The sequence below is a fragment of the Candoia aspera genome, chromosome 3 (assembly GCF_035149785.1).
Source record: "Candoia aspera isolate rCanAsp1 chromosome 3, rCanAsp1.hap2, whole genome shotgun sequence".
Lineage (NCBI taxonomy): Eukaryota > Metazoa > Chordata > Lepidosauria > Squamata > Boidae > Candoia > Candoia aspera.
Genome location: NC_086155.1, coordinates 170418392 through 170562570, shown reverse-complemented (window position 1 = coordinate 170562570; position 144179 = coordinate 170418392). Strand labels below are relative to the sequence as shown.

Sequence of the window (144179 nt, the reverse complement as noted above, 5' to 3'; positions counted from 1 at the left end):
TCTGAGCTCTTCTAGCCTGGCATCTATGCCCACCAATAACTGATATTGCTTGTACATAACAGGAATCCTAACAAACTGAAGAAGCGTGGGAAAAACCCAGACATATAAACCCCAAAGGTTAAGGTGGTCCCGATCTGTGTCTCTTTGAATGGCTGCCCAATTCCTCAGTGCTACGCATGCGCTTAACAGTCTGGATGGGAGCCCCCTGCTTGCCATCCTTACTCATGACAAAGTGGCTGGTACTGTCCTTGCTGCCACCAAGGAACACTCCATGCACTCAGTGTAGTGAACTGTGAGATAACCTTGAAAGAGAGGAGGAAGAGCCAAAGCCTAGACAATGGTCTGTTAAGAGAAATCTGAGTCCAAAGCAGGAATTGGGGTGGGGAAAGCATCTCAGAACTGACCCTCCATAAAGGCAGCAAGGGAGGGAGGCACTTTCAGACTTGCAAGATTCTGTTAGTATTGGTACAATAAAGGTAGTATTAGTATTGTGGTTTTGGTTTCCTGGTCTGGACTATCTTGGGCTGATACTTGAAGGCTTTGCAAGCTAGTCTACTCTAGCTTATTAAAAAAGCAAGATGTGTAGTAGAGGTCTGTCAGTTCTACAACATAGGCCAGACTGGAAAACAAATGTCATGAGGATCTTTTCTTTTATTAGAATAGCTACAATAGCAGAATCTGCAAGTCTGAGTGTGCTTCCCTCCTCCCTCACTTTATCCTTGTGTGAATTATGGAGGGGCTTTATGAGGCATTTTCTTAAGTTTGTTTCTTGGATTGGGGTCAAGCCATACTTGTTTGATCATTGCCTTGGTAATGGATCACATTTTTGCTGCAGTGAATGCTCATAATGGAAGAATCAGATATACATTTTGAGAAAAACTTAGCAACTTTTGAAATGAATGAGATCCAGAGTGGTGGGAAAATATATTCTGGATGAACAAGAATGGGAAAGAGTGGCCAGAAGAAGTGACAGTTGAAGACCTGAGAATGAATGAGGAAAGAGTACTGTAGGTGTTTGTTCTGAATACATGGTATCAGCATAAGTCTATTAATAAGTATACATGAATATTAACTATGATTAACTAAATTGCTTATGATGAAAGGTTGATGAAGGATTAGCGAAGGATTGCTGAAAGCTGCAAGGATGATGAGTAGTTCTGAATTCGGGACAGCTTAGTTTTTGATAGGGTCAAGAGAAGATCTGGGGAAAATATGGACATGAAAGATAAGGAACAAAATGGAGGAAATGAGAGTAAAAATACAGTGGCTGCAAAAAGGGAATGTATTCAGAGTATTAGAAGATAGATTAATCTCCCAACCAAATGAATGGAAAATAGAGTTAAGGGAAAGAGGATTGGAAACTGCTGGAACCCAGAATTATGTTACAGAATACCATATGGGGGCTATGATAATGGAAAATATTAAATAAGAAGTTTGTCAGGATGATAAAGTAAAAGAGGCTGTGAATGATTTAAAAAAAACAATGTAAGAGAACCTTGCAAAAAATGGGGATGAAAGTTGCTGTATAAGACATAAGAGAGAAAAATATAGTTGAAAACAATATAGTCAAAAAGTACGAGGGAACGGTTAGGATTAAAGGAAGCTATGAAAAAAGAGACTGAATATATTATTGCTAAAAGGAGATGGAAGAGCTCGGCTATAGCATCAAACTCTTGGCCAGGGGTTGACTGTGGAACAGATCACAGACTGCTCACGTGCAGGTTCCAGGTAAAGGTAAAGACGAAGAAGAAAGCCAACTAGTTTCCACACTATGATCTTGAGCATATACCCACCATGTTCAAGGAGAACATCAGGAATCGCTTTGAAGTCCTGAACCTCATTGACAGAGAAGCAGAGAAATTATGGAATGAATGTAAAAGAATTGTTAAGGGTGAATGTGAAATGAGACTGCTGAAAATGAAGAAACAAACAAAAGCAAACTGGATGTCAGAATGAACTGTGGAAAATGCCAAGAAGGCAAGGGAAGAGAAGCCAAAGACAATAAAGACAAAAGTCTCAGGAAGGAATTTAACAAAGAGTTTAAGAGAGCTGATAGAAGAGACAAGAAGCAGTATTACAACAACACCGGTAATGACATAGTAAATGGTAACAAGCGTGGAAAAACAATGAAAGTCTTTCAAAAGATTGCTGAAATCAGACGGAGGTTCAAGCCTTAAATGGTGTGCTAAAGGATGCTAATGGACAAATAGTACTCAAAGGAGACCAAAGAAAGATGGAAGGACTATACTGAAATACTGTATAGTAGAAATGTCAACATCCAAGATACTTTAGAAGATATTCCCTACTTAAAAGAACCTATTGTACTAGAAGATGAAGTTAGATCAGCACTCCAATCATTACCAAATCAGAAGGCTACAGGAACTGATGGAATACCTACAGAAATATAGCAAGCAATAAAAGAAGAACCAGAAAAGATTCTAACCAAGCTATGCCAGCAAATCTGGAGAATGACACAGTGGCCGACAGATTGGAAGAGGTCAATCTATATTGCAATACCAAAAAAGGAGATTTAACAGAGTGTGCAAACTATTGTACAATATGCTTAAATTCACATGCTAGCAAAATAATGTTTAGGATCATCAAACATAGATTAGAGACTTACAAAGAAAAAGAGATGGTGAGAAGACCTCAGGATTCTGATACCTCCAGAGTACTAGATATTTTAGCTATATACAGCTTGTTTAACCAGCACCATGGGGATTGGTAGATGCCAGATAAATGTAGTTTCCGGTTGCTTGAGGGTTACTAGTAAAAATAGGCATGCCAGGTTTGGACTTGCCTTTCTGCTAGAGAGAGATTGTCTGATCCCTTTCTGGCAGATGGGTGGGTTTGGACTTGGCATGCCACACCACACCAATCCGGTCCCTTTCTAGTGGAAGGGTGGGCTTGGGCATACCTTTAAAAAGGTGGGTTTGAACTTGCCTTTCTGCTGGGTGGGGGTTGGCGCGGCACAGCATGCCAGGTTTGGGCTTGCCTTTCTGCTGTAGCGGGATCAGTTCAGCGTGGCACAGCACAGCAAGTTTAAACTTATCTTTCCACTAAAAATTGATTCCGTATTCAAAGCATTTCTTTAATCAAGCACCGGCTAATAGATGTTAATCTCAGTTAGATTCTAGAGTGTGATTTCTAGCATAAATGTTCAAAGCTTGCTTTACATCCTTTTGTAAATTCCTACAATTAAATTCTTTTAGGGTTTTTTTTCTCAAGGAGGGGTAGTTTTAAGTCATATAAACCTTTATACTTGGTCCAATCCTCACATCTGCCAATTGTCTAATGGTCTGAAATTTTTAAAAAAATATCTTTTGGCTTCTGCTTAATCAAGAACTGAGGTTCATCTAGCAATGATATAATGAAATACCTCTTTACGCCAGCTTGGGCTTTCCTAACAAAAACCAATGACGTTACCACTGAAGCATTATCGGCAATTGTAACACTTCCCAGCTGAATTATGTATGGATCAAAATATATTTTTAAAAAAGCCTAAATGAAAATATGTCTCACATGGAATAGACAAAAAGTATATTCATGATTAATTAGATTCAATTGTCTCCATTTATGCTTAGACCGCATTTCAACTCTGGAAGGTTTTCTTAGCCAATAGACATTTTTCATTAGGGAACATGATTTTCTTCCAACAGAACAACTTCTGGCTTCAACAGCTTCCTTCTGTGAAAACTCTTTCTTCTTTTAGATCTGCCTTTCAGCCCTCTCATGTTCTGCAGTACCAAAAAATGGAATCATTTTAAAGAAAACAACCTGGGTCAAGGTCAAAACCCAAGTGACAAAGCATCCCCAAAACTAAGTCTTATCCAGATAACCAATTTACAAGTAAAAAACAATAGTCACCCTAAAATACAATAACCATTACATACCTTTTAGAATATTTGTTTTTAAGAGAAAAACCCTTACTATCGGAAAGGCATAAAGAGGAGGAAATAAGCTTTCCCTGCTTCATAAGTTGTATATATGTGAAATAAATCTAATAATGGAATGTTTATTCTGTGGACTACTACACTGTGTCAGCACTAAATGGAATATCAGCCTTTATTGTCAGATTAGTGGTTAGTGGTAGTCACCTATGACTTCCTCCTGTTTTGAGTTCTAATAACATCAATTAGCATAGAAATAAATAGTTATGAAGATGAATACTAAAGGGGGTGCCAGAGAATGATGGTGTCTGTCTTAACTTCAGATCTAAAACTACATCTTGTATTTTATAGGTTTGTGGATTTTATTTTTAATTTTCTCATTTAATTGTCTTCACTTTTGTATGTGTGGGGGAATAGACCTTTATCTTTTATAACAATCCAGTTGTGGATGGATAAGTATATGTTATTTTTCTTGCTTGCTTCTTTTAATATTCATATTTAATAGTATACTCTGCTATAACATGAAATGGCAAACTTTGCATAGAAAAGTCTTAGCTAAAACAACAACAAAAAAGTGGGGAAGTGAAATTGCTTTTTCTTTTTTCTTTCTTTCTTTTTGGTAGAAGACTTATATGCTCTTCCAGGAGGCAAACAGCTTTTACAGAAAGCTTGAGAAAGGAAGGTTTATGAAAGTGGCAATTCAAAACATACAAGGTGTTTTGTCTTTTTCATTAGCAGATATTCTGTGCTGACTTTTGAAGAAAAATAACAATTGCAGAAGGTTGTTTTTTAAAATGTATTGTCAGATTGGATGTTCAATATCAAGTACTCCCAAATCATCATCATCATCATCATCATCATCATCATCATCATCATCATCATCTTGTATATCTATATGGACCAACCAGAGTTTGTCCAGAACAAATGCATAATTATTTTTAACACCTGTACACTGTGTCAGTGGATCATATAGACATTTTAATCAAATGGTGGATTTGTTTATTCATTCCAGTCTAAGACTCTGTTATTATAGCATTCTCAATTTATCATTTATGTGGAGTTGATTTCTTTGCCTGGTCTATCTAGTGGGGCTGACTTCAATCTTGCAAGTCTGATTATATTGTACCTCCTCCTCCTATTCATAGTTCAGTGAATTAGGGAGGTGTTTAAGCCTCTTCTCAATATTATCTGTCTGTTGTGGACTTAAATATATATTTTGCTTCTTGTCGCCTTGACAGTGGAGATAGCATAACTCCATCAAGGTCATCTTCCTTACTGTACAGGTGCCTGAAGGGTGTAAAGGTCTGGATGGGAGAGAACAGGCTGTCATTGTAACCAAGCAAAACAGAGTTGCTGTTTTACACCCAGATATGCCTCTTTATTTCTGGTCATATTGCATGGACATTTCTGGTCATATTGCATTTCTGGTCATATTGCATTTCTGGTCTATAAGACAGAGAGACAGACAGAGAGAGAAGTGATCATTGTCTTATTTACAGCATGAAAACAATATCCATAGTTATCATTTTGAACCCCCCCCCCCCACAATATTTCAGAATGTTATATGACAGGCTTTACTGCATGGTCTATGAAAAGTAAAGCATACATTCCAAAAATTTTAAAACATTGCACATAGGACATGCATATGAATATGAATATGACAGGAAAAGTCATTCATCTATAACAAAATATGTAAAGCCTAGGCATCTTTCTCATTTTTATCAAATCGCTCCAATAAAGCTCTTAATATATTTCCAGGTCGTTTCTGGTATCTGTCTCGAAGATTTTCCATTGCAATCTTTGTCTGTTAAATACAGAAGAGGAAGGCAGTATAAAGTTAAAGTCAATACCATTTTAAAAAATACATTCACAGATGCATTAGTAAAGGAAGAAGATAATCTCATAAAAACAAACTACTCAGTGAATACTGTATATTCTCAGCTGCAGAGGGACAGGAGGCCTTGCAGATAAAGATTAAACCTTGCCTTCTGCCATCCCACCTGCGAGGTTGCATTGAAATCCCTTTCAGACAACTGGTTGCCCTGTTGACCTGCATTAGCTTTCAAAAAGGGTTGCCTATTATTTCACTAGAACTGGCCTTCCTGTAGCTTAGCTTCATTGTTCTGTTCTGGAACTGTAGAGAATTAGTATGGTCTTCTTGTGTGTGACACTCCTTTAACACTTAGTGTGGTATTTCCTGTCTTTTTTCAAGGATAAACATACTTAATAGGATTTAAGATGCCAGTTTCCCAACCATCCTCTCTGTTCTTTTCAAACCCATTCCAGTTTGCCTGACTCATTCTTAAATTGTGGTGCCCAACACCGAACACTGAATTTGGAGAAGGCTTGGAAAATTAGAACTGAATGAAAGTATTAGTCCCCATAACTTGAAATCATATTTGTCTTTTTTGCAGCCATGGCAGACTGCTTCAGCAAATGGTCAACCACAATGTCAAGTCATTTCCCGCTCCTACAGGATCAGACATATATCCCTGAGGCAGTATACTCATTCCTTCCCATACCTATGGATCTGAATTCAGAATAAGTGAACAGGTGAGCACTTTCTAGTTCGAACTGGCATGATTTATCATGGACAGAAGGTTAATCAGAACTTCTTGTGACACCATCTATGCTAACTGGCAGTTCAGGGTAAAAGCATGCGAACGTAACACTGTCCTGAAAAGCTGCAAAAAACGTCTTGTTTTTGTGAAGCAGTGGACCTGTATTGCCTTTGTAATCTTAATTTCCACTGAATGCTATTATCATGTAAATTGCTTTTGGTTATGAGAACCTAGGGTGCTATATAAACTTTGCAATAAATAACCTAATTTGCATAAGGTGCTACACCCAATATTTGTCATTTTCTTCCAGAAGGGTTTGTTCCAGCCTCCTATTTATCATCCATTACAATTTTGAAATTTTGTAAGGCTTTCACCTTAGCCTAGCTGAATGCTCTACTCTCAGCAGTCCTTTTTGGATGTTTTAAGGGTATTTCTATGTAACTTCAGTTATGTCATAGAAACCCTAAGCTATATGTTCTTATACTGTTCCCTATATAAGGACTCTAGTAAAGGTAAAGGTTTCCCTTGACGTAAAGTCCAGTCGAGTCCGACTCTAGGGGGCGGTGCTCATCTCCGTTTCTAAGCCTTGGAGCCGGCGTTGTCATAGACACTTCCGGGTCATGTGGCCAGCATGACGACCCGGAACGCCGTTACCTTCCCGCCGAAGCGGTACCTATTGATCTACTCACATTTGCATGTTTTCGAACTGCTAGGTGAGCAGGAGCTGGGACGAGCAACGGGAGCTCACCCCGCCGCGCGGTTTCGAACCGCCGACCTTCCGATCGGCAGCTCAGCGGTTTAACCCGCAGCGCCACCGCGTCCCTAAGGACTCTAGACAGGCCCTTATATATCCAATTTTGAAGAAATTTCCAGGTAGGGAGTGTGATTTCTATTTAACACTACTTCTTTTGTACAAGGACTCGAAAATATCTTCCCAAGTTGCCCAGTTTTGTGCTACCATCTGTATGATGCACGACACCATAGAATTAGAATTTCTTAAAATAGTATTTTATTTTGATTTATTTTAGTATTTTTATTCTTAATTAATTTTAGATTCTATCATACTTATTGTTTTTCTGTATGCGTGTGTGTATGTGTGTACATACTGTATATATGTATGTAATATTGTTATTACTAGATATTTTGATTGTATCTGGCCTTAGGGCTGGAATAAACTTGATCTGATTTGAATAAACAACCTATTGATTTCTGTTTAGCTGCATCTAAAACATTTTTCTCCAACACCCTTCCTTTCGCCATCCCCTTTCCTTTCTTTTGCTTCCTTCCTGCCCCTTCCCTGCCTCACTACAATAGCTATGGGGATAAATAATAGTCCCCTGTCAGGAATGCTCTATGTCTTGAAGACTGTGATCCACAAAAGCTTTTGCTGTAACACGTTTTTACTGTATTAAAAAGTCTCTTTGAACTTCTCACTTGTCTCTCTTAAATTTGTGCCATGATTATTTTGAAAACCTTTTGTCCTTTGATACAATTGTGGTACAATTAGATACAATCCCATACAGTTGTTTGTCAACTGTAGATTGGGTAAGCATTTCTTCACTTTGTAATCTTAGTCATAAATAACAACATTGAAGTGCCCCAGCCTGAGATTAAATCCTGTAACACCCCATTCAACAGGTTCTTCCCAAGTCATGAAGAAACACTGCAGAGCATTTCTTAAGGCAGGTTTTCATTCTGGTGTGGATTCATCTAATCCAGCCCACTATCTTGAGAATATCATGGGTTACTTTGTCAAATGTTCTCTTGAGAGTGAGACTTACTACGTTCACAGAGGTTCTATGATCCTCAAGACATTGACCACCCATAAAATAGGATGCTGTTAATCTGGCAAGACTTCTTGAAAAACCCATGCTTTGTCACTGCCTTATTTCCAAATTGTTTAGAGATTTATAACTTTATGATCTGCTTCAGACGCTTCCCACATATTTATCTCAAACTGACTTTTTCAGATCATCCTTCTCCTTCTTTTTTTGGAGATACTGTAGTTATAGTGTTTTCTCTTCTCCAATCAACTCACACTTTACTTATTTCTCAATGAACATAACTATCCAAATACTAATATTTAGTGGGTACTATGTTGAACAAATAGAAATGTATTTAGGAGAGGTGCCTGAAGGGGAGGCAAATGGCAAAAGAAGTATTGTCCTTTTGTGATTTGATGTCACACACATGTAGTTAAGGGATGAAACTGGTGAGTGATGACAAACATCAGATTCTATGGATACTTCTGACATTATGTTTGGAGGAAAGATCATGAGGACAGGAGAGAGGTAGAGAAACGTAGAGGAGCTGGAGAGATTGATAACATTTGTTTTCCTAGATTATTCCTCCACCAGTGGACTCCAGAACTGCAATCTGATTTCCATATATTCGTACGCAGCCCAACAGACACACACCTATTCAAAAGTTAGGTATCAGGACCACTTTTTTGTTTTTACTTACAAGCAGGCTGTGGATTTGTTAGGGAAATTGTTTCTATTAAAGCAATTCATAAAAAGTAGAATAATTTTTGTGTGCTATTATTCAAATATTTGGTTTCAATGGTTTTTTTTCTAATTTCATGATTATCAATAATAAATTCATTAAGAGCAGGAATTCAGACACAAACATTGTTTAAAATATATAAAATATATTATAAAATAACTATCAGCTCTGACTATACCTCAAAACTAAAATGTTCTGCAGAAAAACCCAATACATTTAAAAGTTTGTTTTGGTGAAAAGTTTCCTTACTTTTTCAGCCAGCTCCTTAGCAGTTACGTTTGGGTCATATGGGATGGGTTCTCCAATATAGGTGCGGAGTTTGACTGGAAACCCACCATAGATTGGAAGGACAAGCAATTTAAAATGTTCATACAGCCATCTTGATAGCCCTGTAGAGGAAATAAAACAAAATGGAAGACAAAATTCACAAGGGAAATATCTATCTAGTTTTTTTTTCCCCATTACCTTGCACCTTAAAACTGGAGAAATTAATTATGATGTAAATGTCTGCAGTTCACTTCAGAGAAGCAGGCCCATCCATTCCTTCCTGGTGTAGAATTGGTTTCAAGCAGGCACCAGGCAGAAGAGTGAATTAGTCAGGGCCAGGGTGGAGGGAAAAGAACTGTGTCTTTCTCCTCCAATCAACTTGCTAGCTGCCCTTTGGGGATGTGGAAAATGCTGTTTTGGTGCTAATATGGAAGAAAAATTAACGGCCAAGCCACTTCCCTTAAGAGAGGAGAGAATCTTTCCTTTTTCTTCAGACCATGAAATCATTTGGCCTATCTGGACAACTGATCTTGACATCTTTACTTGATTCAGCTTTGAGCTACTTCATCTCTGAACTGATTCACAGAAATTTCTCAAGGCTATTAAAGAATTTGAGAAAAAAATGGTTGAGGTAGTTTGTATTAAATTTTACTATTATAATTAATTTTTTTAATGAGAGAGGGAGAGAGAGAGAGAATAATGGTTGAGAGTTAGATAATGAATTATATAGGAAGGAATCTAGAAAATGAAGCTCACGTGTCTTTCCAACTGTCCTGTACGCTTCGCGGAGATTTTGCGTAAACAAAGGGATGATTGGCTAAAAAGAGAGAGAGGGAAGGAAAGAGTAAAAACTGATAGGAACTGGAAAAGCATTTTGGTTTGGACTAGAATTTTTAATGAAAACTAATTCAGGGCAAATTTGGAATATGAAAATTTGGTTATTGTTCCATCCTCTTCTAGAATAAATGCCAATGTTAAATACTATTACAGTAGGTACTATTGTATTCTGAAACACATACAACTTGTTGACACCAGGACTTTCATCACAGAATCTAGGTGGTACTGTGCATAGCGTTGAAATAGCATTAAAACAATTAAAACTCCATAAACAAATATTGGGGAGAAAAATACCAATGAACCATTTTGCATAGGTTGGGATCACTAATCACCTTGGATTCTGGACTATCTGAGAAGCCAGATTTTTACAATTTTTCTAAAGGATGGTAAGGTTGATCTAGGCAAGGCATCTCAACCAGGGTTCCACGGAACCCTAGGGTTCCGTGAGAGCTCACTAGGGATTCCTTGGGAGATCACGATTTATTTAAAAAATTATTTCAAGTTCAGGCAACTTCACATTAAAGAGGTAAGTTTCATTCTTTATTTTTAGTTTAAGAACCCTGTTAATGCATATATACAGGCCTACACATGAAACGAATATAATAATTTTGTAACTTCTGGCCTATATTTGAACCTGAATGTGCAGGGCCTGCAAAATATTTCAAGGGTTCCTCCAGGGTCAAAAAGTTGAGAAAGGCTGGGCTAGAAGAATCTCCAAGGGAACGGTATTCCAGAGGCCAACTGAGAGCACAGCTTTGGGATCCCACAAGGTGGCACTGTTTAATCACTGTTTTGATCTTATAGGACAGGCAGAGATAACTGCAGAAGGGCAGTTCTTTAGATAACCGGTCCTAACCCATCCAGGGCTTTATAGGGGACAGGAAGGAGCTTGAGTTGCACCCAGAAGCCCCTGTGAAGTTCCCAGGGCAGAGGAGTTACAGGGGTGTATCAAGGTGCTTGTTTAGCCACATTTTGGACTGTCTTTAGCCTCTAAGTGGTCCTCATGGGCAGCCCCATGGAGAGCAACTTAAAGTACAGTACTCCACATAATCATTTATATGTCAGCTGTTTGTACATGATCCTTGACATGACCAACAGGCCACTTACCACTTTGCTTTTTAAAGCCACTTGAGCAAATCCTGTACGGGTACCCCACTCCAGATTGTAGTTTTCATCACTAAAATTTTGTTCTCTCAATCCACCAGGTGCTATTCCTACTAAGTGGCCTTTCTTCAGAAGCTCAACACAGTTTGCTTGGTTGCCTTCTATGCAACCTGTTACCTTAAAAAACAGTTTTATACCTGTAAAAAAATGTGAAGAAATAAAACATTGTATATGAAAATAATGTCTAGCTGTCATATCAGCTGTCATCATTCCAGTGATATTGCCCTGCTATATTTTTGTAATAGGGCAACCCTCCATTCTATCTCACCAGATAAATTAGGACAATTTCTGCCCTTGTTTCAACTGGGACAGCTTAGGGTGAATGTTGGAGTTATTGCTTTCACTGGAATTCACTGCTAATACCTCCTTTCCCCACCTTCAGTCTGGGATTTCATTGGTAAAAGCAAAACAAAACACATGTTTCAGCCCAGTAATGGGTAACTGATCGGAAGAGGGCTGTACTTTCTCAGATAAATTACTAGATTAGAAACACAAGACATAAATTGGCACCAAAAATATCTGTTTGAAGTAGTACAGGTAGTCTTTGTTTAATTACTGCCTTGTATAATGACTGTTCGCAGCTACAACAATGATGAAAGAGTAACTTTATGACCAATCCTCAAATTTACAACCTTTGCAGCTCTTCATCCAGCTCAGAGGGATCTAGAAATCTTCTTTGTAACCACACCTCTCTTGACATAGTTATGTTTTTGTTTTTGGTGCCTTTCAGTCAGTGTTGACTCCTGATGACTTCCTGGACAAGTCCCTGCAGTTTTCTTGGCAAGATTGCAGAAATGCTTTGCCATTGCCTGCTTCCTAAGGCTGAGCGGAAGTTACTGGCCCAAGGTCACCCAGCTGGCTTCCTGCCGAAGGTGGGACTAGAACTCACATTCTTCCAGTTTCTAGGCTGGTGCCTTAACCATTACACCAAACTGGCTCTCTGACATGGGGTTAGCTATAGGTCAAGCAAAGTCAAATTCTTTTCGGAGGGCAGGGGAGATTTTCTGTGTGACTTATCCTCTCTTTCCCTATCCCATTCATGGTCTGGTGAATATCCTGTTCAGCTTCTATAACCTCTGCACCCCCTCCCCAACCATAGGAACAAATTTAGATATATTTAAACCAAGCAGTTGAAATCAAACTCTTCTCTTTCTGGGAAGAATCAGAATTTCCTGCAAAAGAGACATTCTCTTTATTATTTCTTCCTGCACCTCTAAGGGTGACATGAACAAGGTATTCAGAAGTACTTTTTTTCTCAAAAAGGAAGTCTTCTGCTAGTTGAACTGGCCTCTGTGGCCCTTTCCTTAATTGGTCAGCTTCTGCATACCCAGAAACCTTCTTAGTCTGATGATGTCATAGACTAAGAAAGACTGCTTCTCAATCACATCTATGCGATCACACACACTGTTACCTTCATGTACAGAGATTAGACTGGTATTAAACTTTGGCACTAAGGGTTCTTTTATTAGTGGTGCAAGTGGTCTAGAAACTAGTACCTCATACCTATAAACTTAGCCTTTACTGAATAAGGTTTTTTAGAGGACACAATAATATGCACATGTTTATCACCAGGGCCCAAATAGTCTATATACATAATGTCAGTAATAGTAAGTAACCCAGGAGAAATAGAATCCAAGACACTCAATAAATGTTTTGTGTTCCAACTGTGAGCTCACACCCCAGGTCTTCAGGAAGTTAGAAAAAACTAATGTATGACTCACCTTCCACCTATACTTTCTTTTCTAAAAGCTGTGATGACTTTTGGGTGACCTTTAATTTATCCTCTAAGAGGTTGAGCAACTTCTGAAAACTCCTTTACTTACCTAGTAGTCACAATTCTGGGCTCTTCCTTATGCTCTTAATATTTTACTCATTTGGGTGGACTTTGTATTTCCCTTATGTAACTTCTGAGTAGTGCAACATCTTTTTCTGAAGAGTCTGAAGCTCTAAACTGACCATTGCTCAGACTTTCCTTCATGATAGGAAGTTTGCATCTGAGCTCCTCTTTCCTAAGCCCTCTACAATTGTTTCAAAAGACCGTTAAGAGCTATCTTAATAAAGTCCACTTCCTTAACTATTATATTTACATTTTGTTTTGATAAATCTATTTTCTCCTTGGAGCTCATGACATTTGGGGACCCACTAGCTTAATGATTAGTGATAAAAACTGAATGGGCAAAACCGCTAATCCCTTTGTCCATTTGTTCATCTAAAATTCACTTACTCAACCAACATACATTTTCAAGAAGAGTAAGTTCTGAGGCCAGTTCAGTATATATATCATTGTTTTGTGGTTGAGATGTTACTAGTCTGATATCCAAAGTGTAATCCAAAACAGAGATTGGTGGAGTGGGGAGTATACTATATTGCCATCCTGTACTTCTTTTAATGGAAAGAAAAAAGATGAAATCTCAGTTTGGCTTTTCCTTCTTGGAAGTAATTTATTTCCCAATGTTGCAAAAATCTCTAGTTTCCCATAGTCTTGTCTGGTAAGGACCATAGTTTAAACAGCAGATCTCCATTTACAAATTGATTCAATATGGGGCAAGCCCTTTCTTCAAAAGATGAAAACTGAAGGCTCAGCCACTGACAAGCTGTTTTGGGGCATTTGAAGAGTCTTTCCAGCTATTACAGCTACTACTATATACCACTTGTTCTAAATTGCTTGCAAATTACAACTGAGCACAACCTGCCAACCAGGCCTTTTAACTAGGTCCCGGCGGAAAGTGGAAAGCAAATTCTGGCCTATACAAACACCCACCATTCTCTGAACAGCTACTGTCTTCTATCTTCACCTTATGCTCCCACATAAGGTGAATCTACTCATCCCTCTACATGACCTCTCTGCATCAGTTCTCAAGAATCCAGGGGCATGAGTAGACACCAGGTGACCTGAGCTGTGCTAGAGTATTACTAGTTTTTCTCCCAAGGCCGGTGATCAAACTGGTTCCATCCCACTACTTGGATGGCTCCACTCCCTTCTCCTCTTTCAACAGCATTTCTTCCTCCTTCTGTTAGTTCAAGTTCCTTCACCCACAAAAATTACTGGATCTAGAATAATCTCTCTCTACGCCTGTTTTTCTTTTTTCTTGCAAAAAAGAAATTACTATGGTCTTTTTCATTTTTTTCCCCTTGCTTGGTAGAATCTGTCCTTTCCCAGGTAACAATCTGTCTTGAAACTTTTGTAGACACATCTTGTGTGAAAGATTGGCAGCTTGTGAAGCCTAGCATTAAAGAGGTGTTAAGATTTGCCACCCTTTGCATAAAGAATACCTTAGCTATTTGTCAGCCTGGAAACCTAGGTTGTGACCAGATGACATGCTTAGGTTAGATCTGCCTGGCATGCTGAATGCAGCTCACCAGGGTTTAAATGATACATCCCCTAAACTGGATAATAACGAACTAAAGCTTGTGGGTTACAGCTGATTTTTCCAGATCACAAGTTGCAAAAGGTCTAATGCTTCCTTTAAAACATCTTGCATTCCTTTTAAGATGTGGGCATTGTTAGACACTGGCATCACATTAGAAAAATGGATTTTTAAAATATTTAAGGTAATTTGCAATGCTCTATAGCAACCATTTACAATTACAACAGTGATGAAGAGGTAACTTTGCAACAGTCCTCACATTTATGATCTTTGCAGATCTGTAAAGCAAAGGAAAGCTGAAGTAAGATCATAAACACAGTGGCAGTTTCACTTAGTGACCGCTTCACTTAACAACAAAGTTGTTGGTCCCAATTGTGGTCACTAAATGAGGACTACCTGTAATGAATCATTAATTCACTTAACATTAGAACTATCATCAAAAAGGCGCAACAAAGGATGTTCTTCCTGCATCAACTTAGGAAGTTTAATCTATCTCAGGAGCTTTTGGTACAGTTTTACAGAGGAATTATTGAGTCTGTTATCTGTTCTTCTATAACTGTCTGGTTTGGTTCCACAACCAAGCAGGACAGATCTAGACTTATATAGTTAAGTCGGATAGTTAAGTCTGCAGAAAGAATTATTTCAATCTGCCTGCCTTCCATAGAAGACCTGTATACTGCAAGGGTCAAAAGGAGGGCAGAGAAGATATCTGCAGACCCTTCGCATCCTGGACATAAACTGTTTCAACTTCTACCATCAGGACGGTGCTATGGAGTACCGTATGTCAAAACATCTAGGCATCGAAACAGTTTTTTCCCTCATGCCATCGCTCTGTTGAACTCCTAATTAATGTAGCATGATATAATGATTGACAATGTATGGTAAGACATGACTGCTAAGATGTGACTGGTAATGCTCTGTTAAATGTGAACATATGTTAGACAACAGATGCAGTATACTGTCCCTTAATTCTCCCTTTAAATATGAGTGTGTGTTAGTTAATAGCCGTAGTATTATTTTCCTTCAATTTTTTTCTTTCTTGATTGTATAGTTTTAGTAAATAACATTACTACTTTATTGTTTATTTCTTGATGTTATGTAAATATATTGAGAGCTCCTGCACCAAAGTCAAATTCCTTGTATGTCTAATCATACTTGACCAATAAAGTATTCTATTCTATTCTATTCTATTCTATTCTATTCTATTCTATTCTATTCTGTTCTGTTCTGTTCTGTTCTGTTCTGTTCTGTTCTGTTCTGTTCTGTTCTGTTCTGTTCTACTCTACCCTACCCTACCCTACCCTACCCTACCCTACCCTACCCTAAATATAAAGTTAAAATACCTTACCTGGTATTAAATGAAAGAAACAATGAATCACAGAATGGACTAGTCTCCCAGTGTTTGCATAGAATTTAGCTACAAAGAAGGCAAAGTCAAAAACCATTGCTCCATGGTAAAAAACAATCAACCCTGGTCCTTCTGGTAGGTGCTCCATGCCAATGATCTCATAACCTGAAAAAAGTAGATTATTTTTTTTATTTGTTGAGGTTACATGGAGATAAAACAAGGTCATTTAGAAAAGAGAAAATATATAGTGCAGAAGATATAAGGTAGCTTTTCTCAGCTGGATATTTCCCAGTTATTTTGCAACATTCAGAATTTTTCTCATGACTCTGTCTGTCTTGACCTAGTATTTGAACTTAGCTGAGATCTGGATGAGACAAAAGAGGGTAAGATTGAATCCCAGCAAGATGGAGTTATTGTTTTAAACTTCTTGAGGTTCTCTGACTGCTTCAGAGTTGTCTCCTGATGGGGTAGCATTACCCTTGAAAGTGAAAGGTCCATGACTTGTGAGTCCTTCCAGACTCATGGCTACTATTCATGGGCAAGGTCAGGGTTAGGTAGACCTTTGATATAGCAGCTACAGTCCCACTTAAGCAGGAAGACCTCACTATTGTGACAGATACCTTCATCACTGCTTCTCTGGAATGCAGTCATGAAGGCAGCGGCCTGGCTGTTGGTTATCACTCATCACCATGGGTACATTACACCAGTGCTTCAGGCTCTGTACTTGCTCCCCTCTACTCCTGGGTGCAAAATCAAAATGCTGCTTGTCACGTAAAAAGCTCTATACGGCTTGGCAGTAAAACATTTGCAAGAAAATCTTCTCCAACTACTTTAGACCCCCAATTTGTGTGTCTGTGGGAGAAGTTGCTAAACTTCCATGAAGTGGAAATGGGGCCTCTGAGATGGGGCTTCTGAGGTGCATAGGTGTTGCTTTTCAATGGCAGTGCCTATCTTATTTTATTTATTTTATAAATAAATATAAATAAAATATATTCATTTTAATCGTATTTTATTGGTTTGCATGTATACCCAGAATGTTTTAGTAGAATGGTTTTTGTATGATTCTCTCAATTACTGCAACCTGCCAAGAGTATATTTGATTGTGGTGTAAACAATCAAGTATAATTTATAAACAGTAAAGCATAGTTTTCTTCTGCTTCCCACCCCCACACAATATTGTTTTGCCACAGTTCCTGCCAAAGAACTTAACAATGTTGTCTGTGAAAGATAGCAGAGTACAGCTTCTGGTGCAACATAAAGGAAGCTGGAATTTCATACAGGCTGAGTTGTCATCCTACACAAGCATGGCATTCATTGTAACATCTCCAGGTATCATATTTTGGGGGGGGGGGGTATTTTTTGTGCCTTCGAGTCAATGTTGACTCCTGGCAACTGCCTGGACAAATCCCTCCAGTTTTCTTGGCAAAGTTTTTCAGAAGTGGCTTGCCATTGCCTCCCTCCTAGGGCTGAGAGAGAGTGACTGGCCCAAGGTCACCCAGCTGGCTTTGTGCCTAAAGCGGGAGTAGAACTCGCAGTCTCCCTGTTTCTAGCCCTTTTCCTTAACCACTAGACCAAACTGGCTCTCATGATTATATTATACTATATTACCTGTCATAACTATATTTAAAAGAGGCACCATTTTGATTCAAAGAGCAGATGGATATTACAAGTTTCACAGAAATATTGGGCAATCTGTGGGTCACATACAAGTGGAGACTCTGGCTGGAATAAATTGCCTGCCCTCTTGATTATCTTGTGACTATTTAAGAGACTGCTCACTTACCATGCCATATTTTCCCATATAAATCCAAAATATTTGCCATTATTCGCCTTGGTTTGCTCCACAATTCATTACAAATATCTCCATGTATGTTATACTGTTTCTTCCAAATATATAAATAAAATGTGCAAGCATAGCAAATTAAAATGCCTAAAGCTAAACAATATATAAGCAGTAGAAATACTAATAATAAAAGCAGAGGCTGAAGTACAGAGCTCACAGACTGTTCCATATAACCAGAACCAATCCAGTCTTTTAGCACGCAAGGAAACCATGTCACATATTCATTCTCAGAAGGATCCAACATAGTAGCTTTCATTTCATTCATGTCAGAGAAACAGAAAAAAAAAAAAAGAGAGAGAGAGAGAGAGAAAACAATAATTAGGATTTATTTCATGGGAGGGAGATGATGTTATTTATCACTTTGTCTTATGAACACAGACAAATCCATCATTATTCTTTTAAAATTAAATCCATCATTTTAAACCATTTTATTGCACTTAGTTTTTCATAGTTCTATTTAATGCTCTTTCTCTGTCATAAACACACACACACCCACTTTCATTGGTTCCTTGAATTATATAAGGCTTCCAGTAAACATGCATAGTTGTTTTCTTATAAATCTAGTTCTGCTGAAAAATTAAAAAATGGAAAAGAATGCTGGAAAACAATGATTATTTTGAAAAACCAACTGGATTCAATTTGAACTATGTTCAGAATTTTTCTAAATACTTGTTACAAAATTGGTTATAAATGGCTTTTCCTAATAAGGCACAATCTATTGATTTGGCTTCAGCTAAAATCCTAAACAAGACGCCTTGGCACCAAGCCGCCAAGATCAGTGGAAATTACTTCTGAATAAATGGGCTTAATATTATTCTCTTACATTTATCCATCTACTAAATTTCTACCTCACCACAGTCTAATCAGACTCTTGGTGGTTTACATAAGATACATAAAGTGTCAAATCCCCAAACAATCTGCATCACAAGCCAAAATTCTGGAAAAGCTTTGTCTTCAGCTTTTTTGGTAAGGTAGCCACAGTAGGAGCTGAGCTGATCTCAAGCAGCAGGCTGCTCCAGAGGGCCGGTGCTGCCACTGAACACAATGCCTCTGAGCATCAGCCCCCGTGACCTCCCAAATCTGGGGGACAATCAGCTGTTTATCCCAACATGACCACATGTCAAGTGGAGAAGCCGTCCTTCAAATCTTCAGAGGCTGCCCTTTAAATTAATCAAGTCAACATAAAGGGACCTTTAGAAGGGCTAGAGGGCTTGAGCCAAATAATGTAAAATTGCACATTGATCCATAAATCATCAAAAACCTTACTTGTCTCTGACCAAGATGTTCCAGACATCCTCCTACATGACTATATATGGGCAACCACTAAAAAAAGTTTGCCATGTTTTTAGTTATAGCTTTGGCTTGCAGAAATTATCTTCTTATTACAGTACTAATTGTTTCAGGCCTGGCTTACCATATACTGTACTTTTAAAGTTCTGTATTTTATGTGTTTTATAGGTCTCAGGCCATAAATAAAATGATGATCATGATGACGATCATGATAGAGTTTCTTCCAAACCAGCTTAATTTCTGATATTTCTTCATCTACAGTATGGATTCTAATAAAGTAGGTAAAGGTAAAGGTTTCCCTTGACATTAAGTCCAGTCGTGTCTGACTCTAGGGGGCGGTGCTCATCTCCATTTCAAAGCCGAAGAGACGGTGTTTGTCCGTAGACACTTCCATGGTCATGTGGCCGGCATGACTAAATGGAACTTGGCATCAAATAGGAAAAAAAAAGCCATACAAAAGCAAAAGGGTATGTTGATGAATGAGTTGAAGGAAGCAAAATTAAACCATAAACAGAACCCTGTCTTAAACATGGAACAAAAGATCATAGTGAATTTGTGATTATTTGGACCTAATGGAATTAATAAAACTTATAAGAAGATGAATTTTGCTAATTTTGAAAACTATTTTGAAAAAGATAATAAACCAGACAAATAATTTGCTTGTCAACTGTGAAAAGAACAACAGAAAAGAATTATTACCTCTATTTGGGATAGGAAGAGGTATGTTTTAATAAGAGAGGAGATGATCAATGAATTGGTTAAATATGACTTGATTAAACCGCAACAGACATTAAATCTGGAAAAGATGCTTAAAAACAACACAGCATACCAAATTTACAGATCAAGAAAAGGAAGCCCTTAGCAAATTAATTACAGAAGATGAAACAAAAGAAGTTCTTCAGAAATTGAAATTGAACTAATCCCGGGGACCATACAGTACAGTTTTTCTGAAATATATAAGATTTTCCAGATGTCCCCCTTTAAGTCAGGCAATGAATGAGATTTCACATCAAGTACTCTCTCTCTCATGGCAATACATTTTTATTTCTCTGTTACAAAGAGGGGAATGATCCAACTTATCTAGAGTCAGATGGACTTATTGCTCTATTAAAGGTAGACTACCAGCACTTTTTGGTAATACTTGCAAAAAGACTACTGTAAATGGCCTTTTAACTGAACAAATACTGAACAGACTTGATTTTTTCCAAAGACATAATGAAGGCTAATATCAGATATATTCTGAATGCTCCCAATAATATATATCAGAAAAGAAAGGAAGTGGCTATGTTTTTTCTTGATGCAGAGAAAGCTTTTGATAAGTTGGAGTGGCCATTCATACTCTGAAGAAGACGAACTGAAGTTTGAACTTTCTTACATGGATACAGAGTGTTTATAAGAGCAAGAAACCAAGCTAATAGTAAATGCACTTTTAGTAAAAAAAAAAATGTACAGGTACTCCTTGACTTATGACAGCTATTGGGACCACAATTTCTATCACTAAGTGGTGTGCTCTTAAAGTGTGACCACATCACTTAGCAATGGCAATCCCTGCAGTCCTGGTTACTGTCATTAAGCAAATCCCATGATCATTAGGCAAGGCAACTTCCTGCTGAATTCCTACAACCAAAGTCAGGGGGGAAACCAGTAGGAAGTCCCAGGCTGGCAGGTAGGTAACTGGGTGCTCCCAGGTGGGGGAAGGAGCAAGGGGTTGTGCAGGGGTTCAGGGGAGGGTCATGGATGGTGCATGATGGCACACAAGGGTGCTAGGGATACACAAAAGGAGTGGCATGGGTTGGGGGGGTGTGAGGGTCCAAGGGAGGGTTGGGGATGGTGTACAAGGGCACAAGAGGGTGCGCAAGAGGTGTGGGTCAGGGAGGGTGAGCAACAGTAAGTGAGGTGCAAGGGGGTGTACAAGAGGTCAGCGTGGATCAGGAAGGGTGTGTGAGAGGATGTGAGGGCTTATGCAAGAGGCATGGTACTGGTCAGAGAAGGTGTCCAAGGATGCAAGGGAGGGTCAGGGAGGGTGCATGAGGGTGTGGGTCAGGGAGTGTCCTAACAAGCAGGAACAACACTGAGACGAGGAATAGGGCTCTAGTGTTTTATTACTGCTACAGTAGATAGAAAATCCTAACAAAGTGAAGAAGCATGAGAAAACCCAGACAGATAAACCCCAAAAGTCAAGGCAGGTCTGTTCGGTGTCTCTTTGAATGACAGCTCAAATTCTCGCTACTATGCATGCGTTTTTCCCCCCTGGATAGGGGCCCCCTCCTGCTCACCATCAGTGCTCATGTCAGGGAGGGTGTACAAGGGTGCAGTGTGGGTCAGGGAGGGGGTGCGGGGGTGCGCAAGTGGCCAATGTGGTGCAAGCACAGAGGGCCTGGGGAAGGGTGTGTGGGTGGAGGAGACTTGCCCCAGCAACTTGTGACCTTCCCTGCCACCTTCTGGAAGGTTGCAAATGACAATCACATGATTGCAAGGCACTGCAATCGCTTGTAAGTGGGAACTGGTCATCAAGCACCCAGATCATGATCACATGACCACGGGGGTGCTGGGACAATGGAACTCCAAGGACTAGTCATAACCACCATTTGTTCAGCGCCGTTGTAACTTGAAACAGCTGCTGAATAAATGGTCCTAAGTTGAGGAATATCTGTATTGTAAGAAAGGAAATCTGACAAGGCTGTTACCTTTCTCCTTCCTTACTTCTACCAGCACTAGAACCATTGACCAGAAAGATAAGATAAGAAAATAACATTTCAGGAATTAAACTGGCAAATCAAGAACACAAACAAAAACTATAGGCAGATGATGTTACACATCCAAGGAGTGTTCCAGAACTGATACTGGAATACTAAGAACAAGACTCAGTTATTGCATGGAATTTCCCTGAAGAAGAAAAGCAATACCTGCAGCAAATAACAGGGTTTAATCTTACTGTTAACAAGGTCAGGTACTTGAGAATGTATTTAACAAAAAATAATAAGGATTTATTGAGAATAATTGTTCACATAATGGAAGATATTTTAAGGCAAAGAAAACCAGAATTGTCCTGGCTAGGGAGAATATCTGCAATAAATATGAATGTTTTATTAAGGCTTAACTTGTTACTTCAAATGATTCCAATAAGAACTGGAGACAAGGTATTGAACAACTGGCAGAGACAAATGACTAACTTTATTTGGTCTGTTGTGAGAAAATTGCTTACCTAAAGTAGACGCTATTTGGAGATAGATGCAATAAAGTATACTGCCCAGAGTCCCTCCTTGTGGGGGGACATGGGCGGCGATAAAAATTTGATAAATAAATAAATAAATAAATAAAATAAAGTGTGTTTACAGTGATCACTGGACTCCCCACCAGCAGACAGCAGGAGAGAGAGCCCTGAGCATAGCAGCTGTTCAGATTATATACAGTAATGTGCAAAAGTTTTAGGCAGGTGTGAAAAAATGCTGTAAAGTAAGAATGCTTTCAAAAATATATATTGTAATTGTTTATGTTTATCAATTTACAAAATGCAAAGTGAGCGAATAGAAGAGAAATCCAGATCAAAGCAGTATTTGGTATGACCACCCTTTGCCTTCAAAACAGCATCAATTCTTCTAGGTACGCTTGCACACAGTTTTTGAAGAAACTTGGCAGGTAAGTTGTTCCAAATGTCTTGGAGAGATCTCCTGTGGATGTAGGCTGCCTCAGATCCTTCTGTCTCTACATGTAATCCCAGACAGACCTGGTGATATTGAGATCAGGGCTCTGTGCGGGCCAAACCATCACTTCCAGGACTCCCTGTTCTTCTTTATGCTGAAGATAGTTCTTAATGACATTGGCTGTATGTTTGGGGTCATTGTCCTGCTGCAGAATACATTTGGGGCCAATCACACACCTCCCTGATGGTATGGCATGATGGCTAAGTATCTGCCTGTATTTCTCAGCACTGAGGACACCATTGATCCTGACCAAATCTCCAACTCCATTTGCAGAAATGCAGCCCCAAACTTGCAAGGAATCTCCACCATGCTTCACTGTTGCCTGCAGACACTCATTATTGTACCGCTCTCCAGCCCTTCGGCGAACAAACTGCCTCCTGCAACAGCCAAATATTTCAAATTTTGACTCACCAGTCCAGAGCACCTGCTGCCATTTTTCTGCACCCCAGTTCCTATGTTTTCATGCATAGTTGAGTCACTTAGCCTTGTTTCCAGGTCAGAGGTATGGCTTTTTGGCCGCAATTCTTCCATGAAGACCGCTTCTGGCCAGACTTCTCCGGACAGTAGATGGGTGTACCTGGGTCCCACTGTTTTCTGCCAGTTCTGTGCTGATGGCACTGCTGGACATCTTCCAATGTCGAAGGGAAGTAAGCATGATGTGTCTTTCATCTGCTGCATTAAGCTGCCTTGGCCGACCACTGCGTCTATGGTCCTCAGTGTTGCCCGTTTCTTTGTGCTTCTTCAAAAGAGCTTGAACAGCACATTTTGGAACCCCAGTCTGCTTTGAAATTTTTGCCTGGGAGAGACCTTGCTGATGCAGTATAACTACCTTGTGTCTTGTTGCTGTGCTCAGTCTTGCCATGGTGTATGACCTGTGACATGAAACTGTCTTCCACAACCTCACCTTAGTAGCAGAGTTTGGCTATTCCTCACCCAGTTTTAAGTCTCTTACACAGCTGTTTCTGTTTCAGTTAATGACTGTGTTTCAATCTACTTATGAAATTGATGCTCATTAGCACCTGCTTGGTATAATTTGTTAATCATGCAAGATCCCTGACTTTGTGCAAGTGTACAAAGTGTGCAAGTGTAAGAATTGATGCTGTTTTGAAGGCAAAGGGTAGTCACACCAAATATTGATGTGATTTGGATTTCTCTTTTGTTCGCTCACTTTGCATTTTGTAAATTGATAAACATAAACAATTACAATATATCTTTTTGAAAGCATTCTTACTTTGCAGCATTTTTTCACACCTGCCTAGAAAGATAAAAGGAATAATACAATTACCCTTCCTCTGGAATGTTTTGATAAGCTATTGAAATGACCTCCCAGTTACATTTCACACTTGCAGTAGCCTTCCTGGTATTACTGACATGTGCAATAAACAACACTGTTCATTTTATGCTCTCCTCTTACACCATTCCATTCCTCCTCCCTAGGAAGACAACTGTCTGATTTATCTAAACTGTTCTGGTCCAGGCCTGCATTACTAGGCACTAGGTTACCCAAATATACCACTGCCTATTAGCTACATAAAAAGTTACACCTATGTCCATGGGTATATAAGTTTTAACATGATTTGATATATTTAATTTTATATCAATAATAAAAGTACTGATAGACCATTTCCATTATCTCCCCACCCTTCTCTCTCTCTCTCTCACACACACACACACCATATTCCTTTTTGCTTACTAGTTTTGGAAAAACGTCTCTTGCCTTCAGCCACTTCACTCAGCTAACAGCAGCTGTTTCTTTTGATTTTTATGATGCTATTTATATTCTTATGTTTATCTTCTGCCCACATAGAAAACGTTTCTACATTTGAGGGTGGATATGAGCTTAAGGTATCTGTCTAACCTACTTGAAAGTTATGAAACTCTTCATCATGGTTGTCCTAAAGCTATTACGCCCAAGCAGAACCCATTTTTCCTGCACACTATTGCAGATGTTTGTGATGGATGATAGAACATTCCTTTTTGCTTATCCCAGTTATATTTGCAGCTCAGTTTTCTATATAGAATAACACAATGTTTCTTCACCAACCACAGCACTTCATGCTCTATTAGTTATTTTATGTAAGTCACGCTTGCCAAGGCTAGAATTAGGATAAGCAGGGCAAGGTGATTTTCATTAAGGATTGTACTGGCATGTCAGTTCATTTAATGAACTTCATTTAATTTTTTTTCATCACCTTCCTTTATTTTTGGTCAACTCAGGATGGCTTATACATCTAATACTCCTGCATCCTCTTTTCCTCTCAACAACAACCATCGAGCCCTTTGGTGTGGGCAAACCCATTTCTTGGGATGTTAACTCGATTGATAGTGCTGTTATAGGTGGGTTGTCGACTGCTATTTATGTTATTTATACTTTTGTTTATTGTTTTTATTCTGTATTTAAATTTATTTATTTATTTATTGGATTTCTATAGCCACCCATATCAACAGGTGACTCTGGGTAGCATACAATCATAAACAACCACAAAACAATTAGAACAATTAAAAACAATTAAAACAATACAAAATAAATATATATGGTCACCGAGTAAACAAATGCCATAGATGTTAATATAGCCAAGAAACGGGGCCCTTAACACACTCAGGACCCCAAGCTTGGCCACATAACCAGGTCTTCATGGCCTTACAGAAGGCCAACAGGGTTGGGTTGTCCTGATCTCTGGAGAGAGCAGGCACTATGGCAGAGAAGGCATGTCTCCTAGTCCCCACCAGCTGACATTCCTTAGCTGACAGGACCCATAGTATGCCCAGAGTCATGTACAAAAATAATAAAATAAAATAAAATAAATAATAAAATAAAATAAAATAAAAACTAAACAAAACTGTGAGGTGAGTTGGGCTAAGAGAGAGTGACTGGCCCCTAATCACCCAGCTTGCTTTCTTGTCTAAGAGAGGATGGGAAATCACAGTCTCCTGAGTTCTAGCTCCAGACCTTAGCCACTACACCAAACTGGCTCTCGATTTATATACTTCTTAGTTGCAGATATGGAGCAACACCGTATTGGCTTGCAAGGCACCCTCTTGATCAATGATCTTAATTTGCATAGAATAATGTAAATTGCTTGGGATAAAATTGGGCTTTGGTTGTGCTTATAGGATTCTGCCCCAAATCACCAACAGTGACTGGTATTGTCCTTGTGGATGGATGGCAAGCAATGTTGTGTGTGCCATGAGTACCTCTAAGTGTTTGCAAACAAGTCTCTCTATCTTACTAAAAAAGCATGATGGGTAGTAGAGGTCAATATCTATGGGCCATCTGGTGATGCCCACAGAATATGGAATATTGAGATTTGGAGTGAAACAGGAGAAAATGCTAAGGAGAATGAATTAACCAATACAAAGAAAGAAAAAGAGGTAGGGACGTTGTGTCCATAAAACTAAAAGAATGGGGAAAGATGTAATAGATCTAGATGAAGCAGTCTGATCTTGTGGATTGAAGAGGATGAATATATGCAGGAGAGAGGTAGGTTTAACTAAGAATGAAAGGGCTAAAATGTATGTTGGACAGCATGAATTGGTGAAATCTGAATTGTTGCATATGAAAGTAGGAATCCAATGGTTGGTCCTAGTTGCATGTTTTGTTGCAGTGAATAGGGATAATGGAAGAATCAGAAATACATTTTGGGGAAAACTTTGCAACAGTTGGAATGGCTGAGACCCAGAGTGGGGAGGAAATATATTCTGGATGAGTGAGAATGGGAAAGAGTACCCAGAAATGACTGAGACTTTTCGAGACCTGAGGATGAATGAGAATGGTGACTCCACTTAGCAAAAGCAGATGTTTATTTTGAAGACATGGTTTCAGCATAAGTCTATTCATAGGTATACCTGAATATGAAGCATGATTAACAGGATTGCTTATGATGAAAGACTGATGAAGGATTAGTGAAGGATTTTTGAAGGTTGCAAGGATGGTGAGTGGTTCTCAGTTTGGGCCAGCTCAGTTTGGGCCAGCTCAAGAGCAGACCCAGGGGGGAGATACAGAAAAGGAAGATTAAAAAAACAAAATGGAGGAAAAGAGAATGAAAGTAGAATGATTGCAAAAAGAGAAAGTATGAAAAGATAGATTAATAGATTGAAGATAGGTTCGTCTTCCAAGCAAATGAATAGAAAATGGATTTAAGGGAAAGAGGATTGGAAATTGCCAGAAATGCAAAATTATGTTACAGAGTGTTGTAAAAATGAGAATTAAAGATGTTGTATAGTGCACAAAAGAGAGAAAAATATAGCCAAAATAGGGTCAAACTATGGTCAATATGGTCAAAAAGTACAAGGGAATGGTTAAGGTTAAAGGAAGCAATGAAAAAGCAAAGTGATTTTGATGGAAAGGGGGTGAAGAGGTCTAAGCAAGGAGCTCTCAGGATAATAAATGGATTTAAAAAATATAAGTGATGAAATAATTCGGGATGAAATGGTACTACAAGGACGGTTTTAGAGATCTTTATAGGAATTGTAACGATAAGCCAATGCATGGAATGGAAACATATGTTATTAGTTTCCAAGGAAAACTTGATGAAAAGGAAGGCATACAGTAGATGGTGCAACTGGAGAAATGTTAAAGTCTGGATATGGTTTCCTTATAGAGTGGCTGTGTGAATTGTTTATTGTCCACTTAAGATTGTACTAGTGTCTGACGGATTTATTTATCAAATTTATTTATTTATCAAATTTTGCCACTGCCCATCTCCCCCCAAAAAGGGACTCTGGGTGGTTTACAATAAAGCTAAAAGAATTGTTGTTGTTGTTTATTCGTTTAGTCGCTTCCGACTCTTCGTGACTTCATGGACCAGCCCACGCCAGAGCTTCCTGTCGGTCGTCAACACCCCCAGCTCCCCCAGGGACAAGTTCGTCACCTCTAGAATATCATCCATCCATCTTGCCCTTGGTCGGCCCCTCTTCCTTTTGCCCTCCACTCTCCCTAGCATCAGCATCTTCTCCAGGGTGTCCTGTCTTCTCATGATGTGGCCAAAGTATTTCAGTTTTGCCTTGAATATCATTCCCTCAAGTGAGCAGTCTGGCTTTATTTCCTGGAGGATGGACTGGTTTGATCTTCTTGCAGTCCAAGGCACTCTCAGAATTTTCCTCCAACACCACAGTTCAAAAGCATCGATCTTCCTTCTCTCAGCCTTCCTTATGGTCCAGCTCTCACAGCCATATGTCACTATGGGGAACACCATTGCTTTAACTATGTGGGCCTTTGTTGTCAGTGTGATGTCTCTGCTCTTGACTATTTTATTGAGATTTGTCATTGCTCTTCTCCCAGGGATTAAGCGTCTTCTGATTTCCTGCATCTGCAGTAATCTTTGTACCTAGAAATACAAAGTCTTTCACTGCTTCTACATTTTCTCCCTCTATTTGCCAGTTATCAATCAAGCTGGTTGCCATAATCTTGGTTTTTTTGAGGTTTAGCTGCAAGCCAGCTTTTGCACTTTCTCCTTTCACCTTCATCATAAGACTCCTCAGTTCCTCTTTGCTTTCAGCCATCAAAGTGGTATCATCTGCATATCTGTGCAAGTTTCAGTTTGTTCAAAGTGACAGAAAGGTAAGCTTCTCACAGAATTATTTTCTTATAAAAATCCATGTCCAGGTTCTGAACTGTATGGATAATACAGATACCTACTTTATAGTTTATAGATAAACTAGCCAGGACCTCATTATTCTCTTCCAATCAAAGAAAGAAAGAATCAGGACATCCAGACAAAGATCTCCTGAATAACATGTAATTAATACCAGATGTATGTTGTGCCAAATATTTTTTCGAATGTAGTAATGATTAGTATTTTGCTGAAGCAGTGGTTCAGAAATGTAGAAACAAGTTAATGTAGTAGATCAGTTAAATTTAATGCTTTAAATACAGGTAGTGAACATTATCATAGATAGATTGTGGGACTTAAACCAGAATTTTTATCTGAACTCAAATTCCAGCTAGCCATTAAGCTAAGTTAATGGCCTAACAGTACTTCCTCAGCCTTCCTCAACTTAACACCTTCTAGATGTGAGGGTTTAAGACTCCTTGTCTTCACCAGTCAGAATGGCCATTGCTGAGAATTGTGGAAATTAAAAATCCATAAATCTGAATGATAACTGGGTTGGGATGGCTGGACTCTTTTACTATAATCTATCATGGAGAATATTACCAAGTAAAATAGTTTAGCAATAATATGTTTTTTCATCTTTCTTTTTTTTCTGATTCAGCTATGTTTTGATACATCTTAATTTCCTTCATTTTTCAAACTTTTCATATAATCTGTGTATCTCTGTACCAATCATTCTTATTTCAGTTTTCATCTTTGCAGCAAACTGGAAGAAACAAGTAACAACAATGACAAATGAAAATGCAGCGCTTCCTCTTGTGATGTAAAGGTTGAAGCGTTAAAAAAAACTTCCACGGGTAATCTTATCAGTTAGTATCAAGATAGAGGGGAAATTTCTTTACTTTAGGACTGGGGAGAGCAACCTACGCTCCCCAGGCCACACAAGGCTCCCAAGCATCACATTTGCAGTCCCTAAAAGCACCTAACATTTAAGCCGGTGATCTTCTGAATTCTCATGCTGTGGTTTTCAGCTTAAAAAGTGAAAACTAGAGTGGGGCTAGGAGGTCAAGTTCCTGGTCCCATCCTTGAACATCCCCATTCCACAAAACATAAAGCAATTTTTTTTAGTGACCATTTTTTTTTGCCGTTCTAGTGACATTACCACATGATTGGAATGCCTTCTGCGCCTGCCAGCCAGATGGGAGGATGAGTTGTGGCACTCACTGTGTCTGAAAAATTTAGGCCAAAGGCGCAGGGATCAGTACATGTTATCAGTCAATCTTCAATAACCTTGTATGTAGGTGTGACTTACTTCTGAGTAGATAAGAATGAGGTAAAATAAAATGTTGGGTATTCATATTTCAATGAATTTAAGAAAAGCCTGGTGCCAAATGTAAACCTCAGAAATAGGACCCTTTTTCCAGAACAAACAAACCCAGAAGAACAAACCTTTCTTACCATGCCATATTCTTCCAAAGGAGTCCCAGAGATATCCCAAAATAAAATTTAGGTTTTATGGGGCTGTTCCTTAACTTTGCCAGACATCTCATAGGCCAGGACAATAAAAAATTGGCTCCTCTGGTGCTGAGTGAGTGGATGCTACGGAGAGAGCTGGAAATCCTGGAAATGCTCTGAGGGTCCTGTTTCTCCCCGGCTGCATCTGCCTGAGCTCTTCTAGTCTGGCATCTATGACCACCGATAACTGATATAAGGCTTTTAGGGTAGCTGGTGTTCCCTGGCGCACTAATTCATTCTTAATTTCCTCATCCAGCCCCTGTTTGAATTGGTCCTTTAATGCACTCTCATTCCAGTCTAGATCTCCTGCTAACAACTTGAAATCAGCAATGTAGATTCCCACCCTCTTGTTACCTTGCTTGAGCTTCCGAATTTCCCGGCTGGCTGTGGCCTCTTTGATCGGGTCATCAAAGTGTGCTCGGAACCCTGCCAAAAAGTTCTGGTAGTCGTTGAGAATCGGGTCATTGTTCTCCACCATGGGAATAGCCCATTTGGCTGCTGGTCCCTTTAGCAGGCTTAGGATGAAGGTGACTCTGGTTCTGTCTGTGGGAAACTCTGCTGGTCTGCTGTCGAAAAACATTCTCCACTGTGTGAGAAAGGTTCTCAACTGTCCTGTTTCTTCTCCAAACTTCTCTGGTAGACTGCCCTGGGATCTCAAGACTACTGGCGGAGCTGCTGCTGCTGCTGCTGCTGGCGCCGGTTGTGGGTTAATCGGAACTGGTTGTTGTAACTGCTGTAGCATGGCAGCTTGTAATGTGTTGATCTGGAGATCTACTTGTTGTTGGTGTTGTTGCAGGGCTGCTGCCAATTGTTGGATGGCGAGCCGCATTTCTTGGTTTTCTGAAGACATTTCCAAATGTCTCTCCTTAATTTCTTGTTCCTCCCTCTTTCGATGGGAGTAGGAGTTTGTTAGGATTGATGTCCTAACAGCCAGGAAACACGCTGAGACAAGGAACTGGTCTCTAATGTTTTATTGCTAGTACATAACAGGAATCCTAACAAACTGAAGAAGCGTGGGAAAAACCCAGCCATATAAACCCCAAAGGTTAAGGCGGTCCCGATCTGTGTCTCTTTGAATGGCTACCTAATTCCTCAATGCTACGCATGCGCTTAACAGTCTGGATGGGAGCCCCCTGCTCGCCATCCTTACTCATGACAATTGGGACCGGAAAACTCATCATTCAGTGGTGCAGTCGTGAAGTGAGGCATCACATGACCCTACCCAATTTTATGACCTTTTTTGCTGCGGTTGTTAAGCGAATCCTGCTCCCCCATTGCATTTGCTTGTCGGAAGCCGGCTGGGAAGGTCGCAAATGGTGATTATGTGACCCTGGGATGCTGCAACCATTGTACACACATGCTGGTTGCCAAGCACCCAAATTGCAATCATATGAAGGTGAGGACTGGCCATAAGTCACTTTTTCAGCACCGTCGTAACTTTGAACAGACGCTAAACAAATGGTCATAACTCAAGAATTACCTGTATGCAATTTCCTGCACAAGATCTCAATATGGGTTTATTAGAATTTCAAATTTTAGTTATCTTGCAAATTTTTAAGCAAATTGGAGGGCGTGCAAGACATTGTGCTAACTCACAAAATAGTAGTGATCCCCAGAGGGACTTACAACTGTGGACCAGGTACTTATGGCTATATATCTTGATCCCTGTCCTAAATGGCTAATTAAAATTAATCCAGAGAGTGGATTGGCTTATATAATACTAGACTGTATCTGAAAGTTAGGAGTAGAAGCATTCTGGGGGGATTTGACTTAATTTTAGATATGTACTCTGATAGTATACATATGCATATTAAGACTTCTTTGAAATCCCCACAATTTTCTGGAGAGAAAATGGGGTGAAAGATTTAATAAAATTATTACATTCAATAGGAACAGCTAAAACAAAGTCAATAATACCCAAACCTAGCTTGGAACCCATCCACATGAGTCTACATTTTTGCCAGTTACCAATCAAGCTGTTTGCCATAATCTTGGTTTTTTTTTGAGGTTTAGCTGCACTTTCTTCTTTCACTTTCATCATAAGGCTCCTCAGTTCCTCTTCACTTTCAGCCATCAAAGTGGTATCATCTGCATATCTGAGATTGTTAATGTTTCTTCCAGGGATTTTAACTCCAGCCTTGGATTCCTCAAGCCCGGCTTGTCGCATGATGTGTTCTGCGTACAAGTTGAATAGGTAGGGTGAGAGTATACAACTCTGCCGTACTCCTTTCCCAATCTTAAACCAGTCTGTTGTTCCATGGTCTGTTCTTACTGTTGCTACTTGGTCGTTATACAGATTCTTCAGGAGGCAGACAAGATGACTTGGTATCCCCATACCGCTAAGAACTTGCCACAGTTTGTTATGGTCCACACAGTCAAAGGCTTTAGAATAGTCAATAAAACAGAAATAGATGTTTTTCTGAAACTCCCTGGCTTTTTCCATTATCCAGCGGATATTGGCAATTTGGTCCCGAGTTCCTCTGCCTTTTCTAAACCCAGCTTGTACCTCTGGCAATTCTCGCTCCATGAATTGCTGAGGTCTACCTTGCAGGATCTTGAGCATTACCTTACTGGCATGTGAAATGAGTGCACTGTTCGATAGTTTGAACATCCTTTAGTGTTTCCCTTTTTTGCTATGGGGATATAAGTTGATTTTTTCCAGTCTGATGGCCATTCTTGTGTTTTCCAAATTTGCTGGCGTATTACATGCATTACCTTGACAGCATCATCTTGCAAGATTTTGAACAGTTCAGCTGGGATGCCGTCATCTCCTGCTGCCTTGTTATTAGCAATGCTTCTTAAGGCCCATTCACCCTCACTCTTCAGGATGTCTGGCTCTAGCTCACTGACCACACTGTCAAAGCTATCCCCGATGTTGTTATCCTTCCTATACAGGTCTTCCGTATATTCTTGCCACCTTTTCTTGATTTCTTCTTCTTCTGTTAGGTCCTTGCCATCTTTGTTTTTGATCATACCCATTTTGGCCTGGAATTTACCTCCAATGTTTCTAATTTTCTGGAAGAGGTCTCTTGTCCTTCCTATTGTATTGTCTACTTCCACTTCCGCGCATTGCTTGTTTAAAAATAATTCCTTATCTCTTCTGGCTAACCTCTGGAATTTTGCATTTAATTGGGCATATCTCCCCCTATCACTGTTGCCTTTTGCTTTCCTTCTTTCTTGGGCTACTTCTAGTGTCTCAGCAGACAGCCATTTTGCCTTCTTGGTTTTCTCTTTCTTTGGGATGTATTTTGTTGCCGCCTCCTGAACAATGCTGCCAACTTCTGTCCAGAGTTCTTCCGGGACCCTATCTACTAAGTCCAGTCCCTTACATCTATTCTTCACCTCCACTGCATATTCCTTAGGAATATTAGTGAGCTCATATCTAGCTGATCTGTGGGTCTTCCCTAATCTCTTTAGTCTGATCCTAAATTGTGCAAGAAGAAGTTCGTGATCTGAACTACAGTCAGCTCCAGGTCTTGTTTTTACCGACTGTACAGATGTCCGCCACCTTTGGCTGCAAATTCCATCTGACCACACAAATAATTAGTCCCTGGATTTGTAAAGACTGATGTCTGAGAAGTCCTGGCATTCTGAACAGGTGGCCCATTCTATAAAATCATTAATTCATACTTATAGATCAAGTTTTGAACTTTCTTGTTAATTACATATGCTACATTACATTGTACAATTGAAGAGCATTAAGCAATATCGACCTGAATATAAACAACTGAGTAGGAAAAAAACCAGGATAACACGTGCAGAACTCTAAATCCATAAGTTCTGTGCATCAGGTATTTATTTGACTAGTCTATATTTAGACCATGAGTTCTAGTTCCACCTTTGGCATGAAGCTGGCTTGGACCAGTCACTCTTTCTCTCAGCCCTAGGAGGCAGGTAATGGCAAACCACTTCCAAAAAACAAAACCTTGCCAAGAAAACTGCAGGGACTAGTATAGGCAGTCACCAGGATTAGTTTTTTAAGTGTAAATAAAAATAGAAGGTACACTTCTGGTGATGTTAGAGGTGTGCTGATTGGGGATGTGACTGTACATGTGCTTTTTGTATCTGGATGATGCTGTGTTGTTGGCTGAGTATCCCCCCAAAAATTGGCAAATTCTAGGTAGATTGCATTATGCAGTAGGGAGTAGGGGTTTGCATATTAATGTAGTTTTTATTTATTTATTTATTTATTTATTTATTTGATTTCTATAGCTGCCCATCTCAGCAAGTGACTCTGGGTGGCTTACAACAATAAAACCATAAACAATTATAATTAAAACAGTTAAAATATAAAATAAATACAAAATAAATATACATGGCTGCCAAGTGAGCAATGCATAGATATTAATACAGCCAAGAGATGGGACCATGCACACTCTTAAGGCCCCAGGCCCGGGCACAAAGCCAGGTCTTCACGGCCTTATGAAAGGCCAGCAGGATTGGGAACATCCTAATTTCTGGAGGGAGGATGTTCCAGAGAGCAGGTGCTACGGAGGAGAAGGCATGCCTTCTGGTTCCCACCAGCTGACACTCCCTGGTTGACAGGACCCGCAGCATACCCAACCTACTAGATCAAATTGGACGGGCAGAAACAACTGGGAGAAGGCGGTCTCTTAGGTAACCTGGCCCCAAGCCATGAAGGGCTTTAAAGGTGACAACCAGCACCTTGAATTGCACCCAGAAGCACACCAGCAACCAATGCAGCTCCCATAGCAGTGGTGTTACATGTATCAAGTACCTGACACCATTTACTACCCGTGCAGCTGCATTCTGCACCAGTTGAAGCTTCCGAATGCTCTTCAAGGGCAGCCCCATGTAGAGTGCATTACAGTAGTCCAGACAGGAGGTCACGAGGGCATGAGTGACTGTGAGTAAAGCCTCTCAGTCTAGGAATGGGCACAGCTGGCACACAAACCGAAGGTGTGCAAAGGCCCTCCTAGCTATGGCTGCCACCTGCTCTTCGAGCAGGAGCCGTGAGTATATGAGGTCCCCCAGATTGCGCACTGGGTCAGTCTGGGGCAGTGCAACCCCATCCAAGACCAGAGGTAGAAAAATCTTAGCATCAGGAGGCCCACAAACCCAAAGCCACTCAGTCTTGCTTGGGTTGAGTCGAAGCCTATTGCACCCCATCCAGGCCCTCACAGCCTCCAGGCACTGGGTCAGGACATCCACGGCATCACTCAGGCAGTCTGGGGTAGAGATATCAAGTTGAGTATCATGAGCATATTGATGGTATCTTACCCCAAACCGTCGGATCACCTCCCCCAACAGTCTCATGTAAATGTTAAATAGGAGAGGGGAGAGAACCGAGCCCTGAGGCACCCCACAGAGTAGGGGACGTGGGCTGGACCTTTCCCCCCCTACCAACTGGAACTGACCCCAGAGGAAAGAGGAGAACCAGCACAATACTGTGCCACTCACCCCCAACTCCCAAAGCTGGTCCAGAAGGATACCATGATCAATGGTATCGAAGGCCACTGAGAGATCAAGAAGAGCAAGGATGGTCTCACTGCCCCCATCCCTCTCCCGCCAGAGGTCATCTAAGAGTGCGATCAATGCCGTCTCAGTCCCATAACCTGGCCTGAATCCTGACTTAAAAGGGTCCAGATAATCCGCTTCATCCAGGGTCCTCTGCAGCTGCCATGTGACCACTCTCTCCACAACCTTCCCCAAAAAGGGGAGGTTGGAGACTGGACGAAAACTGTCCAGGCTGGTTGGGTCGAGTGATGGCCCCTTGAGGAGAGGACGTATCACCACCTCCTTACGAGCCAGTTGGAGCACCCCCTCTCTGAAGGAGAAATTAACCACCACCCAGACCCAATCACTTGCCTCATCCCGGGCAGCCTTGACCAACCAGGAAGGGCACGGATCTAATACAGAAGTGGCCGGACTAGTAGCTCAAGGGCCCTGTCCACTTCCTCAGGTGCAACTGGATCAAACTCCCCCCAGCTAACCATGCCAGACTTTGCCCCCGTAACCTCCACTGGCCCTGCCCTAAAGCTGGAGTCCAACATAGAGCTAATGCGAGCGACTTTATCCCCTAGATGAGCAGCATATTCCTCACAGTGACCCTGCAGGTGAGGCTAGGTATTTTGATGGGAAACTTTGACTAAATGATTTCATACATTAATGGAAGTTTGCTGATGGTGCCAACAAAAGAAGATCACATTGGTCATGCAACTATTTTATCTCAATACTGTACATATGCTGTCTCCCAGGTGTCCAGATCTTAAGATGTGGCAGAAAGATTGGAGATGCCAATCACAGACCTTTCATACTCACCAATATGATGGCAAATGAACTGTGAGGCAAATTCTCCAATGTCTCAAGAGTGACTTCATGGCTTTGGGGAGGAGGATCTTGAGGTCCAAGTGAGTTGTCATCAATACTTTCTGTTAAAGGCAAAATTTGCCCACATGTGCTCAGGACAGCTACTCCTCATGAGGAGACCACACGACAGCAGTTTTCCATGGGTCTGATCGCTGGGAGATGATAGGATCAGCCATTTCGCTTGCAACTGTGGTGGAGCCATTTAAACCTCACTTTCTATTCACTTTTGGAAATTGCCTATTAACTATCTGAAAGTTATCAGAGACTTTCAGGATGACAAATTTGAAAAGTCTTCATCAGGTGAGTTTATCTTCAAATCTGAACAAAAGAAAAATTAATTACAAGCTTAAAAGCTTAAAGAAGTTGAAATAAACAGCAAAAAGCTAAATAAGATTTGGTCTAAGAAAGTTATAAATGATTAAGGGTCCAGATAAATTTGGAATATTGACTTTTACTATAAGATTTTGGAATTAACTACAAAAAATAAACAACTTCTCCTGGGAAATAGACTTATTTTGGCTATCCTGGTTATTGCAAATCATAACAAAAGATAACTGATGATTTTAGAACTGGACGCTAGAGGGGACTAAAGATTTTAAGCAAGCTGCAAGCCTGATGTCAATTAATACTGGGGCATACAAAATGACACAAAACGATATAATGTCGGAAATATTAAAGGAGACCTTTGAAGAATAGAGCCAGAAATTAGTAACTAATATCAACACTGTCAGTAATGATACAGTATCTGCTTCTGTGGATAGACTATGCCTAAAAGATGTTAATGAAGGAATGACAGATGTGGAACAAATTTTATCTGACAAGGCAAAGTACCAAAAGAACTACAAATGACAGGCCAAGAGAATGATTTGGAAAAGGATGTTTTACTGGACACACACACACACACACACACACACAGGCTGACTTTTTAAAAATTAAAAGGATAATACAAATGATAAACCAAAAGAATGACCTGGAAAATGTTTTTTTATTGGATCTACAAAAGAGGCTTGTTAAAGCCTTGACAAAATCTATGCAAGGGGTTAATGAAGAATTGAAGAAAAATCAAACCCTACAACAATATTTGATTGTATTAAAGATTAAGGCTGTTAAAAGCAAAAGGAAGGAATGTAATGTTGGTTTACTGATCAAGGTTATATTATATTATATATTTATTTATAATAAAATAATTTATTTACATCAATTATATTTCTAATAGGAATAGGACACCCAATTCTTTTCAGATGATTAAAGCAATTGTATCATTGCTGTGACAGCTTCAGGAGCTTCTCCTGCCAGAAATGTTTAAGGGAATTCTCAGTGCCTGTTCTTATCTTCATACCCATCCTCCATGCCCACCCTAGACTTCCACTAATTTCACCGACAGTCAATTTTGCCAATGCCATCAGATCATTGTTCGAGGCATCCCACTTCATTTAAAGGGGAAACCATAAGTGGAAGACAGCTGAGTCTCTGTACTTTCTCTGTGAATACAAGGGCATGATGAAGAAGCACGCTTTATGTGGCTAAAGTAAGTCCATTATTTTTGGTCTACGGCTCTGGCCAATAACTTACAATACTACTATAGCTGGTGACAAGGGAAAACAGTTCCCTTCTGATCACTGTGAAGAATATGGGTGCCCCCAAGTGGTGAAGATAGGGCAGGAGACTAAGTAGATTTTTCTCCAAGTATGTGGTTCAAATAATTGTTATTGCTTTTCTTACTACTAGAAATGAAAATAGAAAAACTGAAACATGTAAGTACAATTCATAACAAATTGAAATAAAATATTTCAATCACTCCTTGAAAAAGCAGAATTGCTGTCTTGATTTTAGGGGATATGAACCAAGTCTTTTCTCTAACTCTTATCAAGCCTACGTAGATTATTTCTAATGAATTGCCAAAAATGTTGAAGATCATGTGTCATTTCTTTCTCTTGTAGATGTGTAAAGCTTTAAATATACCCTACGAAAAGAATATATATATATATATATATATATATATATATATATATATATATATATATATATATATATATATATTCTTCTAATAAAACATACTTAAGATCTGTTATATCCTGGATTTTGAATTTATTACTACCTAAATTCATTGTATGGAACCTGCTTCTCTTACCTGTATAGACCACAATCCAATCATCATAAATATACAGAGGAGCACTATTGGCCTACAAAGTGGCGACTCTATAACTTACTATTACTGCAAGATAATATTATATTAAAGTGTCATTCTGAATTATAGAGCTTCTTCCAAACCAATGTGACCTCTAATGTTTCTTGATTCACAATATGGGAATCTATGAGAGGACTCTATTTATATGGCATTAAATAGAAAGAATACATAAGAACCCTTATGTTTAATAACCCCTCTGCTTATGTAATAGTTTCTGGTGGCCTAAATGCAAGGGTGGGGGCAAATGATAAGGCAGTTTTTTACTCAGTTCCACCAATTCTCTCTAGAACTAGTTCCAATCCTGCCTCTACCAACCTGTCAATCTAAATATTCAGAAGGAGATTACAAGTGGCTGTGTTTATTACAAACAATTAACTAAATTTATATCTATTGAATGGATCTATCAGCAGTGATTTCCCTGGCGAATTCTCCCACTGGGCTGGGTCAAGACCTTCCCTGACTGATTACACTTTAATCTCATGGAATTTAATCACTCTTGTACATTTTTTTAAAATCTAGACAATCAACCTGATAGTGACAATCTTCCAGGTATCACAGGATTCAACAATTGCTTTCTGGAAACAGAACCCACCCTAATTTTGCCAGATGGACTCACAACTCAATGAGCAAACTTCTCAGCTGCTTCTGTCTGAAGAAGCATTGCAATTCCATTATACTATAGTTAAAGATAGGTCTGGGAACTCCCTTCTGCAGACATTTATCCAGCTGATTCAATTATTCCAGCCAGCGCTCTGCACTCAAATATTGAGGAAGAGAGAAAAACATGGTGTCGGGATGGAGGCAATCCAGAAGCAATAGGTAATGGCATCTGGATGCCTCACCTGAACATGGGTTAAGTAGCAAGGTAGAAGCAGAACACATACGAGTATAGATTAGAAGCTTGCAGCTTAGGGCAAGAATAAAGGAGTAGGGGCAAGCATTTCAGTGCAGCCATTAGAGGGATGTTTAGATGAGCGTGCAGCTCAAGGTCGAGTGCCTGGCACTTTCTAGAATGAGGTGCAAAACTGATAGAAATTTTGCCAGACAGTAAATCACAGCAAAGAGGAGGGGGGAAGGAGGAGAGTAACTGAAATGTTTTAAGGGAAAGATTTGGGCGCAAAAAATCATTCGTGGCTTCTCTTGAGCTTGGAATCATAAATCTCAATAAAGAACTTCATATATCCTTCATGGCATGTAAGGGGAGTTACTGCTTTTGAGAATGCCAGGACCAAGATCCTCAAATTATATAAAGAGAACCAAGCTGAGCATTCCATCCAGGACTTTATACTCCTGAAGAAACAATACAGGTAGTCCTCAACTTAGGACTGTTCTTTTAATGATGATCTGAAATTACCACAGCCTTGGAATGGGTGCTTTACGGTCTGTAAAGCACTTCTGAGTTTCACCCCCCCTCACAGTCACATGATCACATTTTGGGTACTTGGCAACTGGCTTGCATTTATGATCAGTTGCAGTGTCCCAGTCACGTGATTGTGTTTTGTGACTTTTTTGCCATTTTCCGGCAAAAAACAGCCATTGGGGAAGCTGGATTGGGTTAACAACTGTGGTGATTCACTTAATAATCCATAATTTGCTTAATGACCACCATAAAATGGTCGTAAGATTGGGTCTGGTCACAAGTGCATGGACCTGTATCATAGCACATTGGTTGAAATTACTGTTCTTTCCCACAGGTTTGAGTTCTTTTCTTACTGAGGAAAATTACAAATTTATTTATTTATTTGTTTGTTTATTTATTAACCAAATTTATATACCGCCCATCTCACTATATAAGTGTCTATGGGTGGCTTACAAATAAAAGGTCATAAAAACCATTATAAAATATACAAAGTTAAAAGTGAGAAGCTAAAAGGCAGAGAAAGCATCCTCAAGCCACCAACCACCCCCAGGGCTGCCTACCACTATTGGATCCCTATGCTAGTTGGCAGAGCCAGGTCTTAATGCTCTTGTGAAAGGCCAGAAGGGTGGGGGCCAACCTCACCGCAGGGGGCAAGATATTCCATACGGCGGGGGCAGAAAAGGCTCTCCTCCTGCACCCTCTATAAGGACTCAAGGACCTGCCTTATAACTCCTTACCTGATAAAACACCTGAGAAATGCTGACCTTTTATTGTTATCAGATCAGTATGATTCAGTCTCTTTGAGCATAGTTAAATTTAGTTATACTACCTGTAAAATTAGGTAGATTTTTATTATCCATTGACAAACCCACCACCAGTTGTAATATTTTATCTTGTTTTGTTTTTACTTTTTACTTTTGTTTAATGTGTTTGCAATTCTGGTCAGTGACTGTAATAAAAATATTCATTCATTCATTATAACTGTACATAGGAACCATAGGAAATAAAGTACCCTCAAAAGCATTAAATAGTGGTGTTGTAAATATGTATATAAGTAACATATGGATACAAAAGTTAATAAAAATAATAATGCGACTAGTGAGTTAAAGAGCTGTAACTAAGATTAAAAATATAAAACAAAAATACTTAACCAAGAAAAAATTAAATGAACAAAAATAAACTTAAACTATGGCTTCCAAAGAGAACAGGTTTACCATTTAACCCCCCTCCCATACTGACCTTTGTTAAAAAAAAATGAAATTAACATTGAAAGTTATAAAAAGGCTCAGCAGAGGGCAATGCTAGCCAGGCAAAGACACACCAAAGAACTCTGCCCAAGACAATGTAGGTGTTCCAAGATAGTGATAATTAGTCAGTACACAGTCAAAATGCCAATGCTGAATCTGGATCCATAAAGTACTTGATCTGGTCAGGGATGGACAGATAAAAATAGCAGGAGATAAAGGGAAATTTTCTTTAGCCAGTGTGTGAGCCAAAGAAAATCCCTTCCTCAGAGAGATCACAGCAGAGATCATGGAAAAATTGAATTTTATAATCTTTGAATTTCCGTGAAGAGACCTCATGCCTTCTTAAAATAATTTCACAAACTTCAGTCCTGCCAAAATTTACAATTATCAGAGGAGCACTTTTGGGAAACCTCACTCTGGATCTGACCATACCTGTCATCAATTTCCAAATCAATCTCTAAAGATAAAGTTTATTATAAAGTTTGCAAGATCGTCCCTTGCAAACATTTTCCCCATTATCAGGGAAAGTATTTGAACCTTTAATATCTATGGGAAACCTCGTATTTTTAAGTGTCTATGGGTCAGGTCTCCCTGTAGTTTAATCAAAGCTTTGTCATGCAGATTTGTGTCCTTTACTTGCTTTTCAGTGGTAAGAGTCAGCTATCTTCAGTCTGGGTTCATGCAAACAAGCAATTACTATTTTAACATAGTCCAGCTCCTGTTAAAAATTGGCTGAGTTGTGTCTGCATAGCTCTCACATCCTCTCACAGTAACTTCATGTGGCAATCCAAAGTAGAAATATTCTTATCCAACATGCCAATGTCTGTACAAACATTATCAGAAAATATTTTTCTATGATTAGCCTCTATAAGGTTTTACACTGATTGCAATTTATCTATCACTGGAGGAGTTGATTTGTCCTGAGAAGAAATATTGCTCTGACTACAGTACTTTGAAGACAGGAGAAGAGAGGAACTGCAGCAGGATTATTGTATGCACAACGATGGAATAATAATGAAATTACCACAGTGGAGGAATGGACTGTGTAAATTTCAGACTTCGTAGAAATGGCAAAACTGACCTCTCTGGTCAGAGAAAAAACATTTTTTTTTCCTGAAAGACTGGAAACCTTATATGGACTTTTTGCTGAAAGAAGAAAGAAATGAAATGATTTATGGATTTGAAGATTAAGAAAGTATGGATGAAATGAAGGCTGAAGGGATTTGTATAACATCTAAGAGGGAGGAAGGATAATAAGATTGTAATTATCTGTTGAAAAGAAGGTTGGAAGTCATTCATATATTTCTAAACATTCGTTTTTTTTCTTTTTTTTCCCATTTCTTGCACTTTTTTCCCCTTGTCTCTCTCTCTCTCTCTCTCTCTTTTTCTTTCTTTCTTTCTTCCTTTCTTCCTTTCTTTCTTTTGATTAGTCTTTTATTCTATGTAAAATTCTTAAGAAACAAAAGAAGATAGGAGACAAGAAGGATCAAACAGCAAGCTATTTAGATAGTTATCTAAAACAAATATGATCTGGATGGTGGTGGTGGTATTTATTCTAATAGGTTATGTGAATGGATGCATGAGAATGAGAGACAAAGTCCAGAAAAATTGGTTGGGCCATTCAGAGACCCAAGAATGAATGAACATGCTGACCGTTCGGTTAGTATTTGCTTAGAAAAAGGCCTGCTTGTTTCATTTATATGGTTTCAGCATAAATCTATTCATACATAACAAAGGAATGACTATAAATATAAAAGCATGACTTGTTTATGGTATAAGATTGAAAGCATTACTGAAGGATACAAGAGTGATGAGTGGTTCTAAAAAGTGGGATAGCCCATTTTTTGATAAAGATCGAGTGGATCTTGGGAAAAAAATGAATATAGAATAAAAGGTAAAAAGGAAATAAACAAGAGCAAAGGAATGATTGAAAAAAAAGAAAATACGGATCTGATGTGAAACAATATTAGAGGATTATCCTCCGAACAAAATGAATAGAAAGAGGACATAAAGAAAAGATGATGTAGCATCTCTTTGGAACACAGTGAACAGAAAGACCTGCTGTATGTTACAGAGGGCTACAGAAGTGTATAGAGCAATTTGAAGGAAAGAGAGAATTGGACTCAAAAAGAGAAGTGGGAAAGACTGTACTGATGGAATATGATGAAAAAGAATTTGGCTTTAAACACTGGATAGTATCAGAAGAAAATTTGGACCTTTAAAGGTGGGATGATGATAAATTGGAGGTGCAAAAGATGAAAGCTCTCTGTATAATTTTGAGATATGTAAATGCTTTGGTTTTCTTTGAAATGGGATAAATTTTAAATATTTTGGTTAGGATGGCTTTTTAAGGGTTAATATAAATGTTTCTGCTTTCTGGATGCCACTCTTACTTTTGGTAAAAAGATATTAACAAAGATACTTTTTAAAATCTTTTTTTATATGTATCAGTAATAAGATTTATTTTTATCAGGATGGCTGTTTAAGGGTTAACATTAATGTTTCTGTTCTTTGGATGCTACTTTTATTTTGGTTAAAAGAATATTAATAAAGTTATTTTTCCTTTATATGTGTTAGTAATACGATATAGTCAGGTTACTTTTTGTTAGTTACAGCTGGCAGAGGATTAAAAATTATAGAGAGGAGAGACAATATTTAGTTATTTCTTTTTGGTGAAAAACAGTGTCTGAAGGCTTTTTCTTTAAGTTTTTAAATAGGGGGAAAATTGTATTAGAGGGGATTGTTGTATTGTAAGTTGAAATGGACTATAGAAATAATGTTTACCATAGTTAGAACTGGAGTAAGAGATTGATTTTTTTTTAATTATGTGTTTGGTGTAGAAAGTCAGAAGTCACTCTTTATCTATTCTTTTCTATCCATTTATTTCTGCACTTCTATAGTTTTTTCTTTTCCCTTTAGCTCTGTATTCTATCTTTTCTGTATTCTATCTTTTGTATTTTAACTAGACTTTGAAAAAAATTAATCTCTCTCTCTCTCTCTCTCTCTCTCTCTCTCCACAGTATATATAAAGAAGTATACAGAGTTAATGGGGAGAATGAAAAAGGATACTTGGCAGAATTATGAAGTAAAAGAGATGAATCAGAAAAAATGCATGTAAGAGAATTATGGGTAAAAAAATTAGGGTGAAACATAATGTATATAAGCCACAAGAGAGAAAATATAGTTGCAAACAATTGCAAATATAGTTGTAGTCAAAAAGTACAAGGGCCCGGTTAAGATTAAAAGAGGTAAAGAAAATGAAGATTTTGATAGAAATAAACAATTATTTTAGAACTGGATGATGCTAAGAGCTTCCAGGAGAGTAAATGGCTTTTAAAAATATGACACTTTACTAAGTTATATGATGACAGCTGTAAGGACAAATTTGGCACAATACTGGAAAAGAGGAACCTTGCTGATGTTGGCAGACTGGGAAACCAAAACTGGAGAATATGCACCATGAAAACTTCTTAATCTCTTAACACTGATGATGTTACCTAGTTGGGTAATGAAATGTCTGCAAGCAAACAGCCAAGCTCAGAGAGGACCAAGGATTCCACAGTTCAACCCTGAGATACATACATTCTGCAGTTATTTTGACCAAACAAGAAAAGCATATACTCTACTTTTTCTTTTTGTAATCTGTCACTTGAGGAACTGGTTGTTTACAATTTTCTAGGTCAGTTCTCATGACTGGTTGTTTTTAGATCAAATATATTTTTATCCTTTCCCCTATTGCGTTCAGATTTCAAACATTAAGAATTCAGATTTGTATTCCAACTAGTGTGTATATCTCTTGAGAGGGTCAACATTTTAAATTTTTTAAATATATCTGAATTTTGATAAAACATTTTAAATATATTTTATATTTTTACAAAGATTTAGAACACTTTTTAATATATGGTACAAGCTTCATTTTTCAGATCTCCATTCAGTGAACTTCAGAAGCAACAAAATTGTAGTTTGGACTAGTCTTGCCCAAACTGACATAATTTATTTAATTTGCACAGTGATGTAAATTTATGCAAATGATGTAAGTTACATCTATACGATGATTGTGCAAATGATGTACATTATATTTACATAAATGGGAAGTTAACAGATATTTCCATTTATCCTGTACCCTTTTCCACCAAATGGTTCATTAAACTGAGTTTGAGAAATTTGTTGTTTTGTTTATTCATTTAGTCGCTTCCAACTCTTTGTGACTTCATGGACCAGCACACGCCAGAGCTTCCTGTTGGTCATCAACACCCCCAGCTCCCCGAAGGACGAATCCATCACCTCAAAAATATATCACCTATCCATCTTGTCCTTGGTCAGCCCCTCTTCCTTTTGCCTTCCATTCTCCCTAGCATCAGCATCTTCTCCAGGGTGTCCTGTCTTCTCATTATGTGGCCGAAGTATTTCAGTTTTGCCTTTACTATCATTCCCTCAAGTGAGCAGTCTGGCTTTATTTCCTGGAGTATGGACTGGTTTGATATTCTTGCAGTCCCAGGCACTCTCAGAATTTTCCTCCAACACTACTGTTCAAAAGCATCGATCTTCCTTCGCTCAGCCTTCTTTATGGTCCAGTTCTCGCAGCCATATGTTACTACGGGGAACACCATTTCTTTAACTATGGGGACCTTTGTTTTCAGTGTGATGCCTCTGCTCTTAACTATTTTATCGAGATTTGTCATTGCTCTTCTCCCAAGGATTAAGGGTCTTCTGATTTCCTGACTGCAGTCAGCATCTGCAGTAATCTTCGCACCTAGGAATACAAAGTCTTTCACTGCTTCTACATTTTCTCCCTCTATTTGCCAGTTATCAATCAATCTGGTTGCCATAATCTTGGTTTTTTTGAGGTTTAGCTGCAAGCCAGCTTTTGCACTTTCTTCTTTCACCTTCATCATAAGGCTCCTCAGTTCCTCTTCGCTTTCAGCCATCAAAGTGGTATCATCTGCATATCTGAGATTGTTAATGTTTCTTCCAGGGATTTTAACTCCAGCCTTGGATTCCTCAAGCCCAACTTGTTGCATGATGTGTTCTGCGTACAAGTTGAATAGGTAGGGTGAGAGTATACAGCCCTGCCGTACTCCTTTCCCAATCTTAAACCAGTCCGTTGTTCCGTGGTCTGTTCTTACTGTTGCTACTTGGTCATTATACAGATTCTTCAGGAGGCAGACAAGATGACTTGGTATCCCCATACCGCTAAGAACTTGCCACAATTTGTTATGGTCCACACAGTCAAAGGCTTTAGAATAGTCAATAAAACAGAAATAGATGTTTTTCTGAAACTCCCTGGCTTTTTCCATTATCCAGCGGATATTGGCAATTTGGTCCCTAGTTCCTCTGCCTTTGCTAAACCAAGCTTGTACATCTGGCAATTCTCGCTCCATGAATTGCTGAGGTCTACCTTGCAGGATCTTGAGCATTACCTTACTGGCATGTGAAATGAGTGCCACTGTTCGATAGTTTGAACATTCTTTAGTGTTCCCCTTTTTTGCTATGGGTATATAAGTTGATTTTTTCCAATTGGATGGCCATTCTTGTGTTTTCCAAATTTGCTGGCGTATAGCATGCATTACCTTGACAGCATCATCTTGCAAGATTTTGAACAGTTCAGCTGGGATGCCGTCGTCTCCTGTTGCCTTATTAGCAATGCTTCTTAAGGCCCATTCAACCTCACTCTTCAGAATGTCTGGCTCTAGCTCACTGACCACACCGTCAAAGCTATCCCCGATATTGTTATCCTTCTATACAGGTCTTCCGTATATTCTTGCCACCTTTTCTTGATCTCTTCTTCTTCTGTTAGGTCCTTGCCATCTTTGTTTTTGATCATACCCATTTTGGCCTGGAATTTACCTCCGATGTTTCTAATTTTCTGGAAGAGGTCTCTTGTCCTTCCTATTCTATTGTCTTCTTCCACTTCCGCACATTGCTTGTTTAAAAATAATTCCTTATCTCTTCGGCTAACCTCTGGAATTTTGCATTTAATTGGGCATATCTCCCCCTATCACTGTTGCCTTTTGCTTTCCTTCTTTCTTGGGCTACTTCTAGTGTCTCAGCAGACAGCCATTTTGCCTTCTTGGTTTTCTCTTTCTTTGGGATGTATTTTGTTGCCGCCTCCTGAACAATGTTGCGAACTTCTGTCCAGAGTTCTTCCAGGACCCAATCTGCTATGTCCAGTCCCTTAAATCTATTCTTCATCTCCACTGCATATTCCTTAGGAATATTAGTGAGCTCATATCTAGCTGATCTGTGGGTCTTCCCTAATCTCTGTAGTCTGATCCTAAATTGTGCAATAAGAAGTTCGTGATCTGAACTACAGTCAGCTCCAGGTCTTGTTTTTACTGACTGTATAGATGCCTGCCAGCTGCAAAGGATGTAGTCAATCTGATTTCGGTGTTGTCCATCTGGTGAAGTCCATGTACAAAGCCATCTCTTAGGTTGTTGGAAGAGAGTGTTTGTTATGCAGAGTGAGTTGTCTTGGGAAAATTCTATCAGCCTATGTCCTGCTTCGTTTTGTTCTCCCAGGCCATGCTTACCTGTAATTCCAGGTGTCATTTGACTGCCCACCTTAGCATTCCAGTCTCCTGTGATGAAAATAACGTCTCTTTTAGGCGTGTTGTCCAGTAGGTGCTGCAGATCCTCATAGAACTGCTCTACTTCAGCTGCTTCAGCATCTGTGGTTGGGGCGTGTATTTGGATCACTGTGATGTTAGATGGCTTGCCCTGAATTCGAATTGAGATCATTCTATCGTTTTTTGGATTGTATCCAAGCACTGCTTTAGCCACTTTACTATTAATTATGAAGGCTACTCCATTTCTTCTGTGGTCCTCTTGTCCACAGTAGTAGATCTGGTGGTCATCTGATGTGAAGTGGCCCATTCCAGTCCATTTCAGTTCACTGACGCCCAGAATGTCTATCCTTAATCTTGACATCTCACCAATAACCACATCCAATTTGCCCTGGCTCATAAATCTTATGTTCCAGGTTCCAATGGTGTGTTGATCCTTAGAACATCGGATTCGCCGTTCACCACCAGCACCGTCGGCCGCTAGCCGTCCTTTTGGCTTTGAGCTAGCTGCGTCATCATGTCTGGGGCTAGTTGAGTTCATCCTCTGTTCCTCCCCAGTAGCATTTTGACCATCTTCCGACCTGGGGGTCTCATCTTCCCATGGTATACCGACATATCTCTGGTTGTACTGATCCATTCAGTTTTCACGGCCAGAATACTGGGGTGGGTTGCCATTACGTTCCCCAGGGATCGCATTTAGTCTGACCTCTCTGTCCTGACCTTCCCGTCTTGGGTGGCCCTTCACGGTTTAGCTCATGGCATCACTGAGGTGCTCAAGCTCCAGCACCACGACGAGGTAACGATCCTTTGCTGAAGGAGAATTTTGTAGAAACAAATAAACAGTCAGAACATTTTATTCAGAAATTGCTAATAAATTAGTTACAAAATTCACTCTGTTCAAGGGTGCTTATAGAAAATCCCGTATGTATGTAAATCTTTCTCTGTATATGATGCGTCATAACTTACATGAAATGTTGGTGATCAGTACAAAGAAGAATGAACCTAAACTCCCAGCACAAAAGAAGCAATAAGTCCATGAAATGGTGGGAGACTATGTATAGTAAGTATCTCCTTGCAGCCAAGGGAAGCAATTTGATTGTTAGATGATACTGCAATTAGAGACGTAAACCACGCCTACAGCCAGGAAGTTTCAAACTCAAAAGATGCAGTCAGCAGAACCCTATCAACATATGACAGGTGAACAAAAGAAGGAACAGAATTGTGTATTCATTAACAAGTAAAAGCTTTCAAAGCTGGGTCAGCTCTTACAACTTAATCCACTTAAAAGGCTGTGAAAAAGAAGAGGACAATAATCACCTGTCTAGATTTTGGTAACACTTTTAAATTGTTATTTTGAGGTTCTGAAACCATTGTTCAGTTTAAGATAATATGATTTTAATAAACAAAAGGATTAACTAAATAATCTTAAAGAAACAAAGTGATGAGATTGCTAAACTTCTTAAAGCATAATCTATATATACTTAGAAGGGCATAGCAAAAGCCAGTGTATAGCTAGTAAATATAACTAAAATTACTCAGTACTTAATGAAAGACAGACATATACTCAATTTGTATTGTCCCTCTTGCATTTTACAAAAGTTGATAAAAATGGTACAATTTTATGCAAAGGATTGTAAACTTAAAGGTGACCTTGTGAGCTTTCTTTCTTAAAGTAAATTACATAATTTGCAAGTATGTTTTCAGTGTGGGTTGAAATAGCTTTGTACAAGCATTATTGAGGTAGCTATAATCTACACAAAAATGGTGAAATGATTGACCAGTTTTCACAATAAACAGTGACTTATTTAATTGGGCAATTTTGTATCTCTAGTTTCAAATTCCTAATTCAACTTAGTTAAGGAAACTAAGCTATTAAAATCTGACAATAGCAATGGAGTTAGGAACATATATCTGTTACCTATTCTGACCTCAATATGGGTCAATGATGTGTGGAAGAAGGATGCTACATGCATTACTATTTCTCCACATAAGCATATATATGGGGCTGGCATGAAAAAAAATATGCTACCTTCTGTCTGCAGCAGTTCCTGCTAGCATATAATTCAGATTGCAGCTACATAGTTTAAAGTATATTGATCTTAACGTTACAGAACTAATGAACAAATACTATAGCTACAATTAATTGTTAATTAATGAAACATCCATATTCAGCTGTGTACTTGACTAAAGATTTATAAATATAGACTAGTCAAATAAATACCTGATGCACAGAACTTATGGATTTAGAGTTCTGCATGTGTTATCCTGGTTTTTTTCCTACTCAGTTGTTTATATTCAGGTCCATATTGCTTAATGCTCTTCAATTGTACAATGTAATGTAGCATATGTAATTAACAAGAAAGTTCAAAACTTGATCTATGAGTATGAATTAATGATTTTATAGAATGGCCCACCTGTTCAGAATGCCAGGACTTCTCAGACATCAGTCTTTACAAATCCAGGGACTAATTATTTGTGTGGTCAGATGGAATATTTTTATATTTAGTTAGTATAAGAAAATTGAATCTGTTTTGTAAGCAATAGTTAGCATACACCACACTTTCAGTCCTTCTTATATGACCAATTGCTTGGTACATTAAATTGCTCAGTCCTCGTTATCTACACATTCTATTTCCATGGATTAGCTTATACGCATCTATAAATGTGTAAGCCATTTTTCATCAAACGGGGTTTCAATGTGGCTACACGAGGCCATGAGTAGTAGCGAAAAACTGAGCCTTACCTCATCATCAACATGAACTACACCAAGGGAAACTGCATTCTTGTTCTTGAGTGTTTGTTGTATTAACAAGTCTCCACGTGGTTTTGATAATAGATCACATGATCTCATGCTTCAATAAGCAGTTTCCATTTTCATGGTGGGTTTCAAGAACATAACCTCTTCAGATAACAGGGATTGAGTGTACTGAAATTGTTGATTATGGTACTATAAATGCTAATACCATTTTCATTCAGTGTCTAAAACGATCAGTAGCTTTCTGTCTAAATGAGTCCTGAAGTTTCCAATCAAGGTCAGAATATGTGGAGATGTTTTATAAATATAAACATTTCCTTTGAATATATCCAACTTCATAGAATAAACTGAAAAGTTGAAAATTTAGACTAACAACAAACAGTGAGCCTATTTAAAAAATTAGAAGAAAAATGTAAATAAAAACATAATTCCAAACAATGGTGCTGTGAAAAGCAAAAAAGAACTTCATTTTAAGGATCATTCTGAAGCTAAAAACCAGTGTACCATAATGCTGCACACAGAATTATTCTCCTGTAATTCTTCTCCTAAGAGAAAAAGTTCAATTTCTGGCTCTTTAGGGGAAAGTGAGAGATGAGATGGTAATGAAGTGTAACATTATGCGGCATGTGAAAAAAGTCTTTGAGGATTGCAGAACTGTTGGCCTATGGGCTAAATGTTATCTATTGCTTTAAGATGAGTGTTAGTTGTGTAAAAATAACTAAATAGGAGGAAAATAGGAGGAGGGAGTATGTTCCCCACCTTGAGTTATTTTTAAAAAATAATAAAGGCAGGACAAAAAAATGTAAAAAAAATCTAAGATGTCAGTTCCTCTATTAGACTGTAAGGGGATACAGGAAAATGTGTGGTGGCACTCTGTTCAAGGACTTTGAAGGAAACATGATTAACTCTGGACTTACACATTGGAACTGCATTGTAAAAAAGCCAAACTCAAAAGTACTGCAGCGCTGCAGTGCTGCAGCTAATCTCTGCTCTCCTGTGCCCATATCACAGAAATGATGTCAAATTCCTGCAGGCAGTTGCACATTCAGCGTAAGTGATTACAAGAGGAAAGCCATTGCATGTATGGCCATTGGCTTCCCTGCAAGCTCATGTGAAGTTATATGGAGCTCAGTTTATCTGGTTTCTGACTCATGTGGAAGCCAGTATGGAAAATAAGTTGAGTTCTTTTCTTATTGAGGAAAATTACAAATTTATTTATTTATTTGTTTATTTATTTATTAACCAAATTTATATACCGCCCATCTCACTATATAAGTGTCTATGGGTGGCTTACAAATAAAAGGTCATAAAAACCATTATAAAATATACAATGTTAAAAGTGAGAAGCTAAAAGACAGAGAAAGCATCCTCAAGCCACCAACCATCCCCAGGGCTGCCTACCACTATTGGATCCCTATGCTAGTTGGCAGAGCCAGGTCTTAATGCTCTTGTGAAAGGCCAGAAGGGTGGGGGCCAACCTCACCGCAGGGGGCAATTTGCTTAAAAATTTGCAAGATAACTAAAATTTGAAATTCTAATAAACTCATATTGAGATCTTGTGCAGGAAATTGCATACAGGTAATTCTTGAGTTATGACCATTTGTTTAGCGTCTGTTCAAAGTTACGACGGTGCTGAAAAAGTGACTTATGGCCGGTCCTCACCTTCATATGATTGCAATTTGGGTGCTTGGCAACCAGCATGTATGTACAATGGTTGCAGCATCCCAGGGTCACATAATCACCATTTCCGACCTTCCCAGCCGGCTTCCGACAAGCAAATGCAATGGGGGAGCAGGATTCGCTTAACAACTGCAGCAAAAAAGGTCATAAAATTGGGTAGGGTCATGTGATGCCTCACTTCACGACTGCACCACTGAATGATGAGTTTTCCGATCCCAATTGTGGTTGTAAGTTGAGGACTATCTGTACTCCCAAGATTTCAATCATGATGTCCTAACAGTCAGAAATCATGCTGAGATGAGGAGTAGGTCTCTAGTGTTTATTATTGCTACATAAAACAGAATCCTAAAAAACTGAAGAAGCATGGGAAAAACCCAGACATATAAACCCCAAAAGCTAAGGCGGGTCTGATCTGTGCCTCTTTGAATGGCTGCTTAATTCCTCAGTACTACGCATGCGTTCTCCCCCCTGGACAGAGGCCCCCTCCTGCTCGCCATGAGTACTCATGACACATTCTCACATAGAGTTGGTGTCATTTTGTGGGAGGGAGGACAACAAATGCCCCAATGTTGCTAAGGATTGTATTGCAAGCTTTGTTCCAGCTCCATACGTCACTAATCTTATATTGTTCTATCATTTTTTCCTCTCATGCAGGGATTCAATACTGACACATTTTGCACAGGTACTTATGAATTCCTCAACAAGTCCAGCATACATATATGGAGAATGGCTCCCAGTGTGCTTGGAGAATTACTTTCTTTCTGCAGTCTTATGGCCATTACTGGCATTAGTGGCAGTTCCTCTTTGGCTTTTCTTCTATATCTACCTATCTCTTTTTATTGTCCTGGCCTATGAGATGTCTGGCAAAGTTAAGGAACAGCCCCATAAAACCTACTATTTTATTTTGGGATATCTCTGGGACTCCTTTGGAAGAATATGGCATGGTAAGAAAGGTTTGTTCTTCTGGGTTTGTTTGTTCTGGAAAAAGGGTCCTATTTCTGAGGTTTACATTTGGCACCAGGCTTTTCTTAAATTCATTGAAATATGAATACCCAACATTTTATTTTACCTCATTCTTATCTACTCAGAAGTAAGTCACAACTACATACAAGGTTATTGAAGGTTGACTGATAACATGTACTGATCCCTGCGCTTTGGCCTAAATTTTTCAGACACAGTGAGTGCCACAACTCATCCTCCCATCTGGCTGGCAGGCACAGAAGGCATTCCAATCATGTGGTAATGTCACTAGAACGGCAAAAAAAAAATGGTCACTAAAAAACATTGCTTTATGTTTTGTGGAATGGGGATGTTCAAGGATGGGACCAGGAACTTGACCTCCTAGCCCCACTCTAGTTTTCACTTTTTAAGCTGAAAACCACAGCATGAGAATTCAGAAGATCACCGGCTTAAATGTTAGGTGCTTTTAGGGACTGCAAATGTGTTGCTTGGGAGCCTTGTGTGGCCTGGGGAGCGTAGGTTGCTCTCCCCAGTCCTAAAATAAAGAAATTTCCCCTCTATCCTGATACTAACTGATAAGATTACCCGTGGAAGTTTTTTTAACGCTTCAACCTTTACATCACAAGAGGAAGCACTGCATTTTCATTTGTCATTGTTGTTACTTGTTTCTTCCACAGTTTGCTGCAAAGATGAAAACTGAAATAAGAATGATTGGTACAGAGATACACAGATTATATGAAAAGTTTGAAAAATGAAGGAAATTAAGATGTATCAAAACATAGCTGAATCAGAAAAAAAAGAAAGATGAAAAAATATAGATGTAAAGTAAAATAAGGATGTGTGCTATAAACTGCTATATTTATCCATAACACTGTCATACTCTTCCTCCAAGGAATTTAGGGCAACATATTATTGCTAAACTATTTTACTTGGTAATATTCTCTATGATAGATTATAGTAAAAGAGTCCAGCCATCCCAACCCAGTTATCATTCAGATTTATGGATTTTTAATTTCCACAATTCTCAGCAATGGCCATTCTGACTGGTGAAGACAAGGAGTCTTAAACCCTCACATCTAGAAGGTGTTAAGTTGAGGAAGGCTGAGGAAGTACTGTTAGGCCATTAACTTAGCTTAATGGCTAGCTGGAATTTGAGTTCAGATAAAAATTCTGGTTTAAGTCCCACAATCTATCTATGATAATGTTCACTACCTGTATTTAAAGCATTAAATTTAACTGATCTACTACATTAACTTGTTTCTACATTCCTGAACCATTGCTTCAGCAAAATAATAGTCATTACTACATTCAAAAAATATTTGGCACAACATACATCTGGTATTAATTACATGTTATTCAGGAGATCTTTGTCTGGATGTCCTGATTCTTTCTTTCTTTGATTGGAAGAGAATAATGAGGTCCTGGCTAGTTTATCTATAAACTATAAAGTAGGTATCTGTATTATCCATACAGTTCAGAACCTGGACATGGATTTTTATAAGAAAATAATTCTGTGAGAAGCTTACCTTTCTGTCACTTTGAACAAACTGAAACTTGCACAAATTCATGTTTGTTGCACCAGAGCAAAATATGTATTGGGAGATCTTAGTCCATTAATTGCATTAGTATTGCTTTCAATATACCACATTATTTTAAACTACAGTATATTACCACTCTATTTCAATATTAATATTAAATATAATTTCATTTTTAGATTTTTGTAATACAGTAATTTTATATATTGTGTTAGCTATTTTAGTTTTAGCTATTGTTCCATAGTTTTATATCATTATTTTGATTTATATTATTATTATTATTATTAATAGTAGTAGTAGTAGTAGTAGTAGTAGTGGTAGTATTACTGCTTTATACTTATTACTATTACTACTATCAGTCCCAATAAATCCACTAAAGGATGTATGCCTCTTCATTGAAGGTTATGGACCATAGTATACCACACTGGTTCAGTGTTGGTAGGCAGATTTTTTTTTTCAATTTACCAATCCAGGTGAAAGAGAATGAATGGCCCAAAGTCACCCAGCTGGCTTCTGTGCCTAAGGGAGGACCACTCATATTGTTACATATATTATTATTTGTATTATACACAGTTATACTGCACTGTGATATACTGTAGTTTTCATAGTCATAATATTAAAATACCTACCTTGAAAGGGGCTTGTCTGTTTGTAAAATGGCTGCCAAGATAAATATGTCAATTAGAAAATATCCATTCACTAAAAAGCAACTTGGTGAGGCTGCTGTCTTTCATTCCAGCAGCTGCCTTATCAATTTCAGTTTATCTTCCCCATATTTCTGGCAGCTGTATATACTTCTAAACAAATCAGTGGAGTCACAATCACCAGCTATTTTTATTTCTGAAGAATATTTATGGGGTCTATCTAATGCCAAAGATGTTCTTGTCTGTAACAGTTGTTGTTAGAGGCTAGGACTTTGCAGGATGCCAGGTTTCCATTTATTTATGTGTTTTTAATGAAAAAATAAAAATAAAAACAGTAAAGCTAATTAGAGATAGCTATTTGGCAAGTGGAAGTATTTTTAGGCAGTAGGCTCCTGCCCCTGTTCTCCATAAAATTCAAGGTACATCACTTAATAATTCCATCAAACAATATAATATTGTGCTATTTTAATAGAACTAGAGACTACAGCTATCTAGAAGTAGCTAATGCTTAGAGATCAAGCCTAGCCATGATCTGTGGAGACCTTGAAACCTCTTTGTATAATAAAGTCTTATGATGCCTTCAGTTACTGTATGAATGACAGTATTCTGTTTTGTATTAAAAACAGGTTATGAAATACATGGAATAGAAAATCTACCAGATGGACCATGCCTTATTATTTATTATCATGCTGCACTTCCTATAGATTACATTTTATTTTTAGCAAGAATCTTTTTCCTGAAGAACAAACTGTGTTGTCACACCGTGGTTGATCGTTTTGTCTTTAAGTTGCCAGGTGACATATATTTTATTTGTGTCATTGCATTTATAAGATATATAGCCCATCTAATGTCAGAGCAGCTGGTGATGGCATATATTGTCCTTCTCCTGCCTCATTTTATTCTCAAACTCATGTGAGGTAGCTCAGGCTGAGAGTATCTGGGGTTCAGTATAAACTTGAATGACTGTTGGAGGTTTGTCTCACAGATATATTTTCTTGGTGGTAGTGCCCGATTTATGGAGTTCCCTTTGACAGAAGTATGACTAACCCCAGGTTGCCCTGTTTTACAGAAACTGAAGAAATACCTGCTTACCCAGGCATACACAGGGCAACAGCTGCTTTGGACTGTCTTTAATTTATTTTTTTTCCCTTTCTTTTAAGTTGTATTTGTATTTTCTAGTTTATCATGGGGGCTTTAATATTGTTTTCTATTCTTCTTGTACATTGCTCTGAGCAACTTCAGGAGGATAAGCAGTATGGAAATAAAATAAAGCACCCAAAGACAGCACATGAGGCTATGAAGATGATTTGCTTTGTTTTCTTGAAAGAAAGAGGGCATCCAATTTGCCTTGATGAAGCAATTTGGGTGGCTTCAAATTACTCTGAGGCCAATGCTGAGGGAGAAAGTTCCTCTCAACCTTCTCCCTGAGAACTAAGGAACTGCCCTCAGATATGGTGCTTCAGGCATGTTCACTGAAGCCATCTCTTTTGGAAGACTTTCAGTGTGCGTAGGCCAGTATTAAGAGAGAAGTCACCTCTTAGTCACCTGTCCCTACCAGCACTATCTATTACTATATTTTATTTATTTACACTTTTCTATAGCATAGTGGTTTGAAATTTATAGGGAAGAATTTCACAACAGAATACCACAACTGAAGAATTTTACTTTCTTGTCAGCACCTTCTCTAAATCTGCACATCTACCAAGGTCATTTTAAAATGCAGTCTAGCAAAATAGATCATGCTATATCAGAAACTGCAATATAATATTGTTGTTAGTTGCAGTTTATTAATGAATAAATAATAGAATAACAGGATAAATGCTTTATTGTTCAAAATAAAAATAATTCAATTTGAAATAAAACAATTCTTGTAACTTTTTTTGGTAATATTGCCTTAATGTTTAACTGCCCAGGGTCCCCCCTTGTAGGGGAAATGGGCAGTGATAAAAAATATGATAGATAAATAAATAAATGCTGACTAGATTATTTGTTTTCTTTATTTACTTACCAATTAAGAGATGTTGACAATCATTGACAAAGTTCAGAAAAGAAATTGGTACTGCTGATGGTTTTATTTCAGAAATGAAGAAAACACCATAATACCATCCTATATTTCTTTATCTAAGAATGTCATTTTCAGAAATGAGCTCAAATTCTTCTAACTTTCTCAGCTCATTATAAGTAACACTATATTATCTGTAAACATACCAACTACAAATACCTCTTATTCTCCTTTTTCTCCAAACAGTTCTCATTTTGGTTTATTTTCCAAAGACAGATGTGTCCAAAACCTGATTAAAAAAAACAACAATCCCATTCTAGATGGTTAAACCCGTTTTTGTTATCAAGAAATAATAATCTACATAGTGTTCTATTGTTCTCATTTCATGAATTATATTTAAAAGTTTTCATATTTTCCATGAAAAGTTATAAGCTTTCAAAAATATACTTTCTTATTACATGGTTCAATTTTTGCTCTCAAAAAAGTTTCCAGTTGAGTTTCATTCCTAGTGACCCATGGACATGACCCTGTAACTTTTCTGTGACAACAGTATGAAAGGGCTTTTTGATTTGTGAGCCTCCCATCCAAGTACTAACCATGTCCAACCTTGTTTAGCTTTTTCAGATCAGCTGAAGCCATTAATGCTTCCATCAAGCTGTCTTTTTTTCTTTTTCCTTAATTCCTGGTTTAAAAGGGATTTAGGTTTATGGGATTCTTTTTTGGATAAGTGTTTATCCTGTTTTAGTATTACTATTATCTTTGCTTCAACATACGGAGCATTATTTTTTAGTTCTTAAATAAGGAAATTGATAAAGTAATTAGTATTGCCACTATTTCTTTAATTAATGTACTATATTATTGCTCTCTTACAGGTTTAAGACTGCTTTTCAGGAATCTGAAAATGATAACTGGTACAAAGGAAGAATGTCTTAGTGCTCTGAAAAATGGTGAATGGGTGGCTCTTGCACCTGGGGGAACACGAGAGGCCATCTTTAGTGATGAAACCTATAAAACTATATGGGGTAAACGCACAGGTTTTGCAAAAGTTGCCATAGAAGCCAGAGTGGTAAGTCCTACCAAATACATGGAGAAATCACACTATATCTTCCACAACATCTGTCAGATTCCATTTTTATTAATTCCATGACAGTTGTTCCTGCACTGTTGCTTAACTATCTTAGTAAAATCTGTTTACAGCTTCTGAGTTTGGAAGTTTTTAAATCTCTTTGGCTAAATGAGTCTTTATGAGATCATTCTTACAACACCAAAGTGGCACTCCTCTATATCAGCATGCTGGCTGGGGAATTCTGGGAGTTGAAGTCCATACAGCTTAAAGTTGCCGAGGTTGAGAATGGTATTTGGTATTTTCTACATCAGTTATGCAGTGTTGATATTGTAACATCTCTGTCATGCACCTGCCCTCTGGAATGAGGTTCTCTCTGATATCTGGGTGGCTTCCCCTTGGATGGCATTCCAGAGGGCCTTAATATCTGGCTCTTCTTGGTGCTGGGCTAGAGTGGTTGATATATGTTTTGTGCTGTTGGCCAGATTCACCATCTTATTTAATGTTTTCTATTTCAATTATATATTTGTTATTTAGGTTTTTTCTATATTGTGAACCTCCCTGACTCCCCCTGGAGTCAGGTGGCACCTAAATCGAATTAATATCAAATTAATAAATAAATATCAGATAGAATATTTATTTTTTATTTATTGCTCACATTTATATGGCTGCCTATCTCACAGAAGGTGACATTTCACATACAAGGTGAATATACCTTTCTCATGCATTATTACCCAATTCTATTTGCTCATCCCATATAATTCTAATACACAAATATTTGGGAAGGTGGTAAATTATGACTGGGAGGTTCCAAGTTCAAGACCACCATCAACTATGGAAAGCCATGAGGTGGCTTTGGGTCAATTATTATCTTTCATCAATTCTACCTTATAGGCTTGTTTTTATATAGAGAATCCGAGGAGGGAATTCTGTATATGCCACTTTAGGTTCCTGGCAGGAAGATGAAATATATACCTAATAACTTTATAAATAAAGAAAATCATGAGGAAATTGCTACAGTAATTATGAACAGGCCATATATTTATAATCAAAGCACATGTTCTTCAAATTGCCAATTACTTAAATGAAATATTTTAAATAAACAAAGTTAATATTTGCTTCCTTGCCTTTCTTTTCCTCAGCCCATAATCCCAATGTTTACAGAGAATAGTCGTGAGGGGTACAGAACACTTGGAAGAATAAGTAAGATCATATACTATATATTTTCCAAAGTTATAATGTACCATTTAAAAAAATAAACTGATTTATGTCAGTATACCTAAATATTCTGAAACATACTATAGAGCAAATAGTATGGAAGATTTTGTTCCAACACAGTGATTTTGTAGAGTGATGGAATTTTCCACTGAACGAAGTTTTACCAATGTGCATATTCATAATATATCTGATTTTATTTCACTTAACCAATATTTGTTTTTCTGCATGTAGGTCATTTTACTGGAAAGCTGCAACCTTCTAGATTGTGCTGCTATTTGTATTGTCTGCAGACCTGAGAACCCATATTTTAAGTAGCTTATGATTTGAGATATTGTATGCTCACTAAGAAAGGCAGGGAAAACATGCAGAACATACAGTAGCCTCTGGAATTTTTTCTAATTCTTTACCAACAGTGGCCACCACTGTTATCTGTGTAGTAAAGTAACATGGTGTGTATCTGTGTGACTTTGATCATGTTGGGTGCATATGTTGCCTCCGTGTGTGTGTGAGTGAAGATCTAATTTAGGGTGGGTCCGTATATATTGCCTGTTTAAATGTATCTGTGTCTGTGTGTATAAGTGAGTGCCTAATCAAGGTGGGTGCTGTTGTGAATGTGCCTGTTTCTGCTCTCCTCTTGTGCAAGGATTTTGTTTTTATGTGTCTACTGTGAAGCATGGAACAGGGCGCATACATTCCACCCTGGGTCATGTGATCAGGAGAGAAGAAGTAGGGAGGTTTAGAATGGAGCTGTGAACAGCATTCCAGGGTGCCACTCAACTGCCTATCTCCTGCACTGGTGGAATTTTTTATGAATCTTTTTCTCCCAGAAAATGGGCAGGATCTGAGCCTGACCAGGTCTAACCCATTTTAGAATTCTTTCTTTTGCTAGCTTATTCTATCATACTAAATTTGGTTCTGCTCTGTTCCATTTTCAGCATTAATTTGATGATAGAGAGATAGTCCTGAGTTGCCATATATTTCTTTCCAATATTCCAGTTGAAAAGAATAATAAAAACAGAAATAAATTATTTTATCCATGCAGGTATATTGCATGTTGAACATACTCAATTTTCAATCATCATTCTTATTAGAGCGTAACTAAACATTAGAAAATGCCCCTTGAACATGTCTAGCAAAAACTGTGTGATTTTTATTAGACATTTGTTGTAAGGGTCTTTTGTTTGAAGTAGAACGACACAGATACCGTTTTAATTGGTGTCATCAGTGATATAATAAGGTTACTTTTAACAAAGTATAAACCATAAAAGAAAATAAAACCATAAAACCATAAAACCATATAATTTCACTTCAGAATGCACTCTACCTAAACTTGTAAACTGTCTCATATATTTAATATGCTACCTAATTTTCTCATCATATAGGACTACTGAAAAACTTATATGAATATATTCGATGGCCATTAGTTTTTCTGTATGGTGGGTTTCCAGTGAAATGGCGTACACATGTTGGACAGCCCATACCATATGATCCAAATATAACTGCTGAAGAGCTGGTGGAAAAGGTAAACTGATCTATATGTGAGAATCATTATATAATTAGGCTCAATAAGCAAAAGCCTTCAGGAATCAGAGAACTTTACATGGGTATTTCTTCTTCTAATAGGCACAAAATGCTTTACGGATGTTAATACACAAACACCAGAAACAACCAGCAAGCATAACAAGAGGTCTGTTGGAACGATTTCATAGCAAGAAAAATGAATAATTGCAATAAATATATTATGTAACAATTACAGCCTTCTCCTTATTGTAACTCTATATTATGTAATATGTATTATATATACATTTATCTAAATGAGTTCCTGTATCTCATAGTTCAGCTGGTTTTGAAGTCTTCCAGGCTGAAGGACTTCATTCTCCATGCCTTGGGTGTACACTTCATATAGGCTTGGAGTTTCACAGCCTCTGTAGTAACCCAAGTGATCTTGGACTCAATGTATATAAGCAGTTACACATTAGACATTGTCTTTTCTTTGAATCAGGTGAGACATAATCTGAAGATGGAGGACATTGCCATTAATACTTTGCCATAGTTGGGTCGTTATCTGGTTCATGTGTCAACTGATGCCACACTTGACCTCTTCAAGGGTGGAGGACTGGTTAGAAAGGCTTGCCCCATGTGCCTGATGGAATAATTTGACCTTCTAAGGATTATTGGGAAATTTTCTGGCAAGAAGGTAGGCCGTTGTAGAGGGAAGAGGGAATGACCTTGAAGGATAGGAGGAAGAGCTACTACCAAGGCAATGTTCAGATAAAAGGGGCCTGAGCCCAGGTCACGACAGTAACTTGAGGAAATATTTGTTAAATTAAAATGATTTTAAAATAATTAAAATTGTTAAAGGATATTTTCTTTAATTGTAGGATTTTGTTGCAACTGTGATGTTTATGTTGGGGATTGTTTTATTATGTTGATGTTTTATTATAATTGATAGTAATTATAAACTGCCTGGAGTCTTTGAAGCTGCCAGTATATAAATTGTCCAATAAAAAAATAAAAAGTTGATTTTTGAGGTGGTGATTATTTTTATTGATTAACCTTTTTTCATGTTAAGTGGCATCTTAATTTTAATGTTAGTTCATGACAGTCCTTAAACATTTTGCTACCTGAAATGAAGCAGCATATAGTACCTATCTATCAGAGTCAAAGTATAATTGTTAAAGGACAACCAAGTTATTTCTGATATATGAATCAGAAAGTCAAACAAACATCTCTCTTTTCTCCTGGTTTTAATGCAACAAAACAAAATATTCTCCGTAGGGCACCTGCTTTATTCAGCCAAATTTTAGGGCTAGCTCTTTGGCATATAAATAAATCTGATGGATACTATATAATTCTTTATAGAAAATCCAGTCTACAGTATAATGCTATCCTTTCCTGTCAGACATTACTGCCGGATGTTCAAGGACTACCTCAAAACACGGATGGATATAATAATCCAACGGTTAGATATTTACTAATGTTATGTAGAACTCTTACCTCGTCTCCCTCAGTTATTCAAATAGAGCAACATAAATTCTTGAACTGGAAATTCAGGGACCTCCCCCTGATGCACCATCACTTCAGCAATCTCTTCCCTTTTTTTTCTCCTTTGGAAAGCCATACTTCATTTTGTCCAAACTGACAGTCAATAGTCTAGCTTGGTTCCCATATTACATCATGCTTTATTTTTGTGTTTGAATTTCCATTGTCTTTCCTTTGCAATTTTTTGATTAAATATAGAAGAGTAATTTTAAAAAATTGAAACTTTCACTCTGCAAGGTAATGGTTAAGGGATTATTTTATTATTATATTAGTATTATAGTAAAGGTAAAGGTTTCCCTTGACGTAAAGTCCAGTCGAGTCCGACTCTAGGGGGCGGTGCTCATCTCCGTTTCTAAGCCTCGGAGCCGGCGTTGTCATAGACACTTCCGGGTCATGTGGCCAGCATGATGACACGGAACGCCGTTACCTTCCCGCCGAAGCGGTACCTATTGATCTACTTACATTTGCATGTTTTCGAACTGCTAGGTGAGCAGGAGCTGGGATTAACAACGGGAGCTCACCCCGCCGCGCGGTTTCGAACCGCCGACCTTCCGATCGACAGCTCAGCGGTTTAACCCGCAGCGCCACCGCGTCCCTCATATTAGTATTATATAATATAATTAATCCAATAAAATAAAGTGCTATAATAAATGATATATTTAAAAGGAGAATAATGCTTACTGTAGCTTGGGGGGTACCACAGTGTTTCATTAGTATTAGCTACTTTCTCACTGAAGGCAGATACTGTAGATGTATTTTGGTATATAGTTTTATGTTTGAAAGAACACAAAATAAAATATAGAAAATCGGGATTCTGTGTCACACAGCTAGACTGACAGATTAACTGAGAATGTAAACTACTGGAGTTAAAATCATTCCAAAGTCCACATCAATTTTTAAATGGCTAAGTGAAATAAACTGAAAATGATTCTTTTAGTTGCCTGAGTAATTTACAGATTATACAGGTATCTAATAAGTATGTTGTAAACTACAACCAGAATATTTTAGGCATCGAGGTCCTAGAAAACTCTTACTATTATCTCTCACTCATAATGTGTTCAGATTTCTGTCCAGTCACATCCAAAACCTCAAACTGTTTCTAAACAAATTAAAAAAAAACGACCTAGAATGAATTTACATACACAAAGAAACGTATGATGGAAAATAATGAATCTTTAATAATATAATGCAATGGGACTACAAAATGACCAGAAGAATTGAACATACTAAAACATGGAGGGCCAGGACAATGGTTCCCAATGTTTATTTTATGCAGACTGCTATAGTATCTGTAATGATTGCCTATCCTAATATACTCAGACGCACAAGCAGGAGCTTAATAATATCTGGTTTATTAAAGAATAGCATGCAAATACAAAGAAAGCTGAGAATGAGCAAAAGCGTGCCAAATACAAACTAAAAACCCTCGGTGCAAACGTAATCCCTCCCCTCACCCAACTGTTTCAAATTCCCCACCCCAGGTGCTGGTAACGAGTTCTGCTGATCTCCTGGGAAGAAAACCTTGAACACCTTGGATAACCCAAACACATTCCATTCCACTGAATACAGATAACAAACCCAGCAGAAGGAGTCCGCACAGCCCCTTCCAAACAGACCACGCATCAGCAACTTGACATGCAAAACGTTACGATGTACAATGCACATTGAAACGGTGAACATGACATACCACCCCCCCAAAACAAAGTCACAACATCAAGGAGCAGGTTTCAAAGGGTAAGCTAAATGAAAGTGCCTAACCAAAGCAGGAGCGTTAACGTTGCGAGCAGACACCCACTCAGGGTGTGTGAAGTGCTTCCAGCGGATAAGGTACTGAAGGGTGCCATGAAGCCTACGGGAATCAAGGACGTCCTTCACCTCAAAATGCTTCTGATTGGAGCGGGGGGGGGGGGAGGCTGGGCATGCCAATGGGAAGAGTGGCTGACAGGCTTGAGCAAGCTGCAATGAAAAACAGGATGCAAACGTTTCAGATTGCGAGGCAAATCCAATTTAAAAGTGATCGGATTTACAATGCCAACAATGGGGAAAGGGCCAATAAATTTCGGGGCTAACTTTAGTGATGGCTGTGGGGACTTTATGAACTTGGTGGAAAGATACACCTGATCACCAACTTTAAAATCAGGCTGAACACCCTTCGCTTGTCCGCGTGCAATTTGTAAGCAGACTGGGCATCAGCCAAAGCCTGCTGAATCACCGGCCATGAATCAGCCAGTTGAACAGCCCAATCAGAAGCAGAACAGGGCTGGGTAGGAGGTTGTGGCAACTCAGGAATGGGCACGAAGTCCTGCCCAGAAACGACACGAAAAGGGGTGTGCCCCGTGCTCTGATGGACCGCATTGTTGTAAGCCACCTCAGCAAAAGGGAGCAAATCAACCCAATTGTCCTGCTGGTAGTTTATAAATGCCCTTAAAAATTGTTCAAGGGTCGAATTTAAAACCTCCGTAGATCCGTCAGTCTCAGGATGCGAAGCAGTGGACAATGCCTGCTTGGTGCCAATCAATTTCAAAAATGATTTCCAAAATTGGGAGGTGAACTGTGTGGTCCGTGACCAAACGGGAGGGGCTACCATGGAGGCGGTAGATGTGTATTAGAAAAAGACGTGCCAATTGTGGGGTAGAAGGAATAGAAGCACATGGAATGAAATGAGCTTGCTTGGAAAAGTAATCCTTGACTACCCAAATTACTGTCTTCTTCTGGCTGGGAGGAAGGTCAACAATAAAATCTATAGAAATCTCCTCCCAAGGGCATGATGGGCTTGCCACTGGCTGCAGGAGCCCCTGCTTTTTACCCCCTTTTCATTTTGACATGGCACACACAGGGCAGGAAGCGACATAGTCTTTCACATCGTGCCTCAGTGTGGGCCACCAAAACTGGCACCGAACCAGGTGCAATGTTTTCACAAACCCAAAGTGCTCAGCAACCTTATCATCGTGAGAACGGGTTAGGATTTCAGCCCGCAACTGTTCAGGCACATAGAGGCAGTTTTGCCTCCAAGCTAAACCACCGTCAAAGGAAACATTGTCTCTGTTTGCCTGCAACCAAGTATCAGATTTCAGTGTCTGGAGAAACTATTGTTGCAATTGAGAGGGAATCTGCGTCCTCCTCCCTGCCAGCGCAACTGGGGTCGGAGGCAGCTGCACCCAGGCTTGGCTCCGAGTTACAGCCTGCAGACCCAGCTGTGGCTCCGTCCACACAATACCCACGATCTCAGTCGCGTGGCCAGAATCTTGGGGTAACCGTGAGAGAGCATCAGCAAGGAACTTTTTCTTACCCAGAATAAACTTCAGCTGGATATCGAAACGACTAAAAAATTGAGCCCAGCGAACCTGTTTAGGACTGAGTCTCCGGGGTGTGTGGAGCGCTTCTAAATTTTTATGGTCAGTCCAAACTTCAAAAGGACATTTAGCCCCCTCTAAGAGGTGCCGCCATGCTTCTAAAGCTGCCTTACCTGCAAAAGCCTCCTTCTCCCAAACATGCCACCGCCGTTCGGTCTCAGAGAACTTCCTGGACAAATAAGCACAAGGCTTCAAGTGACTGTCAGAATCTTTTTGCAGCAAAAGCGCCCCAACTGAAAAATCAGAAGCATCTACTTGAACCACAAAGGGTCGGGTGGGATCGGGGTGCTGCAAAATGGGTTCAGCAGTGAAAAGGATTTTAAGTTTTTCGAAAGCTGCCTGGCATTTAGGTGTCCAATTGAGCACCGCCCCCGGGTTCTTCACCTTGCGTGTGTCTCCCAACCCTTGGTACGTATTAAATCAGTAAGGGGCAAGGCAATTTCAGCGAACCCCTGGATAAACTGGCGGTAAAGGTAAAGGTAAAGGTTTCCCTCGACGTAAAGTCCAGTCGTGTCCGACTCTAGGGGGCGGTGCTCATCTCCGTTTCAAAGCCTTGGAGCCGGCGTTGTCATAGACACTTCCGGGTCATGTGGCCAGCATGACGACACGGAACGCCGTTACCTTCCCGCCGAAGCGGTACCTATTGATCTACTCACATTTGCATGTTTTCGAACTGCTAGGTGAGCAGGAGCTGGGACGAGCAACGGGAGCTCACCCCGCCGCGCGGTTTCGAACCGCCGACCTTCCGATCGGCAGCTCAGCGGTTTAACCCGCAGCGCCACCGCGTCCCTATTAAACTGGCGGTAATAATTGTTAAATCTGAGAAAACTTTGTAGTTGTCTCCTGGTATGTGGGTGTTCCCACCCCAAGATCGCTTGAATTTTAACAGGGTCCATCTCAATGCCCTTGTCAGATATCCTATACCCCAGATAGTCAAGTCGAGTTTTGTGAAACTCACATTTAGAAAGTTTGGCATAAAGTTTGGCACTCCTCAGCTTGCTAAGCACCTGCCTAACAAAGCGTTCATGCTCCTCCTCAGTCTCCGTGTAAATCAAAACATCATCTAGATACACCAGTACCCCTTGAAACAAATGGTCATGTAACACTTCATTAATCAGTTGCATAAACACCCTGGGTGCTCCCGCCAACCCAAAAGGTAGGACTTTGTACTGGAAAGAACCCAATGGACAATTAAAAGCAGTCTTCCACTCATCCCCCTCTCGTATGCGGATTCGGAAATAGGCTTCCCGCAAATCCAGCTTGGAGAAAATTTTGCCCTTTGACAAATGGGCTAACATGTCTTTTATTAGCAGCAAAGGGTACTTGTTTGATATTGAGACTGCACTTAACCCCTGGTAGTCTGTACAGAGTCTTAGCGTGCCATCCTTTTTGTCCCAGAACAGCATGGGGGTTCCGACTGGAGAATTCGCTGGTTCAATAAACCCCCTGGCCAAGTTTTTATCAACAAAGTCCCGCAGCGCCTCAAGCTCTTTTTGAGTCATTGCATAAATCTTCGGCTTGAGCAGTTGAGCATTGGGGACCAACTCTATCGCACAGTCAGTTTTCCGATGAGGAGGGAGTTGGTCCGCTTCCATCTCCCCAAACACATCAGCAAACTCCTGGTATCTATCTGGTAAGCCCTCCAGAGGTGTCACAGTGAAACATGGGGTTGCCGCCGCAGCCCTCCCCACTGCAGCACAAGGAACTCGGTCTGCCGTAGGGGCTTGGTAGAAGCCATCTGGAAAAGTCAGAGTCCTGTGTTCCCAGTTTATGTAGGGGTTTCTTTGGACCAACCAGGGAATCCCTAGGATGACCAAGGGATGACCAACAGGTGCCACTACAAACTTTAGCCCCTCACGGTGGCTACCTAATTGCAATGCCACCGTTCCTGTGAAATGGGTCACCGCCCCCTCCCCCCCACTGTTGAACCATCCAGTTGGGTGAAAACCATGGGCTGCTGAAGGGGAAAGCTGGGTAGGTCCAAAGCAGCAACCACGTCTGGGTGCATTAAGCACCGTGAACACCCCGAGTCAATTAACACCCAAACCTCAACAGTCTTCGTGCGGGAGCCCAGGTTTACCTTCACATTCAGAGTGGGACAGTTAGCACTCACCAAAACATCTTCATGCCCGTCCTCCTCCACCTGCCCACAAGCGCTTTTCAGAGCAGGTGGCTGGCATTTCCCACTGGCTCTTTAGGATCGCTTTCCTCCTCTCCGCCGAAGTAGGGTACCTCATCAACTTCGGTCTCCCCCTTGGCCGCCGTCATTCTCCTGGTCAGCGATGGCAATTTGCCTGCTGCTTTTCCAGACCGATCCCCTGCCTTGGCTTTTGGGCAAGCAGCCACCCTGTGGCCCTTTGGCGTAACGCCGCTCCCTCTCCTCCTCCCAGGCTTGATACCCGGGCTTCACAGCCGCTGCTGTGGTTCGGGGTCCCTTGATGATCGCTGCTTGCCTTGCCGCCCTCTTGGTCTGCAAGAAGGTCTCTTGGGCATGTTCAGCCTTCCCGGCCAGCTGTATCCATCCATACAGGGTGTCTGGGTCGTCTCTGCCCAACGCCCACCTCAGGACCTCCGTATTCAGACCCTCTTTGAATCGCTCTATTAAGGTAGACTGGGACCAGTCATCAACCTTCCCAGCCAAAGCCTTAAACTCCAGGGCATAGTCTGCTATCGACCGTTGCCCCTGGCTGAGATCCTTTAAAGCCCTTTTTGCTCTTTCTTTGGCTAATGGGTCTACAAAGTGCAACTTCAATGCCCACAGGAATTCTTTGAACTCATCAAGCTCAGGAGCTTCGGCCTCACTTAACTGAACATACCAGTCAGCTGTCCGCCCCTTCAACTTGCTGGCAATGGCATTTATCTTGGCCCTTTTGGAACGGAAATACGGTCCGAATTCATCCATATAATTCCTTGCATTTGTGAGGAAGAAAGACAACTTAGTTGGATCCCTGTCAAATTTGACTGCAAAGTCTTTCACTCTCGCTCTGGGCAGGCCCCGTACAACATCTGGTCGGCCGGTTGTGCCCCTGATTGCTGGGGATCTCCTTTCTCGAGGGGGGGATTCTGAGAGATGAACTCTGTGAGGTCTTGGCTCAGCCCTGTGCCATCTCCTGCCTCTCTCCAGCGGCAGTGCTGCCAGGGGGCGGGGGAAGGGAATGAGTACCTGGTGCTCGATTTCCCTTCGCTCCGCACCTGGGGCCCCCATGCCACTGACAATTTCTTAAACATATACTCCATCAACTCCAATTTTGCCTCCACTACCCTTAGCCTTTCAGGGGTTTGGGAGTCCTCCTTCCCTCGTTCGTCCTGCTGCTTCCCCTCCATCCTTACGACGATTGGGGATAACGGGTACCGCTGCTTCCAGGACGTCCAGTGGTTTCGTGTGCTCTTCCTTCTCCAACCTCCTCTTCCTCCAGGCTGGAACTTGAACCCTCCTGTACCCCTGATGGTTCTGGAGTAGGGTTCCTCTCTCCTCTCCTAACTGTGGAATTGGGCACCCTGTCGCTCGCTTCCTCGCTTCCACCAGTCCTGGGTTTGGGTTCGGTCATCGCTAGCTCTACTCCCTCACAAGATCAAATCTGGAAAGGGGCTAATGGTAAAACTTTGTGATTCTCAGCTTTATGTAATGATTGCCTATCCTAATATACTCAGACACACAAGCAGGAGCTTAATAATATCTGGTTTATTAAAGAATAGCATGCAAATACAAAGAAAGCTGAGAATGAGCAAAAGCGTGCCAAATACAAACTAAAAACCCTCGGTGCAAACGTAATCCCTCCCCTCGCCCAACTGTTTCAAATTCCCCACCCCAGGTGCTGGTAACGAGTTCTGCTGATCTCCTGGGAAGAAAACCTTGAACACCCTGGATAACCCAAACACATTCCATTCCACTGAATACAGATAACAAACCCAGCAGGAGTCCGCACAGCCCCTTCCAAACAGAACACGCATCAGCAACTTGACATGCGGAACGTTACAATGTACAATGCACATTGAAATGGTGAACATGACAGTATCACTCACTACCAATCCATTCTTGGATTTCCAAGCTCCAGCCATCAAGTGTGAAAAGAAGGTTGGTTCACAATGGTATCATGGAAAAGTGCCTCCATAAAAATTCATAAAAACATTATATTTGCAGAATGATGTTTATGAAGCAAATTACACTGTGAATAATAAGTGACGTGGAAGTCCTAATGCACCAGAACTTTTCCTTTCTCTTCTGGATCATGCTGATCTGGCTGTTCTGGGAATATGTAAGTTTTCCAGAAGTTAATCTCTGAAAAGCTTTCTAATTTACATATCATACGTACAGACCATACTGTCTGATATTTATGGAAACTGAAATCTTTTTATTATTTTATTTTTTAGTTTGTATTAGTTTTTATTGTTGTAAATTGTAATCTTTAATAAAATTTCTATTAAAAATGAAATTAACAGATGTAGTTCAGCAATAATTTCAGCGATAGCAAATCTGTAAGCTAGTGCTGTAGGATTCTATCCTGTATGTTAGTTACTGAACACCACAGGTTGCAAATGGAAAAAAAGTCAAACAGCTATTGGATTTGACTCACCTATAACATACTTACCAAAGGAACATAATAAAACACAGAAAGATCTGATTGTTGTATGAAAGGAGCTTCAGCTGTTAAGAACGCCTGCCAATCAAATGGAATTTCTATGTTGAAAACTTGCAATTTACAAAGAGATGAAAATTCCTTTTTAAATTAAGCATTAAGAACAACTTCCAAATGAATAAAGAAACAAGCACACATTATGTTAAGGATGGTTTTCCATAAAGCTAATGTCCAAAGTCTAACAGTTTTCCTTCCCAATTTAAAAGCAGGCAGATTAATATATACACAATGACACTCTGCACTCTGCACTTTATTTTTGTCCTTCATCTTGTCACTGAAAATATCAGACCTGTTGTTGAAAAAATATTATTTACAGGACTTATGTGACTGCCTATCTCATCTAATGACTCTAGGCAGCTTGCAAGAATCCATAAAAATGTGGTTAAAAACAAACCCCTTAGGCACCGGATAGTGCTTCCTTGACTTGAGGGCACTCAACTATAGCTGCCAGATTTTGCATCAATTGTCACTTCTGACACCTTTCAAGGATAATCACACAGAGAACATATTGTAGTAGTCAAGATGGTAAATACCAGTAATAAAGGGGATGGTAAATACAGATAATATGGGGGTATTAATAGGGGTATGCAAAGCTTTAAAGGGAAATTTTGCTTTGAAGCTACTACTTCAAAGTGAAGCTACTGGTTTAGGTAAAGGCCCTACTCTCAAAATTCATGAAAAAAAGCAAAAAAAGCAAAAAAGTTCCACCATATGGTCAAAAATCAAGGGGCGCTATACCTGCTGTACATAGTGCTAATGTATAAATGTTGCCCAATATGACTAGAAAGCTGACGCACTAGCCATAAATATATTTACATGTTCTTTACCACAGTTGGAACCTCAGTGACAACTGAGATACAAGGAGCATTCTGATATTATTCCTTCAGATATTGCTTTTTCAGAGGGAGCTCAGTACCCTCAAAGTAGTACCCTTCAAAATAGTAATAGTATCCTCAGTACCCTTCAAAATAGGCTGAACTTCAATTCCTCAATGTAGTTTCCTGCTGATCAACAAGACCTCTGTATTGTCTGAATTTAATTACAGTTTGTTCTCCTTTATATAGTCTATTCTCAAATTTACTGCCTTGGACTTAGATGGCAAGGAGCAATAGAACTCAGTATTGCCCAAGCTTCCAAGTTAGACTGGAAACAGATAGACAAGCATTCAACATCAAGGACTTCTTTAGTGTGCTCTGTTTCCGTAACTCTCAACATTCCTTACTCCTACTTTCCTGGCTGAGTAAATACATTATATAACAAACACAATACTAGAAAAACCCTCCCTTGATCTGGGAGCACTAATTATAGGCCAGGCTCAAATACTGACAGATATCTCAGATGTTGACAGAGGTTCAGGGTAACAACAACAATGATGACAACAACAACAACAATAATAGATTAAATTTTATTTAAGTTTATTCATGCCTGACTCCCAATGACTCTGGACGGTGCACAACAAAGATATTACAATAAAATCAATAAAAGATGGCAAGCATGGTAGATCAGATGGAATGAAGTGAGGGTCTCACTCTTCCTCTGACAAAGTCCTGGGTGAAGAGCCAGGTCTTCACTGCTCTTTTGAACAACAGCAGAGTGGGGACCATCCGGATCTCAGGTGGAACCTCATTCTAGAGAGCAGGCGCTGTGTCACTTCTGGCACTTCTGAGTTACTTTTAGGAACTGAATCATACCTGTGAACAAGATTATTTGAGTTCATAAGGGGGGTTCTTTCTTTTTTTATTTTTCACTTAAATTTCTTTATACACTTATAAGTGTACGCTTTGTAAATACATTTCTTTTTACACTGTCAGATAATCATATTTTCTTCTTTATAATATAGTCTACTTCCAAGGCAGTGGAAGTAGTGGGGAAATATTCAGTGATTTCACATACGTTCATTAAAAAAGGGCTTAAGGCAATGTATCACTCTTACATTTTGTATAAGGAAGTTCTCAAAAAGATTTTACAGATGCAGAATATTGCTTCAACATGGAATCTTCTAGAAGGTCTGTAGTTTGATTCCTGTCTTAGGAAAGGACAGGTGAAATGGATGAAGAAGTTGACAGGTGATTAGTTGTGAGGAAGTTAGAGAAGGAGAGAAAGAAATAAGATGACAATTAGCAAAGTGGAACTTAAGCAGTTTTTGGCTGCTGAAAAGATGCAGATTCCAAGGTGCTCCAAGAAGGCATTGCTAGCTATGAGAGATGGCCAGCTAAACTTCAAGTGCAACCTTTGATCAACTCTTTGGCAAACTTATTGGCAGCTGCATTTTAGGACAGGTACACTGTCCTTTTACCAGAAGTATTATTATTCCCCAGGGTTAGTTAATCTCAGGATGGTAGTACAAAATTGGGTACCTTACATCCTTCTTTGAAGGCAGACACTGAAGGGAAGCAAAGGGGAGAATTATAGGTCTGTTTGTGTAGAGCAGTGTTTCTCAGCCTTAGCAACTTTAAGATTTGTGGACTTCAACTCCCAGAATTCCCCAGCCAGCCACTGGGGTAGAGGAATGTAAAGATAATCTTGGAGAAGGTATGCAGAAACAAGTAAGGGAAAATAAACTCAGTCCTGGGAAAGGAGAAGGCGTCAGAAATAAACTCAGATAACCCCGCCTTGATTCTGTTTGGTAAAGAGGGGCAGAGGGAAACTCTGGCAGGCTTTCAAGAGTCTGTTATTGTACAGTACCTTGCAACAATAAAGTAGCAGTCCTTGGGCTGTTTCCTGACATTACCTAAGCCTTTACAGAAACTGATGTTTTTATATCCTTGTTATGCTAAGAATAAAGGCAAAAAAAAAATTGACCCTTGTATTCTATCTTTTGTCCTATCAGTTCTGAAATTCACCAACACATTCTTTTTTAAGTGAAGGAAGGGAATGCCTACACATTCAGGTTTTAGGCTAAACATGCTTAGTTATAGTTCCTACAATGCAAGAGTCTTTTTGTTGTTTATTCGTTTAGTCGCTTCCGACTCTTCGTGACTTCATGGACCAGCCCACGCCAGAGCTTCCTGTCGGTCGTCAACACCCCCAGCTCCCCCAGGGACGAGTCCGTCACCTCTAGAATATCATCCATCCATCTTGCCCTTGGTCGGCCCCTCTTCCTTTTGCCTTCCACTCTCCCTAGCATCAGTATCTTCTCCAGGGTGTCCTGTCTTCTCATTATGTGGCCAAAGTATTTCAGTTTTGCCTTTAATATCATTCCCTCAAGTGAGCAGTCTGGCTTTATTTCCTGGAGGATGGACTGGTTGGATCTTCTTGCAGTCCAAGGCACTCTCAGAATTTTCCTCCAACACCACAGTTCAAAAGCATCGATCTTCCTTCGCTCAGCCTTCCTTATGGTCCAGCTCTCGCAGCCATATGTTACTACAGGGAACACCATTGCTTTAACTATGCGGGCCTTTGTTGTCAGTGTGATGTCTCTGCTCTTAACTATTTTATCGAGATTTGTCATTGCTCTTCTTCCAAGGATTAAGCGTCTTCTGATTTCCTGACTGCAGTCAGCATCTGCAGTAATCTTTGCACCTAGGAATACAAAGTCTTTCACTGCTTCTACATTTTCTCCCTCTATTTGCCAGTTATCAATCAAGCTGGTTGCCATAATCTTGGTTTTTTTGAGGTTTAGCTGCAAACCAGCTTTTGCACTTTCTTCTTTCACCTTCATCATAAGGCTCCTCAGTTCCTCTTCACTTTCAGCCATCAAAGTGGTATCATCTGCATATCTGAGATTGTTAATGTTTCTTCCAGAGATTTTAACTCCAGCCTTGGATTCCTCAAGCCCAGCTTGTCGCATGATGTGTTCTGTGTACAAGTTGAATAGGTAGGGTGAGAGGATACAGCCCTGCCGTACTCCTTTCCCAATCTTAAACCAGTCCGTTGTTCCGTGGTCTGTTCTTACTGTTGCTACTTGGTCGTTATACAAATTCTTCAGGAGGCATACAAGATGACTTGGTATCCCCATACCACTAAGAACTTGCCACAATTTGTTATGGTCCACACAGTCAAAGGCTTTAGAATAGTCAATAAAACAGAAATAGATGTTTTTCTGAAACTCCCTGGCTTTTTCCATTATCCAGCGGATATTGGCAATTTGGTCTCTAGTTCCTCTGCCTTTTCTAAACCCAGCTTGTACATCTGGCAATTCTCGCTCCATGAACTGCTGAAGTCTACCTTGCAGGATCTTGAGCATTACCTTACTGGCATGTGAAATGAGTGCCACTGTTCGATAGTTTGAACATTCTTTAGTGTTTCCCTTTTTTGGTATGGGGATATAAGTTGATTTTTTCCAGTCTGATGGCCATTCTTGTGTTTTCCAAATTTGCTGGCATATAGCATGCATTACCTTGACAGCATCATCTTGCAAGATTTTTGAACAGTTCAGCTGGGATGCCGTCGTCTCCTGTTGCCTTGTTATTAGCAATGCTTCTTAAGGCCCACTCAACCTCACTCTTCAGGATGTCTGGCTCTAGCTCACCGACCACCCTGTCAAAGCTATCCCCGATATTGTTATCCTTCCTATACAGGTTTTCTGTATATTCTTGCCACCTTTTCTTGATCTCTTCTTCTTCTGTTAGGTCCTTGCCATCTTTGTTTTTGATCATACCCATTTTTGCCTGGAATTTACCTCCAATGTTTCTAATTTTCTGGAAGAGGTCTCTTGTCCTTCCTATTCTATTGTCTTCTTCCACTTCCGCGCATTGCTTGTTTAAAAATAATTCCTTATCTCTTCTGGCTAACCTCTGGAATTTTGCATTTAATTGGGCATATCTCCCCCTATCACTGTTGCCTTTTGCTTTCCTCCTTTCTTGGGCTACTTCTAGTGTCTCAGCAGACAGCCATTTTGCCTTCTTGGTTTTCTCTTTCTTTGGGATGTATTTTGTTGCCGCCTCCTGAACAATGCTGCCAACTTCTGTCCAGAGTTCTTCCGGGACCCTATCTACTAAGTCCAGTCCCTTAAATCTATTCTTCACCTCCACTGCATATTCCTTAGGAATATTAGTGAGCTCATATCTAGCTGATCTGTGGGTCTTCCCTAATCTCTTTAGTCTGATCCTAAATTGTGCAAGAAGAAGTTCGTGATCTGAACTACAGTCAGCTCCAGGCCTTGTTTTTACCGACTGTACAGATGTCCGCCACCTTTGGCTGCAAAGGATGTAATCAATCTGCTTTCGGTGTTGTCCATCTGGTGAAGTCCATGTATAAAGCCATCTCTTAGGTTGTTGGAAGAGAGTGTTTGTTATGCAGAGTGAGTTGTCTTGGCAAAATTCTATCAGCCTATGTCCTGCTTCATTTTGTTCTCCCAGGCCATGCTTACCTGTAATTCCAGGTGTCATTTGACTGCCCACCTTAGCATTCCAGTCTCCTGTGATGAAAAAAACATCTCTTTTAGGCGTGTTGTCCAGTAGGTGCTGCATATCCTCATAGAACTGCTCTGCTTCAGCTTCTTCAGCATTTGTGGTTGGGGCGTATATTTGGATCACTGTGATGTTAGATGGCTTGCCCTGAATTCGAATTGAGATCATTCTGTCGTTTTTGGGGTTGTATCCAAGCACTGCTTTAGCCACTTTACTATTAATTATGAAGGCTACTCCATTTCTTCTGTGGTCCTCTTGTCCGCAGTAGTAGATCTGGTGGTCATTTGATGTGAAGTGCCCCATTCCAGTCCATTTCAGTTCACTGACGCCCAGAATGTCTATCTTTAATCTTGACATCTCCCCAATAACCACATCCAATTTGCCCTGGCTCATAGATCTTACATTCCAGGTTCCAATGGTGTGTTGATCCTTAGAACATCGGATTCGCCGTTCCCCACCAGCACCGTCGGCCACTAGCCGTCCTTTCGGCTTTGAGCTAGCTGCGTCATCACGTCTGGGGCTAGTTGAGCTCATCCTCTGTTCCTCCCCAGTAGCATTTTGACCATCTTCCGACCTGGGGGTCTCATCTTCCGATGGTATACCGACATATCTCTGGTTGTACTGATCCATTGAGTTTTCACGGCAAGAATACTGGGGTGGGTTGCCATTACCTTCCCCAGGGATCGCATTTAGTCTGACCTCTCTGTCATGACCTTCCCGTCTTGGGTGGCCCTTCACGGTTTAGCTCATGGCATCATTGAGGTGCTCAAGCTCCAGCACCACGACAAGGTAACAATCCTTTGCTGAAGGCAAGAGTCTTAGTTGTTATCAAATTTTGTTCAAATCAAATGTTGTTGATTTTGACCCCAGCCAATTGTTCCTAGTAGCTTAATTTTTCCAGTTTCTCCTTTTCATTTCTAAGTTTTAGGATGATTCACTTGTTACAAGAAGTCTTTGCTAATGCCAACCTCATCATAGGAAGACTTCCAGTGCTGCTTTCTGCTGCTTACTTGAAGCTTTACCACTGTCTGACAGCTGGCTTCCTGCAATACTCAGCCCTCAAGTGTTACAGTTTGGGTGTACCTTCAGCAAAGTTCTGTGGCTCTCAGGCCTTGGTTCTTCTATTGTGAGATTGACAGTATTCTTCAGCCAACAATGTTGCTTGCTGACTTTTCCCCATTCAATTTTTTAAAAACTGTAAAAGTGAAGTCCCTCAAGCCAAGCAACCAGAGCTGTGGCTGATAGAAATTTCTTAACCTCAATTCACAGAGGCGAAGCCAGGCTTATAGCTTCTTGGATTGGTAGGTCTGATTATTTGCATCTGACAGCATCCATGTACATAATTAATTACAGAATCCTCTATGTCCTGAAGACACTGAAGCCTTCAGTGTAAGTCATTTACTACATAGTGAGGTTTTTTTAAAATATTTTCACAAATTACTTTAAAGTCAGAGGCTTATCAAAAGGAGCAGAACTGAATCTAATTTACCAACAATTTTTTAAAAGATTCCATTTTCCTATCATATTAAGAATAATAGAAGTGATGTTACTGAAGATAATTGCCTTTCCCATCACTGTATGAAACGTATGCTCTGACTCATAAAGATGCAATTTTGTCTTTATCTTTGATAGTTGTTATGATGGAAAACATCTGCACACACCTTCAAGATGTGGGAGAAATAATAATATAAACAGATTACTTCTTCTTTGATAGTGTACACTCCAGCCTACACACTGATCTGAGCTAAAACAAATTATTATTTATTTATTTATTAATCAAAGTTCTATATCCACCCATCTCATGGGAAGTGACTAATAAATAAATAAATTGTAAGCTGAAATTTGAGTTGGAACATATAATATTCAAAGGATACTTTGAAAGGGTATAATGTAGAAGAGTGTTTCTTAGCCTTGGCAACTTTAAGATGCCGGCTTAATTCTGGAAGTTGAAGTCTTCCACATATCTTGAAGTAGCCAAGGTTGAAAAACACTGCTACAGAAGACCTGCTCTTTATCATCCCAGACTATAGAATATAACATGTGACATCATGGGACTTCTGGTTTTGTGACCCAAACCAGTAGTCCACAGTACAGATGTCCTGTAAAAATGAATAATGGAACAATGAGTTAGAAAGTCCCATCTGGCCCATTTAGTTAAATACTGCTGTTTACTGCAGGAATCCAGATTAAAATATACTTGATAGATGAATGTCTACTCTGTTTAAATATATCCAGAGGAGGGAAGTCTACCCTTCCCTAGATAAACAGTTTTATTGTAAAATGAGCTAAGCATTAGGGTGCTATTTTTTTAACATTCAGTTAGAACTTGCATTACAGTGACAAGACCTTTATTTGTATTCTATAGTCTGGGATGACAGAAAACAGAGGGCGCCAGAATATGACTTTGCCTAAGGTGTCAAAGTGTTCAGAGTTGGGCCTGCATATATAGGATGGAATCATATTAGGTTATTGGTGTATGGGTAGTTGGGACTTTTATTCAAAATGAATAATACAATACTTGGATTTAAAACAATTGATATATACAAATTTAAGAACCATATTAGAAGCAATGATTCTTGCTTTGTTTTGACATAATTTTGCAGAATTACACAGCATTGCTGACCTATCTTGTCCACTTCATGATTTCTTTTACATAACAAAGTGCTAGCTAATCACAGCAAGCTAAAGAAGAAACTTAGTAGCTAACCACAGACAGACATATGCAGGGAGAAAGATGGGGTTCTGAAAAAAAAAAGAGTGGTTGCTTCATATATGGAAAAGTGAGGTAGAAGATCAATGAGAGGGAGGGGTTTTAATCATTGTGTTGTAACACAAAAGGAGCTTTAAAAGGTGTCAGCCCCATGACGTAGATCAGCCCAGAAAATCAATTCCATGGGAAGACTAGAATTACACTTTATTGAAATTGGCTATAATAATAGAATCTTTCAAGTCTGATTGTGTTATATTTTTCCTGGTTCTTACCCCAGTGGATTAGAGAGGCATTTGCCTTTCAAATATTATCTTGTTTCCCAGGATTTAAAGAATATTTTAGCCATCTTTGCCTAGGTAATGGTTCTTGCATATTTCTGTCATGTCATCCCCCTTACTCTCTACAAAAGGAAAGAGGTACAGATTGAAAAAGGAAGAAGATGAGTCTGCTGTCTACCTGATCCTGCCTCTGAGAGGTTGATAACTTTGCAATGGTGAGAACTTAAAATCAGAATACAGAAAAGGCAGCACTCCACCTTAGATACATCTTCACAGAATTACCCATTGCCTTTCTTCCCCTGTCTTTTCCCCTTTCCATTAAATGAAATTGGGGGTCCTCATAGACTCACGGCTCCTGCTCAAAGAGCAGGTGGCAGCCATGGCTAGGAGGGCCTTTGCATACCTTTGGGTGTGCAAAGGGCACACTTATGCCCTTGCGACCTCCTGTCTGGATTACTTCAATGCGCTCTATGTGGGGCTGCCCTTGATAAGCATTTGGAAGCTTCAACTGGTACAGAATGTGGCTGCATGGGTAGTAAATGGTGTTGGATATTCGACACATGTAGCACCACTACTACGTGAGCTGCATTGGTTGCCAGTGTGCTTCTGGGTGCAATTCAAGGTACTGGTTGTCACCTTTAAAGCCCTTTGTGGCTTGGGACCAGGTTACCTAAGCAACCGTCTTCTCCCAGTTGTTTCTACCCGTCCAATTCAATCTGGTGGGTTGGGCATGCTACGGGTCCCATGAGCCATGGAATGTCAGTTGGTGGGGACTGGAAGGCATGCCTTCTCTGCTGTAGCACCTGCCCTCGGAATATTCTCCCTTCAGAGATCATGACATCCCTGACCCTGCTGGCCTTCCGTAAGGCCATGAAGACCTGGTTATGTGCCCAGGCCTGGGTCCCTGAGTGTATTAAGGGCCCTGTTTCTTGGCTATATTAATATCCATGCATTGTTTACTTGGCGACCATATAAATTTATTTTGTACTTTTAATTGTTTTTAATTATTTTGACTGTTCTATGGTTTTTATGATTGTAAGCTGCCCAGAGTCACTTGCTGAGATGGGCAGCTATAGAAATTAAATAAATAAATAAATAAATAAAGATGATAAACTCAGTAATCATTTAATAAATTTTTGATGATTAATTTGGTACCCTCTTATTCAGCTAAGTAAAGAGAGAACGAATAGTCAGACACAGTCTTTATGCTTGCAATTTATTCAGAGGGCATGAAGAGGCATAATCTGGATCAGTACATGACATGGCCATGCCAAATGGAATGAAGTGTGTTTGTGTGCTAGTTTCAGTAGGAAGTAATCCAAAGGGCAGGAAACTGACTCTCCTCAGTCAGTAGGTGGAAGCTATTAAGCTCTTAATGGCAGCAATAATCCCATGGGTGGATAATGCACATATTCAGTGTCTAGAATCCATGCACATATAATTGTTAGTCCCTTAGGAAATGGTGTGAATAAAAACAGAAGAAAGTGAACAGGTATACCCAAGCACAAACTGGGCAAAATACAGTCCCCTCCAAAAATGAGAATTAGACCAAAGAAAAAAGAGAGAAAGAAAGAAAAAGAAAGGAATAGAAACCTCTCTTATCAACTCCCATTATTATTGGCAGGCTGAAAACATTTTCATTTTAAAAGTATGGATTAAAAAAAATACAGTATGGATTGAATCTTATATATATTATAAAATTAACTAGGTAGAAATTAGAAAGTATTCTTTCCTTGAATTTAAAATGAGTATATTCTGCTTTTTATCTTACAATACTGAAATGGTGCAAGACTTACAGAACCCACTATATTTCCATTTACCAGTTAGCTCTGCTGAAATAAATGACATTACTTAAGAGTAAAATGAGAATGTATCCTCAGTTTCTTGATGTCAATGCACAGCATGAAATGATTAAAAGCCATCCTTGAAAAGAATGGAATTTCTTATTACACAGATAGAACTAGAGCTCTGAGGTTTCTACATATGGCTAGTCCTCGTTTAGTGACCACAATTAGGGCTGGCAACTCAGTCATTAAGCAAAGCAGTCACTAATTGAAACTGCAACTGTGCTTATGATCTTCCTTCAGCTTTCATTTGCTTACAGACCTGCAAAGGTCGTAAATGTGAGGAATGGTCACAAAGTTACTTTTTTATCACCATTGTAACTGCCAATGGTCACTGTCCAAGGCAGTCACTAAATGAAGACTACCTATATCAACAACCCGAAATGGAGGAAATGCAGTTGAAATAACCTATTACTGGAAGCTGCTGAATTTACTTCCTGTCCTAACTTATAGAAGTCTATTATTGTCTGTGTTAGAGATGAATAAATACACTATTTTAAAATATTATTTTAATTTTATACTTTTATTCAGCATGTAACAATTGAAAAAAACACAACAAAGTAGAAATTTCACAATCAGTCCAATAAAATCAAATCTTTATTCCAGTCCCAAACCAGCATGCACTCAAATCACCAAAACGCATCAATAAGATAGAATTAGAAGGCTTTAAAGCAATAAGTCCTAAAACTACCACAGAAACCACATCTCTCTAAAGTTCCAGACAAAAATCTGTATTTTATTAATATTTTATTAAGTATTTGTGAGCAGCCTTCTTTTATTTTATCCATTCAATCATGTCCGATTCTTGGAGACCGCCAGGACAAGTCCTTGCAGTTTTCTTGGCAGGTTTTTCAGAAGTGCTTTCTTCCTAGGGCTGACAGAGAGAGACTGACCCAAGGTCACTCAGCTGACTTTGAGCCTAAGGAAGGCTGGACTAAGATGCCTTAACCACTATGCCAAACTGGCCCAAGCAGCCTTTTGGCAGGTCTTTTAAGAATGTTTATCTCTTTTGACTAGGATTTTAGTGTTTCAAGGGTATCGCTGTGCAATTTTTATTGTAGGTTTTCTTGTAAGATTTAATTCAGAAGAATAGGAACATGTATGTAGCACATGGCTCTAATTCATTAAAGCAGTCATGTTGTTCTGCTTCCGCTCCAGCCAACTGATCCAGTAAATAGATGTTTGCATGAGTCACAGAAAGGTATTATGTTCACATTCCAAAGTGCCTGTTCCAAATCAAATGATCAGCTTTAGTGGATACTATCAATAGAATTTCATCAATATTAAAAATTACTGGCAAGTTGCTTAACTTGATTGTCTAGATAGCGGTCAGGCTGATCCATTTCCCAAAATGTAGATTTTCCCAGGAATACTGATAATTGTGAAGCTTTGGTTTTTCCGTGCAAGCCATGGTATTCCCTGTGACACTGTATGGAAGTGAAAGTTGGAGTTTCAAGAACCAGGATAGGAACAGTATTGGTGCCTTTGAACTTCATTGTTGAGGAAGATTCCTAAAAACACTGAGGACAGCCAAGAAAACAAACTAATGGATCATTGAACAAATCAACCCAGAGTTCTCACTCGAGGCACAAATGAGCAGGCTGAAATTATCCACTTGGGCACATTATGTGAAGATGCAGCTCTCCGGAAAAGCTATAATGCTGGGAAAGGTGGAGGGAAAGAGAAGGAGAGGATGACCAGCAGCAAGGTGGATGGAGTCAGTGACAGTGGCGATGAATGCATCATTGGGAGGCTTGAAAGAAAAGCTTAGGGACAGATTGTCATGGAGAAAATCTATATATGCAATCGCTAGGAGTTGAAAACAACTTGATGGCACATAATAAAATATTAAATAAAATAAAATATTAAATAAAATAAAATAAAAATAAAATAAAATATTAAATAAAGATAAAATATAAAATAAAATTAAATATAAAATAAAATTAAATAAAATAAAAATATTAAATAAAATATTAAATAAAATAAAACAATAAATTGAGTTTTACGGAATCAGTATTTTCTAACTCTACTTCATGATGACCCCCCGATTGTGAAAATGGGCGTTGCAAGCCATTACGCCTTGATCCGGATGATTCTGGGGTGTTAAGAGCTTAACGAAAGTAATACCGAGATGGTTACTATTCTTACAGACTGGATTTATTCGCTTGTAACGCGTCGCGATGCTTCTGGTAGCCACTATATTGTAGACAAGGCTCGTACCGGCCGAGTTTCGGTTCAGCCTTTTCGCTTTCCTGGTGAGAGCGCCGCTGGCTTTTCTCTGAGAACTGGCGTGTCAAGCAGCTTTCCGAGACCAGCGTAACCGGTACGGGTTTTTTTCCTGACTCATTCATGACAGCGGTAGGGACGTTTAGTATCCGAAGGAACTGCGAGCTCAGCGCGTGTTTTATTTTCTGAGAAAAAAACAAAACAAAACCTTCAGACTGCAGTCGGAAGATTCACGTCTAAGGCCCTTTTTGCCTGGAGCCCTGGTTGTGGCTGGAAAATATGGATAGTTTGTCTCTCCGGCGCAAACTGAGCGTAAGAGCGACCAGGGGCAGCTATGGGACGGGCGGTGGAGCCGCAGTGACGAGCGTGTTCGACCCGTCCAGGCGAGTCCGGGTCGAGGAAACCCCTGAGGGGTGGCGTGGGGGCCTTCCGTGGTTTGCGTGGTTAGGACAGGCTTTCGGTTTGCATTTCCGGGGAACGGTATCGACAAGGCTGGAAAAGGAAAAGGAAAAGGGGTATTAGGTGTGAGGGAAAAGAGGGCAGTGCGACGGAGCCTGCTCCTCTTTAATAAGTCCTCCACGTGTTGGACTGCAGGTCTCCGAACGCCCAGCCTGGGACCCGCCGCCCAACACATCTGGCGGGCACCATATTGAGGAACCGTGCCCATGTCACCTGCTAAGTATGCTCAGGAATTCCTTATCGCTCATTTCCTTTGACATTAACTACGTTGACCCTCTTTGCAGCATCGTGTTAAGGAGCAGAAGAAATGATTTTCATGTCCTCAAGTACATAACTTAGGGCTAAAGCGTCCGGGCTGCAGTAATCCCTACGACCGATGGAGGGGAGCAAAGAGCTACGAATCTAGTGGTCTTCTGAATTTTTGTAGCCCTGATGCTTTTGTGCTTGGCTAGTCTCCCTAACTTTAAATGAGTGTGGTGGTTTTACCTTCTGAGAGGTTTTGCAGGTAAGACCAGCTATGGTTTAAAACAATTTCCACAAGCCGTTCATTTATCCAGTGGCAGATCGTTCTTCTGTTAAGATTTGTTATGCAGATCTTTTAATTAAAAACATACTGAAATACAGGACACTGTTTAACAATAGGTAAGCTTTGCTTTGCAACTAAGTGAGCATGGAATACTAATTGTCTAGAGAAGGGCTGCCAGATCTGAATTGCAGAAATCAAGAGGACCCCTAGGCAGCAGGTAAAAGATAGGTAGGCTAACTCTTTGCTGCCCTCTAATGGTCATCCAGATTTTTGCTGCCAAGACCTGGTAGTCATAGCCAAGAAGAATGGTAGACAGGAAATGTATTACCAGAAAGCAGCCTTTTTCAACCTTTTGACCCTGGAGGAACCCTTGCAATATTTTTCAGGCCTCAGGGAACCCCTGTACATTCAGGCTCAAATAAAGGCCAGAATTTACAAAATTATTATATTCGTTTCATGTGTAGGCCGGTATATATGCATTAACAGTGTTCTTAAGCTAAAATAAAGAATGAAACTTACCTCTTTAATGGGAAGTTGCCCAAATTTGAAATAATTTTTTAAATAAATTGTGATCTCCCAGGGAACCCCTAGTGACCTCTCAGGGAACCCTCAGGTTCCACGGAACCCTGGTTGAGAAACCCTGCCAGAAAGCATTGGCTTTAGGATTGCGTGCAACAAACTATGAGGGTACGAGAATGTGTTAGCCTACCTGCCCTTAAATATGGCTGTGGGCAGTGGTGCTGTGTCAGCACTGATTACTGGAGAAATCCATGTCAAGTGAAGTGCACCACCTCGATGCCCTTGCTTGGATGTATCAAACAATCAATTCACTTTGGTTGTTAGAAATGCCTTCTGCACATGACATAATCATGAATTTGCAGAAGAAGGACCATTGAAGACTAATAAAGTAGCTGACACCGTGTGGCAGCTTCAATGTAATGCCTAGAATTGGGATGCCACTTCGCATTACAGAGACGGGACCTTTATTGGGAAGCACTAATATTACCTCCATTCTGTGCTATCCTGTTGTGTCTTATGAGAATGATCTGTATATTAACAAGCTTTCCATTCAAATCTTGGATCAACCATGATACTCTTTCAGCTCTAAAGTATAGGTGCAAACATTGTCTGAAATATGGAAATAACAATGTTTAGTGTATTGTAAGAAAATAAATTAAGCTCTTCTTTTAGAGATTAATTCCACAGAGATCACAAAGACTTTAAGAGGCAAATGTCAGTCACTTTGACCTAAAATGTCCTTTTAAGCAAATATTTAGTTATCTAATCAAAGTATGTATCAGTGTCATATTTGATACCTTCATCTTCCATTAAAAATGTGTAGTGAAGAATGCACGAAGAGTAAGTTACTTTTGCTTTTGATTAGTCAAGCCTGGGTATAAGCTTCATTGAACAAATAAATATTCTTTTGATTACACTTGTAATTCTAGACTTGCCTGAGCATAAGACTCATGAAATTTGTAACTTATTGATGAGCAATATAGAGGGCTTCCCTGCTTCATGTTTAAAATAAATTTGGAGGTAAGATTTAGGCTTTCAGTATCTTTGTGAACATGTACTTTAGAATGTGGTAAATATATTTTTTTGAATATTTAAAAAAAACAGTAAAGTACAACTTTTTAATTTAAAAGTAAACAGTTATAACTAGAAGTTGTAATTTCTATTAATTATTAATAGACATGGTTATTAATGACATGTTTTTCACAATTTTTTTTTAATCTTAATGAAACAGCTCTGTATAGCTACTGAAAAACACTTGGTGGGGGCTTTCACCTTGATTCTTGACAGATGTTAGAGATAGAGGATTAGATTGTTGTTCTGTGCTGAAATGCTAATGAGCCAAACAAGACTGAGAAACTAGAACAGAGATACAAACACAAAAAAGAATAATTGCAAACAAAGCAGAAAAGAACAGTGGGGTTTGCTGCCTCTGTGACTACATCTTGCTCTAAGTAATGATTATGATGCATAAATACCTAATAAAAGTCGTGTTACCGTATATACTTGTGGATAAGATGAGAATTTTAGGTGCCAAAATACACCCCCAAAATCAGATTCGACTTATCTGTGGATGGGCTAATCCACGAGTGTATATGGTGATACTTTTTTTAAAGTACCCATATTTCCTGTATATAATCATGTTTAAGCCGATCTGCATATAAGCAAACCCTTGAATTTTTAACCAAAATACCATGAAAAATGCAGGTTGGCTTATCTGTGGGTGGCACATTTTTCAAGGTATTTTGGTTAAAAATTCAAGGATCAGCTTATTGTGGATGGGTTTATACCCAAATATATACATTATCTGAAAAAAAAATCATTAATATTGTAAACATTTTATAAAACAATGCGATATAATTATTATTGGTACCAATTCAGTTTAAATCATTGTGTTTCTCTTGATGTAAACATTTTACCCTGCTTTAGGACACAGCCAAATACACATTTTACATATGTATTATGCAAGCTGACTTCTCTTATCTCCTACCAAATTGTTTTCCATTGTCTGGTTCACAATATCCTGCACATATTAGGAATGTTCCCTTCCCCAATAATTAACTGGACATATAATTTGGATTGGTTGGTTTAGATTTGGGTGTGTTTTATTAGGATAATCTTGTCTGTTGCACAGCTAGCATATTTAGAACTCTGTGATGTCTCTGGCAGGGCACTTGAATTTTTTTCTGGGATGAAGACACAGTAGTGCTGTGGAAAGAATGTGAATAAATGCTGCTTACCTTGATAGTCAGCTATGATCTCCTCTTCATGCCTTGTATATCTTTTGGAAGAATGGCTTCTTAACCATCTTCCATATATGGTTGCATACTCAGTACTGTTGCTTATTATTGTATTATTTGCCATTCCTCTGAGCATTGTATTATTTTTGTATATTTCTGCTTTATTCCTCCTACTGTATCAAAGGACTCACAAACTGAGTGGAAATTATTGCAGTAACATATGGGACCCTGTGCGGCTAATTATATCAACGATATGGGATGGATTTGCAAGATTTTGGCATGGTAAGCAAGCGTGTATGAGCGAGAAACTTAGACTCTGTTACAGAATGGTCTATATTTGTTGGATTATATCAGTAGAGCTGTACTTACTGAGGTAGGGGATGTTTTAACTCACAGTACTTTGTGTCAAAGTGTTCCACAGATTATTTATTTATTTAATAATTTTTATGCCCCCCCCCCATCTCACGGAACGTGACTCTGGGTGGCATAAAACCAACAATTAAAACAGTGTTTGTTTTTAAAGTATTGTTAGTTTTTTAAGTCCTCCAACTGCCAATATGCATTACACAAAAGCATATTGGCAATTGGAGGACTTAAAAAAAATAGGAACATTGACCAACGTCCAGAGTGCTCTCCCAAATATTTCATATATGTTTGTATTTAACACATTTTACTTATTTCTTGGAATATTTGCCTCACTTTCCTTTATGTGCCTTTGCTTCAGTGAATGTAAACAAATTATCTGTTTGCCTTGTGGTGAGTAAGATAGGACTTCAGAAAAAGAGAAGTGTGTCTCTGGGGATTGGTTACATGGTTCCTTGGATTTTGCTGTTAGCTGCAGTACAGGTTTGGGCAAATAATTACTGATCCTTCAGATGAATGTCAAATTTCAGTTCCTGGAGGTTGCAGGGCTCATGGTGAATGCTGCTGGGTGCTGAGTCTGCTGTCAGATCAAGAGGGAGTTAAGTCTCCTGTCAGTCGTCTACCATTGTTACCATTTGCCTGCCATTGTAATTAGTTCTGGCTTTTTGCTATTTGAGGAATCTCATTTTCAAGCAATTGGTGTTGCTGAAGCATTTTGTTGCAGTGGGGCGGGGAGATCATTGGAGGGTCTTGCCCTGCCTCCCAGCTTCTTCCAACCTAGTTTGGTTGGATTAATATGATTTGGGACAGGAGCCCACAGGCAATACAGCCTTCACTGAATCATAAGATGCTTGGAAGGTGAGACTTGTCACTCCCAGAAAGACAAAAACGGTGCAAGGCAGAAGGATTAGGAAGATACTTTTGTGACTGGCCAACCAACGCTGAATGGCTGATTATTTTCAGGGCTCTGCTTTTGGCCAGGTGGAGCAGGGGCTCACCACCTGTTGGTTCAGTTCTCTGTTAAGTGCTACAGCTTTGTAAATACATCTGCTCCAATAGTATCTTGAGCTGTCTGTACAAATAAAAATTGGAGCATCCTTATCAGTACCAGCTGAGTTTTAACTGGAATCAGAAGACTTGAGTGACAGGCTTGTTATCTGCAGGTGCTCAAAGTTTGTGCACCATGGCATAGCCTTTTCCCTGCTGCCAAGCATTCCTCAAACTGTTCATCTCTACCACAGGAATCCACTGTTTTCTCCACCAATGAAAGCATTCCGTAAGCAGAATTCTTCTCTGGGTGCTCTGCTTAAGGAAGTGAGGAGGTCACATTTGCTGGTTCTTCCCTTCCTGTAAAATCTATAGCGCTCTGTACCACATTCCTTGAGGGGGCGGGGGAGTGGATCCAAATGCTGGGAGGCCAAAAAGACTGGCACCGGGTAGTTAAAGAAAATTGCCTCCTTGCTTGCTCAGTCACTGGAATGTTTCAGTGACAGATTTTTGGAAAGCTTTTTCTGAATGGTTAAAAAGACAAAATTCCCTCAAGTTAAGTTCAACTTCTTGTAATTATACTAGGCATGTGCATGCAGTTTTCTTGGCAACAATACAGAAGTTGTATTACTGTCTTCAAAGGCAGTGTTTTGTTTGCTTAATTTTTCTGGGGCAGCCTACGGCTCTGAAATCTCCTGATGGTTCTCTATTCAAGTACTGACTAGGTCTGACCCTGCCTTGATCAGTCAGGGTCAGCTAGGTGACTTGCTATGACTCCATGAATGAAAGGAGTCCTTAATTCCACAGGAAACAGACTCTTAATCCAAACTACTATAGATAGCAACTTTCAGTACATGGGAATTTCAGGCAGTTGTCTGATTGTGGCTACTTATTAGTTAATTAAATATATTTAAAATATATTTTTCAGTAAAAACATTCATGTAAGAATCATGCATGATAGCACAATTACTGCATAACTGATTTACATAGCATAATATGGAATAACAGTTGATTTATACTTTGCATTTCAAACAGGTTATGAGCTACATGGCACAGAAAACATACCAGATGGGCCAGGCCTAATTATTTATTACCATGGAGCAGTTCCTATGGACTACGTATACTTTTTGGCTAGATTTTTTATTCTGAAGCGCAGGTGTTGTTACTCAATAGCAGATGATTATCTTTTCACATTTCCAGGTGATGTTTATAAGTTATATTAGTATGTGTGATGGTAAAATATTTCATTCCATTTGTTCTTCCAAACTTTAGGAAGTTTGAAGTATAGCTTTTTATATGATCGGTTTTCTGTGTGGGTAGCCAGCAGCTCTCAAAAGTTCTCAACACTCATTTTGGAAAACATTTAACATTTGCTAGAAATTGTTAGCTAGGGTTAGTGATTTAGAAACATGTTAAAGTATTAAACCAAACAAAAGAACAGGGAAAAGCATTTCCTTCTGTTAAATCATATTCTTATCTTTATCGTCCAACTGGCAATTCCATATAGGCCTCTGGCATAAGTCTGACATAAGCCAAGTCTAGTCAGTTCTCAGAAAATGGAGTAATAGAGAAGAGGGTCATTAGTAGGAGTGTGCACAAAACAAACCCCAGACAAACACACTGCAGCTCTGGAAGTTTGGCAGAACCACTGTGGATGAGCCGGGGTTCTAGCAGAGAGAAAACCTGGAATAAACCCTGGAGTGTTTTTATGGTGTGCATTTCTCCTTTCCCTGCTTCCCTTCAGGAGCTCCCAGCACAGATGATTATGATGATGATTTATTGAACTTGTACGCCACCTGACTCTTCCCTCCCCTGCCTCCCCTCAGATCTGCCTCTACCAGTATTTAAGAACAGTACATTCTACCAGCCTCCTTATTCTTTCTAGCACTTTCTATTATTCCCCTCCTCAGCCACCACCAGGGTCCCAGTGAGGCATATCCAACTGACCCACTTTCTTCCTCATTTTCTCAGTGCCTCCTAACCTCTTTACCTTCCTTTCCTTATCCACTGCTGGCACTTTGGTCCTTTCCTACCTCCCCCCCCCCCAATTCCTCACATCTGCCTGGAACAACTACCAAACACATATGGTGCAGTTGAAATACAAACTACTCAAAGCCAGCTGTCCTGTTTTGCATATCCCTAGTTATAAATGAATACTTGTCTTGGTGACTGTTCTGCCTCATAAATCAAAGTTGGTATTCCTTAAATTGCTAGGCAGCAAAAATGAAATTGTATATTCTCTTTGCAGGCTTTCAGGAACTTACTACACATTGCATGATACAGTTCACGAAATAAATTAATCTTTGGCATGATTCACCTGCCTCATATCATTACTATACACTGAAATGTTATCTCATTAGTTGTTACTTTGTTCAATTTTTAGTAATTCCAGATGTTGGTTCAGCTTCCAGTTGTGATGGATTAATGACAATTTTAATGCTTAGCCTTAAATATTTGAGGCACAGACTGCAAAACTATATACATTTTCTGGAGGTAAATTAGATTGAACTCAGTAAAACATACTTTTAGTAAATAAACCTAGTAATGTTCTTCACAGATCTGCATGAAGGAAAAAAAATCACTTAAATCACTTATCTATAAAATGTGACATAATTTCTTATCTAAATAGTAAAATTATTTTTAATTATTTTGTAAGATTTATATCCCTCTTTTTCTGCATGAGCTCAAGGCAGCATGCATATCACCAGTAGCATCTGCCCTCATTATTTTGCAGCGACTCCAAAATAATGTGTCCAAGGTGATGTCCTCACACAAATGCCATCATTAGCTGCCATTACAAACTTGTGGCCAAACATCTGGTGCAAGTATGTAAGTTATGACCTTTGTGGGGTGCCATTGTCATGAACCTTTCAAAATCCCACCCCCCCCCACAGATTCCCATTCATTGTGCGCTCTGCCAAAATTTCACATAATAACAAGCCTAGGAACCCCAAAGTCACCCAGTGAGCTTCTGTGGCAGAGAGTGGGCCGCCTGGTCCTAACCAACACCCTAACTGCTATCCTGCGCTGGCCTGGCTCTGATCTGTGATCTTTTCCACCAGAAAATACCAGAACAGTTTAATAATTCTTATTCCTTTCCACAAACAAGAAACAAAGTTGTTCATAATTATGAATTAGGTGGTATAAACTCAGTGCATCTCATCTTACTCTGGCATAGAGTTGAACTGCTATTTTATAATCTGTAATAAATTATTATTAGGCTCATTTAAAAATTACACAATTCCCTGCAAGTTTCAAGTTCTCACTAGGCAAGAGGGTTAACTAAGTCATATAAAATTATGCTGTGCCGTTGTCCGTTTCTTAATCTGTTTTTCAAAAATTCAGATGGTCATGATGTTTGTACTACAGATTAATTTTCAATGTCTTAACCTTCCATATAAATTTTGAAAATGCTTTTATTTGGCCAAATAGGTAAAGCATTTCCATATTGACCTACCTTTATTAAAATGATTTCAAAGTATTGCTTTATAATAGGTTCTGCAACTTTTAAAATAGAAAATTAATTGAAAGTATGCTAAATTTTCATATATCCGGCATTTTAACCTTCAGGTGAAATTGAAAATTAATATAAATGAAGACTGAAAGTGTCCTTCCCCTTTATTTATTATCAGTTTGTGACCACCTATACATAGGAGATGGTATCTTTCTCCCCAAATCATCCCACACACTTTTAAATTCTGCTTTGATTGCCTCTGTTACTTTAAGGTAAAGCATTAATATAACTTCATAGATGTTTACAAGCAGCACTTTTATTGTGTAACCTTGTACTTTCTTTCTTTCAGGTATTAAAGCATTAACTGGTGTGTCAGGTATTATACAAAATAAAAAGGAAGTGTGTTTAAATATTCTAAAGAAGGGCAAGCTACTCGGAATTTCGCCGGGAGGAATGAGAGAAGCACTCTTTAGTGATAAATCATACAAGCTTGTATGGCATAAGCGTAAAGGTTTCGCTCAGTTAGCTATAGATACTAAAGTGGTAAGTATATCCATATCATGATTAAATATTAAGCAGCAAAATGTTTTATCAAACAAGATATTTATTGATTTATTTGATTTCTATATAAAACATGATGCTAAACAACTGGAAAACTTAGTTTTGTAGGGAAATATTGGTATAGGTTTCCTTGTGGATAATATCTGCCAATGTGTATTTACTGTGTCTGCTGCTTGAGAGTTAAATAGATAAATAGTGGTAGCTTTGTCTCAGGAAAAACTTCCTGTTTTATCTTTCCAAAGTTTGGAACAAAAGGGAATAGTTCTTAATTCTTCATGGTTACATAAGCAGAACTCTTTTCCTTCACTTAACCTAGGACCATTTCTCCCCTCTTGCTTATATCTTAGGTTCTGTGACTTTAGTGCTATGGCAGAATATTCGTTGTTCTTCCATTTTCTTAATGATATAAATACTTTAAGATTAGTGGAATAATCATTGATGATCTTCTCTCTAGGCACAACCACTCTCAAATACTTTCTTAACATTCTATCATTTTACAAAAAACTATAATTTTTATATTTTTGACCCTCTGAATAGATCTTCAGTTGTAATATGGGGAGTACTGACCTATTCCAAAGATTTATTATAAAATAAGTTACATATTTGGCATTTTGTTTATATATAATGATGATTGAAGCAGGTATCCAGTATGGGAGGGATTTTCTAAAAATTAAGGGCCAAATTAGAATGGATAATGAAATTAATTGTGCAAGTTCAATACAAGTAGAAATAGAGAACTTGAAGAGAAATGAAGACTAAAAAAAACTGGTCCTTTTCTCTTAGATTCCAAGCATTTCACATCTTTTCTGTTCACTGATCTTTTTTTTCATCTACCCCCTCAGACCCAGTATTTATATTATTTAATAATCAAGTGTAGGAGAGGAAGACATTCTAATCTCATTCAACTATTTAGAGTTCAGTTCATTTTTACACAGTAAAAGTCTGTATAAAAGTATACAGACTCTATCAGTATGCTGCAAGGACCACTTTGCTTGTTAGAGCAAAGAGCCCAGTGTGCTTGCAATAAAGTGGGACTTAAGTTCCACTTGTGGCATGCTGGCCAAAATGACTGGCTGACTGACTGACTTTACCATTAGTAGTGAATGCTGCATTTGCCACAAGCATTACTAAAATCTGTACATCTCTATTTAAAAGCATTATGTAAACTTCTCAACTGACCAAAATCGGATGGGAAGTGGAGGTCAGTATCTATCAGCCTATCTGGTGATGACTATAGCACATAGCAGATTGTGACGTGGAATGAAAGAGGAGTAAATGAAAGAGCATGAATTTAAAAATAAAATGAAAGAAAGAAAAATAAATACATTTATATTTGTGAACCTAAGCAAAAAGGAGGGATGTAATAGATCCCTGTAACTGAAAGTGGTCTAATCTTACGTAGTGGGGGTAATGACTACACAGGGAAGTGAAAATACAGATTTAACTAAGGCCAAAGCATATGTCAGAAAGTATTAATTGTTGTCAAATAGCAATGTTGTCAAATGTTGTCAAAGTCAAATGAAAATAGGGATTCATAGACTAGTGATAGGTGCATGTTAACCCAGCCACCTGTTAGTTAGGTGAAGGCCTCCCAGGAGGTGACATGGTTGGGTTCATACAGTAGTAATGCCCTCTCTGAGGGAGAAGGTGGCTATCCTGCCTTGAAGGAGGTGGTAGTACACCCCCCCCCCCTCTCCAAGAAGCCATCACTGGACAACATTCCTGAATAACTTTAACCCAGCTTCCAATCTCCCTTTTCTGGGGAAGGTTGTTGAAAAAATGGTTGGGCTGCAGCATGAAAAGACCATGGAGGAAGCAAGTTATCTGGATCCTTTGGGTTGCAGATTGGGCATAAAAATAAGATGACTTTGATTGCACTTGTTGATGACCTCTGTTGTAGCCAGATGTCAGCCTTTTGAGGTAAGTCAGATCAAGAAACTGACACTACAGGAATTCTAGGAGTGCTACTTTACTGTTGTAGACTATATTAACTGAATCTTGAAAGCCTGTTAAAGGTTCTACCTGTCCTATCTTATAGTAAATGAAACCAAGGTGGGGTTATTTTGAGTCTTTTTCTCAAACTTCCTTCTATCTCTGAACTGTGTATTCGCTGGTCCATGGCCCTCCTTAATGGTTCTTTCATATCTTCCACAAGAAAATCATGAATTCTTTATCAATATCAATTATTTAAAGTTCTTGGTTCTCCTTGATCTCTCAGGAATCTTCAGTACCATTGATCATGATATCCCAGACTTACTATGGAGATTGGGAGTGGGGGGGCAAAATGTTGCTGTGATTATCCTCCTCTCTCCATGATTAGTTCTGGTTGGTGGCAGAGAGAGATTGAGTCCAAAACTCCTGACTTGGGGAGTGCCTCAGGGCTCAGCACTCTCACCCCTTCTTTTTTAACATGCACATGAAATCACTGAGTAAAGTCACTCATTGGCAAGAGTCAAATATTTTCAGTGTGCTGATGATATTCAGCTACTGTATATAATTTGATCCCTGGCAGACTGAATGATACTGTCAGGGTTTTATCCCAGTGCCTTGAGGCTGTAAGGGTTTGGATAGGAAGGAACAGACTTTACCTCAACCTTAGCAAGACTGAGTTGCTATGGGTAGAAGAACCTTAGGGATCTGGGGATTTTCTACCTGTAGTTGCACTCTCCCCAGACAGAACTGGTACATAATTTGGGGGTCATCTTGGACTCTCAGCTATTGTACAAAGAGCACATGCAGTTGTAGGAAGACCTTCACATAAATTCATGTTGTACATTAATTGTGCCCATTCATGGATAGTAGGTCCTTCCTTTTTTTTTTTTAAAGAACTTTATTAATTTTCAGAGTATAGTTAAAATACAAAAGATAGAATATATAAAAGATAGAGTACGGGACTAAAGAAAAAAGAAAAACTGTAAAAGTACAAAACAGACAGAAAACAGAAACAGAAACTGACTTCCGACCTTCTACAATACAGATATGAATGCATTTACAAATACAATTTCGTACCATTAGTTAAACCTTAGTAACATTATTTCTATCAAACCATTTAATCATTAAAACCCAAAATTGAAACTTCATTTTGTTCTGACGCAAGTAAATAGCCTAAAAGTGGTTGCCAAATAGCAACAAATGGTATTTTCTCTTATCAATGCTGTTAACTTTGCCATTTGGGCCAGTTCCATCCATTTAATCATCCATTCCTCCACTGTAGGAATTTGTGGTTCTTTCCGTCTTTGTGCATCTAAAAGTCTTGCTGCTGTAATCATGTATAAAAGCAAAGTCCCATGTTGTTTCTTGAGCTGCTGCTCCATCAATCCCAAATGAAACAGTTCTGGTTGTTCTTTTAAGCCCACTTTAAGGAATTTTGAACACATATTAACACATATTTGATCCCAAAATTTTTTGGCCTTCTCACAAGTCCACCAAAGATGATAAAAAGTTCCTTCACCAAGAGAACATTTCCAACAAACATTTGTTACTTCATTATACATTCTTGACAATATATCCAGAGTTAAACACCAACAATACATCATTTTATAAAAATTCTCTTTTAAGTTTTAATTCAAAGTAAATTTCAAACCTTTGTTCCACATGTTCTCCCATTGCTCCAACATAATATTATGTTATGTTATAATTCTTAGCCCATTTAATCATACATTCTTTATATATATACTGTATATGCACACATACATATACACAGACACTTAGTGGTCGCTAACTGAAACTGTGACTGTGCTTATGATCTTCCTTCAGTTTTCCTTTGCTTTACAGACTTGCAAAGGTCATAAATGCGAGGATCAATTGCAAAGTTACTTGTTCATCACCATTGTAACTGCGAACAGCCGCTGTACGAGGCAGTTGCTAAATGAGGACTGGCTTCTCTCCTCTTCTTGGCCATTTCTGCTGTTTGTTCTGATACCCAGTTTGATTTCTTCTGTTTCCTTTTTTTATATATATAATCTTCATTAAAGATTTTAATTACAGTAATAAAAACTAATACAAACTAAACTCAGAAAGAGAAAGGAAAGTAAAAAGAGTAAAAAGTACAAAGAAAGAAAAAGAAAAAAGAAATACATAAAGAAGTGACTTCTAATCTTCATCACAAGTATAAACAAGTTTGGTTGCTTTTCACCCCCTATAAGATTACAAACATATATTTCTTCTTCCCATAACCCATCCTTAATCTATAAGCAAATCAATAAGACATCAATTTTCAACCCTGGTGTCAGCAAAAAGTCAATAAAGGGTTGCCAGAATTGCATAAAAACATGATATTTTAACCTTGATCAAATAAACTAACTTTATATTCTTTACCTCTGAAAATCTTAATCTTTAGTTCATTCAAATTTCCTTTAATATTTCAAATGTTAATAATGTTTTGTGTCATTTTGTAAATCTCAGTCTGAATCAGAACAAAAGGCAGGTTTTTTTGTTGTGAGGTGGAGGGTGCAGGTCTGGGCATGGATTTTGATAGACATGGGAGGGGGAAGGGTTCTGAAGGGATGAGGGCAGGCTATCATATCCCAGTAGTGACGGGTAGAGGGAGAAATGGCGGGAGACGAGGGCAAGATTTGTACGTGGAAGGGGGCACAGGTATATTGTTCCTGTGGCACGTCCCAGCCCCTCAAACTCACTCCCAGGTCCTGGTTGGCAGACTTTCAAGGCCCTGGGCTGTTGGCTGCTGCTGCTGAATGCCAGGTCAGTTTGTAATAAGGCCACCCTCATCCATGATTTGATAGTGGATGAGAAAGCTGACCTGGCTTGTATTATGGAGACCTGGCTGGGAGAGGAAGGGGGAGTCCCCCTTTCTGAAATGTGCCCAGCTGGTTACCAGGGGTGGCACCAGCCAAGACTCCAGGGTAGGGGTGGTGGGGTGGCATTGGTCATCCGAGACACTTGGGAGGCATCCAGGGGCGCTGCTCCTCAGATTGCCGGGTGTGAGACCCTGTTTGTTAAGTTGGGCTCTAGGGATCAGCTGAGACTGTTGCTATTGTACCAGCCTCCCTGCTGCATAGCAACCTCCCTGCCTGAGCTCCTTGACTCTATAGCTGTGTTGGCGGTGAAGTTCCCCAGGCTTATGGTCTTGGGGGATTTTAACCTGCCTTCCTTGGGGACGGGGTTGGAGGTAGCTCAGGAATTCATAACTACCATGACAGCCATGGGCCTGTCCCGCATAACGGTGGTCATTCGCCTGACCTGGTTTTTCTGTCGGAGCAGTGGCAGAGTGCTCTGAAATTGGGGGAGATCTTGGTTTCTCCCCTGTCATGGTCAGATCACTGCCTGGTGAGCCTCCAGTTCTCTGGCGCCACCCCCCTCCGCAGGGAGGCTGGGCCTACTAGATCGGCCCCCCCAGATGACTGATGGACCCAATTGGGTTTCAGAGGAAGCTCGGGGTTGTTCCAGGAAGTCTGCTGCACGGTCTGACTGAGGCCTTGGTGGCTGCATGGAATGAGGGAGTGGCCAGGGCCTTGGATTGGATCGCGCCTGAGCGGCCTCTCTATGGTTTATGGAGGAGCTGAGGAGGCTTAAGAGGGCTAAGAGATGCCTGGAGCGCTGCTGGTGGAAGATGGGGAGCGAAGACGACCGAACGCAAGCTAGAGCCACTATTAGAGCCTACCTCGTGGCAGTAAGGGCAGCAAAATGTGGTTATTTCTCCGCTCTTATTGCATCTGCAGATAGCCGTCCGGTGGCCCTATCTCGGGTGACTCGGTCCCTCCTTGGAGGGAGTAATACCGAGCCTTACCTGCAGGGTCGCTGTGAGGAATATGCTGTGCATCTAGCGGATAAAGTTGCATTCGCTCTACGTTGGACACCAGCTTTAAGGCAGGGCCAGTGGAGGATATGGGGGCAAAGTGTCATGAGTAAGGATGGCGAGCAGGGGGCTCCCATCCAGACTGTCAAGCGCATGCATAGCACTGAGGAATTGTTCAGCCATTCAAAGAGACACAGATCGGGACCGCCTTAACCCTTGGGGGTTATATGTCTGGGTTTTTCCCACGCTTCTTCAGTTTGTTAGGATTCCTGTTAAGCACTAGTAATAAATATTAGAGACCAGTTCCTCCGTGTGTTTCCTGGGTGTTAGGACATCAAGTCTGGCATGGTTAGCTAGTTTGATCCAGTTGCACCTGAAGAGGTGGACAGGGCCCTTGCAGCTACTAGTTCGGCCACTTCTGTATTAGATCCGTGCCCTTCCTGGTTTGTTAAGGCTGCCCGAGTGGAGGCACGTGATTGGGTCTGGGTGGTGGTTAATTTCTCTTTGAGAGAGGGTGTGCTCCCGCCGGCTCTTAAGGAGGCGGTGGTGTGTCCTCTCCTCAAGTGGCCATCGCTCGACCCAACCAGCTTGGACAGTTTTCGTTTAGTCTCCAACTTCCCCTTTTTGGGGAAGGTTGTGGAGAGAGTGTTCGCGTGGCAGCTGCAGAGGACCCTGGATGAAGCGGATTATCTGGATCCTTTTAAGTCAGGGTTCAGGCTGGGTTACGGGACTGAGACAGCATTGATAGCACTCTTAGATGACCTCTGGCAGGAGCGGGATGGGGGCAGTGCAACTATCCTTGCTCTTCTTGACCTTTCAGCCGCATTCAATACCATCGATCATGGTATCCTTCTGGACTGGCTTCGGGAGTTGGGGTGGGCGGCAGTGTTGTGCTGGTTCTCCTCCTTCCTCTGGGGCCAGTTCCAGTTGGTGTTGATGGGGGGGGAAAGGTCCAGCCCACATCCCCTACTCTGTGGGGTGCCTCAGGGCTCGGTTCTCTCTCCTCTCCTATTTAACGTCTACATGAGACCGTTGGGGGAGGTGATCCGACGGTTTGGGGTAAGATACCATCAATATGCTGATGATACTCAGCTTGATATCTCTACCCCAGACTGCCTGAGTGATGCCGTGGATATCCTGACCCAGTGCCTGGAGGCTGTGAGGGCCTGGATGGGGTGCAATAGGCTTTGACTCAACCCAAGCAAGACTGAGTGGCTTTGGGTTTGTGGGCCTCCTCGTGCTAAGATTTTTCCAGCTCTGGTCTTGGATGGGGTTGCACTGCCCCAGACAGACCCAGTGCGCAATCTAGGGGTCCCTATAGACTCACGGCTCCTGCTCGAAGAGCAGGTGGCAGCCGTGGCTAGGAGGGCCTCTGTACACCTTCGGTTTGTGTGCCAGCTCTGCCCATTCCTAGACCGAGAGGCTTTACTCACAGTCACTCATGCCCTCGTGACCTCCCGTCTGGACTACTGTAATGCACTCTACATGGGGCTGCCCTTGAAGAGCATTCGGAAGCTTCAACTGGTGCAGAATGCAGCTGCACGGGTAGTAAATGGTGTCAGGTACTCGATACATGTAACACCACTGCTATGGGAGCTGCATTGGTTGCCGGTATGCTTCTGGGTGCAATTCAAGGTGCTGGTTGTCACCTTTAAAGCCCTTCATGGCTTGGGACTGGGTTACTTAAGGGACCACCTTCTCTCAGTTGTTTCTGCCTGTCCAATTCGATCTAGTAGGTTGGGTATGCTGTGGGTCCCGTTAGCCAGGGAGTGTCGGTTGGTGGGAACTAGAAGGCGTGCCTTCTCTTCCGTAGTGTCTGCCCTCTGGAACATCCTCCCTCCAGAAATTAGGATATCCCTGACCCTGCTGGCCTTTTGTAAGGCCGTGAAGACCTGGCTTTGTGCCTGGGCCCGGGCCCTCAAACGTGTGGATGGTCCCATCTCTTGACTGTATTAACATTCATGCATTGCTCGCTTGGCAGCCATGTATATTTATTCTGTATTTATTTTATATTTTAACTGTTTTAATTGTAATTGTTTTAATTGTTTTATAGTTGTATTGTTGTAAGCCACCCAGAGTCACTCGCTGAGATGGGCAGCTATAGAAATCAATCAATCAAACAAACAAACAAATAAATAAATGGCAGTTTTTTTTTCTTTTTGCCTGAAATCTTTAGTTCCTTCTAGTGTCCAATTTAAATCATAAGGTCTCTAATCTCTGTTATGACATAGTAGACAAAATAATTCTGGTTCCCATGAAAAGCTATTTATGTTATATAGTTAGTTCTAAAATCTTATAGTAAAAGTTCCAATATTCCAGATTTGTCTGGACCCTTAATTCACTTATAACTTCCTTGGTTCAAAATCTTGTTTTGCTTTTTGCCATTTATTTCAAATTCTTTAAGTTCTTAAACTTATGGTTATTTTTTATTTTGTTCAGAAATTTAGATAGACTCACCAGGTGGCTTTTCAACTTGTCAATCTGCAGATTTCTAATAGCCTTAAGATAATTAAATAAGAAATTTCCAAAAGTGATTAGAAGTGAGGTTAGCAAACTTAAGTGTCCTTTAAAAGGCTCCACCATGGCTGTGAGCTTGATGATTGATCCCTTTGTCTCCCGGCACTCAAACCGGGAAACAAAGTTTAGCTTAGGAGATGTGTTTCGCTTGCGTTGCCTCCAAGAATGAAAATAAAAAGACTGCAGGAAGAGAAAGTGTAAGTCCTGTATAAAAAAAGAACAGGTAGTCCTTGGTTAACTACCACTCACTCAGAGACTGTTCAAAGTATGATGGTGCTGAGTGAGTGGTATTTACAACCGGTCCTCGAAGTTGTGGCCATTCCAACGCCTCTGTAGTCATGTGATCATGATCTGGGTGCTTGGTAACCAATTTGCCCTTATGGTGGTTGCAGTGTCCCACGGTCACATGATTGCCATTTGAGACAAGCAAAGTTAATACTTAATACACTGAATGGCAGAAAAGACAAGCAAAGTCAATGGGAAAGCTGGCAGAGAAGGGCGCAAGTCACTCAGGTAAGTTTTGCCTACCCTTTGGCAGCCACCCCAGCCCCTCCGTGCTCATGCCGCACTGGCCCCTCACGCACCCGGCAGCAATCACTTACCTGCCAGCCTCCTTGCAAACCGCCTGGAACTTGCAATGTCCTGCTGGTTTCCCCATTGACTTTGCTTGTTGGAAGCCAGCAGGAAATTGTGAGGAGGTCCTTGCTTAACGACCCACAGTCCTCACTTAATGACGGCAATGGGGAGTCCTGGGATTGCCATCGCTAAGCAAAGCAGTCACATGACATTGCACTTTATGACCACATCACTTAGCGATGGAAATTCCAGTCCCAATCACTATCGTTAACCGAGGGCTACTTGTATTAGAAGATGGTAGTGAATGGACTCATTCGTTTAGGCCAGGCCTGGCAAAACTTCCCATCCCCCAATTCATTCAGGTACTGTATCTCAAGATTAATAGGTGATTGCCAGACATAGAATCAACATGTTCATCTAAGAATACAGGCAGTGGCTAGGAACATATGAGTGCAAGGAATACAAATCCAGAATTGACCAGATAACATGAAGGGGATTTAGGGTCAGTTTTCTATCCAGGCCTGAAAGGGAGTTGTGGAGGTTAAAGCTGCTTGGACTTGCCCAGTGGATTCTCCGTCCTTGCTGATAAAAATCTTTGTCAGTTTATCTCCTCTTTGCAGTAAAAAAGTTTTAGTAGTATTTGTATTCAGATTACTTTGTTTTTAGGTATATTAGTCTGCTTCGGGGATTGTGGTATTTGGTATTTAACAGCCAGTTAACTGTTGTTTCTGTGCTAAGCAAAGTCTTGTAAATTTTGTTTCATCTTAAACTATTAGAGCCCAGGTCCCACCCATCAGTTCTATGTCCAATCTCCCCATAGCTTTTTACGGGAGATTGATGTTTGAGACACTGTTTGTATTTTCATCAATACTATATGTCTGATTTCAGACCTATTTATTAGAATGGAACTTATTAAGATATCAGCCCACAACCCATAGGATGTTCTCTATTATCCTAGGTTACTTTTGTCTCACCCCACCCCACCCCCAGTGCTTTGTTGAGAAACATACCTATGTTAAACGATAAATAGGACTTTTTGTGACTTGTCATACCCCCATGGAAACTATTTTGTGACTGTGCAATAGGAAACTTTTATGGGAGTACTTGCAGCAAGTTTTCAAAATTCCTGTGTGCCACTGGCCCTAAAAAGGCTCCCTGCTCTTTCTGGGTGACAAAGATTATTCCTTCCATTTTAGAAGGAGTGTCTATTTCTCATTAACTGACCAATATTGCCCATTCTATATTAGTTGAGTTTCTTTTTATAATTTGTAATTTTAAAAAGCCATTCTAGTTCACCAGATACATACTACATAAGAAGAACACTTGAAATAATCAATTATATTATAAATATTGAACATTGTCCAGTGCAAAATATAAGCTAGATCTTCTTGTTCCATTATTGAGTGGTTGGTTGAAAACATTTAGCATGAGTGATTGATCTGCGGTTCAGACATTACTACATTATAGTTGGTGTTGCTAGTCTCATGTTTGTTTTCAACATGGATGGAAGATTATAAGGGAGAAAGGCAGCAGCTTAAATATTCATAAAAATTACAATCTGTCATTGATGATAATTATGTGTATCTTAAGTGCAGGTTGGGTTAGAAAAGATAAGAATGTTAGATGTGTACATTAGAGCTAAGAAAGATCAGTCAGAAATTATTATACCTGCTCTGTGAAGAGCCCTCAGTGTATCAGAATAAGAGATGTCCAAGAGCTTTAACACTTACCCCAACTTGTATGTTTTTGTGAGAAGAGTGGCTTGAAATGGCGTGGGATCCTGGCTCCCACCATACATATTCAAAATGGCCACATGTACCTTTTTGAACAATATAAGCTAGAAAAGGGACTGATGACCTGACAGGCTTTTAGTTTTTAAAATATTTAATTACATTAAAGTTTATCTCTTTTTTCCCCTTAGCCTATAATCCCAATGTATACACAAAATGTTCGGGAAGGATTTAGGATCGTTGGACAAACAAGTAAGGCATAGTTCTACTGCATATTTGAATTTAAAAATTATTTGTTCTTTAGTCTAAAGCTCTGTGCTTTGCATAGCATTTAGCAGCAGTGTAAGACACCAAAAGGTCTCTAGCCCAATTCTTTCTGGGAAGCAGAGTTTAACTGAGGTCATGATTGAGCCCACCAGAGTAATATAATGATAATTATTTTTACTTTATTGTGCTTTTAATTGCCTTGATAAAGAAAACCTTTTCTCAGGAAATTAAAACTGAATGTACTGCATGGTACAGTTACCTCTTCCCTTCACAGGTGAGCAGGAGGTTTTCTTGAGGCCCAACACAAATGCTGAGTTTGTTCTTCAGCATCCCACCATTCCAAAGACTTAGGGGCATTTTAGATAGTTGCTGCTTTGCTTTCACTTTTCCATATTTGGAAAATGTTAGGACAGGAGAAAGGGGAAAGGAGGGAAGTTGCATGATGATAATTCTAGCTTTTAATCACAGGAATGATGTATCAAGGCCTCTCCAAAGTGCCTTGGAAAGAGATGTTGGAGCTCTATTACTGTTCTGCTATACTTTGTTCTCTGCTCTTTGCTGATATTGAAGAGCAATATTGGAAAAAAAATGTAGTAAAGTGAAAGTATTTACTTGTGATTTGTATATTGAATTTCTTCTGTCTTACAGCTCTTTTAATTTAATCTTTATATCCCAGATTTCTTATTCATTCATCCATATTCTGTGCCTGCCTGATTAACTATAAATTGTTAATCTGCTTTCTGTCTTATTAGAACTTAGTTGTGGCATTTCCACACACAGCTTTTATGGCAGTCTGAAAACAGAAACAGATTTATCAGTTCTCAGTGTTAACTGAGCCAGGAGCTGAATACGTTTATTACTGGCTCCATTATTAGGCTATGCCATGTCTTTTCATTTGAAGGTTTGCACTGCTGGTTAACTTCTGATTAGCCTGTTACCCTTGCAGAAATCCTTTCCTTACTTGGTCATTACCTTGATCAGATTATCAGGCAAATTTCTTCAGTATCTAAAACAGCCTTCCTCAACCTTTTGACCCTGGAGGAATCCTTGAAATATTTTTCAGGCCTTGGGGAACCCCTGCACATTCAGGCTCAAATATAGGACACAAGTTACAAAATTATTATATTTGTTTTATGTGTAGGCCTGTATATATGCATTAGCAGTGTTCTTAAACTAAAAATAAAGAATGAAACTTACCTCTTTAATGTGAAATTTCCTGAACTTGAAATACTTTTTTAAATAAATTGTGATTTCCCAGGGAACCCCTAGTGACCTCTTGCGGAACCCTAGGGTTCCACGGAAACCTGGTTGAGAAACCCTGATCTAGAATGCAATTCATTTGACTCTGGAGACTTAAATTCATTCCAGGTAAACTCCCTGACCATGTTTCTTTGAATCTCAAGCTTCAATCATACCTCCTCATTCTGTTCTTTAAAATTGCCTGATGGGACATACCCTCTTGTTGAAGAAGACGATGACAAAATAGCTATTCAGTAGCAGTCTTTTCTTTTCTTTTAGTATTTTGCTGCCTTGACTAAAGACCTGGTATACTAATTTTTTTCCTTCCCCTTTATTTTGAACATATCCAAAGAAGCCTGCTTTGTTATTCTTAATAAACTTCACCAATTTCAGCTCATTCTGAAAATAGTTTTCTGTACATCCAGTCTAAATTATAAGCTATTTGTTTTAACTTTTCTTTGTGATCAGTCCCTCTTTCCAACTCCTAAGTGTTCTTTTTTGTTTTCATAAATGCTTTTTCTGTTGTTTTCCAATTTTTTACTCATTTAAATTGTTTTCAACTGTGCTTTTATTAAGTCCTTTTAAAAAAAAAAAGTCTGTTAACCTTTCTATTTCATTCCTTTTTGAGATCTGCAGTTTGCTTTAGAAAGTATCATCCACATCTTCTAGGTTGGGTTTACATAATAAACGCTACCTTGGTAATATTGCAAAGTTCATTTAGTTTCTATTTTTCTCTTTCATTGACTGGAAAAATAGTTCAGAACGCCCATCACCTTGAACATCCTTCCTCAGTTTTCAAAGTCCAGGGTGATATATTTACATCCTTTCTTTGCAAGTACAGTATATTACATCCCCACATGGATAAACAAAAAGCAATAATAGTCACTGGACTTGAGAGGTCTTGATAAACCAATTCAAGGTATTACACTGTTTTTCTGAGCAATTGTGGTATGGAAATATAATGGTATAGAAGGGCCTGTCTTCCTCTTCTCTCTCTCCTGATTTTTATTAACTTAGGTTTTATTCTGAATAAATCTTATGTTCAAATTCTTAAGTTTGTTCCTATATACACTGATAAGGAAAAGTTGTAAGTTAGGTGCTTTCAGTTGGGTTCACTTCTGATGAATATATGGGCAAATGCTTACCTTCTTGACCTGTCTCCAGTAATATTTTTTTCGAAGGACATTTTGGTAATCTCTTTAATCCCATCTATTCATTTGGTCCACTATTAGCTTCTGTTTCTGTCAGCTTTGTCAAGACAGCCATTTTTTTCTAGCTTATATTGTGTTGTTTATTCGTTCAGTCGCTTCCGACTCTTCATGACTTCATGGACCAGCCCACGCCAGAGCTTTCTGTCGGTCATCAACACCCCCAGCTCCCCCAGGGACGGGTCCGTCACCTCTAGAATATCATCTATCCATCTTGCCCTTGGTCGACCCCTCTTCCTTTTCCCTTCCACTCTCCCTACCATCAGCATCTTCTCCAGGGTGTCCTGTCTTCTCATTATGTGGCCAAAGTATTTCAGTTTTGCCTTTAATATCATTCCCTCAAGTGAGCAGTCTGGCTTTATTTCCTGGAGTATGGACTGGTTTGATCTTCTTGCAGTCCCAGGCACTCTCAGAATTTTTCTCCAGCACCACAGTTCCAAAGCATCTATCTTCCTTCTCTCAGCCTTCCTTATGGACCTTTGTTGTCAGTGTGATGTCTCTGCTCTTGACTATTTTATCGAGATTTGTCATTGCTCTTCTCCCAAGGATTAAACGTCTTCTGATTTCCTGACTGCAATCAGCATCTGCAGTAATCTTTGCTCCTAGAAATACAAAGTCTTTCACTGCCTCTACATTTTCTCCCTCTGTTTGCCAGTTATCAATCAAGCTGGTTGCCATAATCTTGGTTTTTTTGAGGTTTAGCTGCAAGCCAGCTTTTGCACTTTCTTCTTTCACCTTCGTCATAAGGCTCCTCAGTTCCTCTTCGCTTTCAGCCATCAAAGTGGTATCATCTGCATATCTGAGATTGTTAATGTTTCTTCCAGCGATTTTAACTCCAGCCTTGGATTCCTCAAGTCCAGCACGTCGCATGATGTGTTCTGCATACAAGTTGAATAGGTAGCGTGAAAGTATACAACCCTGCCGTACTCCTTTCCCAATCTTAAACCAGTCCGTTGTTCCGTGGTCTGTTCTTACTGTTGCTACTTGGTCGTTATACAGATTCTTCAGGAGGCAGACAAGATGACTTGGTATCCCCATACCGCTAAGAACTTGCCACAATTTGTTATGGTCCACACAGTCAAAGGCTTTAGAATAGTCAATAAAACAGAAATAGATGTTTTTCTGAAACTCCCTGGCTTTTTCCATTATCCAGCGGATATTGGCAATTTGGTCCCTAGCTTCTCTGCCTTTTCTAAACCCAGCTTGTACATCTGGCAATTCTCGCTCCATGAATTGCTGAAGTCTACCTTGCAGGATCTTGAGCATTACCTTACTGGCATGTGAAATGAGTGCCACTGTTCGATAGTTTGAACATTCTTTAGTGTTCCCCTTTTTTGGTATGGGGATATAAGTTGATTTTTTCCAATCTGATGGCCATTCTTGTGTTTTGCAAATTTGCTGGCATATAGCATGCATTACCTTGACAATATCATTTCTCAAGATTTTGAACAATTCAGCTGGGATACCATCGTCTCCTGCTGCCTTGTTATTAGCAATGCTTCTTAAGGCCCACTCAACCTCACTCTTCAGGATGTCTGGCTCTAGCTCACCGACCACACCATCAAAGCTATCCCCGATATTGTTATCCTTCCTATACAGGTTTTCTGTATATTCTTGCCACCTTTTCTTGATCTCTTCTTCTTCTGTTAGGTCCTTGCCATCTTTGTTTTTGATCATACCCATTTTTGCCAGGAATTTACCTCCGATGTTTCTAGTTTTCTGGAAGAGGTCTCTTGTCCTTCCTATTCTATTGTCTTCTTCCACTTCCGCACATTACTCGTTTAAAAATAATTCCTTATCTCTTCTGGCTAGCCTCTGGAATTTTGCATTTAATTGGGCATATCTCCCTTACCACTGTTGCCTTTTGCTTTTCTTCTTTCTTGGGCTACTTCTAGTGTCTCAGCAGACAGCCATTTTGCCTTCTTGGTTCTCTTTTTCTTTGGGATGTATTTTGTTGCTGCCTCCTGAACAATGTTGTGAACTTCTGTCCATAGTTCTTCCGGGACCCTATCTACTAAGTCCAGTCCCTTAAATCTATTCTTCACCTCCACTGCATATTCCTTAGGAATATTAGTGAGCTCATATCTAGCTGATCTGTGGGTCTTCCCTAATCTCTTTAGTCTTATCCTAAATTGTGCAATAAGAAGTTCGTGATCTGAACTACAGTCAGCTCCAGGTCTTGTTTTTACCGATTGTATAAATGTCCGCCAGCTTTGGCTGCAAAGGATGTAGTCAATCTGCTTTCGGTGTTGTCCATCTGGTGAAGTCCATGTATAAAGCCATCTCTTAGGTTGTTGGAAGAGAGTGTTTGTTATGCAGAGTGAGTTGTCTTGGCAAAATTCTATCAGCCTATGTCCTGCTTCATTTTGTTCTCCCAGGCCATGCTTACCTGTAATTCCAGGTGTCATTTGACTGCCCACCTTAGCATTCCAGTCTCCTGTGATGAAAATAACATCTCTTTTAGGCGTGTTGTCCAGTAGGTGCTGCAGATCCTCATAGAACTGCTCTACTTCAGCTTCATCATCATCTGTGGTTGAGGCGTATATTTGGATCACTGTGATGTTAGATGGCTTGCCCTGAATTCGAATTGAGATCATTCTGTCGTTTTTTGGATTGTATCCAAGCACTGCTTTAGCCACTTTACTATTAATTATGAAGGCTACTCCATTTCTTCTGTGGTCCTCTTGTCCACAGTAGTAGATCTGGTGGTCATTTGATGTAAAGTGGCCCATTCCAGTCCATTTCAGTTCACTGACACCCAAAATGTCTATCTTTAATCTTGACATCTCACCAATAACCACATCCAATTTGCCCTGGCTTATAGATCTTACATTCCAGGTTCCAGTGGTGTGTTGATCCTTAGAACATCGGATTCGCCATTCACCACCAGCACTGTCAGCCACTAGCCGTCCTTTTGGCTTTGAGCTAGCTGCATCATCACATCTGGGGCTAGTTGAACTCATCCTCTGTTCCTCCCGAGTAGCATTTTGACCATCTTCCGACCTGGGGTCTCATCTTCCGATGGTATAGCAACATATCTCTGGTTGTACTGATCCATTTAGTTTTCACGGCAAGAATACTGGGGTGGGTTGCCATTACCTCTCCAGGGATTCCATTTAGTCTGACCTCTCTGTCATGACCTTCCCGTCTTGGGTGGCCCTTCACGGTTTAGCTCACGGCATCATTGAGATGCTCAGGCTCCAGCACTGTGACAAGGTAACGATCCTTTGCTGAAGTAGCCTATATTAGTTTGTCCATAGGAAATTTCTGCTTGTTTTTTATCATCGCAAGGGTATAGTAAACCTTTATTTAGACTAGGACTGACAGACCAGTGGTTCTTATAGTACTGGTGTATGCTACCCCTAGTAACCGAACCCATAATTCAAAGATACTGATATTTCTCAGGTATAAATTACCGCTGAGAAAACTGTTGCTTTACTGTTGTTGTCACTGAAATGTCCTTATTCTTATGATCTTGTCTGAGTTTTTCAATTGTTCTTTATTAACAGTAACTCAATGTGAAGGATATCACACTTTGATCTCACTTTCTTTCCTAAAGAAAAGAGAGCATCCTCAGGCACAAGAGTACGAACATCTCCTCCAGATGTTATCTGTAGAACTTTCAAATTACATTTTCAGTATTAAAATTACTAAAATCTAACAACTGAAAAGCTTATGATCCCCTGCGTTGGAGGAAGAATTGCTGCTGGCACTCCCCATCTTGAATTATATACATTTTATCTTAACCCTTCCCCCAATCCCCCCCCCCCGATCCCAATAAATCTAATGCCACACATTGGCAAACTGGTCTGTTTGCAGATAATCTCAGCTTTACCCAACTCTGAGGTTGCTGCTACTGGAAGGGGCTCTTTCTGTAGAGAAGATAGCTGCAGGGCTGAACCTAAGAGTTGACAATAATTGTGAAAAAGCACAGAAGAGATATTGCTAGATGTTGGGATTTCCTATAAGCTCATGAAATTGTGGTGGTTTTTTTTTTTATTACGTCCCCAAAGAATTTTAACAGTTTGTCTCAACCCTGACAAGAACTGCCTGGCATATGTGCAGCCTCTGCTTTGCTTGGGATAATTCCCTCATGTTCATTTTGTGGTCCCTTTGAAATTTGAATGATTCTCCAGTCTGAAAGTAATCTTCATGTAAATAATAGATAAACCAAGTGTGGGATCTGTTGGAGATGTTAACAAATCAGCATGCCTCATTAGCATATAGATTAGTTGATCCTATGATGCAATTCTCTATGTTTGAGGAAGCTGTTTGTTGCCACTCCCACTTCCTCTCTCTCTTCCTCCTTCTACTGACTGAGGAGGCAGCAAGCATGCTGCTCTCTCTCCCTTCATTATGGCCACATGCTTGGGCCCTGAAGAAGGAGTCTTCCCATTTTCTGCATGCAGCTCTTAGCAGCTATGAGGGCTAAGAGTTCATTAAGTTAGGGAACAGAAGAAACAATCTTCATTTTCCACCGAAGATGGATGACTGAACCAAGAATAAAATCAATAAGACTCTTTTTACTTTTAAACCTGCTTTGTCTAAGTGTGTGATTCTTTATGCTTAGGAGGGCTAAGTGTGTAAGATAATAACCTGTATTTCTCTAACGTGCTCATTAAAGCTATTTTAGATAATCTTTTTCTGTGCGTGGCTTCTCTGCTGTGTTAAGCTCTGCTCCATTCAGTGGTCCTAGCTGTCCACTAATGGCTTCAGGATCCTCAAGTAGAGAAGGGTTAGATTCTTGAGCAAAATAGCAGTTTAAGTACCTCACTGGTTTCGCATATTTTGAAAAAAAAAGTCAATCATATTAGAATAAGTAAATATTTGCCTTGCTATCAGTGGGATGTGGTGGCGCTGCGGGTTAAACCGCTGCGCTGCTGAGCTTGCCGGTCGGAAGGTCGGCGGTTCGAAGTCGCACGACGGGGTGAGCTCCCGTTGCTAGTCCCAGCTCCTGCTCACCTAGCAGTTCGAAAACCTGCAAATGTGAGTAGATCAATAAGTACCGCTTCGGCGGGAAGGTATCGGCGTTCCGTGTCGTCATGCCGGCCACATGACCACAGACGGGTCTACGGACAACGCCAGCTCTAACAGCTTAGAAACGGAGATGAGCACCGCCCCCTAGAGTCGGACACGACTGGACTTTACGTCAAGGGAAACCTTTACCTTTACTATCAGTGGGATATTTTTTTCCTTTGCAGGGTATTCGCATAATTACTCTTAGCTTAATGCCTGTGTAATCAAAGTTTTAGGTAAAATACTTTCAGTTTTTTTAACTTAAACATAGATGCATGCTATATGGGCATCTGCTAATTCAAATGGTAACAAAGAGAAGTTCATTACATTACATTAAATTCTAACCTAGAGCAAGGCTTAGAAGAATTAAGCTTTTCCTGAGGAAGGAAACTGAGAAGCAGTCTTCCCTATGCCCCTTTCCTCTGTGGTTCTTTTGCTTGGAAAAAAAAAACTGCTGTAGATGACTGGTGTTACCTGTGAACCATTGTACAAAGCTGAACAATGTAGAAAGAATTGGTAAAAATTCTCTTTTGCCGAATCCCAGGCTTCTGCTGGATCCTAATGTCTTTTATAAAGAGCCTTTCCATTCATGAAATGACCAGCCCATATGCAACCCTTAAAATAGAGAATTTGGTCTAACATGGCAATGTCTTTCACATGTTAATCTGCGATAGATTCCTTGTTCATCAGTTGAAATAGTGAACTTTGTTAAACCAGGTTCAACTTCCCCCTTCCTCTAAGGGAGTGATAATTGGAATACAATCCCAAATAGACAAGAGCTTTTCCATTAACTTCAATAGGAACCTTTTGCTTGCACAAAACCCATATTTGTGTGTGCATGTGCAGGTGTGCATAGTTTTTATTTAAATGAATAGCTGTGAGTTTATGACTACGTTGCAACTGAGAAGAAAATATAGTTCTGTACAATGATTCCAATATTATGTAGTTTAGATATTTTAAACTAATTCAAATTACGTTTTAGTTTTAATTTTGTGTCTTTTAAAATAGCTTTAGCTAGGAGGCTATATGAATATGTTCGAATTCCCATCATTCCTCCTTGTGGTGGATTTCCAGTGAAATTTCGTACTTACATTGGAGAACCCATTCCATATAATCCAAATATAACTGCTGTGGAATTAGCTGCAAAGGTATGATTTGTTTAGCAATTTAAACATCTTCAATTTCTGCTTTCCTGTAAATAAATTTCAAAAGTATTGAATAGATTATATTGATTTAATGTCTTGCACCTTTTTAATAAGACTCATTATACCTGGTAAAGTATTTTTTTCATATTTTCAAAACACTGAGGATAAAACCTAATAATAACTGAATTCTACTGTAGCACTAAACTGTATGGAAGTTAACCTTAGTGATACATTAGTCTTATAATTGTTGGGTGCTTCCAATCACATAGCTTCAAATGAAATCAGCTAAAATATTTTAGATGAGTTTGTATATCGTTTGATTTGATTGGTCAGTTCTAGCCATTGTGGATTCTAAACCAAGATTTATAGAGTAATGTTATGATTTATAGATTAATGCATCAACCTACTGTGCCTTCAACAAGTTATAATTAAAATTAATGATACTTTACTTTTTAAATATAATTTTTATTAAGACTTGTACTGTAATTACAATAGTAAAAACTAATACAAACTAAACTTAGAGAAAGAGAGGAGAATGGAGAAAAAGAATACAAAGTACAGGGAAGAAGAAAAAGAAAGAATATAATAAAAAGAAAAGAAATATATAAAGAAGTGACTTCCAACTTTCATCACAACAAGTATAAACAAATTTAGTAACTCTTCACCCCCTATAGGGATACAAACAGATATCTCTTCATCCCATATCCCATCCCTTACCTATAAACAAATTCATACAACATCAACTATTCAATTCTGGTGTCAGCAAAAAGTCCATAAAGTGTTGTCAGAACTTCACACACACACACAAGTCTTATTTTAACCTTGATCAAATAAACCAACACTATATTTCTTCCTTTTACAGTACATTTAGCAATCTTTAATTCAATCAAATGTTCTTGTAGGATTTGAACTTTCTTCTCTTTATCCCATCACACAGATTTCTGCAAGACTTTAACAAGCCTCTTTTGTAGATCCAATTTTTTTTAAAAAAACATTTTCCAGGTCATTTTCTTGGTTTATCATTTGTATTTCCCTTTTAATTTTTAAAACTGCAGCCAGGTTTTTTTGGGGTTTTTTTTGTATATGCAGTAAAGCATCCTTTTCCAAATCATTCTCTTGGCCTGTCATTTGTAGTACTTTCGGTACTTTCTCTGTCTTGTCAGATAAAATTTGTTCCTCATCTGTCATTCCTTCATTAACATCTTTTAGACATAGTCTATCCACAGAAGCAGATATCATTATTGATAGTGTTGATATTAGTTACTAATTTCTGGCTCTATTCTTCAAAGATCTCCTTTAATATTTCTGATGTTATAACGTTTTGTGCCATTTTGTAAGTCCCAGTACTAAATGACATCAAAAACAGGCTTGTATTTTTTTTCTTCGTCTGCTTAGAATCTTTAGTTTCCTTTAGTGTCCAGTTTCTAAAATCATCACATATCTTTGTTATGGCTTACAATAACCAGCATAGCCAAAATAAGTTTGTTTCCCATGAGAAGCTATTTATTTTTTATAGTTAATTCCTATACTATTTTTATAGTTAATCTTATAGTAAAAGTCAATATTCCAAATTTATCTGGACCCTTAATCTGTTTATAACTTTCTTAGATCAAATCTCATTTATCTTTTTTGCTGTTTATTTCAAATTCTTTAAGTTCTTAAGCTTAAAGAATTAATTTTTCGTTTGTTCAGAGTTGAAGATAAACTCACCCGATGGAGACTTTACAAACTTTTTGTTCCAGAAGTCTCTAATAACTTTCAGATGGTTAATAGGCAATTTCTGAAAGTGATTAGAAAGTGAGATTTGTGAACTTAGTGTACTTTAAAGGCTCCACAATGGTTGCAAACAAGACGGCTGATCCCGTCATCTCTTGGCACTCAAATGCACAGAAAACTGCTGTCCTGCGGTCTCCTTGCAAGGAGTAGCCATGTAGGCAATCTCCCGATCTTTTCTCACCTGGAGAGGTGCCAAGGAACTAGTCTACTCATTGTTACCTTGGTCTTTGCTGCAGTCATCGGCTCCATGAAATTCAGTTCGCCGTACCTCTCCTAGAAGTCCCAAAATTAGTGATACATTATTGAAGTACATGAACACAATTGTAGTTATTCTGTTGCTACCTCCTTGTTAGGTAAATGCTTCTTTGTCCTAGAGGAAGCAATGGAGGTGAAACCCAGTGTATCTTAATCCCTTATTTATTTAATTTAATTTAATTTAATTTATATCCCGTCTTTATTATTTTTAATAAATAACACAAGGCGGTGAACATACCAAATACTCCTTCCTCCTCCTATTTTCCCCATAACAGCAATCCTGTGAGGTGAGTTGGGCTGAGAGAGAGTGACTGGCCCAAGGTCACCCAGTCAGCTTTCATGCCTAAGGCAGGACTAGAACTCACAGTCTCCTGGTTTCTAGCCCAGCACCTTAACCACTAGACCGAACTGGCTCTATATAGCATTATATATTATTATTATATTATATATATTAATACACACATACACATGTATAATTATACATTAATTATAGCATTCAGTGAGGGAGATACAGTGGCTGCATAATAAAAGGCTTTGTGTTGAAATACTCCTAGTTAATGTGTGTCCGAAAGAGTCATAAATAATAGTTTTGAAGAATATCTACCAGAAAAAAAACTCTGTGGCAGTAGTAGGTAAAAGAGCATGCTTCCAAGGTAGATCTCTAGTTAAGTCTGAGAGGCTATCTAGGTAGCTGTTTCTTGCAATGACAGTTAGTTAAGAAGTTTCACCAAGCAAGGCACTTAACTGTTTTCAAAGTGATTATTCAAAATCACTGAAGTAAGCATATTTCAGCAAGCAAATCCATATTAAGAAATCATGATACAAAAATTGGGTGTTTTTTTTTGATAAATCTACATTATTTTGGTGAACTGTAGAGAATGTTTTAAAAAGAAACACAAAACATGTTACACGGAAGCCAGCCTATCTGCCTCTGCAGCTCATTACAAATTTAGAAGGCCTAGAAATGTATTAAATCAAGTATATTCCATGTAATTCTAAAAGTATCTATTTAATAACTTCTAAAATCAAATTTACAGCCTTAAGGTACTCTATTCATCCATGATCTTTTGAAACAATTGAAATAGCTAAAGCTACTGCAGATTATATTGTATGGTTTTAGCTTTTAAAACGATTATTCAGTGTGGTTGAAATACTGTATAATTGAATAAAAGACATTTTTGAGCCTGTTTTAGCTGTTTTCTGCCAGTGTTTTAAGTTCTTTAGCTATTTGGAGCTACTCTTTTTTTAAATGAGTATGATGATTTGTACATGCAGAACACCACTTGGGAAATGGAGCACATTTACTTTTCTGTAAATCTGTGCCTTTGGTTGTTGCATAAAGAGCAATAATCTGATAGACCTTATGTAGTGATGAGAAGGCCTGGGAATGGGAGGGAGAATGGAAACCCACGTCATTTCTCAAGATATTCCTGACCTCTGTACTTTCCTATGAGAATAAAAAAGTTAAATGGCAGCAATACTTCTGCCTAACAACCTCCCTTCGTGCAAATCTTGTGGGGACTCAGAACCAAGGATTGAGCCTAGACAGTACTTGGATTTGAGACTACCGGTACCAGGATGTAGTCTTCATAAATGTATCGTTTGTTCTTCTAGTGAATCTTCATTGCCAATAGAACAGTGATAATGAAATGTTTTATTATTTCTTCCTTTTTCTTTAATTTCATTTTCAGACCAAAATTGCACTCCAGTCATTAATTAAGAAGCACCAGCAAATTCCTGGAAGCATCTGTCATGCTTTAATGGAAAGATTTGATTTCATAAAGAAAAGAAAAAGGAATAAATGGAACAGATGTTATGATTAGGCAGAGCGAGGTAACACACTGTTAATTATGACTCTGAGAATCATAAAAGGTATCAAAATTAATTTTTAATTCAGTATTAAACTTTTTCTGACAAGGAAAGAATAAAGTATTGTGTGATTTTTCATCTGCATGCAAAAATAACTTGAGTGGCTTTTAACAAGGCTGTTAAGACATGGATGTACTCCCAGGTTGGAGTGTTAGTAAGAGACTGTGATGTGGTTACAGGTAGGCCGTAATTAGTGCAAGTTTGAATAATGCAATATTCGATTTAGTGTCAATTGTAATTTGATACGAGGTTGCATTTAATGAGACCCCAAATTCAGTTAATGCCAGGATAGCATATGCATAGTTGCAGTTGGGGTTTTAGACACTGCCCATCTTCATGTGTGCAAAATGGAGAAAAGGAAGATTCTGTCAGAGGAAAACAGTACAAGTTTTAAAAAGAAAAGGCTTGTTATACATTAGAACAAAAATTTGATGTAATTGAACAAGATGAATGTGATCATAGCAGTGCTAAAATAGGATGAGATGATAGCATGCCTGAATCTATGGTAGGGTTTTTTTTTATTTTGCTGTCTATAACTACTGTGTGACTTCGTTAACCATAAATTTATATTATTTTCATCTTTTACTGTAATTTTCATTAATATACATGTAAACATTTATGTTTAAAAATTTTCATTGCTTATTTCTGACAACTTAGAACCAATTACCATATTTTCCATAGAAATATCACTTTGAATAGTGTAAATTCAAATAATGCGACCATTTCGTGGGATTCATTAACCACACTAATCAAGACCTACCTGTGTTATTGGTTTAGACTGGTTTGACTCCTTGGCTGCTGTTTATTTTACATTGCACTATTGTATTGTTTTTAGACACTGCAAGCCACCCAGAGTCGCGGTTGTGAGATGGGCAGCTATATAAATCGAAGAAGTTTTTGGAAAAAAAATTAATATATATATTGAACAAGGTGCTATTTGTGCTGTGCCTCCATGCAATATGTATTGAAGTGGACCTGTCAATATCTATTTAATGGTAAAGAATTTCACTATTGGGGTTTTATGAATCAGGCAATCTATGTGAGATATCTTGAAGCAGTATCTCATCAGGAATTTTTAACAAAGGAAGTTTGTGGTGATTTATTTTGAATGGAAGGAAATTTTAGAAAATCTTGTTTGTATTTAAGTAAATCCTATGCAGTTTGATGGAAAGTCTGGAGTAGCATGTAGAACAGGCTTGAACAAGATATGGCCTGCATGTGGCCTACCAGCCATGTTTGGCCCCTGGTGTTTTTCTTAAAAACTCAATAAATTTACCACCACCAGGAAGGACCTGCCACCACTACCACAAAGACATGCTGCTGAGTGCCTCCTACACCTCCAGGCCTCACTGATGCCACCAGCTCTGTTGCTGCTCCACTGGCCACCAAACAGTTGATCATGTGAGCTATTAGCATGCCAGCTATTCCTTTGCAGATGGCTATTATTTTTAAACTATTTAATGCATTAATTTTTAATTTATCAATGTGGCCCTTTTCCATCTACAAGTTGTACAGCCCTGATGTGGAGGACTGTGCTGATAGCCTTTAGATTGGGCTTCAGCAGACATTTTAGCTGAATGAAAGATAATTGTTTGAAAAGAGATGATCTAAAGCTAGTTTCAGTGAAAACTGAAGTTGGGCTTTGTAAGAGAGTATATTTCTGGATGCCTCTTTGGAGACCTGATGTTAGTAATTGGACTTGTTATCTTCCAGACATGTTTTTGACCTATATATTTGTAAATAAACTCAGATATTATAAAACATAAGCTTCCAGTGGCTTTTTTTCTAAATGGAATTATTTTGGAGTATGCATTGTGTCCCCATAATTTTTCCCCTTCCAGAGAAAAGCAATGTCTGTGACAATATTACCTGACCTACAGATCTCCTGCAGTTTATGCATGGTGAACCCTTTTTAACAGTGCTTGCTATCAGTTTGGTAGAGAAGGTGATTTGGCTTAGACAGGCTCAAATGAAAATAAAATTGGTACAGTTTAGATGTTAAAGTAGCATAACAGTGTAGGAAGACTGATCATTAACTGATACTCGGTCACTGCCTTCAGAAATGTTATGCTATCACCTCATATCTTTATTCAGTTTATCTACTCAAGGGACTTCTCCATGGAGCTAACAATTTAAAAAGAAAAATGTAAATGAAATTAATTCTAAAATATTTTGTCATTAACTCTGTTTACTGTTTCTCTTATTATATTTGTACATCATGCTACTCCTTCTAATAATCAATTTGTTCCTGCAAAATAGCAATTTTTGTATAGCTAGGAGTTTAAGTATCCAAAATATTGGTACCTTGTTTATTTCCCTCCAGAACATGACATATAACTATATATATAACTATATAACTATATAACTACATAACTATATATATATATATATATATATATATATAATATGACATATAAAAGAATATAACTGTCATGTTCGCCGTTTCAATGTGCTTAGTACATCGTAACGGTTCGCATGTCATTAAGCTGATACGTGTTTCATCTTTGAAGGGAGGACAGTTCTTGCAATTAGAATGCTTATCTCTTGGCTGCAAGCTCGGAATGTATTTGGGTTATCTCATGTGTTCAAGGTTGCTTTCCCAGGCTAGAAGGGATGACGGTTAACAGCACCTGGGTTGGGTGGTGTTGAGGCTGCTAGTCAGGAGGAGGGGTTACGTTCGCAGCGAGGGTTTTTAGTTTGTATTTGGTGCGCTTTCTGTCATTCTCAGCTTTCTCTGTACTTGTCACAAGTTTCCTAATAAATCAGATTTCATTTAGCAACCTCTTGTGAGTCTGAGTATTTGGACTGGGCAATCATTACAATAACTAAGTCTATCAAACCAGTTTCCAGTTCTTTAAGATATTCTGGAGGCATATTTAACACCTTGCCACCCACTCCTTTTCAGGATGCTACAAGTGTTTGAAGACTTTGAGACATACTCAACTGAAACCCTGGCTATGCTTACTGGGAATTCTGAAGATGTGAGGGACATTGGGTTAAGGAAGGATAAACTGCTGTGACTATCAATACTTTTCCAGTGGTCAGTCTTTTCCATTATCTGTTAACTGATTGTTTTAATTTAATACTGAGACTGAAAGTTTCTGTATGTTCTAACACTGAACAATGATTATTCCCTTTCCCTAAAGAGATTTCCCTTATTTTATCACACTGTCAAAGCTGTGGATGGGACAGAGTCCCAAATACTTAAAACAGTAAAACAAAGGGACAGTTCAGTGTTGAGAAAGTATAAATCTCCAAACACCAGAGAGATATGTAAATGTTCCTCTCCATCTTGAGGTACAGAGATAAGCCTTATAGACAAATATCAATGATTTTTAAAAATAGTATATACAGTACTTATATACAGGATGTACCAAAAGTCAGGCCCCATAGACAATTTATTATATAAATTACATTAAATGTTTGAATTGGTTGCCATTTTCTTCTCAACCCTTCTTTACTTGTTTGATGCATGACCTTTGAACATTCCTAAGTAAAGTAATATTTTCTCTGTAAAAACATATTGTGATTGGCCTATGGAGCCTGACTTTTGGTATACCATGTATATGAAGGTTAAATAAAAAGTAACACCTCAGTGTTATGTTACCAACAGATAGTTTGTGCATTAGAAGCTCTGACTTGTTGTTTAGCACCTGTTCTTAACTTCAGCTGGCAGGAAGTTGTGAGAAAAGGTTGTGTTGCTATTGCTCATGAAATGGAAGCCTGCTGTGAGTACTAAATAGTGTGCTTAAGGAACCTGCTGTGATTGAATTTGGACTGCTAAAAAAGTCCCTTCAACTGAAATTCACTGCTGAATGCAGGTTGTTTATGGAGATGATTGTGTTGATGTGAATACTGTGTGCCATGGGCCAGAAAATGTAAAGATGAAGAATCAGAGCTGATTTGGTAGAACAATTGTTGAGCACCCAAACAGAAATTGCTGTCAAGTTTGGCATTTCACAGAAATGTGTGGATTTCATTACTGAGGTTCTTTAGTATTGGAAGGTTTGAGCAAGGTGGGTTCCTCACATGCTCATGGCAGACATGAAAGCTTCAAAAATTGAAACTTGCTGGTAATTGTAACACTGTGTGAATGAAGGTTAAAAATTTCTTGGCAACAAAACATGGGGTCATCATTATGACCCAGAACCAAAGCAACAATCCTTGGAATAGCATCACAAAGCTTCACCTAGATGGAAAGCCTGGGAAGCCTGAACCCAGAATTCAGTGGGAAAACTTGTAGTCAGAGCTTTTTTGGGACACAGATGGCGTTACATGGATTTTCTTGAACCTGGCACTACTATCAACTTAGAGGAAAACATGGCAACACTCAGAACTTTAAAATGGAGATTAAGAAGAATTTGATACCACAAAAAGGAACATGTCAACACTAGACCTCATACCTCATGAGCCACCCAAGAACCAATCACAATGTTGGATCTCACCATCCTACCACATCTGCCACACAGTCCAGACTTGACACCATGAAACTTCCACCTTTTCTCAAAATTGAAGGGATGCCTATGTGGGCATTTGCTTGAGTCAAATGAAGAGGTGGAAAGACTGTCAGGATTTGATTGAAGAAGCAAAGTGTGAGCTCTTTCCTGACTGCTTTAAGAACCTTGTCCATCATTGGTGGAAGTGTGTAGTGAATGGTGGTGATGTGGAAAGCTAAATACAGGTAACAGAAGAATTCATTTCAAGGATTATTTTCCTGTTTCATTTATAGAAATATCCCTATTTAAACTATTTAAATGACAGTGGAGACATTACTTTTCATTCCATCCTGTGGTTCATTTCTCTCCCCACTTTTTCTCCTGCCACCCATAGGAAGAGAAACTCTTGTAATGGAAGGCAGGAAATCTGGAAAAGAGGGGAAATGGGTCTTCCCACCCTTTTCTTCCAAAAGTACAGGTTGCAGAACCGCTTCACCTGAAATCCCTTGCTTCCTTTGCAGGAGTGCAGGTTGCAGACCCATCTTCCCCGTGATATCGCTCTCCCTGTTGACTTTAGGGCTGTAGGCCAAAGCTCTGAGCAGGGCTTGGTAGCTCTCTGCCTAACCCTCCTTGCAGTTTCAGCACACCTGCACCAAAGTTGCAGGAGGCATTCTGAACACGTCAGAGGTCTACCAGTTGATGTCTGGATATGTAAGGAAAATTCACAGGATGGAGCAAGGGCAAGCAGGTCTTTTGGTAAGGGATATACTATCATTCCCCCTTCCCACCACTCATGGTTAGCTAGAGAAATGGGGGTGAGAGGCGTGCCTGCAGTACCTCAGGTGACCACTAGGAACGGCAGTTTGCACCCCTAAAGTTAACCTCAGAATGTTTTGCTATAGATTTCTGTTAGGCATGGCCACCCGTGCTCAGCAACACCATGCTGAAGTGGAACCAGAAAAGGGGTGGAGGACAGTCTTGTCCTCAAAGTTAGTGGGACATTTTCCTGCTAGAGCAACCTTTTAGGCTCATCTGCATCTATTCTGAATTGGAAGTTTTGGTAATTCAAGTAAAGGTCTTTGTATCCTTGTCCAGCAACAGCATATAAACAACAGAAGAGATTTAAATCTGAAAAAATGCATAAAGAAGGTTGTGCATTAGAATGCATACATCATGAAATATAAAATGCGGATAAAATACAACCCCCTCCCAACTATAATAACCTAAAGACCACAAGACTTTTTGCTGCAAAAGGCTAACATGGGTCCCCTTGGAACTGTTATAGATTGAGAAATACAGTAATCATATAAAATCTAAAATGCAAATAACAAATCACACGTTTAGTATTATTTGCAGTATATACGTCCAACGTCACGCCCCGGCGCACAAAAACATCAGGCACTTTAAAAACAGGAAGCGTCACAGCACAAAATGAGCATGCGCCAAAGCCTTGCCTTCCTTTCAGCGGCGTCCACGGATCTTGAACTTGATAGAGACGGAAAATGGAGTGACAAGACGATTGAATATGGAATTACAGTAAGTCGCTTGCTGCGACTGCACAACTCTGTTGGCTAAATTAGGTCGTCTGCTTTCTGGTTTAATATCTGGTGCACACGTAGTGTGATTATTGGTCCGGCAATCTAGTTAATTAAACTATAGTTCGGGTACCGGATTGGTTGGTTCTAGAAACACAGTTTGAAATGTTTCCATTTCATCTGTGGACCAACGTGGCGGCGCCAGCAACTTTTTAGAAGAAAACAACGGGAGTGGGGAAAAACCAGTAGGCTGTTTGGTGCTGGCGGAAAGGCGGGATATCGGTGTTATTCGTTCATTAATTAGGTCCTACTTTAAGCGGGTTTCAATCCGCTTCCGTCTTTGTAGGAAAATAGCGGATTTCTCTACACAACTATCTGTTGTGATGCCGCAGCTCGCAACCTGCGAAGCGAAGCCTTTCAAGGCGCGTGCGTGCGAGTCTTGCTCCGGGGGACGCGGTAGCGTAGGACGTTTTTAATGGCGTTCCCTTCCTTGCTGCAAGGGGCTGTTGCTCTGGACGCCTCCCGAAGCGCGCTCTCCCCATACCGCCCTTCTGGGCGTGGAAAGGAAGAGAAGAAGAGAAGCTCAAGGCTTGCGGACAGGAAAGCGCTTCTTGTCTTTGAAACAGGACAAGGGAGACGGACGGGCCGGTTTTCCTGACCGTGCTGACCCCCACTAGTGAGTTTCGGACAGTGGCCGTGAGTGGGAGAAAACTGGCATCGGGTTCTTTTTGCTTGACCGCCGTCTTTGCACCCTCTTTGGCTGACCCTTTTTTCCTTGATTCCCGCAGAGCGTAGGACCCTTCCCTCCCCGTCCCTCTTGAAGCTCTTCTCCAAGACTCCCACCTGGTCGGAGGGAGATCCTTCTCTTGTACCCCAGAGGAAGTGCCTTTCCTTCTTGAAGGCTACCCTATGTTGGTAGGGTCAAAGGAAGACCAAGAGAATCCCCTTCCCCTGGTATTGTCACTCCTCCTCCTCTTCCTCAGTTCACCCTTTAGTATTAAAACGTTAATGTACGCCTTCTTAGGGCAGGTGAATCTGGAGAAGAACCAGCACCAGCCAGAGGTTTTTGAAGTGGGGAGGAGAAGCTGCCTCTGATCATCCTTCTTCCTTGAGATTAAGATATCGACAGACATGTTACCTTCCTGATGCATTGCATCATAAATTCTTCCAAGTAAGCATGACAGGCCAGTAATACCATATGGTGGAAAGCCATCAGAGAATGATGTGTGTGCACCTTCAAGTCAGTCTTGACTTGTGGCGTCTGCCTGGACCTAGAATTATTGAAAGTGTCAATTGGAAGGGATCTTATAACTTCCTGCTGGTGCAAGAATTCCCAAAAACATTCCTGGCAGGAGGCAATCCAGCCCCTGCCATAAAACTTCCAACCATAAACAAATATATAATCAGCTTCAGTTCTTGACTGATGCTATGTCTGCTAGATAGTAGTCCACAAAAATCTATGTGGTAATAATTTGGAAATCTTTAAGGTGCCACAGGACTCCTTATGGTTCTGCTGTAAAAAAGCAACTTTTTGGAATTCTTACAAATTGAAAAAAATGCAAGAGGTGATAGGAGGGCATCTCAAAAACACACCACTAATTCAGTCTCCTCTTGACTGTTTTACAGCTTTGCCTTGCATATATTGAACTATTGTGTGTAAAAAGGCATATGTAAAAATAAGGCTATGTTCTTGTGTTTGTAGGGATGTGGAGTTCACTTTGTATAATATTCTTGGATGTTATAGGTTCTATTGGTCAAGGGAGAAATCTAACAAAGTGACTTGCTTTTGATGGAGTATAAGCAAAAGGTAATACTAGACCACAGCATTAAAGCAAGGGATTATGAGAAAGCTTTGCACAAGCAAGCAAGCAAAAGAAAGCTTTGCATAAAACCTTGTACTGCTGTTCAGTAGCACATGAAATTAGAATCAAGAAGTTCAAGCTAAGCAAGTATGTCAAGATCTCAGATTAGCTTTTCCCAGAAAAGATGGTAGAATGAATCACGTGGCAATGACTGTGGTTCATGTTTCAGTTATTTACTATGTAAGGCTGCTATTCTAATATTCTTAATATACTTAATGTATATTAAGTATTATTAATACTTAATAAAGTTTATTAAGTTTAATTGGACTCATTTCTTAGAAGATGTGCATAGATTTCCACTGTTGTGGTTTTCTCTCTAGTGAAAAATGACTGAGTCAAATTAATAGTTGAAAGACAAATTGACAATTCAAGCACAAATATATGGTAGTCTAGGCTTCTAAAAATGCTTTTTCTATGTTTTATTTCCTTTTTAAACAGAACATGATAAACCAAAATGAATCCTGTGGTGCAGAGCAGATATCCATATCCTATTTAACATGCCTGCTTTCTTTATTAGAAGAATGGACTGGAGTGGAACATCTGGAAGAATATCTGAGTTACCTGATCTATCTTACATGGCTATTTATGCCATTACTCATACTACTTCTACTTCCAGCAGTCATTGTCCTCCTCCTCTATATTTCTGTTATCATTCTTCATATTTATAAAAGAAAGACAGACCTAAAAGAAGCTTATTTGAATGATTTCTGGGATGGTGCAAGACAAATGTTGGCAACTATATGGTATGTTCATGCAAGAATATGGAATGGTAAGTATCCTACCATTCTTCTTATGCATGACAGTTGTGAAATAAATTACCCTCAGGCTTAAGGACAGATATTAATAAAGTCAATGGATAATTTAATGATTCTTATTTCAAGAATTTTCCCCTGGAATTTTTGAAAGTATTGCTTTTAGTATCATGTCAGAGGTTCATTTTATCTCAGTTTGTAATGGTCCCCTTTCCTAAGTTGATAAGATGTAAATAAACATTGTAAAAAAAAAAAATAGAAATAAGGGGAATTCCACAATATAGAATATTGTTCTGTAACTTTGTGTTTGGAGGATGAATGCTGTGCGTACGATATCTACTTATTCTTTCTCAACACAGAACCCTTCAGATAATTAGTACTACAGTTCTCATCAGCATGATTGGCTGGGATTAATAGGAGTTATAATCTTAAATAAATTAGTTTATTTTCTAGAAAACACCTTCCATGTTCTTTTACTAATTTTATTTTCAGCACTTGTATGTTATTCAATTAACAATGTTCCATATGGTTAATATTGTAAGTTAAATTCATGAGAAATACACTAGAGTAAATAGAAGTTAAAGAAATCATTGTTAAATATTAATAAGGAAAACAAAATCAAGACAGTAACATAATAGAGATAACTACCAATATTTAATAGGCCCTTCTGTCAGCCCTTCTGATAGTAAGACTGCCTGACCTTTTAGAGTGGGGATGTGTGATTAATGGACCATTTGCAGCCTTGAAAAACCTATCTGGTGGTCTGGCACAGGTATCTACAGCTACCTTCTGAGTTCCTCTGGTGGTGCTGATTTGCCATTTTGCCAATAATTTATTAGTTTATTACATTTTGTTGATAATTATCTTTGGGACTTATGCACCTTTTTTCCTTCACACACTCCTAAAATACTGCTTGGTGGGCTCTCAAGGACACAAATCTGCAAAGAAGGCTGTGTGCAGAGAGTCCTTCAGCTGGGAAGAAATGTGAGGCAGCCTAAATCAGGATTGCTGTGGGGTTGGAGTAGCAACGGGAAAGCGCCTGTCTTTCCTGAATTGGGACCTGTAGAGGAGTGTGAAGAACTTTAATTTCTTACCCTTTCCAAATCTTCTGTCTTTGATTTATAGTTAAAACAGCTGTCTTCCCTGCATTGTGATACTTTCTCTGCTGCTATTAGCAGGGAAAAATGATCTTGATGGGTAAGGAAGGTCCTGGTTAAAGCTGCCCCCTAAATTTTGGAATCATACATACATGTATAGATACATGCCTATCTTGGCTGCCCTCACATTTTTTTCCTCTAAATGTTACTCCCAGCCAAAATCGTTGCTCGTCCTTTTTTTAGGGAAGAATAGACTTCTTTCCAGAACACGATGAAAGCCACTGGATATGTGTGTGTTGGAGGGTGTGTGTGTTTCCTTTTTGTTTGGATGAAAACATTACACAGCAGTTTAATATGTTCCACATATTCCCCAGTATAAGGCTTCTCCACTGACTGGGCAAGCTTAATTCTACCCTCCTAGCCCTTATGCCCTGTATCCATGCCTTTGGACTCAGTCCTTATAGTTCTTAAGGTGGCATACAGTCACCTTTGCCACCTTTCAGAAGCTCTTACTCTTGTTGTGGAATATGTGCAGCTTAAGCTTGGTTGCTCCTTATATAAATCCAGTTGCAAAGCAAAGTTGCTGCCAAACTCCAGGCCAAGCTCCAAACTGTGGTCTAAGCAGGATTGCACTCGAGCTCCAAACCAAGCTCCAGGCAGGGATCAAGCGAGGATGACTGATTACTTAGAATTGTGGCCCTGGCAACTGAATATTAGCCTGTTTCTCCCTGGTAGCTGTTGAATTTGCTCAGATGTCACTCCCTCCTTCCTCGTCCAATTGCTACCTCTTCTTTTCCTGTCCTCCTGCTTACCCACAGGGGCAAGGTGTGCTAACCTGGCTGTCTATAGATGTCAGTGTGTCTTTGAAAAAGCCAGGCTGTGGCTGAACTAGCCAGCTGTGGATGCTGTTATGTCCATCAAATAGCTGGCATGGCCAACTGGCTGGCGGGATGCCAGCGTGGATGCATGTGGGGTGAGTCTGCCGGTCAGTCTGCCTCTGTCAGCAAGCTAGGGAAGGGGAGGATTGAGTACTCCGCCACTCGCTTTCCTTGTAGAGTCAGAACCAACAAACAGGCATTTTTTGGTGGGGAATAAAATAAGCTGAACCTAACTCTGGAAGAGTGGGAGGGAGCTGTTTCTGCTTAGCAGCAGCTGTGTCAATCAGGTATCTTCGGAGCTTACTCTTCCAAGTGCAGAAGACTTTTTCACCTATGGTTTTCTTTCCCTTACATACCTTCCCCCTTTTTGGAAGGTTGAAATTTCCTTCTGACATGCTTCCCTCTAACTGTCCTCTGTTAATGCAGTTGAATTTCAGTCTTTGTCATAAGAGGACAAGATATCTGCCACTACTTTCTGCTTGTCTGCTCTATGGGTTATTGAAAATCTATAAGGTTGCAATGCTATGTATCATCTGGCAATATGCCTATTGGTGGATGCATTTTCTTCATCTGGTGTAGCCAGGTGAGGAGCTAGTGATATGTTATTACTGTGAATTCTCTCACTCATAGATATACCTGCAGGGTTGCAATGGACTATTTGAGAGAATAAGCTTCCTTTTCTATTGTAGTAAATTATTGTTCTTGAGCTGTTAGCTTCTTGGATAGGAGACTACCAGAGGCTGGCCCATATCCTATGTTAAAGCATTCTCTTGTAGCAGGAATGGTCGATCAAAGTCAGATCATATAAAACAGTGCTTTGACCCAAGCCTTCTTTTAAATCTTCTAATGCCTTTTGGCATTCCATGGTCCATATGATCTGTTTTGGTTCTTATTTCCTGATCAGATTGGTAAGAACTTAAGCTATAGTGGAGTAGTGTGGTATAAAATGGCTGTAATACCCAACCAGCCCCAAAAAAGATTTTGCTTCTTTCTTAGTCTATGAAGATTTACCTTGCTGAATAGCAGTCAGTTTCTCTGGGTCAAGTTTAACCTCACTATTTCTAACAAAGAATCCCAAAGTCGGATCATTTAAAACAGGGCTTTGACACAAGCCCTTTTCTTGTATGCCCTTTTCTCAAGAGGTTGGTATGGTAGATCTCACATTTTCCATTACCCAGCTCAATTTGATAGCTTCCAGGACTGGTTTGTTTCACAGTGGAGTAGGAGCCTTGTCACTGAACTTTACGGTACATTTGGTGCTTCATAGTAACAGTAGCACTTGGTCTTCTATTGCCAGACATTTTTATCATACCATATTTTCTGTGGATCCTGTCCTAGGGCTACGTGTTCTTGTGCAATCTGGGTTAGAGACTGTAGTTTGAACTAGTACCTATTCAGTCAGATTTTTGGAGATTCAGTTCTGGTTATCCAGCTTTCTTTAACTACATCCAGGATGCCCTCTTCTCTGACTTCTATATACTAATTCAAAAGGACTAAATCCTGTGGAAGCCTGTGGTATTTCCCTGTACGTAGACTTGAGGGATGGCAACCAAGTGCCCCAATGAGTGGGGTCTTGAACTAAATATTTTTTGACATGTTCTTGAGAGTCTAAGTCATACATTCTGTTAGCCTATATGCTTATGGGTGATTCAAACTAGTTTGCAGTCCTTTCACTCCCAAACCATCATAGTGATATTTTAGGAGGGTTGATTGAAAATTGCTCCCTTAATCGTCAAGATATAAAAAGGTATACATATTTTGCTAAAGATTTTCATTAATTCCTCCACTATCTGTTTTGCTATGGTGCTTTGTAATGCAACTGCCTCTGGATATTAGAGTGTACAATTACAAACCACCAGTATATATCTGTTTCCTTTGGCTGCCTTCTTGGGAGAGAGCCTACGGTGTCTGTAGCCACTGTTGAAAATGGTTCCAGCATAAATAGGCATTTGTACCATTGGAACTTTACTTTGTATTCATTTTCTCCTGACCAATTGATGTTCCCTAAATTCCTGACAGTGTCTACTTCCCTCTCTTCTGATACCTGGCCAATAGAATCTATCTGACATTGTCAGTGAAAGTGGACTTTCTCTACCTATGTGTCCTTTAAAAGGGATTTGCCTGTCCCAATTGTAGAATTCTTTCTTAGTACCAGCTAGGGGCTACAGACTGCTCTAGTCTTTCATGAGTACCTTGGTTTTTCCTTAACCTGTACAAGAAGTTACTGATACTTTCCTAAGTGGAATTCTCACACCACTTCTTTGTATCTGCTGTCATTTCCTGCCAACATGTTTTTAAGGGAGCATCTCCTCTCTCTTTCTCCTACATCTACTTTCCATGGGAGACCTCCAGGATCCAGGGGCTCTCCTCTAGCTTTAACTGCCTTCCTAAGAACTTTCTCTTTTCAGGGGTTACTCCCTTTCCCCATCACATCTGGAGGGGAGAACATCTATTGCCTCAGAAACCTCTTCTTTCTGCGTCCGTGCTTGTGCCTGACCCTAATCTCCACTGGCATTAAAAACCACCCAGCACTTTCCAAATATTGCTCATTGCCACTTTTTCTTATTTTCAGTCAGAATTATGCCAGACATCTTCCCAAGCATGCTTATCAAACTCCCTGATTATCTGGTGCTCTTTCCTGCTTTCTGAGTGTTGGCTGCTGGGGGTGAAATTCTAGTTGTGTTTACTTTTGAAATGATACATTCTCATAAGTCCTTATGAGTCATTTGTTTCAAAAAGTTGATAACTTTTTACAGAATTCCTCATTCAGGGGTAGATTGGCAAACTGCAAGAACACCTGTATATAAGAGAGAAAGGAAATGGTCTGATTCACACATAACACTAATTCTGAAGGATATTTGTTTGTTTTTGTTGAGCTCTTCTTTTTTCTGTTAGTCTTGAAATGTCTTGAGTAAATGACCCAGCCTCATTATATGTGAACCAGGTCACAATGCTGGGTTTAATGTTAGGCACAAAGCGGGCACAAAACAGGCCACAGACTGTTTAGTTTAGGGTGGGCAATGCTTGAAAGGTTAGAGGCTGCAACTTTACCTATGATTTTACAGAAAAAGACATGATGGATTTTTCATCTTGTTTTTTGGTTTAAAGGGAATTAATGGGTAAGAATAAGAGTAGGAGGCCACGGAGGAGGTGCTGTTTTAGTTCTATAATGCCTAGGGCACTTTATGTTTTCACTGAAGCAACTGAATTTTGCAGTTGATTCAGAAAGTATATGAGTCGCATGGATGTTAAATATTATAAATCTTACTTGCAGATGGATTAGATTGGTAGTTTGTTGAAAAGCACTGTCTTAAAAACACACCATTGCGATGTGAAGGAGAGAGATATGTGTAAATGTGACCTTGCATTCTGATTACAACATTTTCTATTAGGTGATTTAGCCTAATACAGTGTTTCTCAACCGTGGCAACTTGAAGATATGTGGATTTCAAGCTTCCAAGGTTGAGAAATACTGGTCTAATACAATATACAGTACTATTCTGACTATATGCAGTTAAAGCATCTGGTGCCTTCTCTCTCTGCCTCTCCCTAATTTTAACTGATAGGTCTCTAGAAATTTGCTTGTCACTTAACCAACAAGTATCCCCATAAGCCATACCTAAAGAGAGACTGTCCCTGCTCCCAAACTGAAAGAAAAAAGGTAGTCATTTACATTTTACCAAGCTTGGACTAAGCAGAAAGCGTGGGAGTGGTGCAGTATGATGCCAGACTTCATATGACCAGAGCCTTTCCTTTTGCTAAGAATTAAAGAGAATTTGGGCAAACATTGAAGTTGGTATGGACTACAGATTGTGCACTCCATGCAGAAGTGACAGGTGTTCCAATATTGTTGCTTTTTTTTAAGTCATTACTGATAAAAATAATTGTACATTTTGGGGTACATTTCAAAATGTATAAAGTTGATGATACAGTTCTGGAAAATAAGCTAGAGAAGGAGATTATGCAAGAAAGGTTAATGTAATGAAGCTAGAAATTTTGACCGAGCAAGCTAGTAGATTATGAACTTTAGATGGTTAAGTAAGTATGTTTGTGTATATTTTGCAAGTATATCTGGACAAGCTAACATTACCTCAAATATTTACGAAGTTATTTATTAATACATTTTGTAGAACTGCCCATGTCACATACACTATTAGGGTGACATACAGAGATTAGAACTATAATGTTAGTATAAAGTCATGATGACCTGATTAAACAATAACCCCTGAAACAAAACCAAATCCCCAAAAGAGCTTGTCTTAATACCTGGCCCAAAATCCAGTAATTTTTTATGAAATGCATCTAGAATTACAACTTTTCTATTTTAACCAAATTTAACTATGTAATATAAAACTATGTATTAGAGCATACTAATTATTTACCACTTTTGCTGGACAAAATGTATACCCTCTCAACGACCTGGCCAACTGACTGGAAGAGATCCGTTATTCATACCCATTCTAAAGAAAGGAGATCAAACAGAATGTGGAAATTATTGAACAATTCCATTAATTGCACATGCTAGCAAAATTTGCTGAAAATAATTCAACAACATTCACAGCCTTACATCGACAGAGAACTACCAGAAGTCCAAGGTGGATTTAGAAGAGGACGTGGTACGAGAGAGATCATTGCTGACATCAGATGGATCTTGGCTGAATGTAAAGAATACCAGAAAGATGTTTACCTCTGTTTCATTGATTATGCAAAGACGTTTGACTGTGTGGACCATAACAAGTTATGGTTAATATTACAAAGAATGGGAATTCCAGAGCACTTAATTGTACTCATGCGGAACCTGTACACGGATCAAGAGGCAGTTGTTAGAACAGAAAACAGTGATACTGAGTGGTTAAAAATTGGGAAAGGTCTGCGGCAAGGTTGTATTCTTTCACCCTACTTATTCAGTGTGTATGCTGAACAAATAATTCAAGAAGCAGGAATGTATGAAGAAGGGGGTATCAGAACTGATGGAAGACTCATTAACAATCTGAGAGTTGTTATACGTTGTATCATACGGATAATACAACTTTGCTTGCTGGAAGTGAAGAAGACTTGAAGTACTTGCTGATGAAGATCAAAGACTGTAGTCAGCAAATACGGACTACACCTGAATGTGAAGAAGACAGCAATTCTCACAAATGGACCTATTAACAATGTCACAATAAATAGAGAAGAAATTGAAGTCATCAACAATTTCATTCTACTTGGAATGCCAAGGGAAGTAGTAACCAAGAAATCAACATGTTGTGCTGGGAAAATCTGCCATCAAAGACCTTTCTAAAGCTTTCAGAAATAAAGATGTCAGTTTAAAAACAAAGGTGCGTCTGACTCACACCATGGTCGTCTCAATTGCTACATATGCCTGTGAAAGTTGGACATTAAAAAAGGAAGATAGAAGAATTGATGCATTTGAATTGTGTTGGCGAAGATTATTGAAAATACCATAGACTGCCAGAACAACAAACAAATAAGTTTTAGAAGAAATACAACCAAAATGTTCCCTAGAAGCGAAGATAACTAGGCTTAGACTCTTATACTTTTGGCACATTGTCAGGAAAGAACGATTGCTTGAAAAGGATGTCATGCTTGGTAAAGTCGAGGGCCAGTGGAAAAGAGGAAGACCTTCAATGCGATGGATATAGTACTTCCTATATGAAATAGGAATGTTTTGGGAAATGGCTTTAAGAACTTAGACTGCATTTATCAAAAAATAGCCAAGATTGTGAAACTGAATTATATGCTACAGAAGAAGCTAAGGAACTCAATTCATGTATGTTGATTTGGATTTTTGTATCTCTGTGTTCTAAAGAAACCATGTATTCCAGAAACAATTTTTTTTCACCAGCTAGCCCAAATAACCTTTGAAGAAGAAGAATTGATGCAGTTGCCACCCTTTCGCGGTGCCTCGAGGGTGTAAGTGTCTGGATGGGGAACAAGAAGCTTCAGCTGAACCCTGGCAAGACAGAGTGGCTGTGGGTTGGGGGCTCCCAGGTATCCAGGAATTTATCATCTTTGACTCTGGATGGTGTTGCCCTGCCCTGGGCAGACCTGGTGTGGAACCTGGGGGTTCTCCTGGACTCATGACTCCTGCTCAAAGAGCAGGTGGCAGTCATGGCCAGGAGGTGTCCTAACAGTCAGGAATCATGCTGAGACAAGGAATAGGTCTCTAGTGTTTATTACTGCTACAGAAGACAGAAAATCCTAACAAACTGAAGAAGCGTGGGAAAAACCCAGACATATAAACCCCAAAAGTTAAGGCGGGTCTGATCTGTGTCTCTTTGAATAGCTGCTTAATTCCTCAGTACTACGCATGCATTTTCCCCCCTGGATAGAGGCCCCCTCCTGCTCGCCATCACTACTCATGACAGGAGGGCCTTTGCACAGTTCCGTGTTGTGCGCCAGCTATGCCCTTTCCTGGATCAGGAGTCCCTCCGAACAGTCACTCATGCCCTGGTCATCTCCCGCATAGACTACTGCAATGCACTCTACATGGGGCTACACTTGAAGAGTATCCGGAAGCTACAGCTGGTGCAAAATGCAACTGCACAATCAGTTTTAGGAGCCCCTAGAAGGGCACATATAACACCGTTGCTGTGCAAGCTGCATTGGGTGCCGGTTTGCTTCCAGGTCCAGTTCAAGGTGTTGGTTATCACCTTTAATGCCCTACATGGCATGGAGCCAGGGTACCTGAGGGACCGCCTCATCCCAGTTATGTCGACCCATCCAGCCCGGTCAGGCAGAGAGGGCATACTACAGACCCTGTCCATGAGGGATTGCCGATAGGCAGGGTCCAGAAGGAGGGCCTTCTCTGCTGTGGTGCCCACCCTGTGGAACAGCTTATCCATGGAGGTAAGACAGGCCCCCACTCTCCCAGCCTTTCAGAAGGGAGTAAAAACATGGCTATGCCACCTGGCCTGGGATAGGAGGGGGGACAGCCATTCCTGGGGGTGGTTGGCCCCATGAGGGTGCCTAGATTAAGAGCTTCACATCTTGAACTGTATATTTTATATGCTTTATTTTATATTTTAGACCTTGCAATTGTATTTTTATGTATTTATATTGAATTGGTTTTAGTGATTTGCTATTTATAGTATTTGTAAGCTGCCCAGAGTCATGTGCGAGATGGGCAGCAGAGAAATTTGATAAATAAATAAATAAATAGGCTAAAACAAGAAAAGAAGGCAGTGTATCTGATTGACATGAGTAATAGACAAACCTGTGAACATTAATACAAAGATGTTCAACTGAGGTGGGGTTACAATATAATACTTAAATAATTAATAATTGCCATGCATTGTAATTTACTTGCAGTTGGTGCCTGTTCTCATCAACAGTTTCATATTTTTAATATTTGAAGACTTCTTTATTATGCAAACTTAATATCAAATGCTAATCTTGAATGTTTCCATCCATAACAGGTTATGAGTTGCGTGGCCTGGAAAAAATACCAGATGGACCAGCACTGATTGTTTTTTATCATGGAGCAACTCCCATAGACTTTTTCTACTTGGTGGCCACTGTTCTTATCAGGAAGAAAAGAATCCTCCATATAGTTGCTGATCATTTTGTGTTTTTAATTCCAGGTAATCTTGAACAATTAAGATAAATTATTTGTACATCTCAAATAATGTATGGATAGCTTTACTCATATTTATGTTGAAGTATATATTGAAAGACACCAGTGAACTAAATTGTTTTCTTGTTTTAAAGAACGGTCTGTTCCATTACTAATTAGTCAAGTATTCTGGCTTGTTAGTCTTAATTTCTTATCCTGAAGCCTTATGTTGCTGCGCTCCGTTAAAAAGAAAAGTGGATTCCTGTGTAACGTATAGCATTGTACTGGCTTCCTATCTCAAATTCTAATCATGGAACCTTATGTAGCTAGATCCTAGTTAAATTGTTTCCAGGGTAGTAATAGTTGAAGGAGAGGGCTTTTTAAATGATCAGTATCATGTAAGTTTTACGGCATAAAATACATATTGCATAATCTATATAAAGATATTTGATTATTGGATGTTGAATGCTAGATTTCTTTCCAAGATAAATTTTCATCAAAAAATTATGAGTTGATAACTTATCATTGATAGTTGACTTGAAAGTATTTCATTAGATCCGGATTGTTAATGGAGAATATAAGTGTAAAATTGATAATTTGCTGCAAACGTGGGAAAATCTAGTCCTTTGTGTCTTTCTCATAATTTACACCTGCTTTCCTATTCATTGTTTATTCCGTATTTCTCTGATAAAGCATACTAACTGTGGAGAGATCGTAGTTTTATACCAATATTAGCCCCACAACACTTTCTTATGAATTCCAGGGATGAAGTTACTACTTGATGTGTTCTGTGTTCTGCATGGATCCCCAGAAGAATGTAGAAAAGTATTGGAGAATGGAGGACTGTTGGTAATTGCACCAGGGGGAGTACGAGAAGCACTATTCAGTGATGAAAATTACACCATTATGTGGAGAAATCGTAAAGGGTTTGCTCAAGTGGCTATTGATGCGAAAGTGGTAAATATTCTGTAGGCATAACTAGAATGTAAGGTTACAGCCACTTACGTATGCCATGCTTAGAAGTCTAAGATTTAGAAATAAATCTTAGGAAATAAAACGTTTCTGGTAAACTTTAAGCAATAGGAGACAAAGAGATGGGGAGAGGTGGGTCAACCAAATTAGAGAGAGTCTGTGTGGTAGAGGGATTAGGGATGGATGGACGATGGTAAGGAAACTCAGGTTCTAGTCAACCCTCAGCCACAGATACCTGGGGCCAGTCAACACTGCTTTATCTCGGTCTACCTCACCAGGTGGTGGTTGCAGCAAAAAATGCCTCCTTGAGCTGCTGTATGAATGGAGGAATATAAATCTATATAAATCAATAAATGAATTAAAACATTGAAATATATGCCATACTTACTTTTAGCACCTTTTGTGGATATAAAGTTACTTTGTTAACTTTCTGAAAAGTATTATGTGTAACTTCGTTTACTCCTAAAAGTATGTTTTGTGTTTACAATTGAAATATATACTTTATTCAGGCAGTTGGATATTTGCTGATTTAGTGTATTTTAAATTTTTAAATTTTCTTGCAAAGGGATCTGCAGACTGCTGAACTCTAGGGAATATAACTTCTCTTCGTTTTTGTTAGTTTAAGAAGCAGGCAAGCGAAATGTTAATGTTGAAAACGCTGTAGTTTTTAAAAAAAGTAATGTGTTTTTTACTTTAGATTTCCCTATATCAGAACTGTTGAAGGGAGGGAGGAGAGAGAGACACAAGTCTTAGACTATATCTGAGTCTACAGAGTCTCATTGCTTGAATCTGAGGTATCAGATTCTACTTACTCAGAACCTTTTAAGAAATTGTTTCCAGGAATTTCCAGAAATTGAATACTTCCTGTAATGAAACATGTTTCTTGCACGTGTTCGTTTCTTTCTTGATTTGGTATGCTTCCCCACATAAACCAATTTAATTTACATTTTAATCATTTAAGGTATTATTTAAAAAAGAAACTATTAAAAATCATTCATGACCTTTTTCAAATTTCTCCAACCAAAAGAATTTAAGAAAAAAATGGTTTTGACATTGGGGAATGGGTGGGGAAGGAGGAGTCCTGAGGCCTTTCCATTTCTCGTCTGTTCCTCCTGCTTGCTTTTCTTGCCAAACAAAAGCAGCTAAAGGAACCTTTCCATGACTGTTTATGCATTTAAAAAGGGCAAGGTGAGAATTCACCTCTTCAGATCTCTCAAATGCAAATTTCCCAAAATATTTATATAAATGTGATGGCATTGTACATTGCAGTAATTTTTACTTAATGCCACTTTAATGCTAATTAATAACTGACAATTATAACGGGAACAATTCAAATACTGGTACTCCCACATTTACTTTACTGTAATACACTCCATGTGGGGCTTCCCTTATGTTTCCTCTAGTCGGTATAATACTTCCATAGGGTGCAAATGCAGGACTGTCAGGACTGTGCAAAGTCTTCACAGGGGCACCTTGCAAAGCCATTTGACATCAGCAGAACTCCCTTTTTTGAAGCAGTGAGGCAGATGGGTTTTTCAGGGATCTTCCCAGATGTACATGCACAGCTGCTTTGCATTGAGAGTAGTTCCATTGAAAGTGTTGCCTCACATACACTTATAGACAACCTAGGAAATTCTTGAAGGAATTGTCTGAACTTCCAGAGACAGCAGCTGAATGTGCCAAAAGACTTTATAAAATACCTGTGCAGTCCAAATGATTATTACCTAGTGCTACCAGTGTTCCAGATTTCTCCATAATTTTCATGATGAAAGATGAAAATTTGAAAATCCTAGGTAACTCTTTTTTTTTATCTTGTTAATTGCTTGCAGGGCAAGGTTGCTTTTCTGAAATGTGAAGAACTTCATACATAAAATTTTCCTGCTGGTGTGTAGAGTTGTACAAAACTTTAATATATTTTACATTCTAGCTCAAATATTCTCAGAGTGCAGACCTAGAACCCCTACAATGTGAAAACTGAAGTTGCAATAATAGGAGACTTACATAATTTTGTAGTAAGAGGGTTGGATTCAGAACAGGTGACTCAAATTCCCAGTCAGTTACAAAGCTCATTCCCTGAGTGCTTGTAAAGAAAGAAAAAGTTGTTTCAGTTTCTTGGATCAACTGCTAAATAGAAATGTGACTAAGAAATAGTTTATTATACTTGTTTCTCTTCACTTTTCCCTCAGTCTTCTGCTTTTAGGCCCAAATATATAATCTTGTGATTACTATAAAATCATTTGATTATGGGAAATGAATTGTTAATATATATCTCCATCACTCTGTTCTTTCAGCCCATCATTCCTATGTTCACACGAAATGTTCGGGAAACCATTCGAATATTTGGAGGACGAATAAGTAAGCAACTTTAGTTTGGGCTTTTTTGTATTAAGTCATTTGTGATTACATTTTGTTCCTCCTGATTAGAGATGGTTTTGGCTATCTTTGGCTATCTTTTATGCCTATAGTGGTGGACATGATTTAAATAAAATGCTCTGTGTTTTTATTACCGTGTATATAAGAAAATCCCCTCTCACCCCTATGGGTCATATGTGTCTTCCTCAACCTCAGGTCCTGTACCAGAGGCCTGGGAGTTTGAGGGTTCCGCGCAGTATCTTAGCTGTTTGTAGCACTCTTCTGGACAGAGAGCTCTGATGTTGCTCCTGGGATCTGTTGGAGCCTCTCTCCCAGCTTGGGAGTCACAGTCCTGAGTGCTCCTACCACCACTGTGGCCTTCTCTTTCCACATCCTCTCTAGTTCCTCCTTCAGGCCCTGGTACTTCTCCAGCTTCTCATACTCTTTCTTCCTGATGTTGCTGTCACTTGGCACTGCTACATCTATCGCCACTGGTGTCTTCTGGTCCTTGTCTACTACTGCAATGTCTGGTTGGTTGGCTGCTCAGTATCTGCCTGTCCTTCTGGCTCTGGAGGTCCCACAGGATCTTAGCCCTGTTATTCTCCACGATCTTCTGTGGAATTACCCACCTGCACTTGGGAGGGTCTAGCCCATACAGTGTGCAGATGTTCCTGTACACAATACCAGCTACTCGGTTGTGCTGTTCAGAGTATGCTATTCCTGCCTGCATTTATACCCTGCCATTATGTGTTGGACTGAGGCCCCTCTACACAGTCTGTACCTTGGGTCCTGTCTAGAGTGGTAGACTCCTGCTTCTATGGATTGGGTACTTAGTGCCTGTTCTTGTGCTGCTATGATCAGTGCCTCAGTGCTGTCTTTTAGTCCAGCCCTTTCCAGCCACTGGTAGAATTTCCCAATGTCAGCCACCTCAGCTATCTGTTGATGGTACATCCCATGCAGGGTTTTGTCTTGCCATGGCACTTCCTCTGCTTGATCTTCCTCCCATGACTGCTGCTGCCCCAGGCATTCTCTCAGCAGTTCGTCTTTGGGTGCCATCTTACTGATGTGCTCCTGGATGCTCTGGGTTTTGTCCAGGACAGTGGCCTTGACACTCACCAGACCCCGCCCGCCCTTTTTCCAGCTAGTGTACAGTCTCTTGGTATTGGACTGGGGGTGGATATCTCCGTACATTGTGAGGAGCTTCTGGGTCTTCACATCGGCAGCCTCCATGTCCTCCTTTGGCCAACTCACTATATTGGCATGGTATCTGATAACTGGCAGGATGTATGTGTTGATGGCATGGATCTTGTTCTTCCCAATGAGCTGGCTCTTTAGGACCTGTCTTATCCTTTGGTGGTACTTGGATGTTGCTGTCTTCCTTGCCTCCTCATTGTGGTTCCCATGTCACTGTGGGATACCAAGGTACTTGTAGCTGGTCTGTATGTTGGCTATGTAACCTGCTGGTAATTCCACCCCATCAGTCTTAACTACCTTTCCTCTCTTTACTACCGTCTGGCCACATATCTCCAGTCCAAATGACATCCCAGTGTCCTCATTGTATATACAGTATATATGGATGGCTTGGCCTGTTCTAAAAGAAGAAGCCGTTGTTACTTCATTTATATTTTGCCTTGGACGCGGTGGCGCTGCGGGTTAAACCGCTGAGCTGTCGATCGGAAGGTCGGCGGTTCGAAACCGCGCGGCGGGGTGAGCTCTCGTTGTTAATCCCAGCTCCTGCTCACCTAGCAGTTCGAAAACATGCAAATGTGAGTAGATCAATAGGTACCGCTTCGGCGGGAAGGTAACGGTGTTCTGTGTCGTCATGCTGGCCACATGACCCAGAAGTGTCTATGACAACGCCGGCTCCAAGGCTTAGAAACGGAGATGAGCACCGCCCCCTAGAGTCGGATTCGACTGGACTTTACGTCAAGGGAAACCTTTACCTTTACCTTTACCTTGCAGCTCAAAGCAACATATGTGGATTTCCCCTGTTTTTAATCCCAGAACAAGAGTCCTGTGGAATAAATGAATCTGTCTTAGTCCAAAATTGTCCATTGATCTGCATAAATGATAGACCTAAATTTAAGTTCTCCCAATCCAAGTTCATCTTCTTAACCACTGCACTACACTACAATGTGGGCATGTAGAATCTGCTGGCTGTTCTGCATGACAATAGCGACTGTTTAATATTTTTTTCTTGAGATTTGATATTTCTCCATTGGGAGATTACAGTTTGGGGGGAAAAAAACCTGAAAATACTGAGAACTCAGTTACAGAGCCAGTTTGGTATAGTGGTTAAGGCGCTGGACTGGAAACTCAGACACCATGAGTTCTCATCTTCCCTTAGGCATAAAAGCCAGTTGGGTGACTGTGGCCAAGTCACTTTTTCTTAGCCCAACCCACTTCACAGGATTGTTTTGTGGGGAAAATAGGCAGGAGCATTATGTACACTGCCTTGGTTATACAAAATAAAGGTGGGATATAAATTGAAATTATTAAGGTTGATTACACAGTCAGCCAGATGTTTAGACTGGATTGGGCATTTTTGTCCACCTATTGAGCCCTTCCCAAGGACCTGGAATAGGCAGATGTTGTTTAATAATATTAAAGGTATCGTCACAGGATGTAACCTGTTCCAAGTAAAGCTGCCTTTTGCAATTGTCTAATGGTGATTTTGTCAATGCTGATGGTGTTCAAGTGATGCTCCAGATGTTTTGGAATTGCACCCAAGGAGCCTATTACTATTGGGACTATCTTTACTTTCTTTTGCCACAGTCATCTACTTCTGTTTTCAGATCTTTATATTTTGTGATTTTCTCCAGTTCTATCTCTTCTATTCTGTTTCCAGGTATTGCAGTGTCCACTATCCAGACTTTTTTGTCTTTCTTATCAACAGTTGTTAAATGTGGGGTGTTGTGTGGCATACACTTGTCTGTTTGAATTCTAAATGATACTTATATTAGAAATATTAATATTATATTAATATAATATATATAATTTTATTTTTATAAATATTTTATTATTATATATTATTATTTTATAATAAATTATAAATATAATTATAAAATTATATATAATTTTATTAAATTAAAAATATAAAATAAATTATATATTGTTGTTGTTGTTGTTTTATTTGGCTCTGCTGGATCAAGCCAAAGCCGTTTAGTTAAGTATTCGGTTTCTCAGTAGCCAGCTAAATGCCTCTATGGAAGTTACAATAGGAGGTGGGAACATTCCTCCCCCACCCTGGGTCCCTTGCAACTGTATTTGAAAATATGATATTCCCAACACAGAAGTAATATTGAGTCTTCAAGACTAATAGCCCTTGATAGGCCTGCTTTCCATGAATTTATCCATCTCCTTTTACTGTCATTTTGTGATAATGATTTTCATAGGACTCTGGCACACCGTCTTTTCTGTACCCTGTTCTATTTTTTTAGCCACACTTACGGCTTTTGCTTCCTTATTTCTTCAGTATCTTGCCTCAATCAGCTTAAACTAGACATAACATCTTCCATGAAGACCACTTCGAGACTCCAAACGTGTTCCAGAACATTCCAAACTGGTAGCGGCTAATTGCAAGCACTGCTTCTCATTGCAGTTGCCTCTGTTCTGGTCTTCAGTCATTTCACTACAGCCTAGTTTTTTAGCCCAGTATCTTTCTCCATTCTTTAACATTTTTAGTAAGCTGCCATGCAGCTTTAACCTCCTAATGCAGAGCTCAAGATGACCCTGGAAGTATGCACTAAATTGCTGTTCAGATTTGTGTTAGGAAGCAACATTGTACAGCTTTGTGAATGAATGACTACTTCTGAGATTTTTAAAATAAGTGGGTAAAAAGACAATTGTACCTGTTATCCTCTTAATTTGTCCTTTTTCAATTAATCAGGATTCTTAAGGTCGCTATATGAGTATCTTCGTTTGCCACTACTTCCTGTGTATGGGAACTTTCCAGTCAAATTGCAGACATATTTTGGAGATCCTATTCCATATGATCCAAACGTAACTGCAGAAGAACTGACAGAAAAAGTAAGATCTTACTTTTAGAGTATTAATAGCTTGACCACAAGCTATTGTGATATTTTTTTTTATGAATTGATTCCAAACTCTTTGGAATTCTTTTTTTTTTATGAAAAATTTGTTCTGTATGAAAAATTCATACAGAAAAGTAACATATAAATTCATGAATTCATTAAAAAGTACAGAAATAAAAATATATTAAATTTTACAGTTGAATCATATAAAAGCAAAAGTACATTAAGATGTAATTTACATAGTATAAAGTGTTGGCAGATTGCTGGGAAAGCCTTTGGCCCAGGAGAGATCAGAAAAGTCACACACCAGGCATTTCTATAAAAATAATTTATTTACAGAAAGCAAAACATATTTAAATGTCTTCTGCATTCTTGCAGGCAGCTCACAGCAGCTACATGCCTACCCAGAAAGGAAACAGAAACTAAAATAAGTCCAAGCAAGTTTTCCCCCCAGGTGCAAAAATTAACATTCGAAAAGGGGACAGTTGAATTCAACCTTTGCGCCAGCCAAAATGATTAATTACCATAGTAACCTTAATCTGTAGTAGAAAACATTAACATAAAGAACCTTTCTGGAGCCCAAAGAATAAAACACCAGCTATCAGCAGCATAACTCAGCAGTCAGAAGTCTTTAGAAAGAGATGGTTTTTCAAACTGTTTTTTAAAAATACAATTTAAAAATACAAAATACAATGAGAGGGAGAGCTGCATATCCTTATAAACCACTATAAAAAGACTCTGTCCCTAAGGTCTATCAGACTAATCTTAGAGCCCTTAGAAACTTTCAGATGGACCAGAAGTCGTAAGTCTCACTCTGCCTAGAGTTCAGTTTTATTCTTTTTGCTAGATCAGTGTGTGTCTGAAAAGTGGACACTTTTTTCAGTTAGGGTGTGGGAGAGAGAATGAAACGATAGGAAGTCTCCTGGAACTAACTGGTTACTTTTCATAGTTACATAGAGCCCTTCTTCCGGGGGGAGATGGGCGGTGGCAAAATTTTAAAAATAAATAAATAATAAATAAATAAATGACTTGGGAATTTTTATCAGGCATATATGCTCAATACAGAATTAATGTGCTAAGAATAGTTTGGTTGCTTTGCTCAGTGGAGTTTGTGGATTTGGAATGCCTTGCCATTCCAGAGGGCAGAGATTCCCTTTTAACAAACACTAAATCAGAGCACTCCAGCATCCATCTGCATGGCTGGAATCTCCCCCTTAGGTTTATTATTTGATAATAACATTTTGTAGTGCTTGAAGTATAAGTTGTAGGATGAAAACTAATTTCCACACAGAGAATTCTATATATTTTGTATTTGTGTGGGCTCTGTAATTTCAGGATTAAAATCTTGAGTGTCTGGTTAATATTATAGCTTGAAAAGGATTCATTGCTGGTTTTGATTTTAACTGTAATTTACCTTTGAATGATGCAATAATAATGAGTAATTTACATTTCTTACCTCCTCACCTCCTAATAAATATCAGTAGGATTGATATTTATTAGGATAAAGATTAGAGGAGTGGAATGGGTAAAGAATGTATATTACATATTGTAGTAATTATGCTATTCTTATTTTATTGCTTGAGCCAATGCAACAAAATTTCATTTTAATGTACACTTTGGTGTATAGTGAAATGACAATAAAAGTTTGTCTGTCTGTCTGTCCATCCATCCATCCATCCTCGCTCCCCTCATAGGCGAAGAATGCTCTACAGTATTTAATAGACAAACATCAGGAAATACCAGGAAATGTCTGGAGGGCTTTGATGGAACGAGTTACAACAGAGAGAAAAGACGACTAATAGCTTTGGCAAATCATTGTGAAAATTTTTTGAATGGTATTTTAATGTGATGTATTATTTAAGAATTGTTATATATATTTTTTATTTGCTGTGCAAATGTACAATTTTATAGACTTTTTAAAAATTGTTAAATGTATGGTTCAGGCAACTAAATCTTTAAGTATCAGTACAACAGTTCGTTTTTTACAGAAATAAAAATTTAGTTAAAACACAATCTTAACTTGGAATAAGCTATAAAAATGATATTTTAGGCTTTTTGAAAATGTATCAAATATATAGCTTATTTCTACCACTTACTTAATTAAGTGTAAGCTTAAATGTTTTGAGACTAAATTTGATACTTTTCTTAAAATTTGGATTTTTTTTCCTATTCCATGTATTGTCCAGTGTAGTAGAGGGGTTCTCTTTGATTTCTCCATCAAATCAGCCTTGCACTTATTCATTTTTATGAAAAATAATTATATTAGATTGTGTACTTTAAAAGGAGCCCTGGGTATACTGTAATTTTGAATAATTTTAAAGTATGAAATAATATGTAACATGGTATGTGCATTGGACAATAGGAAATATAATTCCGTTACAATTTATTCTGTTTAGGGAAAAATGGTTGAAATTCAGTAGTACCTGGATATATTGCCTGTGACCATGGACTTACATAGACATTCTTCCTTTTATAGGTCATCTCCTGATATCCTATTCTAATCTCCTCACAGGGTTAAATTTACTTCCCCTTCTCCTGTTACTCTGTGTTCGCAGATGTTCCATAATAAGATAATAATAAGCACAAGCTAGTCCAGATGAGCAAGAAAAGTCCAGTATCTCTATTCATTAACACTTAGAACTATACTTAGAATTTAATTCTAAGGTACTGCTTAGTACTACTTACATTGGTACTGAGAAAGAAAAAGTAAATTAATGTAAGTGCATTGTAAATAATGTGGATTGGTACTGCATCCAGCATAATAACTTCTGCAAGGGAAATTAATCCTTTCTAATCCTTTTGCTAGTGCTACATTTTTGGGCAAACTCCTAATTTGTTTATGAGGTGCTGTCTGTCTCCCAAATATTCTGAAAATTAAAATGCAGGATTATAAGGTATAGCTTCTCTGCCAAGGCAGTGCAAAGCGACCAGAATGTGCCTTATGTTCAGTAGTGACTCTGTGATCAATAATCATTAAAGCACAGGCTTCCATAGCAAGCCACAATGATGTCAAAATGACAACAAGTGTGTAGAGACTTGAAATGATACTCCTTTTATTGGGAATTATCTGTTTCATAAGAATATGTTTCTGCATTCTCCACTTTGGTTACAGTAATATATAAAATGGGATGAGTATTAATCAATGGGTCAATTCATGTTATCTTAGATCAAGGTTGTTTTTAGTAAAATGGTTGTATTAGTTAAACAGCATCACAAGTGCTTAACTGCATCATTTGCACTCCAGTGATGACATTGTGGCTTGCTATGGAAGCCTACGCTTGAATGATTATTGATAATAACCTTTTTTTACAGCCACCTTCATGGGTAATGTTGTAATTCTGAACTTCTTTTATGTTGCTCATAAAGTTGAATCCATTTTTAAGTTTATATTCTGTTTTAAACATTCCATATATG

At 39.3% G+C, this 144179-nt stretch overlaps 4 protein-coding genes and 1 long non-coding RNA gene across 7 annotated transcripts; 4 read left to right on the top strand and 1 right to left on the bottom strand.

Moving 5' to 3' along the window:
* Positions 1 to 5549: 5549 nt before the first annotated feature.
* LOC134494717 (DGAT1/2-independent enzyme synthesizing storage lipids-like) lies at positions 5550 to 18027 on the bottom strand. The gene is made up of 6 exons (XM_063299964.1): positions 17724 to 18027; positions 15941 to 16105; positions 11168 to 11361; positions 9980 to 10040; positions 9206 to 9345; positions 5550 to 5694 (listed from the first exon to the last, which is right to left on the bottom strand). The coding sequence occupies exons 1-6, from the start codon at positions 18025 to 18027 to the stop codon at positions 5590 to 5592; spliced, it is 969 nt and encodes a 322-aa protein (XP_063156034.1). The 3' UTR covers positions 5550 to 5589.
* A 30761-nt stretch (positions 18028 to 48788) lies between these two features.
* Positions 48789 to 55893, top strand: LOC134494238 (uncharacterized). Its single transcript, XR_010067653.1, has 3 exons — positions 48789 to 48863; positions 52622 to 52911; positions 55733 to 55893. It is a non-coding gene; the product is annotated as an uncharacterized LOC134494238 (long non-coding RNA).
* A 2093-nt stretch (positions 55894 to 57986) lies between these two features.
* Positions 57987 to 61869, top strand: LOC134494237 (DGAT1/2-independent enzyme synthesizing storage lipids-like). Its single transcript, XM_063299295.1, has 4 exons — positions 57987 to 58174; positions 59314 to 59374; positions 60772 to 60911; positions 61013 to 61869. Exons 1-4 carry the CDS (start codon positions 58010 to 58012, stop codon positions 61112 to 61114), a joined length of 468 nt encoding a protein of 155 aa, XP_063155365.1. The 5' UTR covers positions 57987 to 58009; the 3' UTR covers positions 61115 to 61869.
* Positions 61870 to 85263: 23394 nt separating this feature from the next.
* On the top strand, positions 85264 to 115806 carry LOC134494236 (DGAT1/2-independent enzyme synthesizing storage lipids-like). 2 transcript variants are annotated; one of them, XM_063299292.1, is made up of 7 exons: positions 85264 to 85354; positions 86756 to 86853; positions 88957 to 89121; positions 91725 to 91918; positions 102706 to 102766; positions 111253 to 111392; positions 115112 to 115804. In XM_063299292.1, exons 3-7 carry the CDS (start codon positions 89031 to 89033, stop codon positions 115241 to 115243), a joined length of 618 nt encoding a protein of 205 aa, XP_063155362.1. In that variant the 5' UTR covers positions 85264 to 85354; positions 86756 to 86853; positions 88957 to 89030; the 3' UTR covers positions 115244 to 115804. The 2 variants fall into 2 exon arrangements, with proteins under 2 accessions (XP_063155362.1, XP_063155364.1); XM_063299294.1 differs by lacking the exons at positions 85264 to 85354; positions 86756 to 86853; positions 88957 to 89121; positions 91725 to 91918 and adding an exon at positions 93791 to 93856 and having other exon boundaries at positions 115112 to 115806.
* Positions 115807 to 122365: 6559 nt separating this feature from the next.
* Positions 122366 to 142962, top strand: LOC134494235 (DGAT1/2-independent enzyme synthesizing storage lipids-like). Of its 2 annotated transcripts, none has more exons than XM_063299291.1 (7): positions 122366 to 122431; positions 123561 to 123891; positions 133271 to 133435; positions 134171 to 134364; positions 136671 to 136734; positions 140621 to 140760; positions 142460 to 142962. In XM_063299291.1, exons 2-7 carry the CDS (start codon positions 123564 to 123566, stop codon positions 142562 to 142564), a joined length of 996 nt encoding a protein of 331 aa, XP_063155361.1. In that variant the 5' UTR covers positions 122366 to 122431; positions 123561 to 123563; the 3' UTR covers positions 142565 to 142962. The 2 variants fall into 2 exon arrangements, with proteins under 2 accessions (XP_063155361.1, XP_063155360.1); XM_063299290.1 differs by having other exon boundaries at positions 122390 to 122431; positions 134171 to 134256.
* Positions 142963 to 144179: the final 1217 nt, after the last annotated feature.

Bases quoted from the DNA above. Each gene is read 5' to 3' on its own strand.
- LOC134494717 (XM_063299964.1), bottom strand. From the start codon at position 18,027: ATGTTGGATCCTTCTGAGAATGAATATGTGACATGGTTTCCTTGCGTG. The intron at 9,346-9,979 runs GTGAGCTTCATT...TTTCCTCTACAG, and splicing joins CAGGACAGTTGGAAAGACAC to GGCTATCAAGATGGCTGTAT. The intron at 5,695-9,205 runs GTAAGGAAACTT...TGTATTTAACAG, and splicing joins CTAAGGAGCTGGCTGAAAAA to ACAAAGATTGCAATGGAAAA.
- LOC134494237 (XM_063299295.1), top strand. From the start codon at position 58,010: ATGATAACTGGTACAAAGGAAGAATGTCTTAGTGCTCTGAAAAATGGT. The intron at 58,175-59,313 runs GTAAGTCCTACC...TCTTTTCCTCAG, and splicing joins TTGCCATAGAAGCCAGAGTG to CCCATAATCCCAATGTTTAC. The intron at 59,375-60,771 runs GTAAGATCATAT...CTCATCATATAG, and splicing joins CAGAACACTTGGAAGAATAA to GACTACTGAAAAACTTATAT.
- LOC134494236 (XM_063299292.1), top strand. From the start codon at position 89,031: ATGGACTACGTATACTTTTTGGCTAGATTTTTTATTCTGAAGCGCAGG. The intron at 89,122-91,724 runs GTGATGTTTATA...TCTTTCTTTCAG, and splicing joins TTATCTTTTCACATTTCCAG to GTATTAAAGCATTAACTGGT. The intron at 111,393-115,111 runs GTATGATTTGTT...TTTCATTTTCAG, and splicing joins CTGTGGAATTAGCTGCAAAG to ACCAAAATTGCACTCCAGTC.
- LOC134494235 (XM_063299291.1), top strand. From the start codon at position 123,564: ATGATAAACCAAAATGAATCCTGTGGTGCAGAGCAGATATCCATATCC. The intron at 134,365-136,670 runs GTAAATATTCTG...CTGTTCTTTCAG, and splicing joins TGGCTATTGATGCGAAAGTG to CCCATCATTCCTATGTTCAC. The intron at 136,735-140,620 runs GTAAGCAACTTT...TCAATTAATCAG, and splicing joins AATATTTGGAGGACGAATAA to GATTCTTAAGGTCGCTATAT.